General features: G+C 33.9%; 5 protein-coding genes and 1 pseudogene across 9 annotated transcripts in view; 1 reads left to right on the top strand and 5 right to left on the bottom strand.

The window, feature by feature from the left end:
• LOC140058773 (GRIP1-associated protein 1-like) overlaps positions 1-3,072 on the bottom strand; it is a 35,959-nt gene extending 32,887 nt beyond the window's left edge. For all 3 annotated transcript variants that reach the window (XR_011847055.1, XM_072104515.1, XM_072104516.1), the window contains exons 1-4: positions 3,024-3,072; positions 1,905-1,971; positions 976-1,037; positions 335-361 (exon numbers count right to left, since the gene is read on the bottom strand). Coding sequence is in view for 2 of the 3 variants with exons in the window: in XM_072104515.1 (XP_071960616.1) it covers positions 335-361; positions 976-1,037; positions 1,905-1,971; positions 3,024-3,065 (198 nt within the window). In the remaining variant the exon portion in view is untranslated. The remainder of the gene's footprint in view (positions 1-334; positions 362-975; positions 1,038-1,904; positions 1,972-3,023) is intronic.
• Positions 3,073-3,708: 636 nt separating this feature from the next.
• Positions 3,709-44,425, bottom strand: LOC140058771 (uncharacterized). The gene is made up of 27 exons (XM_072104511.1): positions 44,064-44,425; positions 25,985-26,203; positions 25,261-25,433; positions 24,790-25,002; positions 23,521-23,658; positions 23,187-23,318; positions 22,851-22,970; positions 22,425-22,547; positions 21,782-21,913; positions 20,806-20,925; positions 20,310-20,435; positions 18,165-18,287; positions 17,472-17,615; positions 16,430-16,610; positions 15,060-15,313; positions 14,491-14,629; positions 13,832-14,010; positions 12,907-12,973; positions 12,512-12,570; positions 11,856-12,042; positions 11,506-11,564; positions 10,956-11,084; positions 10,800-10,869; positions 10,222-10,297; positions 9,832-9,934; positions 7,762-7,886; positions 3,709-7,043 (listed from the first exon to the last, which is right to left on the bottom strand). Exons 1-27 carry the CDS (start codon positions 44,081-44,083, stop codon positions 6,915-6,917), a joined length of 3,540 nt encoding a protein of 1,179 aa, XP_071960612.1. The 5' UTR covers positions 44,084-44,425; the 3' UTR covers positions 3,709-6,914.
• Positions 44,426-53,393: 8,968 nt separating this feature from the next.
• LOC140058769 (uncharacterized) lies at positions 53,394-127,680 on the bottom strand. Of its 3 annotated transcripts, XM_072104510.1 has the most exons (17): positions 127,654-127,680; positions 125,020-125,173; positions 122,486-122,548; positions 121,866-121,944; positions 120,766-120,931; positions 118,096-120,318; positions 117,095-117,211; positions 115,920-116,030; positions 115,502-115,580; positions 114,923-115,097; positions 113,916-113,987; positions 112,933-113,108; positions 112,446-112,641; positions 101,770-101,849; positions 99,850-99,932; positions 84,591-84,672; positions 53,394-53,469 (listed from the first exon to the last, which is right to left on the bottom strand). In XM_072104510.1, exons 2-16 carry the CDS (start codon positions 125,153-125,155, stop codon positions 84,598-84,600), a joined length of 3,831 nt encoding a protein of 1,276 aa, XP_071960611.1. In that variant the 5' UTR covers positions 125,156-125,173; positions 127,654-127,680; the 3' UTR covers positions 53,394-53,469; positions 84,591-84,597. The 3 variants fall into 3 exon arrangements, with proteins under 3 accessions (XP_071960611.1, XP_071960609.1, XP_071960610.1); XM_072104508.1 differs by lacking the exon at positions 53,394-53,469 and having other exon boundaries at positions 82,528-84,672; XM_072104509.1 differs by lacking the exons at positions 53,394-53,469; positions 127,654-127,680 and having other exon boundaries at positions 82,528-84,672; positions 125,020-125,229.
• On the bottom strand, positions 105,858-106,806 carry LOC140059296 (uncharacterized). Its single transcript, XM_072105162.1, has one exon. It carries the CDS (start codon positions 106,804-106,806, stop codon positions 105,874-105,876), a length of 933 nt encoding a protein of 310 aa, XP_071961263.1. The 3' UTR covers positions 105,858-105,873.
• Positions 121,128-121,245, top strand: LOC140059647 (5S ribosomal RNA; annotated as a pseudogene).
• A 1,600-nt stretch (positions 127,681-129,280) lies between the features above and the next one.
• LOC140059091 (uncharacterized) lies at positions 129,281-132,970 on the bottom strand. The gene is made up of 7 exons (XM_072104929.1): positions 132,597-132,970; positions 131,934-132,145; positions 131,539-131,761; positions 130,922-131,110; positions 130,484-130,636; positions 129,830-130,033; positions 129,281-129,536 (listed from the first exon to the last, which is right to left on the bottom strand). The coding sequence occupies exons 1-7, from the start codon at positions 132,628-132,630 to the stop codon at positions 129,478-129,480; spliced, it is 1,074 nt and encodes a 357-aa protein (XP_071961030.1). The 5' UTR covers positions 132,631-132,970; the 3' UTR covers positions 129,281-129,477.
• Between the last annotated feature and the right edge of the window lie 11,209 nt (positions 132,971-144,179).

The raw sequence follows: 144,179 nt of genomic DNA, 5'->3' as shown, positions 1-144,179 counted from the left end.
TCTCAAACCCAATGGACTTAATGTATCATTTAAATCATTTAGGAATTGAGTTCTATCTTGTCTATCTGATTGACATGAGTTATTATTATGTAATACCTTTTGTTTGTCAATGCTTTTGTCAATTTGTTATTTGCTTGTTCATTGTTACGCCCATATAGCCCATAATAGACTCCTTTGTTTTCTAGTGTACCCCTTTTTTATATGTATTCTTGTTTTACCAATATTCTATCAGTACCTGATGATGACCTATGGTCGAAAGTATTCGTACAATAAATATTTTATTTTGAGGCAGAAACAACAAGAAATTTGTTTTGTTTGTGTATATTGTACCTACCTTTGCTTTCTTGCTTTTAGAAATGATCTGAAAAAGTTAAAGAATAGTTGTAACAAAAATGTATAATGATATTAATAATCTGGCAAGGCATGAACAAAAGGGTTCAATACAAAAGCAGAGCAAAATAGATAAATAAAAATATATTTCTACATTTTATTTGCACACTACAGACGGTTTCATAAAGATGATAACAAATCACTCTTCATTCAACTCGAGTCATAAATATTTATTTATCTAAATACAAATCAATTGATAGTATTTTTAGCGTAATGATCCAAAGACCATATGCATAAACACTGTAAAAGCTAGAACCAGTGAAGTAGTAGTCCTCAAAAATAAAGTTTGCTCCTAAATGGAAGAAGAAAAAGAAGAGGAAAAGAAGAAAAAAAGAACAAGATGAAAAGAAGAAGAAGAAAAAAAAAGAACAAGACGAAAAGAAGATGAAAAGAAGAACAAGATGAAGAAAAGAAGAAAAGAAGAAAAGAAGAAGAAAAGAAGAAAAGAAGAAGAAAAGAAAAAAAAGAAAAAAAAAGGGAAAAAAAGAAAAAAAAAAGAAGTCGAAAAGAAGAAGACATGCAACAAATAATTGAAATTGCTTTATTTTATATATTACTTTTCAAATCATGTTATGAAAACCGTACCTTATTAGCCTTTTGTATTTCTTTTTCATGAGAAGAGGATTGGTTACGCAGAGTAGAGAGTTCTGAAACAGAAATAAAATCATCATTATCAGGGAATGGTAGGCAGATGCATCGCAAACAATAGCTATACAATCAGCACAGGGTAAGGGTAAGTCACAATTCAACCATTGTTCTGGTGGTAGAACAAGTTTTGTAGGACAAGGAGTTTTAAGTCCTTGTCCTACAAGACTGGACAACCAGCTTTGAAAAGCTGGAGGTCCAGTGTACACATCTAAAGAACCCAGTTGTTCATCTTTTGAAAGAATTGGGTATACTGGTCCACTTGTCATTTTGGACAGACAAATGGGGCAGCACTCGATACGAAGGGACCCTTAATGGAGAAGAAAGTTATTGTATGTGCCATCCACACATGCGCGCAATTCAGCTCAGTTAGGCTGCAAAGTGCAAGTTACAGGTTATTACTCCACATTTACATTATCAGGGAATGGCAAGTTAATAATTTTGTTCCAATATCACACAAAACATTACATCATCATAATATAATGCTCAAAGATTTTAAACTGCACTAAATTGATTGATATGATAAGTAGTACCAACATATTTTATTTCAAAGGATTGTGTATGTTTTTCCATTTGGTTTTATACTAATTTATAAATGACTATAGTAGTACTATAGTAGGTTTAATAATTTGACACACAATTTATTCATTCAATTAAATTCTGGTTTATTAAAAATAAGTGGTATTGCAGAAAAATCTGCCAAATTTAAATTCTGATAAGATTTAGAAGAATTCTCACCCATCTCGGATATACGACAGTCTCTGATTACATGTCTATGGCAATAGTTATTTTATTATAGTGCAGTCCCAATTGGATTTTGGTGGATTGTTGCCAAAATCTTAAAAATAACAAACCATTACATTACTTACCATTTTCATATTTTCTAATTTTATCACTCTGTTGATAGTTGGTAGTTCTCAACTCCAACAGTTGAGTCTTGTAAATGGAAAAGAAAAAACATGGAATATAAAAAGAGAAACAGATTGAGTAAATTAAAAATGATTTGATATGGCCAAATTAAAAAAAAAATGGTAGCCTAGTTTCACATTCAGGATTTGATTTTGTTTATATACGAGGGGCTTCATGCACTTGTCAATTGTATGACCCACTATACGACCAACCCATGGGAGAGGTTAGCCATTTGTCCGATGTGCATCATACCTTATGAATACCATGACGCACCTGTGCGTCAAAAGACTTACCTTTAGGTGACGCAACCATTTTGATGCATTGTGACCATGTTGTTTATGATATGGTGGGTGGTATTGGTAAAGTGAAGGACATTGACACACCTTGTTCATTGATGTGACGTACCATCTAGGTTTTTTGATGCACCCCTGCGTCAGTAACTATTTGTAAATGACGCACCAATGACGCACCTCTCTTGGGGGTCGTATAGTGGTTCATACAATTGACAAATGCATTATGTTCGCCATTTATTATTTTGTTAAATCTATTAATAATTAAAGCCGGGCTAGAGATATATGCCACCATATTTTTGGCTCTGGCTGCTAATAAAGGCATGGTTGAGAATCTGTCACATCTTTGAAATATAGCATCATTATCATCACCATTCGATTGCTAAAAAAAAAATCTCAGAATTTCTCCAACATGTAGGCCTATTATGCATGTGAAAGCTACTTTGAGACACTGTCATTGACCAAGTTGTATCATGGAAATTTTACAAAATGTAATATCAATAAAATATGGTAATATTCAATGCCTAGCCTGTGGTAATAATAGAGATGCCTTTTCCTAGGCCGGGACTGGAGAGATATTGGAGACAGCCTTCATTCAACAAACCACACAAATATCATCCTCACACGAACTGACAGTGACAGAGAGAGCCTAGCCTAGGCGTTTCAGTAGACACCTACACTAACAACTTTTATGGAACCCTGTACTTAGCAAAGTAGAACAAATACTCAACAATTTATTAAATGTTTTCAAATGACATAATCATGAATATATATTAAATAGTAGCTTACTTGCATTCGATTAAACTCTTCGTCGGAAAGTGACTGAGCCATCTTTATTACTTCTACACTTTCTGTGTTTTGATATAGCGCCCTCTATAAAGTAAATAGTCCACGCCTTTTTATTGCGTTTTTTGACAGGATACGAAATATTATCTATATAATTTGTGTAATTAAACCATGGAACTATAATTAGATTAAACTATTGCATAAAATTTTAGTTTTTATTTTGGTAAAATATTATTCAAAATTAAAATTTCACTAAAATATTTCAAGACAGGAATACATAATACATATTTTTTTAAATAAAGAAAAAGAAAACATTATTTTGAAACTAAATATCTTAAAAATAATCTATCTAAAATGTAATGAAATTTAAATGGTTTAGTTTATTAATCCATGTTTTTTGTCCGATAAATAAAAAAAAATTGTAAATGTATGGATCTTATGTATGTGGGAAAAAAATTATTGTATCCATTTTAACTTTAAAAATGCTTTATTTAAAAAAAGTTTATTCTGTTTTTTGTTTAAATGTCGAAATTGTCACATATTAGGCCTACTAGCCAAATAGCTAAAATCCCAGACTGTACTCCATTTAGAAGAATTTACAAACACTAACGTCTAAAAAGTATTTGGGCAACATTTCAAATTACTATTTACAGTATCTATGGGCACACACACAAATGACACAAAATAATTCAAAATATTATATTCAAGTTCAACATTTATTATAACTGTCTGCACCACTCCTTTTAAAGTATAAAATAGTAGCATGTGCATAAAAATAAAACAAATCTTCAAAAAAAAAACAATAGATTCTAGCTTTAAAAATAATTCCTAGCAATTTTCTATTTATTATTACTATGGTCAATGTCTGTCAAGAACAACAATGTCAATTAGTTTTATGATCTTCCATCCAAGCTCTAACCAGGTCCAATGCTGCTTAACTTCGGTGATCTGATGAGAATCCCGGGCTTTAAATTACAGTTACTTTTTATCAACTTTGTAGGCACGTACAGTATAATAAATAACATGTGTATCAGAATTTGCAATCATTACCATGTTGTACAAAAAAACACCAAAATGTTTCTAAAGCTTGGTTAGCACTGGGACGCAACGCAAAGATGTAAACACAACGCAAGTGATTTGACCAATTACATATATGGATTATTCCCATTTTCACTTTTCATTGGTAAACTCAAGTTGCATTATGTCTACGTCCCTGTGTTGCATCTAGTGAGAACTAAGTATTAAGAGTGAAAACAAGGGTCACATGGCACCTATATTAAGCACATTGATTTAGATGCTGTCAATTAAAAATGATCTGTGTTAGAGTGTTGTATAGTGAAGGACCTAAGAACACTGATTTCAAGAAACAGAGCTTAATAGCATCTACAATTAAAATGAATAAATGGAGTCTAATAAACCTGGTTCACACTAGGATGCAATACAAGGACATAGACCCAATGCAAGTGAATTGACCAATCACAAGCGACAGTTCAGATGATCCATCGCTTGTGATTGGTCGATTTACTTACATTGTGCTTACATCCTTGCATTGCGTCTCTAGTGTGAACCAGGTATTATCCATATAAATTGACAATTTTAAATAATAATTCATACATTAAAAAATCTCATAATTCTGCTTTATTTAAACGTCAATTTAAACTATTATTGGTTGAAGGTTCTTTTATTATTTACATATTTGGATATTTCTTAAATAATTCATATAATCTATTTTTTACTTGTTTTTTAGTTTTAAACATGTTAAATTTATGTGTTAGAGAAAAGATTAGTTAAATTGTTGTTTTTTGGAGTTTCTATTTGAATTATATTATTTATATTTTATTTTTTTGTTTTGAGGAGCCATTCACCACAAGCTTTGCTTTCTTTTAGGCTCCTCCACTTTATATTAATATATTTGTAAAGTGAAATAAATAAATGAAATGAAAACATTGGCATTTTAGTTAACATATATAAAAAAATACAATGGACATACAGTATTTACTTTAAAAAAAAATAAATTCTTATTTCATTTGTTTATTATATAAAAATATGTATATCGTGTTGTGTCCGTTGGATATTGTGCTCCGCCAACAGAGAAAACAAAATTTCTATTTTTTTTCTTAAAACAAATGATAATAAATGATACTTGACTTGAAAATAAAATTCAATTATTAAGATAATTTCTAACATTTAAATCCCTAAAAGATTATTCTATAGAACAAAATAAATTTTATTCTTAAAATGCTTACATAAAATTATCATCCTGACAAGAATGCGTATACAGTATTAATATAGTAATAGTTTGTATATGAACAATTTATACATTTTTTAGTTTTAGTGTTTTACAAAATTCTAATATCATACACAAACATCACCTCAAACATATTATTTATTTTTCTACATTTCTACACATTTATAAGCTAAAATTATTACATATATTATCATGCTTTTATTTAGATGTACAATTTAAAACAAAGGATGTTTTTTAGCATAAAAAATAAAATGTCTAAAAAAAGCTACATTCACTTTAAGCTGCGTGAAATTCCTGAAATTAAAAAAAAATATTCAATGTTTGATGAATTTCATTAAATATTTAAAAGACAGTTTCGCAGAGTTTGAACATAATTATTTGAAGACAGTTTTGAGGTAGAAATGAAAGGTCACGCATTCAGTACCTCAATCAGAATGAATTTGAACATAATTTACACAAACTAAAACTAATTCATCAAAACAAATTTCATAATCCTATCTTTTCACATTACACATCACTTGTTTACACTGACATTGCCTCTATCCTAAAAAAATGTTTAAAAAAAAGTAGATATTTAAAGCTCTGTCTAAATCAAACTTTATGTTACAAAAAAAATGTGATGTGCACATATATGGGCATGATGATGTCATATCACTACCATATTTGGGAATATCACTACCATATTTGGGCACATCACACTGTATGTGTCAAACTAGTTTGATAGTGTAGACATAGCTTAAAAAATTCATAACAGGCTCTTAGCCAGGGACCTTTTGATTTGTTACTATACCTAGGAACTACAAATTGTGTGGTTGCTTTGTGGATTAGAATTTAGCAAAGACTTCTTAGAGGAAACCAGTGAGGCAGCACATCCCAATGTTCCTACACGTGCACACTTGATTAACATTCCTAGTTCCCCGGTTGTCGCAAACCAAAGGCTCTCTATTATCAGGATGATTGGTCACTCTTTTACGTTACGCTTACATCCTTGCGTTATTGTTGAATGCCTTCCTCTCCTTTCAGGAGTGGATCCGGCAATTTTTGAACTCGCAAAAGTAATAGTTCATAATGTATTTAGTTTTAGTTGCACCCAGAACACAACTATAGGGGGACACCAGCGAAAAGCTCACACAAGAACAAGTGGTGATGCTACACCAAGACGGACTGAGTGATGGTAAACAATCAACACGTCACTCGCGTGAACAATGCTGCTGATGCTAGTAGTGGAAACTTAGCACAAAAAGTAAATTGACTTTCATGATATATCCAAAGAGAAATTTCAAACATAATTTATTAAAACCAAATCAAATTTTTCGAGTTCATTTTAGCTGCATCTTTACATGCGATTTTGCTATCCTAATCACCTCAAGTTGATAATTTGCCGTTCTTCTTTCCCTTACACTCATTTAAACGTACAAAGACTTCATTTCCTTCTCCCTGCAACACCTATTAACTTATAATAATTATATTCACAAATTTACATCCTCTTTACATACCATAAAACCTCGAAAAGAAGCCCATGGGCTTCTTCATTTTCTAGGACTCTTTTAAAAAAAAAGAAGCCCATCTTTTTGAGATTTTACAGTACTCTAATAGTATTCAAATATTACTATATACATAATTGCATCATTTGCATAATTGCCGATTCATACATTCTCCGTTCTGGAATCTATCGATTTTGGTATATTCACTGGTCGGTCAATGATCTGTGGAAGGTCAACTGAGGGCTCGTTGTTTTCTGCTACTTCACTTTTCCAATTTTCAAGTTCTTTGATCTAAATAAACCGAAATAGAAATATATTTTAATTTACGTTTTAATAATGTAATAGGATAAGAAGACTGAATAATCGACCAAAAACTTCAAAATGATTGGATTTATACTCTTTTGCTTGATATGCCGCCACCCTACCATTTGACCACTGAGCTTTCATAGTATGTTCAAGTCTGATCGCAAATCTTTTCCATATGAGCTTATAGTCATATTCAACAATCACATTTTCCCTTTAAAATATTCAAAGATTTCCAGTGTAAACCTGTTGACATCTTTAACAAACTGCAGTTTGAAGAAGCTAGGCTATGGAACTCTTGACAAACCAGTTTGCCGGTTTTTTTTTACCTCAGCGACTCAAATAATAGTCCTTGTAATTATGTGATCCTACAGATGATGACAGTCTCCACTAGCAGAGATGGCAGTTTTAAAGATTCAAAGACCTGGCACCACAGGTTGGCAAACACAGTATTGGTGGTCAAGTTTAGACCAGGCTCTTGAATACTCTCCCAATACCAGACAACCTTGGGCTGCGGCAATATGTTCGGTTTTCAGGAAAGTCTGGTATTCGGAATGTGGTTTTTATGGCAAAAATTAATTTGGGACCTGTTGGACCTCAAGAAAAGTCTGGTTTTGAAAGAGTTTCCGGTTTCTACATTGGGAGAGTTGACTGTACATAATACAAACTTACTTTGTGTTAAATTCAAACAAAAAATGATATATACCCGGTTTTCTAGTTGTACATTCTTTGTCTTTTGATCAAGTACGACTTGTTCTAAACTCTTAATAAATGCTTGCATATCAGCTAATGTGTCCTTTAATCCCTCAAAATCTTCACACGTGGGACAGGCTGTGAGAAAAAAGTAATTAAAATAAAAAATTGTCTCCTTTTAATAGATAGTTGATGTTGGTAAAAAAATAAACTTTACTTCCAAATTTAAGCTTTTAATTTAAGATTAACCAAAAAGGCATTCATATAGTATCAACTGATAATCTTTATTTCAAAACTATTTTTTTTCTGGGTTGTTTGTGACCGTATCCGGATATTCACCCCCTGGACATTTACCCCCCGGACAACTACCCCCCGGACAACCACCACCTGGACCACTACCCCCTTAGGACAACTACCCCTTTAGGACAACTATCCCCCGGACAAATACCCCCCGGACAACTACAACCTTAGGACAAAAACCCCCTTAGGACAACTACCCCCTGGACAACTACCCCCTGGACAACTACCCCCCGGACAACTACCCCCCGGACAATTACCCCCTAGGAACAATTACCCCCCGGACAATTACCCCCCGGACAATTACCACCCAGAAAACTATCCCTTTAGAACACCCTAACCACCCAGACCATTCAACAACCTGACTCTGCAACAGTGTATAATAGGAATTAATAACTATATTTTAATTCGTTACTTTGGCGAATTACTATTCATTATTGTAAACAAAAGTAAAAGATTGAACATAAATATAGCCTGGTATAAACTGAAGATTGTCACACATGATCATAGGATAGTCGAACGTATTATATAGTACTCCCTGTATTTACTGTAAAGACTGGGTTCGCTAATAATAATAATAATTTTTGCGTCAGGACAATGCTTCGATAACCACTGGTCTTAAAAGAATTAATTTTTGTCTCAAATTTGTCATATATGTATTTTTGTACACTTGAAGAATAATATCACTTTTGATATTTGACCTCAATGTTCACTCACCGAATAAATGTCGATCTTTAAATAAATTCCCCTCAAATAAACGGTGACCATGTCACTCCCATGAAACATCATATGGAATAATTGGCGTCTATTTCCATTAGATTATACCCCCTCCCATTGAATAAACAACTTTCTTCCAATAAATGTCCACCTAAAAACCACCTAAACAATAAACAGCCCAGGCCGTTTTTTCTATAAATACGGTACATTAAATCTAGCACATCTAGGGTCTAGCGTGCTGTTAAACAGAATAATCGGTTAAAAACGGGTGTTTCGAAACTAGAGACCCGAGACCAGAGACCCAATACGAAAAGGGAGACCAAAATATACGAAAAGAGAGACCCACGTACGAAAAGGGAGACCCCACTATACGAAAAGGGAGACCCCACTATACGAAAAGGGAGACCCTAATATACGAAAAGGGAGACCTAAATATACAAAAAGAGAGACCCAATTATACGAAAGGGAGACCCAAATATACAAAATGGGAGACCCAAATATACGAAAAGGGAGACCCACTATAAGAAAAGGGAGACCCCACTATACGAAAAGAGAGACCACACTATACGAAAAGGGAGACCCTAATATACGAAAAGGGAGACCCAAATATAGGTCTCCCTTTTCGTATTGGGTCTCGTGTCAGGTCTCTGGTCTCGGGTCTCTAGTTTCGAAACACCCGTTAAAAACATATATATTTGTCTACTTTTGGATGGGAGGAGGGGGGGGGGGGTAGTTGACCGGGGGTAGTTGACCGGGGGGTAGTTACCCGGGGGGTAGTTATCCTAAGGGGGTGGTTATCCTAAGGGGGTGGTTGTCCGGGAGGTAGTTGTCCGGGGGGTTGTTATCCTAAGGGGGTAGTTGTCCTAAGGGGGTAGTTGTCCGGGGGGTAGTTGTCCGGGGGGTAGTTGTCCGGGGGGTAGTTGTCCTAAGGGGGTAGTTGTCCGGGTGGTAAACATCCGGGGGATAACTGTCTAGGGGGTAGGTGTCCTAGAACCGTTAGTGACAGTATAACAAGTATTTACAAGTGTAAAGACTTCTTGAAAGTGGGACAGTTGGAATATATGCTTACGTTGACATGTCTGTCCATCACCCATCAGTTTGAAGTTGTCACGGCATGTACAGTTATATCCACCACCAAAATTAATACATTCATGTTGACAATTTATTCTCTCCTACAAAAATAATAAAATTACTTAATTAAAAATGATGAAAATTATCCAGAGCATAATAATCGGCTCCTTGCCAGTAAGTTCTAGTGCAATACAACACTAAAGAATTTGGTCCTTAGAAAAAATCCTGACATGTGACAGGACTTGAACCCAGGACCCTTGGAGTGGTAGCCAAGCATCATAACCACAAAGCCACAACTCCACTCAAGTTCATGATTGAGTACACTTTAATGTAATTTTTAATATCATTTACTATTAATAACACAACCATTAGTTTTGTGTTGACTTACCAGTAAACACTCATTAATGTCCACACACTTGGTGGCATCCATCTCATCTACAATATAACCATCATTACAACCACAACTGCAAAGTAAATATTAATAATATTTTTAATAAAATTAGTCTCAGTACAATATATCTAGATTAGATAGTGCATTATCATTATTTGTTGACACATTTCATACAAGGCAAAACAAGATCAGACTACTGAAACAAGTTTAGACTAGGTGAACAAATTTAGAAGGAGGAACAAAATTAGACTGATTGAAGTTTCGACTGGTTGGAACAAGTTTATATTAGGAACCAGTTGGACTGGGAGAAATAAATTTGAACTGGTTGGAACAAGTTTAGACTGTTTGGAACAAGTTTAGACTGGTTTGATCAAGTTTGGACTGGTTGGAACAAGTTTAGATTGCTAGGAAAAAGTTTGAACTAGTTGAAACAAGTTTGGACTGATTAGACTGGACTGGTTGGAACAAGTTAAGAATCTAAGCTTGGTGAACCCACCACCTCAATCCTATCATGCATACACAAAATCAACTAGATCTACACTGCAATATGAAGCCATATTTAATTAATTACTTACTGGAATCCACCAGGTGTGTTGGTGCAAAGATGGTCACATCGTGCATTTGATATGTCACATTCATCAATATCTAACGAGAAAAAAGTAAAAATGGAAAATTAAGCAAAAAGAAATTTAATGAAAATCCAAAAACTTCGTAGTAAAAATGGTTCTTACCAAGACAAGTGCAGTTATCAGCTGCGATATAGTAACCATGGCTACAGCTACAAGTGTAACCGCCTTCAAGATTCACACAATTATCCATCTGGCTGCAACACGCAGCTCCTGTTAAACACTCATTTGTATCTGAAATAAGAATGAATATTAAACATATGTTAAATTCTTACATGAAAAAAACACAAAATAGTGACAATGGTAGACCCATTACTCTTTTTTAATAGGGAGAAAGGTTTTTAAGTAGTGAAACAGAGATCCCAACTTAATAGGGCTGCTTACATGACTGCAGTCGCGTGCTCATATAGCTTTTACTGACCGACTGACTGACCGACCGACATAGTGAGCTGTAGAGTCACGTTGCATGTGACTAAAAATGGTATGCTTCTCCTGGTCTTTATTTCAAAATGGTTAAATTGTTCTTTTGTACTACCCTTGAATTTGAGCTGCTTCAGCACATAGATCAGGTCGGAAGTTTCCTATATTTGTTCTGAAGCTGAAGCTAGTTTTTTCAACATAATAATAAACACACTTATAATAAATATATACTTACCAACACATGCTTGACCATCTTCTTCAAGTTCAAACCCAGAAAAACATTCACATCGATGCCTGCAATACAAAAAGAAATAATTATAAAATAGCACCAAATTTGAGTTCAATGAATAAAGCATTGTACCACACTCAAGTATATGTTAACCCTGTTCAGACACGCATCGCATTTTGAGAGCTTTTACCAAATTGACAATGAACAAAGTGACGATGTATAAACATGTGTGAATGCTTGCAATCATCTTGTTTAGTGGTAAAATCTTTCGATCACAATGTTTTGGACACAACTATTTATTGTGCAATACAACCAGTCGCAACGAGATTCAAATATGAAAAATATATTAGACTTGCCCTCCTTTATCGTTGATACACTTATGCTCGCATCCACCATTGTTATCTGCACATTCGTTGATGTCCGAACATGATACGTTATCCTCTAGGAGAAAGTAACCACTGCGACATAAACACAGGAAGCCGCCATCGGTGTTAATACACAGTTCATTGTGATCACAGAGATCCTGCTGACATTCATCGATATCTGAAATAGAAGCAATCAAAAACTATTCTTGCAAATGAAATTTTAAAAAAACTAATGACTGACATCATGAGAAATCTCTCTGTTTCAGCTGCTCCACTTCCTTGACAAGGTTCATCCAGTGTTTCCTATCCATTGCACTTTTTCATTAGCTTTTCTATATCATTGTATATTTTAAATTTGGCTGCTGTCTGTCTGCTGGATATTTAGTTTCTTAAGGTCATGGTTTATTATTGTGGGTAGTGTCTCTCTTGGAAAACAGGCAAGCCAAAGAAATCAAAAGGAACCAGGCAAGAAAATGTCAGACGTGAACACCACCTATGCTTACTCAGCATGAAGCAGAAGATAACAAGGATGTTGCATACTCATGAGAAGTAGATCATCTCGTACATACATTCATAATTCTCATTCATTCATATATCTATACAATATTACTGTAATTTTATTTGAAAAGTTGTAAGTTTATAATCACCTTCGCAGTTGCCACCTCCTGCAACCTCTTTGTATCCTGAATTGCAAGAACAGAAGTAACTAAAAAAAAAAAGAAAATGTCATATATTTCACATCTGTACAGTATCATCATATTTCGGATGTTACTCTATGAATTTGATGTCAGAAGGTTGTGCCAGAAGAAACATGTAGTCCACTGCTGATACAGTATAAGGGTTTAGAAATCGGGTCAGAAATCATGGGATAAAAAAACCAAATACAAAGTCAAAGACAGAACAACTAGAGAGGATTCAAACTTATGGCATTCTTAGGTTTTTGAAAGAGTAACTATAAAATTAGAGATATCGTGTTCCATAGAACATAAACCCATTCTGATGATTTTTGTAACCTTTGACACAAAATAGTTCTCTACTGTACCTTCCTACTGTATTGTTACAGGTCTGTTCACAGTTGTGTATTCTTTCATGTTCACACTCATCAAAATCTGAAAATCAGAATAATATTGTTTGTTTAAAAACAAGGCCATATACATGGCTGCAGTCGCGTGCTCAAATTTTAGTAAAAAATAAACGATTCCTGGCCATAAGGAATATACTGTAAAAAATTGACTTAGCTAGATGAAACTGATATCAAGACAAGACCATATACAAGTTAGTGTTTACTGACCAACCAACCGACCGACAAAGTGAGCTGTAGAGTCGCGTTGCACACGATTAAAGACCTGTATTTTTCTATGGCACAGCAAAGTAACAACTTAGTATGATTTAAAAATATGTTTCTTTGTCATTGTTTGCCTGCTCCACAGTGATAATTGATTTGATTTAATTTTATTTGCTTTAGAACTATGGCACAGAATGTCATCCTATAACAGCATTAGGTTGTGACATATTGCTCTGTATCTGTAGCTTCATGTTATTTTACCTATATTGACACTGGAGTCATTGCAAGGCAGTTACAGAACAGCCTCAGACAGTCACAGTACTGTAGTAGGGGTTCTACGAAATGACATCCATTCCACATTTATAAACTGAATCCAGCCTCAAGTTATCATACCTACTATTGTACATTGACAATAAGCCATTGTAAAGCAGATTCAGTACAGCTTCTAACAAGCCTTCACATTTACACTGAATGTAGCCTAACCCTAGCCTACCTACCTTGACAATAAGCCATTGTAAAGCAGACTCTGTACAGCTTCTAACAAGCCTTTACATTTACACTGAATGTAGCCTAACCCTAGCCTACCTACCTTGACAATGAAGCCATTGTAAAGCAGACTCAGTACAGCTTCTTACAAGCCTTCACATTTACACTGAATGTAGCCTAACCCTAGCCTACCTACCTTGACAATGAAGCCATTGGTAAGGCTCATAGCCCAGTGGACAACCACATGTATAGTTGCCCTGTGTGTTGATACAGATTGCATTCTCCGAGACATCACACCCATTCCTATTGTTAATACACTCATTTACATCAACACACTCTAGCCCGTCTTCAGTTAGTTCATATCCTGGGAAACATCTAAAAAAAACAAAAGTGGAAACATATTTTAGCCCTAAGCATTTTTCTTAATGTAGGAAGATTAACACCAATACTATAACAAAATGTCAATCGAAGGACAATTTTTGTCACTTTGTGTGCGATAGAGAAAAGTATCAGTACTTCATTTACTGGAGGTTAATTACAGCTGTGTCGAAAGCATACATAAAACAAAAAAATGTACAATAGTTAGTTTCATGGACGTGTTTATCAATGGTTTGTGGTAAGTTTAGGATAGGTAGGATATGAATCGAAGAGGAAAATTTGCATTCCGTTGGTATCTCAAAAATAAGCTCAATTCATTGACTTGATTCACAGTAGGAACTATTAAGGGGACAGTCACACTCCAAGGAAAGAAACAATGAACATTTAACACGATAAGGAAAGCTCTTATTCAGGGGAAACCGAGTCCATATGGTGTCCCTTTAATAAGAGTTCTACTGTTTTAGGAATGATATTTACTGGCATGAGTATGATCCTGGGGTGTTGGTACACTGTTGTGAGCAATCGCCATTATCTTCTAAACACTCGTCAATATCAAGACATGTGACATCATCTTGATTTAAGAAATATCCCTCATCACAAAGACACTTGAAAGATCCTATGTGAAAAAAGAGAGGAAAACAATATTTAATTTGATTCATAAAATGGTAATAAGGATCAGAAAAGAGAGGTATTGGTAAGAAAATAATAATAACCCAACTATTCAGGGATGGATCCAGCATTGTAAAGAGGATGACAAATGTTGTGTTAAACAATAGCCTGGAGTCGGCCTGGTTAGAGTATTTGAAAATCCAACTTGTAGAGGGGCTGATGCACTCCCTCAGAACTTGAAATATGCCTGTGACATTTCAACTGCTATGTTGACTAAATAATGGATAGAATGGAGAAGACGATTTAAATGAGTATAGTTTAAAAAATTTAGGAATGTTTTTTATGGTAACATAATTTTGAAATATGTGGAATCATTAAAATAAATAAACTTTAATCTTTATGTTTTTGAGGGACAAACTTGAATGAATTTAACTAACCTATATTATTTTTACATCTGTGATTACACGGCCCTTTGTTGTTATCAGATTCCCGGCATTCATTTATGTCAACGCAGACGCTGTTTGTACGATCGGTACCCCGGAATCCTGTTCGGCAACGACACTCATGTGTACCAGGATAGTTTGTGCAAACGTGCTGACATCCACCGTTGTTTCGCATGCATTCGTTAATGTCCAGGCAGCTGGTGTCATTGCCATTTGGAACGAACCCCTCATTACACTCACAATTAAAACTGAAATGGAACATTTCGCAATTTTAGTATTATATTAAGTCAACTCTAAATCTTTAGAGTTGTGTTATCCAAACCATGTGTTTAGATTATAAAAGCATCATAATGGAAATAAGTTAAAACGTTTTTTGGGCTATCCTCGAAAACCTGCTACATTTTTCTGTAATGTCAGTAGTTGGATCACTGTGGTGCAGTGGTTAGAGCATTGGACTTGCAATCAAGAGGTTGTCGGTTCAAGCCCCGGCTCGGTCACTGCAGTGTTGAGTCCTTGAGCAAGATTCTTTATCCACATTGTTCCTCTCCACCCAGGTGATAGAAATGGGTACCGGTATGTAAAAAGTACTGGGAAGGTAAATCAGACTCGTTTGTGCGGGAGGAGTGGCGTACCCCCACAAACATACACACTTAGTTGAGTCTAGCCCAAACGCTAAAGAAATGGAGATGGGCACCACGACCGTTAGCATTAGCTTAGGTTTCGACTTTACCTACCAGTAGTTATTATTTTATAGGTATTTTTATAATGATTTTTCAAATCAAATCAAATCATTTTAGCACAAAAACATATAGTCTGATAGTTGTTTTTGATATGATTGGTGATCTTGAGGTAATCCAGATTTGATGTTTTATTGAATATGAATATCTTAATGATTTATAAATATTTATTACTTAAAGTACAAATATTTGCGTTATCTATATTAAGGACCAATAAATATTTGCGTTATCTATATTAAGGACTTATTATTTTTTATAGAATTGTTGTTGCTTCATATCTTGCTTTTGTTGTGTACTTGAGAGAAATAATAAAATTACTTGGATTTCGATTATAGTCAACATGGAAACATAAACACTCTATTGCAACTTTATCTTCCAATAAGTCATCACAACTATTTTCATGATACAAGTTGCGGTCACCAAAAAATAGCATGCCACAGATACTCATTAAATTACCACAAAGCAACTTTTAAGCCAATTTTTCTACCAGTTGCCAAGATACAGTACCAAACTATGTGCCAAAAATAACTATATATTTAAAAAAAAATCAAAACATGTTTATAATTTGAAAAAACTTGGAAAAATTCCAGAAAGATTAGTTGGCCCTTAACTTGTAGTAAAACTGACCTTCCAGGGAGATTTGTACATGTGTGACAATCTTCAGGATTGGGTTCACACTCATCAATATCCTGGCAACCATCCTCTTGTTTACTGTATCCCTCAGAGCATTGGCATCGGTATCCACCAGCAAAGTTGACACATTCTTGATCGCATTGCAAGCGCAGTTGAGACGCACACTCATCGATATCTGAAACATATGAAAACATCCAATTCCAAGTAAAAATGGCCCATTTAACAAAAGGAAACAAAAGTGAGTGGTATAAATATATCTTTAACAAATTATTTCTTTAAAAAAAGTTTTACTATGCTATATACCCTGTATCAAATATAATACACTACAATTTCTTTTGTTTTTAATATTGTTATGGTACTTATGGAAATTGTTAACAATTAGAAAGATAAATTACGAATTTAATAGGACATTAAAATAACATACTGGTACTCTGGTATTGGTTCAAATAACCGTCTCACAGAGACATCTGGTAGCCATTGACTTGAAGTTGGCATTTGGATGTGTTACTTTTAAATGTAGGCCTACAGTATGAGAATATTTAATTTATCTATCTAGCGTCTTCCGATTGACTTCTATCCTGCATACATGTCTGTATTTCCTCGACAGTGAAGCCTGTATATCCTACTTTTGCAGCAGCCCACAAATGTTAACGTTGCTGGCCCTCTTTTTTCCTGAGTTGGTTTCCAGGTTACCAGCTAAGACACATGATTGAGTGAGCGGCCAAGCAGTTAAGACAGTGGAACTATAATTACGGAGCTATAACATCGGGGCAAGGGTTCGAGGCTCACTCGCTCCATGGTTCTGGTGACTATAAATCATAGGTCCAGTGTACACAGCTAGCTACGCACTTTAAAGAACCTAGAACATCCTTCGAAACGGGTAGTGGGTTTAATACCCTGGTGTACTAGTACAGCCACTGTCATCCACACATACTGGGCACTGTGGGAGAACAGTAGATTTACTACTGAATAGGCTTCTCAGTATAAAGAATAAATCAATAAAACATATTGAATAGAATAAGGACCATTACTTTACCTTTACAAACTCTAGCATTTGGGCTTAGCTCAAAGCCTTCCTCACAGTCGCAGTAATAACTTCCTGGTGTGTTAATGCAATGTTGATTGCATTGGTTGCTATGGATATCATACGGTGATGGTGCTCGTGAGCACTCGTCAATGTCTACAACAAAAAATATATTCATTTAGGCCAATTACAGCAAATTTAACTTACATTTACTTGGTGCATGTGTACACTTTGTGCGGGTGGAAATTTTTGTGGTCAATCAGTGCGGGTACAATTTGTTCAGGTGTACACTTTGTGCAGTTGCAATTGGTGCAGGTTTTTTGGCACGTGTACACCTGGTTCGTGTATTCACTTGGTATGAGTGCAATTGGTGCAGGTGTGCACTTGGTGCGTGTACACTTGGTATGGTTGTACACTTGGTGTTGATTTAAAGTTTCAAGACATAAACATTGCATATGCATAACAACATAAAAGTATAACCGAATTGAAGATGCAAATAAATTATTATTATTATTAATTTTAAAAATGTGTATTAATTCTTTCTAATTTATTTAACTCCAACTACACATAAAGAATAATATTAAAATAATATCATAACAATTGCCAGAATGTCTAAAAATTGATATCAAACGCTTTTAAAGCAATTTCCTGTTAGTTAAAAAGATGATTTTTAAACGAAAAATTGGCAAGAAAATGGACAATTACCTTGGCAACCTTTCCCATCTTCATTCAGTTCGAATCCAAGATGGCATGAGCAGTACGCGTCAGAGTTTGCCTTGTTGCATATATGTTGGCATCCACCATTGTTTGTCTCACAAACGCTTGGTTCTAAAAATAAAATAACTTCTATGGTTTAAAAAATCCTGTAAACATGGTCAATATTATTGTTTGCCTTGGCTGTTTGCCCAAATTTATTTAGCCTAAAATTACCTCAGGTGCAGATATAGTTCTGCTTATTTTGCCTAAAGGCCAATTTACACAGAGAGGTAACGATAATAAAAATATAGAATCTATGTTATTTCTTATGACTGCATTTACACAAAAAGCGGAGCGGACGGGCGATCTCCGCTCAGGGTAGACATAGATTCTATGTAGGAACAGCTACGCAGTTTTCCATCTGTGTAAATTGGCCTTTAATATCCTGTTGTACGTCCCTTTATTTTAGATAGCAAAATATTTGCCATTTGTTCATGTTGTCCTGCATATATTTTAATCTATTTTACTTGAACTTGAATAACATACGGTATTAAGGTGAATGGTGAAACTTTGTCTATAGGCCTAATGATACACTTCCTAAACATGTGATTCCTTTTAGCCAAATTATGCCAACTTTATAAAGTCCAATTTCAACTACTATTTATACAAGTTCAACAAACTATACGCCTTAACAATATCAGGAAACATTAATAATCTAGTACATGGTAAAGTCAATAGACCAAACATTATATTTATTGAAGGATTCATAATTTCAAGTATATTTGTTCACTTCAATTAATGAATTTGTACAGACATGTAGCATTGGCTCTGATTTTGTGAGTTGACCCCAGGTCAATATGTAGAGAATCCAGGGGTTTGGGGATTAGCAGGGAGTGTAAATGGTTTAAATTGGATTAATATGAAATCACACATTGCTGTACAGAACTTGGTTCGTAGGAATTGTCATAACCTGGGTAGATGGGACCTCAGGTTCTGGTGGATAAGACTATGGTGAATGTGTTACCTGCCAGATGAAAAAGAGGTTCCATGAATATATCTAGAAGTGTCCCTAGATATGAGATGAGTGGGAAGCTAAGGTGCAGCTAGTAGGTGGGTGCTCCGGAGCTGGTGAATAGGGAGATCAGGTTCTGATGAGTTGGGAGCTCAGGTGCTGGTGAGTGGGAGCTCAGGTGCTGGTGAATGGGGAGCTCATGTGCTGGTTAGTGGGAAGGTCAGGTGCTGGTGAGTGGGAGGTCAGGTGTTGGAGAGTGGGAGCTCAGGTGCTGGTTGAGTGGAAAGCACATGTGCTGTTGATTGGAGAGCTTAGGTTCTGGTGGGTGGGCTAATGCAAAAGCTAAGGTGCTTTCTACATGAAACAAAATGGTAGCATGATGTTCCATTTACAAAACTTGGCACAGGGTAAGTATAAAATAAATTGAATAAAATCCAACAAAAATTGTAACATTAATTTAACTTGACTTTACTGCATGTATCTGTTGGAACAGACTTTTCAGCTATGCTTGGCATGTAACGTTTGTCATACCATAACACTTCAAAAGGAAGTACTAACTAAAGCGGAACATAAAAAGTGCTCTTTTAACAACTAGAATCCTTTGATCGATATGCCTTGTGTCCGGACTGTTAAATTTAATTTCACATGTATTATCTATATTACTATTGGGACTAATCAGACAAACTGTTCAGAATATAAAAACTCAAAATTTACACAGCAAGGATATATTTCATACATCTTTTTACCAACATAAGGTCAACTTGCTCCTTATTTTAATCGGCTTGTGGTTTAAGGTGTAATTTAAAAATCCCGCAACTAAAGTAGGTTTTTGAAACAGATGTTTTATCTCAAATTTGTTCCCAGGTGGAATGGGCCTTATGAACAACAATATGAAGAAGCTTGCACAATGGAAAATAAATAAAAAACAATTATGTGACAGCATTCGCATCTACCGCAAATTCTGAATTTTAAAGGTTATGTACATCATGATGTCATATCACTACCATATTTTGGAATATCACTACCATATAATATCACACTAGACTTTAGATTTGGAAATATGAATTGCGAATGATTTATAAAAATTATTTAGTGCTACTTCATAATACTACCACCATGTTAAGCTGCATTGCAATCTTTACCTCGACATGTTATTTTATCATCATCCAACACTGTGTTTGGGGTGGCGCAATCACATCTGTAGCTCCCTCTAGCGTTGATACACATTTCTGCACAACCCGCGTTATCATGTAGGCATTCGTTAATATCTTTAAAAAGAAGAGAAGTAGAAACCTCATGATAATAGTATTTCAAACATATTTTAGAACTTAGATAGATGAAAATAGGCCAGAAAAAAAACATTTTCCAGATGGAGATATCATTTATTCTGTAACTATCTTGATATGTACAGTATTTTTAAACAAGGGCAAGTACAAATAAAGAGACTAAAAACATTTAATTTAAAGTTTGACCAAGATTCTGAAAATTGTTATTAATCAGATATTCTAAAGGTCTGTCTACACTATCAAACTAGTTTGACAAAAAAGTGTAAGTGCCCAAAGATGGTAGTAATATTACATCATCATGTCCAAGTTTGATAGTGTAGACTGAGCTTAAAGTTAACAACATTTTGCAAACCTTTGCACTTTAACCCCATTTCTGTCAGTCTAAACCCTGCACGGCATGAGCAGACAAACGATCCATACGTATTGGCGCAGAGATGTTCACATGGACTGAGTTGACGGCATTCATCAAAATCTAAAAAATAAAGTACAATCCTTGGAAGTATTGTTTCCATTTTCAATTATACATTAAAGAAAAACTTTCAAAAAGAGCAGGGGATCATCTCACAGTGTGTTGATTATGGTTCTGTACATATTTTTTTTTTTCCTATGAGGTTAAGGCAGAAATCATGAATAATTCAGGAGATTAAATATTATGAAGAATTTCAAGATAGCCGACCTATTTCTTATATAACTGATTCTAACCCTCTAAAAAATCTCTCTCAACTATTAAAAAAACCCATAAATGATGTTGATGGTCATCGAACCCAGATCTCCAGTTACTCGGAATGGAGCCTACACCATTGATCAAACATTTGAAACCTGTCGACATGAAGTAATTGACCAATGTCTATGCTTATATAGTGCCCCTATAACGAGTGAGCGAGTGATTGGCCAAGCGATTAAGACAGTGGAATCGTAATACCTTGCCATATTAACATCGGCAAGGGTTCGAGCCTCACTCGCTCCATGGTTCTGGTGGTAGAACGAGTCTTCTCAGATAAGGACTATAAATTGTAGGTAGAGTGTACCCATCTGGCTCATGTGCACTTTAAAGAACCTAGTACATCTTTCGAGACGATTAGGGGGTTACCCTGTACTAGTATACACACAGGCACTGTCACACATCCAGAGGGCTCCTTCATTGTCAGAATATGCTGTTTAGGGTCACCCTCCATAAATAAGGTAATTTATGTCATAATTAACCTCATGAATTATTCATGGTTCCACCTTAGCCACATAGAAAAAAATAATGCCATCCCATGCCTTATGTGAGAACAGTTCTTTTTTGAGGTCACCAACTATAAAGAAGAAATACATAAATAACATACCATGGCATGACTTTTTATCTTTGCTAACTTTGAAGCCATCCCGACAGTAACACTCTGCTTTGTTATCTGAAGTTAAGCGACAAAAATGTTGACATCCGCCATTGTTTACCTTGCAAGGTGATGGGTCAGCCTCTATCAATATACACAATTTACAATGTTAACACAATTGAAATTTGAGATGAATAAAACAAAAATGAAATGGCCATAATAACAAAAAAAAGTGTGATATAATGATGACAACGATGACGATGATGGTGATGATGCTATATAATAACTGCAGTATCACAGTAAAATAATATAAATTTCACTGTGAAGCCTGTTTTCCACATTTGGAAAATCGTGCTACGCTTTCAACTACAAGAGCGAATAGCTGTGATTTTCATTTTCATCGTTTATCTGCTGAGCTTTTCGATTCGCATGAGTGCTCATGAACGCATCAGAACTCATTTCCTAAGCTCCAATTGGTTGCAATTTCTTTCGCTTTGCAAAAACTAGAAACATAAAATACCAATTTTGCTGAAGACATTTTGTTGGTTGGCGTTCACTTAATAGTACTGATTGAAATTATCTCAGGTTTTTTAAAATGTCCCTTATATTGCTTATATTACAACTGTGTATCATTTGAATGAATTTTCAAACCAACCTCTACAGCTGACACGATCACTTTGCAGGACTCTATCGCTTGAACAACTGCACCTGAAACTTCCACGTTCATTGTTGCACACTTCCGCACAACCACCGTTATTAGTCTTGCATTCATTTACATCTATCAATGGACAAAATATTTATTATCTAAACATACTGATGTATTACTATACTAATAACGTTTTGTGATGTGATGTCGTCTCAATGCGCTGTGAACTTTAGATGTTACACTTTTCAACTACATGCTTTTCGCGTAAGGGTAATGTCATGTGGGCACTGCCAACCATGGCGCTATTTCGTCTGGCCACGACAGCGGCTGTGTAAACAAGCAGTTGCGAATGTACATTTATCAGCTACCTTGCAAAAATCTTTAAATTAGTAATTTACATGAATTACATGCATATGTTTACAATAGTATACACACCTTTGCATGTTAGGCCATTGTTGTTCAACACGTATCCAGGCAAACATAAACACATATATGAACCTTCAACGTTTCTGCAAATTTGGTCACAAGGCGTGACTGTAACGCATTCATCAATATCTGAAAAAATAATGAAATACATAATTATTCTAGAGTTGGTGGACATTTTTTTAAACTCTGTCAAACTCTGCCCATATATGGATGATGACATCATATAACTACCATATTTGGGCACATCACGCTTTTTTGTCACATAAAGTTTGAGTGTAGACAGAGCATTAGAAAGGCGATTGTCTGCTAACCAAGTTTTTTTGCGCCTATATTTGCTTCGCTTACCATTACACGTGGTGCCATCTATATCAAGGCGATACCCGTTATCGCAGGAACACACCGCCTCGTTGTCTCCGTTTGACCGACACTTTTGCTCACAGCCACCATTTTCAGTTTCACATGGTGAGGGCTCGGCATCTACGATACAAAACAGTTGTAATTTATTTTTCCATGGTGAAATTGAATAAATCAAATCAACACTATAACCAACACTAAAGAGGACACTTTTTAGGGCAAAATATGTCCCTTGGGTTCGACTGTATTAAAAGTCTAGATTCTACACTTAACTCTAAAAAATATAAATTTTATGGAAAGAAGTAAAATATAAAAGTTTACATACTGACTGCTTCGTAGTTTCCTATAAATCCACCATAATTAACGGAATCATCTGTCGTCATTTTAATGAAAAGTTTATTTGTCGTTGAAAGAATATCTCCAGGAATTTCTTGGCCACATTTTCTTCCAAAAGACTCGGATCCTAAAGAAAAAAAAAGAAACAATTAATAACCAGACTTTTGCAGAGGCGAAGGTTCGACCTATCATTGAGATGTTTGTTCAATATTTTATGGATTTGTGTTTATTGCTGCGAACACAATGTTGATTTTGTTTTGCCAAATTGACTTAGAAGATCTGTCACACAAGTAAAATGTGCACTACGAAATGGACATATTCAAACTGTTGCTTGTGAAGGAGTAAGAAAGTAGGGATTGGGGGAATGGAGAAGATCCTGTAAAAGCAACCAGAAACATGTAAAAAAAAAGGTAGTGTGAAAACTTGCGAAATTAGAAAACTGTTAAACAGGCTAAACATTACTAAAGAAATTTGAAAAACAATTACTGACACAATATCTTTTTTTAGTGTGATTTGCTTTTTCCCTAAATTTAAACATCCAGAGTTTTCGCCAAATACTCTAGGATCATGGCTTGTTTATACAGATAACAGATAGGCTTAAATACCATTGGGAAAATTACACTAAGTATCGGTCTAGCCAATGTACAGATTTATATAAATATATTTCATGGTAAAAAATAAAATGTTGATAAAAAAAATCATGAATTCAAAACAATCAAATCATCAGAGAGTAAAGCAAGACTAAACATGTCATTAACCAGTCACGTAAGTGCTCATTAAAAATGAAGGGAATATTTTAACTTACCTAAATTTAATTAAGAGCACCTCCGCACAAAAATTAATATAAAAATATATAATATATTTATCTTAATTACATAATTATTGTAATTGTTATGTTGAACATCATACCTGTAGCCCACCAAGCTTGCATTGGAGGATATGGTTAGATTCAAAGGCAAAAGGAAGTAGCCCGGTACAGAATGATAATCAAATTACTTTTATTTTACTTTAGCATTGCAACAAAGTTAGCGCAAAAAAAACTGACCTTTTTACTTTCCACCTGATGCAAACCTACTTTTTTATTTATTTACTTCACAGTTATAAATCTAAATTTAATTAAATACATCTAAATCTAGGTGTACACATTAACACTTTCAACTGTGATGATACATACACGGCAACTTGGCACTTATAAAATATGGCACCTCTTCATTACAACATCCTGCCAGTAATGGCATATTCTGAAAAAGCAACATACCTCGACTCTCTCCATCAAGAATCTCCAGATAATCATAAGCACAGCGACTGGTTTGACTTTTGCCTTCCAATTTGAAGTCGGTGAATGAAATCTTAATACGTTTTCCTTTTGGCGCGTTGAATTTATATGTGCACTGGATACCATCCATGTAATTATGTGGATAGTTGGGAGAGCGGAATTCGCCAGATAATTTGTTGAATGTCCATGAACAACCTGTAATAATTATGAAGAATATTTGTATAATATGTAGAACTTTTAAAATAAAAAGAACTTAAAAGGGATCACCTTAAAGTCCGTCCGAATATTTATGTTTTTAGTTTATGACATTGAAGAGACATTGTTTTTACATTTTGGAATGTATATCTTCTTCTTATGGTTTCTGTTTATTAATAGGAATATTATAGGAATCGTCAAATGATGATGCAGAAAAAATATCACCAAAAACAAATTTTAAAATAGTGAAATACTGACCTTCACTGTAATTGGCCGAAAAACCACCCTTGTTGATTGAACTATCGCTTTTAAATTCCACAAATAACATATTGCCACTGGCCGTTAATGGCGGTGGATTTTGAGGACCACAGAATCTGCCAAGTGAGCGGTCGTTGTTACTGTTTCCGTCAAACACTTCAACATAGTCGTAACTATAATGAAAATAATATTGGTAATTTAAACTATACATAATACAGTAGTACAGTATACTATAAAATAATGCACAGTTTTCATATATTTTGTGCCCTAAAGGATGGGGCCACTGGTTCAAGACTCGCCTCAATCATAGTTATAGTATAAGAACAAGCTACTTTCACATCGTCCTGATTTGGTCTGGCACCTAAGGAAAATATCGCGAGCATTTGAACGTGCTTCCACATCGAGCACGAATTTGGTTCAAATCTGTTGTCAAGCGAGGTCATTCATGCTCACCGTTGATTGGCCGAAAGAGAAAAGAAATCAAAAAGATTTCAGCAAACCAATGGCTTCTTGATCCATCGCACAAAATTCGGAGTCAGGATCAGGTACGGATTCAAATAGTATGATAGGTGTGTGTGTTTTACCACTTAACCCATCCATAATATTTTTCTCACACCACCGGACAGAATCTGCTGAAAGCTGAAAGCAGCTTTAAAGCTGAAGGTCCAATGTAAACATTTTTTAACTGGATTGAATATGCCAAACGACAGAATGCCATACTTACTAGCATCCAGTGGCTGCTTCAACATCAAATGACGTAAATTCCAAAGTTATCTGGTTGTTATCGGTGTGTATCAACCACGAACATTTCAAGTTGCTATCGTACTTCCCTGGGAATCCTGGAGATTTGATTACACCACTTCCAGCATGGATCCGTTGTGTGCAATATGGAGAATATTCACCCTGACCTTTGACATAACCGACGATAACCAATAGGAATGTACTGCAAGAGAAAAATGTTAGAGTTTTATTTCATATGCATCCAACTGCAAGTAACTCGCCAATTACAGGATGGATAAACAAGTCTCATTTGAGGCTTAGAGAGTGGAGTTGAAAGAGGGCTACATACAAATCTGGCACTTGGTAAAGATTGAACCCTAGACCTTGGGATTGGAAGGCAAGCAAAAATTGAATAAAAACTAAAATTATTTCCTAAAAACAAAAACCTGTATTAGTGTAATTTTTTTTTTTTTGTCAATGAGTTTTTTGTTCTTCCTTTTTTTCGCACAGAAGTGAACTTGATTAAACTGTAAAATAGCCTATTCAATGTTTGATTAATATTAATCTTCATTTTATCATGTTTGTGCAGGACATGCATCTTTAAATTGTATCCATAACTTTTATCTAAGACTAAACATGCAATACAAATGCTTTCACATTAAAAGCCTCTTGTTTATGTTGGGGTAAAAAGGGGTCAAAGCAACTAAATAAATAGTTTTAACAAGGCTTAAAAATGTTATTTGCATGTTACTTCATCCATATACAGAGGTTAACATTTGCCAGCTGGAATCTAGCTGGGAAACAAACAGTTTTGAAAGGATATGACATGCATCAGGTAGAATGAATAACAGTTGTGTAGGATTGTTTTTAGACATGGCTGGAGATAAACGAAAAATGTCCTGGTTAAAATACAAATACTTTAAAAAAAAATAAATCACCTAGTTAAATTCTGGCTAAAGCGCTAATAATTATTAATAGCATTTTAAAATAATTTACAAGTTTCACTAATAATATCAAATAATTTTTTATTTCTTCTTTATGAACGAAAAACATACAAACAGCACAACAAGATAACACATGAACTTGGGACTGAGTTGACATGGGACTGACTTGACATGGGACCAATTAGTTGACATGGGACCAAGTTGACATGGGCCGAGTTGACATGGGACCAAGTTGACGTGGACCGAGTTGACATGGAACCAAGTTGACATGGAACCAAGTTGACATGGGACCAAGTTGACGTGGAACCAAGTTGACGTTGACCGAGTTGACATGGAACCAAGTTGACATGGGACCAATTTGACCGAGAACTGAGTTGACATGGGACTTTGATTAGAACCAAATTTATATGACTGCAGGTTGAGTGGAACCGAGTTGACTGAGACAGAGTGGTTTAAGACCAAGTGAAATGTACACTATTAGAGTTTACTGTCTTGTTAAGAAAGTTGTTTATATAAATTACTACAGTTGCCATTAAACATCCAGTTTTATCATCACAAGTGCAACATGATAAATTGAATGTAGGTTAACAGCATTCAGAGTTTATACCATTAGTCTAAATCAATAAACACAGATTCAATATCAGTTACAATTGCTAAACTGGTGTTAATAAAAGTCACATCACATTATTGATACTAAGATTTGTGCCTATAGGGAAAAAGTAAATGTTGCAGAAGTCCTCAAGTTCAATGATAACGGAAATCATTCCTTAGGGCCTGTTTCTGCTGCATAGCGCCGAATAAAACAAAATTAGTTTTTAGGCCACCCTGTTCTGAAATAACTGTTTAAATTTGTAGTTGGTCGTTAAAAAAACGTTAACATTACCCAAAATGCAATACGATCCGACGGTCAAACCTTCAAAATACTACAGCTGTCAATCAAATAGCCATTATTTGTGTTACAGCTAAAAGTTACCCAGCGATATTACCGGTTAAATGACGAGAATGGATAACCACCTCAGATTAGACTATAAAAAGACGTCACATAAAAATAAAGAATAAAATAATTTAAATACTATTGTGCTACCATTTCATACTACTGAACTACTTTACTTTGGAGGTATAACGTTTGTACAATAGATGTTCAACCTACTTTTGAAATTTACAGAAAATGGCTTTGATATTAAATTGTAGCCCAAGGCAATAAACATTGCGAAAACACACCAAATTGGTTGAATAAACAGAAAGAAAAACCTTCTAATTTCAAATATGTACAGTACTTTTAAGCCTGTTTTTCATTAGTGAATATATTCACGCGAATCAAAACATTCCTGCATGCTGATTGGTCGAAGATATTTTCACGCCAAAATATGCGTGAATAAATTAATATAGTGAAAAATAAGGCTTTAATTTACACAAAATATCTTGTATCGTTTTAATAATTTTTAATAACTTAGATAATTTTTACTAATTTTTTACCCTAAGGAAAACATCAGTAGAGGCGGATACACATGCTTGTAATGTTAGTTGGAACAATCTACAAACAAGTCAGATTTGAGCCTCAGGGTATTAACAAAATATTTTTCTTAATAGTCCAGACAGATATGCAGACAAACAAACAGTAAAACACCTTAAAAACGTTGTCAACATTCTAAAACAACTCTATCTACAACAATTATCTGCCACAAAAATAATTTAGTAATTCATTTATAGGTTATAAAAAATTTAATTTTCCTTCCGTTTCCCTGAAATTACTCAAACTCTAGGGAATTTCAGTCTAAACTAGGTGACTGGAGATTAACAGTTCTTACTCCGTCTGATTAAATCCCTAGCCTAGATCAAAGGATTATAATAAGAATACGGATAGATACTGCAATATATGGATTTCCTTCAAATTCCCAACGGATAGCTCCATTGATAGAATCACAGCAAGGCATGACTCACCAAATAGAAAATATGCCACAGAAATCAATCTGGGTCTCGTTAAAGAGATATCAACGAACTTGAACCCAAAGTAACAAAACAATAACAGATGTTTTGACACCTAATTTAGTTGTAAATATGAAAAATGACCTGCAGTCCACACATGAACTTAATTATAATAGATATATCAGGTTTGTCTTTGTATTTACAAACAAAAGTTTGTTTCACATTTAAATAAAATTTACTTTCCAAACTTCAGAAAACTAATTTTAAAAACAGAACATTAGTTTTATGCCTTGGATTTCATTGTTATTTTATTTTGTTAAGTGTTATAGCTAAATTATTTTTTTTTACTGTAGCTTATTAGCTAGTAGTATTTCCATATATTTTATGTTTTGATACATAGTGAAACTAATAATTTAACTATTAACTATTGCGATATGAAACATTATTTTATTTCTCTATTTTTTTCTTTTATAAAACAATTTTTTTGTCTGTGGTAACAAAAGTTGTGTGACAACAAATGTTATATGTGAGAGAACCTGGAACAAACATGTTTTTAATTGGAATTTAGAAGACTAATAATATGAGGAATGTATATTAGTACAACCCTTAGCAGTTATCCAAATTATTTGGTTGTACTGTATATATCCCTTTTTGTGAGGAAAGGGTCAAAACATTTAGTTGCTTTTAAATCCAGGAATTTATTAGATAATTATAGTAATCATATTTGCCTTAAATATTTGAGATATTTCTGTTTTATAGTTGAAATATTTCAAAAAGAATAAGTTATCTATTTAATATTAGAGAGAGAGCGAGTTTTCACATTTGTTATAAAAAATTTTTCTACTGCTCACATCCATACACATAGGTATCAAAATGACCAGAGGTAATCGGGTACCAAAATGACTAGAAGTATAACTAACTGCACTAAAAATAAATGTTTTCTTTTTATTAGTTGTTTCCTTAATTATTGCATTATGAAAGAGAAGACCACTGCATCTTTGTGTGTTTCGTATGATGGGCGGAAAACTCTGAAAGCAGGCCCTTTTTCGTTTGGGTTATTGATTTGTCCATAATAATTTATGCATTTTGCATAGGGTTTCCCATAATTTAAGGTCAATTTATAACTTTGCATATAGTTTATTTATATAATTTCCATAGTATTTATCTTAATTTATATAATTGGGGCCAATTCTGCAGTAATTACAAACATTCTGTAGTACTTCAGAACGCTGGTAAAATGGCATTAAAATTTAGGATGGGTTTCTTTAATAGAATCAATGCATTCACTGGTTGCAAGATAAAGCAAGATTTATGATACAGTATTTATAGAGCAAATAATATTTATTTTATTGTTGTATAACTTAGCTGTATGTTTGTGTGTATAGTAATAACTCAAGTAGTTGAGTGACAGATTGCAAGCAATACACTGGTGTTGATCAGATAAGTACACTTGTCATCCAAAACCACAACCATGCTTTTTACAATTGCTCTCACTAGAAAACGTAGTAGACAAAGTAGAACACAAAGTTGACCAAATGCTTCAGGGTGAAAAACATGTGTTGGTGGGTTACTTAGTATAGATATTCCACAACCTACGGTAGCCTATACTTGATTTTTTATGAGTTTACGTTGTTACGTGTCTTTATACCTGTTAGTCCTAGATTTGGCCTACAAACACAATTTTGATGCACATGTTATAAAGTTATGAAAATACAGTAGGTCAAGTCTAGCTTGTTTTGTCTTTTTGATCTGGTGGCTGCCGTAGGTCCATTGGGAGGCCTAATCCGTAGAGGGCCTAATATAAGAATTTTCTTAGTTTTCATTTAAGCTTTAGGACGATAATAAATACCTTTACATTTATTTTTGGTTTCATAATATCCATTCAACAAAGGAAGCCCTATTAATGACATAATTTCCTGTAGAACGAAGGAAGGGTATATAAGTTTTAACACTACAGCTATAAAGAGAAACCCTATTAATGGGACACGTTGGTCCTCTAAGTATACCCTAAAATACAGGTTCCACAGTGCAGTAATCTATTCTATAAAAGTATCTAAATACCTAAAAACCTAACTATTATTGCTATAGAATTAAAAGCACAGCTAACCATCTACCTTCTGTCAAGGGATAATCAAGGCTTGCAAAGACAATAGAAACGTTTTGATGTAATAAGCGTGCGGACTAATGACAAGCCAGACAGAAATTGAAGACACTAATCGAATCAGAGGTTACGTCTCATCATAAACTGTGATCGGTAACATAAATAGACAGAACAAGGGTGCTTGGGAAATTAACGTATTATCTTACTTTCGGTATCTTCTTCTTCCCTGCAGATAAAGGAATGTTCCAGGTGACGGTCAAAATATTTTATTATATCTTAATGAAATAATAACAAAATTGCTTATTTTCAATTCAATTTTCATAGAAAGTTTTAACAATATTAAAACGCAACTTAAGAATGAAAATACATAAAATGAGGAAAAAGCCTATAATATTATTAACAAGTATCAAGTATAATTATAGTCATTATGCTAAACTGAAAATGAAGATTTTCAGAATATAAGTCATGGACCCATTGCCACCAACAGGGTAGTGCTTTTCATGTTCAAATCAAATCCCCCATCAAAAAATAGGTGAGGTGGAGAGAAATCATCCCTCTTTCAATAAATGTAAGGATGTTCTGCAGTAGACATGTTCATTTTTTCAATGAATTGTTATGGTTCCTAAAATGATTTTACCTAAGACTAAACATCCAAAAAATTGACTATTAAAATGGCATATTAAAAAAAAAATGTTTTTATTTTTGCAGGGTGACAATGTATCTTTAACCAGATAAACTTTAAACCAGTTTCTTTACCGAAAGTTATTAGGCTGAAAATTAGAAAATTTGTTAAACTAATCTTCCTACTGAGTTTTGTATATCCAACAGATAGAATGATTAGAACAAGAATGTTGTTACAACAGTGTGAGGCTATATTAACCAACATGTCACTTACTATAGTCTGCCCATCACTTTGTATGACATCAACTGTGATAAAAAATTACAATATGAAAAGGACTGTTAGATGGTTTTTCTCTACGGACCTAAACCCAGTAGTGAGGCACATACCCAGATAAGCACACCTGGAGTTTTTTACATTATATGGGATCAACAGCTTTACGTCCTATCTGACGGATGAGGAAATAAGAGTAAATATCTTTCCAAAGGAACAGACATGCTTGAACCCATTCCTATCAAATTCTAGTCGGATTCCTTACCATTATGCAATATTTAGCACCCAATGGGAGTATGGAAGAGTAAAATAAAAAAATACAAGAACAGAATATAACCATTGTATCACCTATAAACAATCTTGTCCTAAACAGAACAGCTACATTCCAAATAAGGGAAAACACTGAACCATTTCTTTTTTTTTTAAGTTGAACCATGAAGGAAGAATAATATATTAAAAATTATATAGAAAATGGATTTTGAAAAACAAAAACTTCTTTAGTTTTTTTTTAGTTTTAGACAAAAAATGGCAACTAACTCTTTTTACAACAAATTCAATTCAATTCAATTCAATAAACTTTATTGTCAAACTCATAAATGGCTTGAAACTTTGGCTGAAAGTACACACATTAAAATTGTCTAAAAACATTGTCGCACTAACAGTAAAAAAGAATAAAATCACATAAAACAGAGAACAAGATGTTATGTAAAAAAGTTAAAAGAGGACACAAAAAGTACAAAATGAGTTAAAAATACAGATTCAAGATACTTATTGCAGTTATTGTTTCCACCTTAAATTAAAATGCCTCATAGCAGATGGGAGAAAGGATCTACGTAGGCATTCAGTGTTCCAGCGAGGATATGTAATGCGCCCAGACCTGCTTAACGTAATGTACTGGTTAAGGGGGTGGCTAACATCTGACATAATAACTTTAAGTTATAATAGTAAGTTATACTATAATTTTGGTAAAAATATGATAATAATATACAAGTTGAAAACAATTGTAAAAGAATGTAATAAAAAATTCAAAAGAAAAAGCGAAAACATATCAAGGAATTAATGAGATATGAAGAAGGTTGCACATGTTAATACTGTAGGTTCCAAGAAACCCCAGGATTTAAAATACATAATGAGTTTATGCACTGAGCACGTGCAATGAAAAACAAATGTGTGTTGAGGAAAGAAATATAACCTGAGAAAGTCACAGTATATCAATCAATGTCTGTTTTATTAACCCACTGTGTAATAATAATTGTGTTTATTTATATCAGAGTGTTGTATTTAAAACATGTCAGATATTAAAATGAGGATCCTAAATTGTTATTTGATTGTATATGTCAAATCTGGAGTTTGAATAACCCTCCCCACTACATCATAAACACCACCATCCCTACCCCCCCCCCCCCCCTTTCAGTTCTTCCACAAAGAGCATTTTTCAACCAAGAGAACATCAATCAAAGGGTTACATAGAAAAAACTAGCTTAGCTTTTGTGAAACAAATACATGAACAAATTAACCAACAAGACAGAAATTTGCATTTTGCTTTCCAGAATTTACTTCTAGAATATTTTGTAAACAGATTGTTCCAGTCTGCTGACCTCAATAAACTATTGACCAATCATGTGTGTTTTTTATTGAAACAAAATGTTCATGTGCTCTGTGCTTATAAGAAAAGACAGACAGTGTTTAAAAACCATTTATTAGCAGTAGGGAATTTTCCTATTCCTATCAATCATGGAATAATATGTTTTAATTTCTCTATGCTCAATCAAGCAATAATTTGTCATGGTTGTCAGGAAATGATCAAACAGGGAATAGGAGCATATTGCACCTCTTTAACAGCTAGTAATGATATAGGGAAACAGAAGGATGATAAAAACTATTGGCCAATAAGACGTAATACCTTTGGGAATACGTGCAGACAATTCCTTCAGTTTATCTGATTGGATAATTGTGCCAGACGACAAGAAATAAGTCGATTGTATATAATAAATCGTTTCCCGTTGATGAAATTAAACGTTTGCTGTAGGAATGACTATGACATTCTTAGTTACAGTTGGTCAAATTTATTAACATTATTGGAACAGACAAATGGTGAAATTAAGAGAATATTGAATTGCCAATAGGAAGCATTTTTTTAAATATCTGATGTAGGTCTACTTTACTGAAATATTAGACTCTATAAGTGTGACCCCAAAGGAAATAACTTAATTATTATGATAATTTTATTTAAAAAACGTTTGAAAGTAACATACAGATTCCTGCCAAAAAAAAATAATCCTGTTAGAACTGGGCTTTAACAGGAATTTGCCAGATATGTTAAGCAGGATTTTAGCGGGATTCAGCAACACAATCCGGAAACTACTGTTTTATTACAAACAATAAACAAATATATGTCTTCATTTATAAATTTCTTATTATATTTTATTATATATTAAAAATAAATGGTTATAGAAGCATAACAAAGATTAAACTTTTCATGAGTGCCTGGATAAACACCCAACACATTTGTGGCAGAAAAGGCCATACACTATTGCATGAATAAAAAAAAAAAAAAAAAAAAAAAAAAAAAACATGTTCAGGCAAAATTTAATTATTAGAAACTTTCCATTTTGCCTGTTATTTTTTCACTTTTATAATAAAAAGATCATTGATAAATGATGTTTTTTTTTTAATGTATAGTCTGAGTTAAGAATTGAGAAATCAGCCTTTACTTTGCAAATTGTAGCCATAATTAATAAAGAAAAAAAAAATAATGGGTTGTTGTTTTTGGTTTTTTTAAATAATAAATTCATTTACAATGAAAACATTTTGGCAAAAGTTCAATTTGTTCAATCACTTGACAATTTGCTCAATGGAAATAATTAAGATAATTGTGTATAGGAGGAAAACAGGTGTATCCTACCCAGAGGGTGTTCTAGGCAGATGGGCTCGGACCATTCAATATGGGGTTGTACCATTTGTAGGCGATAGGCAGAATACAACAACAGAGGAAGCTATGAATGGAATCTTCAATAACAATACATGCTGTCTTCCAGCCTAGCTCAAAAGCATTATTGCAGAGATACTAATAACATCACAAATCACTTATTACGTGCATCTTATCAATGCTGAGCCGCTCTTAAATGAGTTTAGATACATAGATTCTCAGCAGGGTAAAATTCCATCAGAAGGAAGGCCTAGGCTCTGGAGAGTGCCTTCTTGTTGATGCAGTCTCCGTTTGTGTGCACAAGTCACGGCCTAGCACCATGATAAGGCAAATAGTGACAATGATAGCTCAACTATTTATTTCATACTGTAGGCCTATTTCATATCAGGTTATAGAAATTCAGAATATTGAGGACTTATTAGATGTACATATTTTCACGATTTTGATATGGTTTACAAAAGAAAGTATTTGAAAAATTATAAAATATGGATATTCCTAAATACTTGATATGCAAGTTTAAAAACATGTTTTGATGTCTTAACTCCAACGGGAATAATAATTTACAAAAAAAAAAAAAAAAAAAAAAAAAAAATTGTTGTTCATAAGTACGTCTGACATAAATAGAAAGACTCTATAATGACTACAATTAGCAATACAAGTATCAATGGTATAATATCCAAGAAAGAAGGTTGTTTAATATAATATTGGTAGCACTAAAATAAAATAAAATCATTCAAAATTTGATATAAAAGCACTTTTTCATTTTGGTTGTCAAACGGGGAAAGTGCGGCCTCTAGAAAACTCCATCTGGTCCCCCTAGAACATTGCAATACAAATTTGCGAATATGTATTTCATACCAGCAATGTTAGTTTTACAATGTGTCAAAAAACAGAAGGAAATTGACCAATTGAAGAGTATACCATTGCCTCAGTTAATTTATTATGAATGAGGCTTTAAATAATATTACCGAGGAAATATAGATTTGTGATGACGAATACCATGGCAGTCTGCCAACACTTAACCCATGTTCTTATGAAAAGACAGAAAAATTAACAACCTACATACAGCTACAAATTATTCATACCAATGATTGAATCATAGGGGAATACAAGTTTTACTAAATTAAATATAAAAACGAAAAACAATGCCTACAATGGAAACTCCACACCCCCCTATTTTAGAAATGTTGGTTCAGCTCTGGTGACCCATCGGGCAGGAACAAGTCATTGTCAGCCTGAAGCCTGAGTTTTGAGATGGTAGGTACTATGGTGTAGTAAGCCAGCCTATGTGTGAATGATCTGGTCCAACTGGCTTCCCGGAAAGCCTTCTCGTAGAGCCCCAAGCACCGCCACCCTCAACAAAAGTATTGCAATATCACTTCATGAAGGAGTCTGGAATGGAAATTGCTAAATTTGCTTCGGTAAAAGGGCGTACTGTTTGCTTGAGGTTGTACTGCATTTTAAGAATTAATTAATTAATTTTTTTATTAATTGAGGCGCATCTGTTCCTTATAAATCTTGGCAATGTAGATTTAGCGAATAGTGAACCTGACCTCTCGCCCTTCCTTCCCTATCCTTTACACATATGTATGTATCAAGCCTATAAAAGTGCCCCACAGATGTATTTTCCTTTTCAAAATGAAAATAATTTTTTTTACAAAATGAATCATTGAAAATATATTTATAATTTAGGTCCCAGAAGAAAATGGAGAATACTGATTAGAGTGAAATTATTTTGTGGAGGAACAAATCAATTAATTTTTGAAAAAATATGGAAATTTCAAAATGAGTGTGTCACTGATATTATTAACATAAGCCTAGGGTTTAACAATATGAAATTAATTATTTTATAGTATAGTGTTTTCTATGAGAACAAATTTAAATGTAACCTTAAAAGCAATATCATAGGCCTATTTCTATTACAAGCAATAGTAAATTATTATTTATTATTATTTTTTGGCAGCTGAAATGTGAACACACTGGTAAATGTTTTTCTTAAAATAACAGTTAAAAACACCACTGATCATTTTTTTATTTAGGAAAAACTTGGCAGAAATTCAAATTGTAAACAAAATTTTCATCTATACTGAAATAAACTATTCAGCATTATGCAGCAGAAACAGGCTTATACTAGATTCTGTAAGGTAATTTACTATAAATAGGCTGATTTTGTTTTTGTTTGTCAAACCTGATTTACTGTTTAAATAGTTTAAAGACACTATTAACAGAGGGTATACAGTGCTGCAGCCACAAGAAATAAAATGGTGTGATCGCAAAAAAAAGGAACAATATCTGTGCAAGCCGGCCACTATCAAAGGCCTCTGTGAGAAAGCGGTCAGGTTGAAACTTTACCAACAATACTGGCTACGACCCTAGTAAAGGGTAATACCAGGCATATTATGTTTTTGCCAAAAAACATTTTAGTTTTTCAATAGTTTATAGAAATTTTCCATCGCAGATCGGGCGTATTTTGTTTTTGTTTGTCAAACTAATTTTACCATTTCAATAGTCTATCACTATTGTAAAGTTATCAAGAATACTTTGTTTACAAAAACACTTTACACTTTTGAATAGTAAATTTATAAATAGCTAGTGAAACAACATCAACTTCAGCAAGGTCAGACAATTTATACAATTTTATTTGGTTTTCGTCTGGCGACAGTTACAAAGGGACGAAATTATTACATAATTTTCACCGTTTTTACCGTATTGTTTGATTTGGTGACTCATAGGTATTAAAGAATTTAAAAATACAATCAACAAGTTGAAAACAAGAATTTGCCCTTTGTGTATTTTGTAAATGTATGTGAACTGCGATATTTTAGCATTTATTGTACTTTTTGTTGTTCTTATTGTTAAAACTCCGTAATCTTAAATAAAATCACCAGTTTAACCTCTCCGGGCAACCTTCTTTTTTATTATAACAGTATTTTCTTTTTCTTGCTCACTAGCCATTGTAGGCCTATACTACATAGAGGCTGTTCACACATACAAGCTAACTAAAGCCTTGCCTACACCATCAAACTTTATGTGTCAAAAAAGTTTGATGTGCCTATATATGGTAGTGATATGCTTAAATATGGTAGTGATATGACATCATCATGTCCATATATGGGCACATCACATTTTTTTGACACATAAAGTCTGATAGTGTAGACAAAGCTTAATATACTACATAGAGGCTGTTCACACATACAAGCTAACTAATATACAGATAGAAAAGTCAACCGTCTGCGTTCATTCAGTTGCTGGTCTCGAAAGATGTACTAGGTGCACATGGGCTAGATGTATATACACAGCTCGACCTACGGTTTACAGTCCTTATCCGAGAAGACTCATTTTACCACTAGAACCATAATGATCAGTGAAATTGTTATGCAATGTTATGGCTATGCAATGTTAATTAATCTTGAAATAGATTACAATAAATAAAAAAAAAGTTGTTTTCTTATATAGTATGCAAGACAATGCAATTAATTACTATGTTATGTTACAATAAATAAAAACAAAGTTGTTTACTTATTTTGAGTTCAACAGTAAATAAACAATCTTCTATTGTTCTGTAAATATTTAATATTTAGCTTTTCTGGCACCAACAGATTAAACAGATTATAATCAAGATTACCACAAAGATAAAGTAAACAAGGAGATGAAAAGGAATAAATTAAATCCCAAACTCCTTCAAACGAACTTTAATCTATGTTAATCAGGAAAGCTGAATCCTTCACCACATTAAAAAACTTCTCAAATCCCACCTTTTTAATTTGCACTTTTCTCATTAATCTTTTGCTCTTAAAACAAATTCTGTTGATTGTTTAGAAACCCTGCATGTTGTGATATACCAAATTGAACTTTATTATTAATTAATATTAAATGGGGTAAGGACACAATAATATATAGAGCCGGCTTCTGCTGACTCTCACTGAAAAATGTTTTTTTTTAATAGGTTTAAAAATATAAATTATAGAGTGTAGGCCTACCAACCACAGTTTATTCTCTAAACAAATATTTTAATTAGTGGGTGGTGGTAGTCGACTATAAAATCACATCATTACCAAAAAAATGCAATGAGTTCAGATGGTCAAATTGCTAAAAGTTGTTATTATTTAAAAACAAAAAAAATGTTATTGAGTGTTGTCCAGCTAAAAGTAGCAAAGAGATAAAGATGGTGACATTCCAACAACCAATTGATTAGGTGTAAATTGTTAACATTTTAAATTTGTCCTGTTTCTGCTGCCAAGAAATTAGGAATGATTCATTTACATGGCCCATTATAAGTTGTTTGCTCACAGCATATGTAACAAGTTATTAGGGGCCAGATTTAATATGAAGGAGAGGAAAGCCAGATTGGTTCCCTAAAAATAACTATCAACACTTTAGACCTGGAGGTATTTTAGGACTCATGTTATATACCTTAGGTTATTCCATGGATCGCTTATTTCTCCATGGTAATTCTTATAAAGCTCTGGTTACACTATAAACTAGTTCGAGAAAAAAGTGTGTGTAAATATAGTACAGTAGTAATATGCCCAAATATGGTAGTGATATGACATTATCATGTCCATATATGGAAAAAATGTTTGTCAAATAAAGTTTGATAGTGTAGACTAAGCTTTAAGCTCTGTCTACACTATCAAACTATTTTGACAAAAATAGTGTGATGTGCCCAAATATGGTAGTGATATGACAACATCGTGTCCATATATGGGCACATCACATTTTTTTGTCACATAAGTTTGATAGTGTAGACAGAGCATTAATCTAACACATTATAAAATAGGTGATGACATCAAATTGACATGTGTCTATCATTGGATACAGTAACCCAAAACAGTCAGTTCATCTTAAAGTCAAGGTTCTACAAATGGATACAATTTCAACCACAGTCTCCCTGATCTTAATGATACATCACTCATTCATTAACTACCATCATTATACTGAAAATAGTTCAATGACTTTCTTACATTGAAAGTTAAATAAAATTACAACATAGGAAAAGTAACCACACAACCACAGTGTATCTGATCCTATACTCATTTCAAAACTGTCAATTGAAACCCAATTATTAGGACACATATTGTATAGTGGTACAGAATACGGGGGTTGGTTGTAGTGTTAAAACACACATTTGCCTCCATTTGTTTTACAAATGGAGGCAAAGGGGTGTACCTTAAAGAAGGCCGTTATACTATATTACCAACAATATTGGTGGTCATACTCTTACTACTACTTACTAGATAGTATACAACTCTTGGTTGGTTTCTGCTGATAAAAAGCCGATGTCAGTGAATAAAATTATCTTCAAAATAATGGTTATTTTATTGATCTGTACTGTAGCATCTTCAAAGTTTGATAGCCTGATGGCATTACATTTTGGGTAACGTTGTTAACACTTTCATTGATGAGCACCTATTCATTAAAAAAAGTATTGATTGGGAGCATTTGAATAGCAAGAATGTGGTGGATATGCAGCAGAAACATGGTAAATTTAATAATAAAGTATTACTATTTCAAACTAGCTTTCTTTTCTAATATAATTAGTAATCAATCAATAACCTTTTTAAAATTGTTTTTTGTGCAAATTTAAATCATATAGAGCATAGTTAATCGATAAGGGATACTTTTTAATTTTAATTTTTTTTTCTCTGTAAGTTGTTTGTGAGGCGAACATCGATATTGTGTACATGATCCATTCTTTAGAAATTCAGTACAGAGACTACATCCATTCTTCACTAAAAACCAATGCACCTATTCAGTAAAATGTAGAAGCATTATGAATCATGTGGTCTTGTCATTACTTTCAATTAGAAATGACTAGTAGTCATTTAAACTAATTAACATACAGTACAAAGCCCCTTTGTAGAATCACTAACCAGAGCCAACTCTCTAAGCCCAGTGTTTATGTACAAAGAACAAGAAAAATAACATTTTGACTTTGGGTATGTTCAGACTCACAGAGTTTCAAGGCGTACAGTAATCCATGGCGTTAAAAGTGTTCAGACACAATGATCAACATTCCAATGCCTTTAATTGCGTTTAAAACACTTTGATCATTAGGTCTAAGCAGATAAAACTATGTACATTCATGAAAAACGCATTACTGTTTACATTGTAAAGTTGTTTTTTGTTATATTTTTATTTATATAATGTTACTTTCAAAATATACTGATTTGTTCTGACTACTTTATACTACAGTAAAAAAAAATAATTTCAAACATAATTAGCACACGGACAATTATCTGATTAATATTGTATTTAATTTATGAAAATATTGGAAGCTCAATCTCACGATCAGTAGTCAAATGTCCAACACTAGTTTACTAGTTGCTTGATCTGCCAATTACTGTCAATTCAACATTTTGTAAAATCAATTAATTAAAAAAAATGTTTGGTTGCTCATTTTGCTAGTCAGATAATGTGTAACTAGCAAAGTTTTCTAGCGTACAAAAAAGTAGCCCCGATTCTAAAAAAAAATTACAACATGAACTCTGTGTCCTAAACTAATGTTATTTTAAGGCACATGGCTTTAAGAAAAGGCCACAGCCTCCAGTAATTCTAGAAATAACTCACCACAAACATGTAACATATCACATTTATTATTTTAGCAATTCTAAAAATCATGTCACTGGAGATACATTCATTTTATATGGAAGTACTGTACACTACCATGACAAATTAAGAACTTGTCTGAATTTAACATACATTTTAATGACAGATTTAAGCAGAGTCAATGGTAAGTCTCCGGGATCGCATTTTTTCGTATGCTTACAAAACGTTCCTGGGACGTCGTCATATTAATCATTTCTTAACAAGTTTTTAATGGCCACACATCTGGATTTAGTGGGACTTGACCCTGTAAATTATTGGGGTATATCAGTCCATTGGGACCATTTAGTGTGAAAGGATTTTATGACAATACTGATCAGTACTATGCTTAACACTTTCATGCAAAAATTGTTTATAGTGTCAACAAAAAAATTGTTAAAGGGCGTAGGGGCGAATCCAGGGATTACACTTGGAGAGAATGTTCCCCTCTTTTCACAGCTACAATGAATTTATAAACTAATTTTTGATATCTATTTTTTACTAATTACATGTTAGCGCCCCCTCCTGAAAAATCCCGGATCTGCCCAATGGACGTTCCCAGATAAATGGTTAAAATCATCTAACAGCCTGTTCACACGTATGGCGGAAGCCGTGGTGTACGTAGCGTTTCATTAGTATAACGAACGCCGTACGTGTGAACACCTCAGCATTTTAATCCGTGGATTACCTTACCGCTTGCGTAAGCCACGCCATTCTTATGCCGTTTGTGTGAAAGTACCCTAATAGATTACTTATTGGAACACCATTTAATTGGTCAATGCAGATACAGTTTAGATGGTAATGATGACTGCTGCACTGACCTCAGATAAACTACCTGTGTGTGTCACAAGTTTACAATGATTTAGCAGGAATGCAATCAAAGGCTAGAGATTCATGTATAAAAACTAATGCTAATTCAGCATTTTAATACATGAACAGATTCTACTATTGAAAACCAAAGTTGCCTAAAGTTTATTGGCTATAAAATACAATCATCTTCAATATTGTGGTTTATTGTTTATCTTTAAGTTTATATTTAAGTTTCCTTCCTGTCACAGCTAAAGATACATTATTAAAACACATATACAACCTAACCACAACAAAAGATTATTTTTATAAGTTTAAGTTTATCAATAAGTTCTGGCTGGCTGTTATGATTAGGTTTGTTGGTCAATACACACAGGGAGTGCTTGGAGGCTAGACAAACAGAACATAACAGATGTAAGGACTGGGGTTAGGCTAACAAGTTGTACTTTGCCTCCAGGGGGAATAAGCTAGTATGATTGAAGCCTGACAGTTTGAAAAGCATGTCAGTCTCAACAGCAGATCCTACACATGTACAGTAGCCACTTACACTTTCATTTATAAGGGTATACGTTTCCGAAACCCGATGTTCTGGGGACGTCCCCGGATTGTCATTAATCATAATTTAGCGTGTTTTAATGGCTGTTCGTCTGAATTTTGCCGGGGCTGGAGGTGGTCTGGTAAATTATGAAAGGGTACACACCGGTTCTTTTGGACTGTGTGTAGTAAATTTCTTATTTCAAACAAAGGATTTTATGACAATTCTATGAAAGTTATGCTACTTTTCTGCAGATATTTAAATGTGTTATCCAGTGGTTTTTGTGAATGGTTGAACAAGTTTGACCAAGTTCTGGATATCTGGTACCAGCAGCATGTATCAGGTGCAAAGAGCTTAAATTGCTTAAATTATTTTTCAGGTTGCGATAATTTTTTGACTGGTTTTATTCTTGAAACCCTTAATAGCCAGTTAAATTTTTGGACGGTAAACGGAAAAAAAAATCAACCGTGGCTGATGCCAGAGGTTTAAACAATACAAAAAATTATAATCAACTGTGGCTAATGCAAGAGGTTTAAACAACTATGACAGATTCTGAAAAACAGGTTCAACAAAATGGAATTCAACAAACTAAGAATCAGGTAACTTGTCCGGTCGGATATACCGTGTTTAACCAATTCCTCTACGGACAAATTGGTTTGCCCTAACTGCACTATCTATTCATAAATAAACCGGTAGTTTAACCAGGTGGGTGCCAACTGTAGGCCGACATTTGAGTAAGCACAAAGCAGCTGAGATCCTGAAGAACCTTATTTTTCCTGACTGAAGTCCATGCATTTTTTTTCTTAAAACCATACACATTTGCAGACTATTTAACCCCAGGTCATGAAAAGGACAGAACCGCTTGTCGACAGAATCATAATGAGAGGGACTGAAAAATTAGATACACATTTGAGCCAGGAAGGAAAGTTTCAAAGGTATTACCTCTGGGAATTATGGGATACTAATAAAGGAAGTCTTCACACCTCAGTACCAGAAGACATTGGAACATAACAAAAGGAAACATCAATAATTAAAATGACATTTTGTTAAAAATTTAACATTGAATAAGACATAATTCAATTCAATTTTCTACATAATTTCTTTCTTAATCAAGCTGCACTTTCCCAGCATTTTATTGTAAATTAAAATATAATGCTAATAGAATAGGCCCCTACATAAAAAAAATGATCAACTAAAAAACACAGATTAATATGAATACCTGTATAAAATATGTTTTAAATTTAAATGTGTTAACAGTGAAATTAAAGTTTATACCATAATTCACATAAACTAATAACATTTTTAATTTACCAATATAAATTAACATTTATTTATAGATAAAAAAAATATTACAAACTACTCACAAAGTTAGTGTCGTCGACATAATGTTCTGCTAGTACCAAATCCAAATTTTAAAATGTGTTTTGTCGATTCCAAATATAGAACAAAGATAAGAAGTACTGTACGGCTGAATGTCTTTCAATGTAGCACAGCAATAATCTGTGTTGCCTAAAAAGATGCAAAGTAATTGTGATCTCTGCTAACTGGTAAAGTTAAATACAGTAAAAAGTGGAAAATGTGCGCACAGTGAACTAAAGAAATGCTGTAACCAAACTGCCTACAGAACCGGAATATTTGTGTAGCATAGATAAAGTGAGCTATTACTGATAAGTCTTGAACTATAGGCCTACTGGAGATGAGCAGCAGTGTCCTTATACAAGGCAGATGGGCTGTTAACCTGACAAGCTAACAATGTTGATTAAAACCTTGCTATCCAATTACAACTATAACAGTGAAACTTCACACACTAGACAATGCCACTTTTACAGCCAAACAGATTACTGGAAAGTTTTGGACTGATCTATTATAAAAAACAGGGATGTAAAAAGTATCTGGAAGGATTATTATCTATGGTTATCAAACTTCAGATCACTGAAAAGTTTTAGACTGATCTATTATACCAATAGGGATATAATGTTTCTTGGGGGATTAGTTTCTATAGGTTATTAAACTTTAGACATTAGACAATGCTATTTACAGCCAAACAGACTACACTAAAGTTTTAGACTGATCTATTATACAAATAGGGGTACATCAAAGTGGTTTTTTTTTCACAGAGATTATTTTCTATAAGGTTATTAAACTTGAATTGTTAAACAAAGGTAGGTTTTACCATAATTAATTTGTATTTAGGTTATTGTGGTATTAACACTATATACACACATATGACTCATTTTGATAAACTGTTCCAAACAGTGATTATTTAATTTATTTATTTATTCATTCTTTCTTTCTTTATTCAGCAGGCACTTTCAGTACTAGTGCACTGATTCCAAAGTAGTACAGTAATTGAAAATATAACAAGCATAATAAAATAAAGACAAAGAGTTATTGAAATATACATTAAAAATAGCAATCAATTTTAGAAAACAACAAATTCAGTTAAAAATGTTGAGTACTAATTGTATTTTGAATGAAGTTATTTAAAAATCTTTAAAGTTAATTTTTAATTCATTTGGAAGTTCATTCCAGCTTTTAGATGAACGATAAGTAAAGGGTTTTTTGCCTTGACAAATGTTCCAGGTGGGGACAACTAAATTGTTATGGCTTTGGCTTTGCCTTTAGAATGGGTAGTGTTATTAAAAGTCAATTTTGAGGTCAAATATGGAGGAGCTCACCCTTTTAAACACTTGAAAGTCATTAATAATAATTTTTCATTCCAGAGTACAATTTCATTGTGTATTGAATAAAGATTTTTTACATATTGTACGTTTGCTAAAATTATGGAAAAAGGGGGAAGACAATTTCAATGATATTTGATATTTTACTTGTTATTTATGCCTGCTAAAAATGTGTATTTGTCAATATAATCTTCCAAAAACTGAAGAACAAACACTTTCGTTTGAAGAAATAAGTAATGATTTTAGCTTGTTTAAATGTATATGAAGGCACTCACTCAAAGGTTACTAAAGGTGATTAAACAACATGTATTTACTTCAGTAACTGCAGTAGAAACATTTTGTCCTTTATACAGTATTGACAATGGCTTTAATTCCTAAAAGAAGAATGGCTTTGTCTCTTTAATGTGATGTGACCATATATGGACATGATGATGTCATATCACTACCATATTTAAGCGCGCATCACTACCATATTTGGGCACATCACACATTTTTGTCACATAAAGTTTGGTGTGATGTTGGTAGTCTTTTGTTATTCAGTACTGTAGGAATGTACATTTTGTTTTTCTTATTTTTTTTATTGTTATATTTTTAAAGTGTGCCACTGATAAAAACGTGCAGTGCCAATATATTATTATATTATAGTGTAGACAGAGCTTAAGTTTGACTAAAATATTTTATTTATATTTAAAAACCTTCAAAGGATTTTCAGCTTTTTTTAGAAAAAAATTCTAATATTCGCTTGTTATAGTAGGATTGTTTGTTTTATATTTTAATACTGCAAGAATGTCACGTATATCCATAACATATACAAGAAAACAGCTAACAATAAACTTATTTGTTAAAAAATCCAAATTCCTTGGCTCCGAGACTAAGCTTTTTAATATCAGTAAAAAAAACTATAAAAATGTGACCAAAAAATTGACAAAAAGAAACAAAAAACAAAAGTTATTTTGTGAATCTTTTAAATAACAATTCAATTGCCAAAATATAAACACTATAAGTATAAAAAATAATCTGCTTTTTACATGACATGACTTTATTTCAATACACAATTGGCCTATATTTCACAAAAACTACATTATTTACAGACATTTTTGCTTCCTTTTTAAATTTGTTGGAAAAGACTTAATTTCGTGTATTTCTTTGTATACATATTTAAATAAAATTGGTACTGTTGCACAACGAATTCCAATTCAACGAAGAATTGTGTCACGTGCAGGGTATGGATACCACGACTATTGCAGTCAGGTCCATTGCCGACATAAAACGCTTTCATTCCCGTTCAGTTGCGCAAAAGTCCATTCAAAGGAGTTAAATTGAATTAAGTAGCTTTCAGATCTAGGTCGACATATGCCTACCTTAAGGATATTTCAGATTGTAGAGTTATTGGTCTAAAGTCTAAACTCAAGGCCTTCTCTTTCAGACATCTAGTTAGTGGTTACCTTAAGTGTCGGTTTCAGCCCCCTCAAATATTCACTTTTCCCCCCCTCAGATACGGTAATCACTTTTGGAAGTTTGAAGCTTAAGATCACGTGAAAACAAATATACTCTGAATTGCGGCCATCAAGGGCAAATAAACTAGACTGTATTAAATAGACAGTGTGCGTAGAAGTGAAACCTGTCAGTAAACAGACTCGCGTCGCCAGAGAAGTTCTGATTAAAATCATTGTCACATGAAAACAATTACACTGAAATTGAATTAATTATTTCAAATAAACATGTAACATTTATTATAAATATCTTCAACGACAACAATATGTAGGTGTTATAATCATACAAACAATAATGTAGGTGTAATAAGGGTCACAAACAATAAATTCAGAACAATAAATAATAATTCAGATGTTTGATGTGTGGGAGGTACTGTAACACGCAATTGATTGTAAAAGGTGAATTCGCTTTCCAAGTAACAAATCCATTCACAAAACAAATCAAAGTCTTTAAATGTGTAATTTTTAATGGTTTTATTTTTTACTATTTAATTCTAATTTTATAAAGAATTTCTTTTAAGATATGATTGTTTTTACAGGTCTGGTCTTTTATTAGAAGATTATTATAATAATACCAAATCTCTTGATGTCTGTCCGGCTTTATTATAGACTAGAGGTCACACAATCTTCAAACTTGGAGTATGGGTGCAGCACGGTATAAGAAAGAACGAGGGTACAGGTACGCCTACACTTGTTACATGAATACGTTACAAACAGGATGAATGACGAAAATAAACATTTTTTAAATAAATACAAATAAATGTTGTAATTTTTTGAGTTATGAAACTACTGAGTGAGTGAGTGGCCGAGCGGTTAAGACAGTGGAACAGTAATTACGTAGCCATAACATCGGCAGGGGTTCAAGGCTCACTCACTCCATGGTTCTGGTGGTAGAACGAGTCTTCTCGGATAAACCGTAGGTACAGTGTACACATCTAGCTCGTGTGCACTTTAAAGAACCTAGTACATCTTTCGAGACGAGTAGGGGTTACCCCGGTGTATTAGTACATCACAGCCACTGATCACCAACTGGGCCCTCTGGGAGACCAGTCTTTGACTGAAGAGGTTACCCAGTATAAATATAAATTTCAATTCAATTCTTCTTTGAATGTTCCTGCACTTTTGAAAAGTAATTTTTGCATGTATTGATCAATTTCCCTCAATGCAGTATGCTAGGTTAACATTGAATCATATGAGTGTTCATTGCAAAATGAGGAAGAATTGTAGACAAAGTAAAACTAAGTAAAAATAAAAAAGTAGGAAAACTAAAACGACAAGTTTAACAAAAAGCGATATATAACAAAATCATTTCCAAATATGGTATTAAACACAACATTTTTCAAATGTCTCATCATAACGGTTTGGGAGTTATAATAACTTGTAAATTAGTTACAATAATTGAAATAATAAGGATAATTGATATCACATGTACAGCTAAATGTAATCATTCAAAACAGTGTTTAATGATACACATTATTATATTATTATACATTAAAGCACACAGAAAATGAGAGAATGAGAGCTACACAGGGCATGTTTTTAAAATATTTAAATTTTGTCAAAACCTAACAGGACTCAGCCAGACCACAGCCATTATTAGGAAGTGGAGAGAGCAATTTAGGCTGGGGACGAGTGGCCGTATTCACCAATCACACTTAAGTTAGATTTTTCCCTCAAATATTAAGTATTTCACTTAACTCAATAAATATTTAAGTATTTCCCTTAAATTGTATTCACTTAGGTAGCAGATGTGTCTTAATTTTGTTGTGAATGTGTGGATATACGGCCACAGGGGTGTAGTTCTAATTAGGTTTTTTGCTTTCTTTTCTTTAATAATGCTATTCTTGTTGTGGAATATAAAGATATTGAAAATATATTTTAAAATAAAAATGTTTTAATGCTAAATTCACACATGAAAGGGAAATTTACCTTTTGGTGCATAAGTCCGGGATGCCAGACACACTCTGGTGCTGATCATGGTTCAATTTTAGACCGAACCCTGGTTAGCAATGAGAACCTCATACTCCAGTTTGAGTTAGATTTCTTTTTTTTCTCAATGTCTTGTACAGAGCTTTTAGAGGTTTCACAATAACATTAGGCACTTCATAAATCCAGGAAATTATTAAATATATAGATATTATAATTTAAAATTTGGATTAGCCAAAAAAACACTTTGTGGGCCCCTTCAGTAAACTCTAAATCCTGGATCCGTCACTAGGAAAATGGTATGGAAAGGAAGCAAGGAAACACTCACGCTCATGTAAAAAAAAAATTATTACAAACAATCTGTTACTGTAAATAGTAGTTTGAACTTTAAGAAACGGATATTTTTATTTGATGATGATGGTATTTCAAAAGAAAAATAAACAAAACAAGGAACTAATAACCGTCAATAATTCTAGGCTGGAAATAAAATTTCAGTTCTTGGTTCCGTACCATGACCAAGTCTAGTCTTATAGTCCCCATAAGAAAACCACAAAAAAATATCCTGTTGGAAAATGTATTTTTATCCTGTTACACTGACTGACGGAATGAATAAGTGCCAATGTTTCACACCCTGGGCTGACCTGTGCGCCAACGACAGGCTTCTATTTCCAGCCTAGAATTGTTTGCAAAAGATCTCTTAGGTCGACCACTAATCCATCTGCACTTTTTGTTCCACCCAGCCGCCTTAAGACCTATGGTGATCGAGCCTTTGCAGTTGTAGCTCCTAAACTGTGGAACAATCTTCCTGATCCTATTAAAAATTCATTCTATATCATAGTTTTCAAACCACTCTTAAAAACCTATCTTTTTTCTTTGTAATTTCTCTCTGTTGTTTCAATCTTGGTGCGATGCAGCTTAACACAACTCAACTGGTTGTCATTGGTGCGCTTACAGTATATAACCCAAAAAACTAGGTTTCCGGTCAGTAGATTCACCTCTATATAACTGTCGATTGACCCTTGATCTCTCTGTTTAGGTGTGTATATTGAGTTTAATCACAATGGTGTGACATGCCTACGTTGAATCGCATGGACGATAAAAAAAAATGATTTATTACATGCAGCAAAAGCATATCAAGTTCAAGTTCAAGTTAAAATTTATTGTCAAATACACAGTAAATGAAATTTGCCTTCCAAGGTTCAAATTACAATAAAAATAACAACAGTTAAAAACATACAATACTATACAATGGATAAGATAATATATAAGAAAATATGCTATGTATAAAACATTATGAACAGTATAAATATTAAAATACTATATAAAGAATAAAATATAAAACGTCTCAAGTTATCTTTTAAATTGCTTGTTGTATTGCCTGATTGCACACGGAAGAAATGATTTATTATGACGCTCAGTCTTCTTAATTGAAGGAATCATCCTTCCGGATCTACTGAATTTTATAAAGTTAAAAAGAGGATGAGACTGGTCGTTAATTATACATTTTAGTTTTTTCTCCATAACCTTATCGCATATATCATGGATAGATGGGACGTTTTCACCTATTACCTTCTTAGCCATTTTTATTATTCTCTGTAATTTATTTGAGTTATACTTAGATAAACTATTTAGCCATACAATACAGCAAAATGTTAATATGGACTGTATCATAGCCTGATGGAATAGAGACAGCGCATCTCTGCCAATATTAAAGTTTCTTAATTTCCTTAAGAAGTACAATCTTTGGTTTGCCTTCGCATAGACTTTGGCAGTGTTGGCGTTCCATGACAGTTTTTCATCTATCCATACTCCTAAATATTTATGTTCACTAGTTGTGCGGACATCATTATCTTTGATATTTAAAGGTATAAGTTGCCTCTTAATTTTACGAAAGTCAAACACAATTTCCTTTGTTTTATTTACATTAATACTTAGACAGTTCATATCACAACAGTTAATTATATAATTAACTTCAGTTCTATACGTGCTCTCATCATTGTTTACAATTAAGCCTGTGATACAGGTGTCATCAGCAAATTTAACTATTTGACATGATTCACTTCTAAGGTCACTTGTATATAATGTGAACAACAATGGAGATAACACGCATCCCTGTGGGGCACCGGTGTTTGAAACAATGATATCAGACAAAACATTATCAATTCTAACACGCTGGGTTCTGTTTTTCAAGAAATCTCTGATCCATAGACAAACAAAAGGATTAACATTCATACTAACTAATTTATCAAGAAGTATGTTTGGTTTCATTGAATTGAAAGCCGAAGAAAAATCTAAAAATAACGTCCTTACATATTGCCTAGGTTTATATGTGGACAGGACATATGTTTAATATTTGAAATTGAAATAGTGGATCATGGCTTATATAAACAGTTTTCAACCTAAACCTAAATTTCTGTATTGTTTTATGCGACATGCATTCCGCATGGAAAAAGAAAAAGTTTCTTAACATAATGGTTTTTTGACACCGCAGAGTGTAGCCAAATCGCGTCATGAAAACAAAAGGTCCATGTTTTGACATTTATGTTGGTCATTCGGTCATCCCTCCTTTGTGATTTAGCAGGGTTGTCCATAATTTAAGCCAAATCATAATTTTGCATAGTTTGTATGACATCTAGTATTTCAACTTCCGTAAATTTGAATGTTGGCTGAATTTGATAGTAATTATGGACATTCAGTAGAGAACTTGAGAACCTCATCATTACAGTTGTTTCAATCTAGGTATAAATAAAATATGTTTGCTTTCATTTCTTGACGTAATGATAATTTAAATATGTTTATTTTTACCTTAATTTATTTTCATCATAACATAGATAACGTGGGACAATATATTAATAACATTAATTTATATTAATATTTTTTGATGTAATAATTAATTAGAATAATTATGTTTTTTTTCACCTTAATTTATTTTCAACATAACATAGATAACGTGGGACAATATATTAATAACATTAATTTATATTAATATTTTTTGATGTAATAATAATTTAAATAATTATGTTTTTTTTCACCTTAATTTATTTTCAATATAACATCGATAACGTGGGACAATATATTAGTAATAAAAATTGTCAATAATATTTCTTGACGTAATAATAATTTAAATACGTTTGTTTTCACCTTAATTTGTTTTCATCATAACAGATATAACATGGGTAATAATAATAATTTGCAGTATTATTTCTTGACGTAATAATAATAATAATTAAAAACTGGCCATTATAGTCTATACATTGACGTGCGACAGCAACCTATAATAACATTTTGCTAATAAGTTAAGTTAAATTAAATTATCCATATGTACTGGGATTTGGACCTTGCCTCTTGTGTCCTCACAGATTATGCATTCAACTCTCAATAGAAAGAAATACATTAAAATTGGAACAAATTCATTCTCGGATTTGCTCACAGAAACACTGCAGTTTCAGATTATAATGACATTTCTATTTTGTTAGATGGACTTTTTGACAAACTTATACTTAGTCAAGCTTTGTTGTAATGTTTGGTTTTCTGCAAAGTATGGACCAATAATAATAATTTGGGCTAAGCGCATTATGCACGAAAAATAGAAATAAAAGTGTCAGAATGTTTTTTATGTATTTTTATACCGCTTTATATAGTATTATAGTATTTTTATATTTGAAATTCTTAGTTTGGACTGTCAGGACTGTGGGCTAATTTCAGTTTACTTTTGCAGACGACAAAAATTCTTTATCTTATCTTGTATTTTACTGTATATAAATGGCTAAACAAATGAATGAGTTAACTTAAAATACTAAAGTTTATTTTTTTATTGGTATGATTCTTGGTTTTAGGGTATGTTCAGACTCACGGAGTTACGGTGGAGTTGTCTAAGCAAGGCGTACGGTAATCCGTGGCGTTAAAAGCCAAGGTGTTCAGACACAACGATCAACATTCCAATGCCTTGCGTTTAAAACACTCTGATAGGTCAAAGCAGATAGAACTATATGTATACATTCATGACAATGCATGAAAGTTTACATCGTTTACATTGTTTTTTCCATTTTTATTTATATAATGTTTACCTTCAAATATACTGATTTCTTCTTACTACATGTAGAATTTCATTATAATTCAAAATAATTTAAAACGTAATTGTTACATGGACAATTATCTGATTAATTGATTTAATTTATGAAAATATCATATTACTGACGCCAACTTTACTGTTCTTTAAAATCTGAACCTGAAAATACATTTGTCATAGCTATTTCGCTGTCGTATCATAGGGTACGGGTATGTAGTTGCTGTCTGCTAATCGTGGTCGTGTATTTTCATTGGTTAATGTTAAAATCACTGATGCATCACTGGATTAGCGTTATGAAATCTACCCTCTCCCGCTTGAGTTATTAACGCCACTGGCGCGGAGTAACAGCTTCCTAACGCTAATCCGCGGCATGGTTCAGACACAAAAATATGTACGCCGCTTACATAACTCCACTGTAACTTCATGAGTCTGAACATACCCTTAAGTTTAAGTTCATCTCGGCAGAGAGCCAAAACGAAGCACTTAGCTGTAACCTTGCCCAGTGTTTGAAATCTCATTGGTTGGGTGGTACAAATTGAGGACACCAGACAATCTCTTGATGACATCATCAGTAGGAATGATCTCACTATTTGAGGAAACTCTGGAATGAAATGGGCAATTAGAGAACCAGCTGTGGAAGACCACAGGAAAATAAAACCCCATGAGTCATATAATTAAATTGTGATTTAAAAGGGTTACTAAATTGTAGCATAAACAATGACATAATTATACTAAAACAATGAATAACTGTGTCCTAGTGTCCCTGATTATTGAATATGATCATTGATATGATAACATTATTTTATCCACCTGTTGGTTTAAACAAGCAGGGGTCTTATAATGGGGTCATAAATGACATCATTTTGAATGATATGGGACTGTACCATTATTATATTCAAAAGTACAAAAATTGAAATCATGTTGAACCAATTTACTTTCTAAAAGCTTTAGGTCATCAATGACATCTTTTTTTGAACGATTATATTCAAAGGTACAAAAATAAGAAAAAAAACGGTAAAAGTCTTGTTTTCCAGTTTTGTTTTACAATTTTTTTAATTTATTGTGATTTTGAAAGAATGAATAAAAGTAATTCAGTCTTGTTTTCTGTTTTTTTTTACCATCTTTTTTAATTGTACAATTGCGATTGTGAAAGAATACAAAATGAAAAGAAATCATGTTTAATAATAAACCAATTTGCATTCTAAAATTTAAAACTTTGAAAAATGGCATAAAAATTATTACTGATTTCTTATTTCAATACAGGTTGCAAACACAATACTAAAGCCGAATTTCCACTAGGCGAATTTGTTTGCGCGAATCGAAAGCGCCAGCTTGTACGCATGCGTATTCATGTTTATATTTTCGAAATCCTTCTCTACGCATGCGTATTAGCTGACGCCTTCGATTCGCGCGAACAAATTCGCCTAGTGGAAAATCGGCTTAAGTATAGTAAATGTTAATCAATAATGCAGCTCAGGCAACTCAGACCTAACCTAAGAAATATTATTTAAGATTATTAATATTCTGTTAAATAAAGCTCTGTATTACGTTTAAAGATCCACCGGAAATGCTCGCAAATAACAAAAAAAAATTGACAACCATGAGGTCATAATTGATTCTAGATTCTGTCATTTATAATAGAATATTGTCCAAAATTGAAGAGATATATAAAAAAACAACCTATAGTGTCTAATAATTTCAGCTTTAGGCATTTATTTATTTATAATTCACTGATTCAAGTACTTTTGTTCATAAATAAATTATTTTATTTTAGTACTACCTTGGACATTTCAATGATATCATTGACATGCTATATTATTAAAACGTTTGCCAAGTTTAGGAAATGAAAGGACAAAACCAAATTAAAAACAACTGTAATTTTTCTGGACAGTTTACCCTTTGAACTCGTTTGTATTGTTTCAAGCAGGAAAGATGACCGGGTATTTCAACTTTTTATATAATTAAGTCACTGTAGCAAAGATATACAAAACATAATTTGATTTTTACATTTGGATGGATAAAAACTAAATGTTTTGGTAAATATATATCTAAAATGTAGTTGAGCAGGACTTGGTGGTTAGCATGGTTGTCTTCCAATACTAGGGTATAAAGTTCACTCTGATCTAGTTCCAGGGTTGTAACTCACAACCCTTCTTCCTAACCCTAAGACATTATTTATAAATATGTTAAATTATAAAATAGTTTATCTTTTCTGCAATTGGCGAGTTACTCACTGTTGTTTGAAAAACAAAATTTTCGGTTTTTATGCAAATAATGTGAGAAACTGATGTCTTCTGTTAGGCTCCTCTTTTCGCTACATCCTGTAGGCCTATCAACTCTTCCAAGGGGCATTTCATTATCTCTTTCAGAGGAAGATCCAGGATATAACATATAATATTAACACATTTTCACAAATTTATATCAAAAAGTAGTTCATCATAATTCATCTGAATTACTGTAACATTTGAATTCTTATTCATAATTCTTCTGATTCTTAAAGAGTACTCTTTACTGCAACTGACTAATGGCCAACAACTGAGGGAATTATGTTTTGAGTAATGGAGAAATTAAACCGTTGACTGATTGGCCGATTGATTCACTCACATTAAGGTCACTCAGAAAAACCCTTGAAGTTATGAACCACCGAATACAAGAAAAAGTATTTCATAGAAGAATATATAGTTATATAGGCTAAATGATTCATCTAATTGTATTTCTCATGGGATATGTTTTGGCTTTTGTTCTCATCAGACCTGGCTAGCCACAAACCTACTCTGACGTCACAATCAACTAGTGCTCTGTGACTTTGGTATCTAGGGCTCTATAGCTCTTGATGGGAAATAGTAGCTACTCCCTACATCCACCCAAAAAACTTTTTAAGTGGACCAATAAAATGTCTTGAATCTTGAATCATTACAATATTCTAGAGACTGCAAGAGGCCTCTTTTCGGAACAGTAGTTAAGATGGTAATTTAAAAGACCATAACAGCTTTACCTTATGGACGCAATACACTCCCATCAGTGTCTCACACTGATACTGTCTTCTTCATCTACGTCCCAAAACAAAGCTCATAGCGTACTTGCAAAATAAAATTTTAGCAATTTTCCTACTACCATAATGCTAGGCTCACCCTGCGATTTAGAGATATTGCCTATCGGATGAAAATACATTTGAGAAAGAAACTATATTTTTCAATGATTATCAAATATCTGTAATTACATAATAAAAATGCTTGTGTATTTCATTTTGTAACTTTTTCATTTATTTATTTTATTATTATTTTATTTAGTATATATTATATTCTTTTTGTTGAATGTGTGGAAAATAAATAAATAAATGAAACACACAAAAACAAACAAACTTGTTGTGAAGTTAGTTAAAGTAGTTTTTTGTTTTCTTATTAAGAATGTATTTTTCTCCTTTTTTTGTTTCTTTGGAAGCACCTTCACTGATGAAAAAAAAGTGCAGTGCCAATCAATTATTATTATTTTATTTGAAATCTTGATTGGCAAGTGTTAAATGAACTTTTTGTTTATAGACAGGAAGCTAACAGTGTATGTATTAGTATTATTCAACATAAACCAATAAACAGTCTGTATAAACACAGTTGTATGAACATCACTCTTGTCAAGGTTATGTCTTTGAGGTAACTGTACTTTTAAAGAAAAGTAGCCAAAATTGAGGCTGTGTTTACGGAATTTGTAAGCACCAGAGCATACTGGCACCAGAGAACATCCTCAAAGCTTGTCAGCCGGATAACAATTTTTAAATTGATTTTTAAATTAAAGATTTAAAAATCTTTACACAAGAAGTAGAATGATTTGCGTAGATTTCTATTCAGCTTGAGGTCAAATTGAGATCATGATTCCGTCGACTGGAATCAACTAGAGTCTTGACAGTGGCGTAATGGCTATGAGCGCTCACTGGCTAAACCCAGGGGCCCGGATCTTATAGGGGCCCTGAGCAGTGTCCAGAGAAAAAAACAGGCAATAAAAATAACATGTTGAAAAAGGATAAAAACATCTCCAGCGTTGGAGGGCAACTTGGGGTTCCTAAGCCAGGGGCCTCAGGCCTCTGCGTTATGCCACTGAGTCTTCATGATAACGTTTTTAAAAGTGTTTTTTTGTCATGTGGACTCTTCCTACATAAAAAAATGTCCTTATACAAACTGGCCCCTAGTCTGTCCTTCAAATCTAATAAAAGTTGTTTTTTACACATTCTATGACCTGAAATAACCTACATGCTTTTTCTAACATTTTACCACAGTTAGGGTAGAGTATACAGAAAACATCTACATTAATTTATATGATGAATGGGAAGTATTGTTTTTGAAAATAATAAAAAAGGATAAATAAATATTAAAAAGTGTTCTCAATATAAACCACAAAATGTTGATTTATCCAACTGTATTCATGCCTCTGTATTGTGGTAAGGAAATAACTGGTTTATTAATGTGTGAAAGAAAAGTTATTACCATTTTTTGGCAGCAATTTCAAATCTGGTTAAATTACATTCTCTCAAATGTCATTTAACCGGCTCCCTTTAGTTGCAACATGGACCTATAACTTAGGTCCATGGCTGCAATACAAAACAACTTGATTAATTTTATAGTGTTTTTCTCATGACAGAACAATTCCCCTCCCAAAGACTTATAATAAGACTTTGTTCGTATATTCACCATATTTTAAGAGGGTGGTCCATACAGCCAAAGCTGATCATTAGGGACCCTCACAAAGATACAGTTTGACAAGACCTTAACATACAATTGAATTAAAATAAATATAATTTAAACTCCAGCATCCTCATCAATAATTATTTCCTTCTAACCAGGCCCGTAGCCAGGGGGGGTTTTTGTGGTTCGGGCGAACCCCCCCTTTACAGCGAACCCCCCTTAACCGACTGCGAACCCCCATCCCCGACATGCCCAATACCTCACCCTCATCTCCAAAAATCCTCCAAATACGTGCCCCACAGTACAAAAAGTTGTTTGTAAATTGAAAAATTCGTAAACTTGTTCGTGAACCTTCTTCTCTGTATGAGCGTCAACTAGCGATACGTGTCTGTAAATTTCTAAAAGCTGCAAATGAATTGCCGATTTTAACCTGAAAAATAAATGTTTGGTCCCTGCATGTAACATGATATTGACGCGTCTCATAGCGAACTGGGGCACGAACGATTCGTACAAAGGACACCGCCAGACAACTGCGTACCTATAATTGTTTAGATCACTGGCAGTCAGGCAGCATGCATAAAGTATATAGCCTTCCGACGTACATCAGTATTTATGTGTGACTATGAAGTATAATGTATCATAGAGGATTTATTAATATTTTACACTATAATATCTATGGTATCAAGTACTGTAGTTCACATTATGGCATCCGATTATTTTTTTCTAGACCACCAGCCGATACGTACTAAAATGTATCAATATCACCTATTTACATATTTATATTCCTCAACAAATTGCTGTAAATAAATACAGATGTTCCAACCCTTCCGATTTATCCGGGAGTCTCCCGAATTTTAACATCACCTCCCGGTCTCCCGAATTTTAAATATATCTCCCGATTTCACACATTTCTATAAAATTCAGTATTATTGCATTAAATTAAAATCTATCTTCCCACGAAAGTTAATATTGCAAATTAATTTAATCTCACACGTCGTACGTACCACCCCGTATGATACAACGAACATGTAATGTATGTAAAGATTGTATAGCATATATGGATGGTACAGCGTACTGTAAGGCGACGTCCTTTGTGTTTACCGACAGTACGCGATTCTTACCTTTAGCGATGAAGCTACAGTATCGCTTTATCAGTAGAGTAGGCGCACGTGTACTGAAACTTTTTCCTGGTTACAAGTTTGACCTAATTCCCATGCCCAGGGAAGGCATCATCGTCAGTGTAGTAGTAGTAGTAGTACTATGCGACGTCCTTTGTGTTTACCGACAGTACGCGATGAATCTACAGTATCAGTAGTAGGCGCGCGTGTACTGAAATTGCTAGTAAAGTTCTTTGACCCAATTCCAATGCCCAGGCATCGATCGTACCATCGTACAGTACTGTATGTATTCTCACTGCACATGTACCGAAAAAGTACTTGTAGTACTGTATTTAGCGTACGTACTTTCACGAATTGCAATCACTCGTGACATTTTCTGGTTTTACAGTATGTCGGAAAAACGCGTAGTAGCGTAGATTTTCTAATGAATGGAAAAATACGTTTCCGTTTGTTAGTGCGAGTAATCAACACGTTACCGAGAGTGAATACAAGTTTTTTGCACTATTTGTAACGTGAATTTGTCATGCTCACAGGGAGGAATCAACGATGTTGATGTACACTCCAAGTTGTTTGTTTTAATTCGTATTTTTGTTAATGAATTAATACAACTAAGTACAGATTTGATTTGTACTGTGAATGGTTTTTTATTTAAGTGTATACAACAATATAAATTTAGTAAATAAAGTTTGATTTATAATCACCAAACAAGTTCTTTTCTTTTTGTGTGTATTACTCTGATTTGCAAAGAGCTGTCTTAAAGCTCAGGTACAGGCATGAATTTTAAATATAATATCGGGTTAATTATACATAAATCAAATATTTGTAACAGAAATCAAGATGAAAAACCATGAATTTCCCCTAATATGGTCAAATACAAAATTTTGCAAAATTCTGCCAAAAAAACCAGGAAGACTTTTTTTCAGTAGTTAGGTAGTTAACATAATGTAATAACATGTCTGGTGACTCCCTAGAAGGTGAAAAAAGATGGTGGATATACGGTGGATAATTTTTGCTATAGCATGAAAATAAAATTCTGAAGTTGAATAAAAATACCAGAAATGTAAAATTCAAGTTATATTACCTATATTTAGTCATCTGATAACATTTTTTACCTCACCGTTTATTTTCATAGCTTTTTAAAATGCCTCTCTATTTTCAAAATTTGTGTACAAAAGAATAGAGATTTTACTGTGTAATTTTAACTATCCCCCCACTGATATAAAATCTAATTTTCAAAAAGCTCCTGTAACACAAATAAAATCCCAAAAATTATGAAACATGGGGAAACTATAGATCGATAATTATTGGAATGTATGATCAATAGAAATTTTTTGCCCGTACCTGGCCTTTAAGATTCGTGTTGGTAGTACAGTATAGTTTTATTATTGAACGTTGGTGGCGACAGACATCACAGTGTTAACGTTGGTGGCGGTATACCCTCCCGATTTTTAATTCATTTAGGTTGGAACGTCTGTAAATATTATAGATAGAGCTAGCAAATAGCATTTGCCTTCAACCAGTGTGCTTTTTTCGGGGCTGCTCCTAGATGTACGTTCGCATTGAACTTGAACGCAAAACAAAATACGGAGTAAATGATCAAACAATCGGCGGTTCCGCACAGAGCACGCGCATCTAACATACGGCAACAAATAGTTATCGTCCTTTAAATTATCGACGTGTTTGAGAAGAAGGAAAAAAGTACGATCTTTTTGCTCATTGGTAGCATGCTGCACGAGTGTCTTTTCCGGCCATCTAGGGGTGTCATTTAACAAAATTCGCTTCGCATCAGGCCCCACCCCCAGGGGGGGGGGGTGACCCAAATATTTAGTGTCCGAACCCCCCCTTGACAGATCCTGGTTACGGCCCTGCTAACAGGTGCAGTGTTATCAAAATAAATACATCTTAAAGAAGATGGTTTAAACCTATAAAAAACAAATATTTACATATCGCTATCTTTATTACATTTCAAACATACCAGAAGACATGCATGTTACATAAAATGCCATTAATAAAAGACAAAACTACCTAACCTGACATGAAATACTGCATACTTAAATTAGTATGTTCTATTGGGGCAGTTGACCATACTGATGGCCAGTATGGTAAGGATATCTGCACAGTTGACCAAGGGTGAAATTCACTGTTTCTTATTGGACAAGCTTGGTTGACTGTTGAAATATACTCTGTTGTCTAATCAGCACTGTATATGCCAATAGAAAATAATGAATTACAGGCTTGGTTGTCCACCCAAATAGTGTTTTCATAGTCAACCTCTATTAAGGGGACACGCTGAGTCCCAAGCTCATATCTAGTATTTTTACTGGTGGTTAATTATGTTACCACAGAAGTGCCAGGCTTAGCTGATAGAAAATTGATAGCGTTATTTTGACATTTACAGAGAATAGGCCTACTTCTTTTGGCACACACTCTTTAGCAGATAATCCTATTAAGAGTACATTTGTAAAACTAACATACATATGTTTTAACTATATGTCCATTCTGTATTAAGGAGAAGAGTACAAGCCAGCCTGTAGCCAGGAGTTTTTACAGGTGGTTACAGTAGTACAGGGGATAAATCATCATAAGCAAGGCAAACAGTTAGGCCCCATAATAGGAGTTCTATTGTAGTTCTACTTGATGTTTAGTCTTGTCAGTAGAATTCCCTCATGAGTATAGGCCTAGCAATGTCCCTTACCACATCCTTCAAGTGTGAAACATATTCTCTCTAGAGTCCCGACAAATGACAGGTCGTTATGGCAAACAATCTGACATCCAACAAGCAAAAAAACAAGTAAAGTACACTACATCTCACGATTAATTAACAAACTGGAAGTCCTGTCACATGATCAGTTACTATAGCAGCAAGACAATAAACAACATAAAACTAACTAACCACATCTCAAATTGTTGATACAACTCTGTGAAAAATAAATTAAAACAAACAAAAAACAAACTAAACCTCATTTTTAAATCAATAAAAATGTGAAAATACTGTACTACTTTTTTTGTATTGGTTTCCGTTACATGACATGCTTTCTGTCACATGACATTGACAAAACAAATCAATTAAATGTGATTCCTGTTATGTGTGGGTCTTTATCACGAGGGAAATCAATCTAAAAATATTGTTTTAAATATTAAAAACCACATTTTGTAATTGATAATTTCAACATACTGACAAATTAGTCATTTCTAGGAACATTATTGATTTTGATTTATTCAACTTTTAAAAATTACAGAGCAACAAAAAAACAAGTAAACAAAATTTCCAGGATTGTCAAAAGCAAAAATTGTTCATTATTATATAAAGCTTTTCCACGTTAACATAAATAGAAATAAACATATACTCTAGTAGCTAGATCAACTTTCGTATGCACTTTGAGGTCCAGAGAATTTGACTTCAGAAATTGGTTTAGGGTGGTCAAACAATCATATTTGGCTTGGTTACACATTTTGAAAATGTGGCGAAAGGTCAAAAGGTCAGGGTGAAAGGTTATCAAACTAAACAACAATAGGTCCCTAAATCTCGACAACCACTGGTCACATCGAGGTAGTTTTGGTCTCAAATGACATTTCTGACCTTTGACACACACCCCAGGGCATGTATGTATCTCCGTATAAACTGATCGAAATATATATTTTGTTATTTGTTACACATTTTGAAAAATGTTTCAAAAAGTTAATCAGTTGAGATACATCTAGGTGGTATTTATTTGATTATACATGTTACCTTATTATACCCCAAATAAAGATGCCTCCTTTCCCCCTAAAAACCTTTTTGAACAATAAATTCCTGGGGCGTTTAATCGGATACATATGGCAAGTTACTTCTAGCATTCTGAAAAGAACTGTTGAGCTTAACGTTTCTATCAAAATGTCCTTGGGGACAGCAATAACTATAGTACTTGAAATTAAAACAATTTAAAGTATCAGTTATTGCATAACATTACTGTCTAAGGATAAGTTGTGTAGATATGTTTTTTGTTTGAAACATTAGTAAATAGTATTTCTTTTCATCTTTTAACCACATTTTCTATTACAATGAATGTAAATATGTATATTTCGAAAAATTTGATACCAAATTTAAGTTTCTACGACCTGTACTTACAGAGATATGAAGATGCCCTGGTATGTGGGTCAAAGGTCAGAAATGGCATTTCTGATCATTTTTGACTAAAATGCCCCATTAGATGGAATATAAATGCATGCCCTCTGAACATTTTGAGACCAAAATTGACTTGCTGCGACCAGTGGTTGCCGAGATACAAGTGTCTACGATCAGTAGTTACGGAGATACATACATGCCCTGGGTTGTGGGTCAAAGGTCAGAAATGGCATTTCCGGTCATTTTTTACTAAAATGTCCCATTAGACTGAATATAAATGTATACCAAAATTACCTCGCTGTGACCAGTGGTGGTAGTGGACATAATGGTGTTTGATCTTATAACCTTTGACCCTGACCTTTTGCCACATTTTCAAAATGTGTAACCAACCAATGATTGTTTGACCACCCTAAACAAATTTCTGAAGTCAAATTCTCTGGACCTCAAAGTGCATACGAAAGTTGATCTAGTACTAGAGTAATAATATATAATAAATAATTTAATACAAATTAATAACAAGATTTAATAAATTAATTTAAAGAAATACAAAATTGGATTCAAATTTAAATTTATTAATAGCTTTCAAACATTACCCTTCCCTCTCCCCAATGAACTTTTACTGAATGGTAAATGTTCTTATAATAATGATTATATTTCTTCTGGCTTTGCTTAAAGTTTATATACAATTTCATGATAACATTTTTGGGAGATTTAAAGGGCATTGCAAAACACATGATCGCAATTAGACTTAATTTATGCATTGACAAAATAATATAGATAACAAATTGATAAACTATAAATAAACTAATTATGTGACCATGTACAGTTTCTATAGATTAAAGAATTAATGAAACAAGAAACAGAACACATGTAGGGTTAATCTTCAAATGATTAGGATTTATAGTGTTGGACTATTTCAGATTCTATTTTTAAAACCCATTTTTTTCAAATTTAAACATTTTGTAAATACATCTAAAGAAAAAATTTTAAAAGCATTTTATGGTTTTTATTTTGGAAGAATGTATGGAGAACTGTTGCAGTTTCAGTGGCCGAGAGGTTAATGCAGGGGCACCTCAAACCAAAATTGCCCCGGATTCAAGTAACTTCTCGATCATTGTTGTGGTTTTAGAACAAGTCTTCTCAGATAAAGACTTAAAACTGGGGATCCAGTGTAAGTACACATCTTGGCCCTTTTGTAAACTTTAAAGAACCCAGTTCATCTTTTGGAAAGGTAGGAAGTTACCCTGATGTATTGATTCATCATACCCCCTGTTATTGTTAATAGACAAATGAACGCCGTTTGGGGGTAATTGTATGACACGTATGGACCAGAGAGAAAAAATTGTCGTCCATACACTGTCAAGTACAAAACTCAGGTCCCACAAACTTTATACATTCACACCTCTAGGGGCTTATGGCACACCCATAGCCTTTCCCCAAAAGATTGCTTTTTTAAAACCTGTATATTTATGCTTGCATGCCAGGCAGAATGGCAAAACAAAAATGAGTTCTAGAGGCTACTATGTCTCTTGTGAATTTCAGGAGAAACGGGATTTATTCATACTTGGAATATGACTTTGTGCTGGCCTGCTTGTATAAATGAAAGTTTCTGTATAATACTGAAAGTGCTACATCATCAATGCAATATTTTATATAAGATAATTATGCTAAAGAACATGATCCATCAATTATAATTGACTAAAATATAATCTTTGTAATTCATAAAGGCTATGATAGCATTGATTCTTATGGGACATTTGAAATGTTGCTGTATGTCAAAGTAACTAAGATAATGCACAAAAAAACAATAAAAAACACATTAATATTTCATATTCAATATTTAAATTTATCACGAATTATAAGGCCACCCTGTTCTTGAAGTCTACGATAATTAAATAAACTATGTGTATCTTAATGAAGTGTTCTATGGGTTAAGGTAATAAAAGTTACCACAATGTCAACCTCAATAGAGGAAACAACAACACAGCCTTGCAATATATTGCAATGAAAAATTTCCTAGCCCTCATTTGCCTTGCTGGCACCGTCCTCTGATGGCCACACTATGGTAAATATTACACCACAATTGACCAATCAATGCTTAAATAAGGGACTTATCCCTATTATTTCTTCCCATATACAATTTCGATGTCTAATTGCACCGAGATATATGATTGTTTCATCTTTCTCTAGGGTAAATTGATTGGCTGGAACGTGATTTGGGCAACAAATATAAAATACTGTTATTACATTATAACATTATGTTGTTTCCAGAAATATAATAACTGTAGCCTGCTAATATTTGATTCAAGATAAAGATATGTGAATGACATTAGGAAACATTTTGCAAATGTGAAACACCAAGATATGATTCATAAGTTTCAAAAATAGCATTAATTATTGCTTTCATTTGCTTGTCAAAATGAAATGAACAAAAACTTACATCACATTGATTTATATATTATTAATATTAAAATATTATGATCAATAGGCCTGTTGTGAAACTGGTTATGGATGAGAAAATGGTAAGGGCGTGTGGCGCAGTATGTTGGATGATCGACAAAAACAGAGTCCAGCGTCTAGATAATTTTGAACAATCAAATACTCAAAAGCGCTCTGACCTTTACAAAATAACACAATATAAATGTCGCATTATAGTATTAAAATGATCTTGACGACGAAGGCGATTGTACCATACAAATGGGGTGGTGAAGTCTGGATAACATTGAAATAACCAAAGCTTAAAAAGATTATCAAATGTATGATAAATCAGTTGAAGTAATTATGAGACTTAGTCATTTCAAAATACACATCTAAAGCCACCCTCCCCTATTTATTCAAATTGCTAACGATATAACTCAACAGCTTATTCTTTTCTCAAACTTAACACTCACGATTATCTTTTTCTCCTAGGAGTTTTAGTCTAGACATTTAACAACAATCAGACTTAATTTAAGAAATATTTATAACGAACAACGAAACCTTAAAATATGAAAATCACAAAAGTTGTTTTCATGTACAAACTATCCACTGAAAAGCTCTGTCTACACTATCAAACTTTATGTGACAAAAAAATGAGATGTGCCCATATATGATCATGATGATGTCATATCACTACCATATTTTGGCATATTACTACCATGTTTGGACACATTGCATTTTTCTGTCAAACTAGATTGATAGTGTAGACAGACATTAATACAAAAGAAGGGGTTTACTATTACATGTCCTGCAGTGACTGTGTTTTGTGTTTTACTGCATTATGTAATGAATAATTTCTGGGGTGTCTAGGATTCTTTCATTTCATTTATTTATTTATTTGATCAATAAACCATAATTTAAAATATACAGAGATGAATTCAGTCTTGGACGGCTAAATTAAATAAGATTACTATAATTATAAGGCCCTGTCTACACTACCAAACTTTATGCCCATATAATAATAATAATAATAATAATAATACCAGATTTATATAGCGCCCTTTTCATGAGTAATCATGCTCAAAGGCGCTTTACAAGCATTATTACCCCAGTATTTTTTGGGATCAAACACGTATGGAAACATACTCCCATAATGCAGCCGGTAACCAGCGCAGTTGTGTCTAGATCTAACTGGGTACCCATTTATACACCTGGGTGGAGAGAGGCAACGTAAGTAAAGTATCTTGCCTACGGATACAAGCAATGCGGCGAGAGTTGGATTCGAACCTAGGTCTGACGATCGGTAGTCCAACCTCCAACACACTGCGCCACACGCCCTCCTATATGGACACGATGACATTATATCACTACTATACTTGGGTACAGCAAACTTTTTTTGTTTAAACTAGTTTGATAGTGTAGACTGAGCTTAGTTAGCAGTCCCAGGCTGGGTGGAAGGCTTTAGACAGTGGTCCTTCTAAACCCCACCACATACCATCCGATCAACTCGACAAAAACACAGCCTACAAGAGAGCAGTCAGTTGCTTCAACTTGTCTTAAATTTCAAAGTCTTTTATTTTTTTGTTTGGCCCTCACAATATGCGATGCGGTAACAAAAAAAAACAGAACAGAACATACTAACAGAATAATACTTTCAAAAAGTGAAAAAAAATCAAGCCAAAAGTTGGATTTCTGAAATGAACTGTTACATAATAGATTTTGGACAATGCAATAAAATAAACGCATTGAAATTATACTGTCATTAAGCAATTCCAAGGTGGAAGTAAATATTTGTTTCTGGTACTGGTAGGCTCTGGAACTGTAGGTATCCCCAGGTGGTGGGTGGTATTTTGTTGGGCCTTTTTAGAGGCAGGGGATAGAATACTTTGATAAAGGCCTATCTCACCTCTGCTAGCACAATTGCATCCATATAGTTAAACAACTGATCAACAATCTTGCTCAGAAACAATACTGTACTTATAAAATACAAAATGCATTTCTTGGTAAAATTACAGTATTCCTTTAGGAACATCATCCCCGTCAAAATTCTAAATTAGATAATTTCTTGTTCGACTTTCTGTAAACTAAATTAGTGGTTGACCTTTGACAAATGCTAGAACTTCGGGGATTTCTAACAGACATTTACTACTTTCAGGATAACTTTTGTTGTCATTATGAAGTATTTTTAGAATTTGTTGAGGTATGGAAAGGTCTTTGTTGAAATCATCTGATAGAAATATTAGTTTGCCCTTTTGGCATGATAAAAAAATGTTTATAAATAATAAAGATATCAGTAATATTGAATATTCCAGGCATTAAAATAAATATTGAATTGCATTATTACCTTTGAACAAAAGTTAATAATAGTTAAAGATAAAATAAGAGAACTTTTCCAACAATAGTGCCTACACAAATATACATGGTTTTGTTTTTATTATCTACTTTCACAAAATGAACCTGCTTCTTCACAAATTTAGCAAAGTCGGAAAGTAAAACAGTTTTGTAAGGTTGTACGTAAAAGGCAAGAACTTTGATTTGACCAATCACAAGCAACATTTCGGAAGATATCCGTCTTTGTATTTCGACCTAGTGGGACCCAAGCTATATACACAGAGGTTACTGTGCACAAAGCCCATTGCATCACACATATAAATATGGACAATTCTATTTCAAGCTCATCGGGCAAACCACAAATGTCAAAGGTGAGACTTAGTGGTCATTTATATAATAACAAATGTAAAATACAACATTAGTAACGTTTCCTTACAGAAGAAATTAAAAAGTTATTAATAGATGTGGGAAAGGAATTAGATCATTTTGTCTCTAGAGAACATAAAAAAAACTACTGTATATTGATCATCTAAAAAAAGTTCAACGTTGTATCACGGATAAATAGGAATAATAGGAAGTAATCCAGTCATGTATGTCCGAGTATCAGGAAAATTAGATTGACGGGATAATGGAATACCTTGGAAAGGTTACTACTTAGGAACTTACAGGGTGAGTCATATTAATTATTGACCCATTTTCTTATACCTCTTAAAGATGTATTGTCCCCCTGAAAAAATACCATCAAATATAGGAAATGGTTTCATGTTGTGGCATTCCATAAGTCCATATAAAGATGTATTGTCCACCTGAAAAAATACCAAGTATTTAGTAGTAGTAGTGTTTTTGTAGGCTATTTTAATATCAAATGACCACAGGCTCAAATGTAAGGTTTCAGGTTAAGCATAAATGTTTATTTTTAATTTTTTTAAATAAAAGAAAGTATTTTTTTTTTTTGCCAAAAAGACGAAACACAAAATTACTGCAAAATTGCCTATCCAAAATTTTAATTTATTTACTTTTTGCAAAACATATGATACACAAACAATAGCTGGCAATGATTTGTAATTTTAAAACATTTGGCAACATATAGTCACAAATACCTTCACGATAACAACAAATAAGCATAGCCAACCTATATAATTGACCTATTAGGCATTTGAAAGTTAGTTTTGGCAAAAGGGCTATTTTGGTAATATTTTGTCGGTTGGCATCAAAACGCCAGTGATCAATTTAATTTATCTAATATTACATTTCTGAAAGGTAACAGAATATACAGTATGTATATGGACAAAATAAAAGAATTTGAATAAATATTAAAAGTGGAAAACAAAATAACTAAAATAGATATATATTATATTAAATCATATGTTAATAACTATTTTGCTTTATATTCTTTATGATATTATATTATATTTTTTTGTATTAATATTTGTCCTCAGTGAGGAAATTAGGATTAGGCCCTCCACGGACCCACGGCAGCCAGCAGTGCAGCGCCTACCAGATTAGGCAATGAGAGTAAAGCATCTTGCCTAAGGATGCAATTAGTATGGTACAGATAACCTCGAACCCATGCCTATCACATGCTAGTCCGATATTACCATTACACCATCACTCTCCAGTATATACAGCACCCGCCACGATTTCTAGACGGTCTCCCATCCAGAACGCAACCGGGCCCAACGTTGCTTAACTTCGGTGATCTGACGAGAACCGGTGTTTCAACACAGTATGGCCGTATAAATCTACATAAAGAGAATGCACAGACATTTAAATTGATACGTGTCAGTATTGTATGCATGTAAATTGTAAAACTTTTGTTGGAGGTCCAGAAAGGACTAGAAAACATTACATTGACTGGAAACAGAGTGAGGATAAGGTCATTAGGCGCAGGAGCCCCGGATAGCGTTACGAAGTGTTAACTCTGTCAGCCCATGGTCAACCCAACTAATGTGTTTTTCCCAAGGACAACTTATCAATAACTAAACTTTGTCACCACCCATAAGTGTGCTGTTCATTTCCTATTGACCAATGAACACCAATGTAACTGGACCTGAGTTTCTTGCTATTCGACCTTGGGTGCAAATTATACAATTAATTGATGTTAAGGCCACTGACTACTCTTTTCTGTATAGAAACACTGAATTGACTGAATAATAAGAAAACCCTACAATAATTTCTACTACTACTTGATATGGTGTTTATACAAGAACTATATTAAAAGAATTGAATGTATGGAGAATGAAAAGTTAAACGTTATAACTTATATGTAAAACATCACTTAGATGATATCTATCAGATATATCATTTTCTAAAAATTGTTTCATTAGTTAGAATAGATAACGGAAAAACAATACCAATACTGATCTGGGACTCGGAAATTCAAAATGTAGCAGGCAACGTTTCACCATTCCAATGAAAACTTTCAAGACAAACAAAGTATCATAATAATCATGATATCCATTTTTATTTAATAGCGATAAATGGATATAAATATTTCGTCTTTTTTGTTATTTTGTGATGGAAAATATATTGAGTGAACATTGGCACTGAGCTTAAATGTTCCCCGTCCCCTTAATGTCCGCTTTATAGGAGTGTCCCCTCAGTAAGGATTTGCTGTTTTGCCCCTTAATAATAAATTATGATGTCCATCTTATCCTCTCAATTTTAATGTGCTACACCCGATAATAGAATACACATCTAGCTCGTGTGTACTTTAAAGAACCTAGTACATCTTTTGAGACGAGTGGGGGGTTACCCCGGTGTATTATCACAGCCACTGATCACCAACTGGGCCCTATGGGAGACCAGTCTTTGACTGAAGAGGTTACCCAGTATAAATATATATTTCAATTCAATTCAATAGAATAACTGTACAGTAGGCTCCCATTTGATGCAATGTGTTACCCAATGTGCTCAATTTGATTGTGCTACCCAAATCCATGCTATCCATTTGAAATAATTTGCTATCCATTTGAAAGAATGTGCTACCCGATAATCCGTATAGAATAATGTACAGTACAATTACATATATCCATTTGATTGTGCTACCTAATGTGCTATCCATTTGAAATAATGTGCTATCCATTTGAAAGAATGTGCTATCCATTTGAAAGAATGTGCTACCCGATAATCCGTATAGAATAATGTACAGTACAGTACTATATCCATTTGATTGTGCTACCCAATGTGCTATCCATTTGAAAGAATGTGCTATCCATTTGAAAGAATGTGCTACCCGATAATCCGTATAGAATAATGTACAGTACTATATCCATTTGATTGTGCTACCTAATGTGCTATCCATTTGAAATAATGTGCTACCCGATAATCCTTATAGAATAATGTACAGTACTATCCATTTGATTGTGCTACCCAATGTGCTATCCATTTGAAATAATGTGCTATCCATTTGAAATTATGTGCTATTTGAAAGAATGTGCTACCCGATAATCCGTATAGAATAATTTACAGTACAATTACATCCATTTGATTGTGCTACCTAATGTGCTATCCATTTGAAATAATGTGCTATCCATTTGAAATAATGTGCTATCCATTTGAAAGAATGTGCTATCCATTTGAAATAATTTGCTATCCATTTGAAAGAATGTGCTACCCGATAATCCGTATAGAATAATGTACAGTACTATATTTCCATTTGACTGTGCTACCTAATGTGCTATATCCATTTGAAAATATTGTGCTACCCGATAATCCTTATAGAATAATGTACAGTACTATATCTATTTGATTGTGCTACCCAATGTGCTATCCATTTGAAATAATGTGCTATCCATTTGAAATAATGTGCTATCCATTTGAAATAATGTGCTATCCATTTGAAAGAATGTGCTATCCATTTGAAATAGGCCTAATGTGCTATCCATTTGAAAGAATGTGCTACCCGATAATCATAGAATAATGTACAGTACTATATCCATTTGATTGTGCTACCTAATGTGCTATCCATTTGAAATAATGTGCTATCCATTTGAAAGAATGTGCTATACATTTGAAAGAATGTGCTATCCATTTGAAAGAATGTGCTACCCGATAATCCGTATAGAATGCACAGTACAGTTATATCATAGTTATATCCATTTGATTGAGCTATCTATTGTGCTATCCGTTTGAACTAATGTGCTGTCTGTTTGAAATAATTCAGGTTTTGCTATCCATTTTAAACGTGCTAAACAAGTTACATATTTGTTGATATAAATTTGCGGTACACCACGTAGGCCTATATTAGTTCTGAAAAGAACTGTTGAGTTGCTTGACGTTTTTCGATTTAGCCCTACTCCAAAGTCAAAGTCTCCAAAGCTATTCCATCATGCCGTATTCGGGGAATCGCCCACAAGTGTTTTCTCAGAGAAGGGTATGTTCTGTATGGGGTTCTGTATGCTATTTTTTAATAATGTACAAAAAATGAAATGAAAAATCATATTAATTATCGGTATGTACGGAGGAAGCTCGAACAAGACGAAGCGCGAAACAAATAAAAGCGCAGCGCGAAACATCTGAAATGATATACAATTTCTCAAAACATGAAAACACAGAATATATTATATTAATATAACTTTTTAATATTTCCAAAGGCTCGGACAAGGAAGAAGGGCTTTAAAAAACTGAATTGCTATATGTTAGACCACATTTCCATAACTTTTCAAAACTCATCGAACCCTCTGCTAGTAGGCCTAATTAATATAAGAGCGTATCGCCAAATCATTAGAGAAAAAAAAACATGGCATGAAGATGTAATTAATCAAACAACGGCCAAAGAATACCAACAATTTTAATTTAGGTTTCGATTCGTAATTACTAATGTGGTGGACTAAGCCTAGTTTGAAACTATAGTGACCATTTATTTTAGAAAGAAAGATAGACAAATTTGTTTCTATCTCCATGTTATTGTTAATACCAAGGCACTTTTCAATTAAAAATTCTGGCCTAGTATTCTTGCAAGGTCGTCACAGCTCCAGCTACAAAGGTCGTCACAGCTCCAGTTACAAACGGTGATACAAAGTGTCAATCATTTGACCAGTGAACAGCCCACTGGTAGGATAGTCCTTGAAACCGTCCGTAAAACACATTAATCACTCACATCAGTCATGCCGCTAATGGTTGAAAACCTCACTTTTTGGGGTTTTCAAACGTAACGCTATCCGGGGCTCCTGCGCCTAATGTCTATATAATACCTTAAATCAGGGAATGGTTCCATGTTTGGCATTCCTTACGACCTTGAAATCAAGGAATTGTCCCATGTTGTGGCATCTCATAAGACCTTGTAATCAGGGAATGGTTCCATGTTATGGCAATACATAAGACATTGAAATCAGGGAATGGTTCCATGTTTTGGCAATCCATAAGACCTTGAAATCAGGGAATGGTTCCATGTTTTGGCATTCCATAAGACCTTGAAATCAGGGAATGGTTCCATGTTGTGGCAATCCATAAAGACCTTGAAATCAGGGAATGGTTCCATGTTTTGGCATTCCATAAGACCTTGAAATCAGGGAATGGTTCCATGTTGTGGCAATCCATAAAGACCTTGAAATGAGGGAATGGTTCCATGTTTTGGCATTCCATACGACCTTGAAATCAGGGAATGGTTCCATATTGTGGCAGCAATCCATAAGACCTTAAAATCAGGGAATGGGTCCATGTTGTGGCAATCCATAAGACCTTGAAATCAAGGAATGGTTCCATGTTTTGGCATTCCATAAGACCTTGAAATCAGGGAATGGTCCCATGTTGTGGCAATTCATAAGACCTTAAAATCAGGAAATGGTTCCATGTTGTGGCATTCCATAAGACCTTGAAATAAAGGAATTGTTCCATGTTGTGGCAATCCATAAGACCTTGAAATCAGGGAATGGTTTCATTTTTTGGCAATCCATAAGACCTTGAAATCAAGGAATTGCTCCATGTTGTGGCATTCCATAAGATCTTGAAATCAGGGAATGGTTCCATGTTGTGGCATTCCATAAGACCTTGAAATCAGGGAATGGTTCCATGCTGTGGCATTCCATAAGACCTTGAAATCAATGAATGGTTTCATGTTGTGACATTCCATAAGACCTTGAAATCAGGGAATGGTCCCATGTTGTGGCATTCCATAAGACCATAAAATTAGGGAATGGTTCCATGTTGTGGCATTCCATAAGACCATAAAATCAGGGAATGGTTCCATGTTGTGGCATTCCATAAGACCTTGAAATCAGGGGAATGGTTCCATGTTGTGGCAAACCACAAAAGTCCTTTAACAGTCCTTTATTACTCTTCGGTATCATTCCGTAGGTCTAACTTATTTACTAAAAAAAATTAAATATAGCTGAAAAATGTTAATAGAATAATAATTTGTTTACATGGGAAGTGGGTACTTTTAGGATTATCCTATTTCCTTTTAATGGATATAGGTCACATGAATATTAAGTAGGGTACATTTACCCAGGGGAATTATTAACCCACTTTATTCAAGTTTACTAACAATTATAGTATTAACAATATTTTTAAATGATTTAATTGATTTACATTTATTTTTATCGCTTATTGGTCTACAGAATGAAACTTGAACACAGATTTAGGTAAAGTCTCATTTATTAATAAGATATATAGCTCCCAATTTAACATTTCTATTGTGTATTATGAAATTGATAATAACCATACCTAATTTTGACAGTGGTGAAGCTGGAAGAGCATAATTTTTTTGTTGATGTAGTGCAATAATTTTTTTTTCTGTGAGCTTTACTAATACTTATTCATCATGCAAACTTTTTCTAGTGTTAACAGATTTAAACATTCATCATAAACATGTGGCCATGTCAGAATGACGCATTAAAAATTACTATTACTACCGTATGGGTATATACTAAAACAAGGCCAACAGCCATTAAGTCGCGTGCTACAATGCATAGTGATACCGGACCGACATACAGACCGATAGACCGACAGACAGACCGACAGACATACAGACCGACCGACATAGTGAACTATACTGACCGAAATTACTGAACATGTTTAAAAATGTTGAAATGTTTAAAAACATTTATATTTTTTTAATTTACACGTGCGTAGCCTGTCACTTTCGACGTGCTCGTATAACGTAATTTCGAGTTGAAAAGTAAGTCAAGAAAACAGAAATCGGGCAAAAAGAGTGCGTAATAACATTTAACGCGCAGTGCGCACGCAAAAATATGCGCACTCATGGCAATTTTGTAAACGCTTAAAATTGCCTGAAATGTACTCTTATTTCATCGAAAATAAATTTTGAAAATGTTAAGCGCGCGTACGCATGCGTTACATGCGCTACGCACGTAATTGTATTGCCATATGATGATTTATGCCCTGAAATTTATGAGTACCAAATTTTATTTAATTGTGATTCATGGTTGTGAAGATATGATTACAAACGTGATTTCGTTAAATCGTGCGTAGACCGCATAATTTTTTATTGCGCACCGTGAAAACATTACCACATTGATTCCTGGCCATAAGGAATATACTGTGAAAAATTGACCTAGCTAGATTAAACTGATATCAAGATAAGGTCAGAAAGCGATAAAATGCATAGTGATACCGGACCGACAGACAGACAGACAGACAGACTGACCGACCGACATAGTGAACTATAGAGTCGCTTCCACGCGACTAAAAATCAAGACTGCTGAAATGGCAAATGGTAGCATACTGTACAATTATTAATGTCAAATACAGGAGCCAACAATATTAAAAAGGATTTAACATTTCAGGCAATTGGCTTTAAAGAGTTGACATTTTATGGGTGGTTGACATTTTTGGCAAAACTATGTAAAAAATATTGTCCGAGATGTGTATGTTTTGATAAGATTTGTTACATAATTCTTGGAAAGATGATTGTAGTTTTATTACAGGATATTGTCACTGACAGCTGGTAATGGCCTTGTAGGTTGTCACTTGAAATTAAAAGATAATGTCACTAATTTAACATTTATCCTTCACCAAAAGTTGAATATTTTTTTAATTTAAAAGTTATTACAATTCAACCACTATTTAGGGGACACCTTAGGGTGGATACTGGGGGTTTATGTTCCATTTTCAAGAGGGGGGGGGGAAGGTGGGGGATGTCCGGGTTCCCCCTAAACTTTGCTAATTGTAATGCAAAAGACAGGACACTAATAATAGGATAGGACACTAATTTCAGTTAGGCTTAAACCATAAAAAAAATATAGTTGTCATTGCTGATAAAGGAGGCTTAGCATTTATTAGGCCTAGCCAGCTAAGCAAACTCAATTCAAGAAGGCTCATCTTGTGGGCTGCGATCGCGACAGGGTCTACTAGCCTAGGCCTAAAATTTGCCATTTATATCATTTTCTTTTCCCGTGTTCTTGCTGCCAACAGTGGCGGAACCAGGATTTTGAAATAGGGGGCCATGGCCTAAAAATGGCAAATCCTCGATCCGTCACTGTTGGCAGCTAGAACATGGGAAACGAAAATGATTTTGCACAGTACATATATACATTTACATTGACACCTTAGAGAAAGACAAGTGTACCAAATGAACAGGTTTGTATGGAAGAATCATGTTAAATTTGAGTATTTAAGTGAATAAGTAAATGATGTACACTCAAGCTACAAAAAGTTATAAAGTGGCACTTATGTACGGCATATCACAAAAGCATATGGTGACAAAAAAGTTGACAAAGTTAAATAAACTTTAAATAGTGACAATGTTAACCTACTTGGCATGAAAGACAGTTTTAAAAATAAAACTTGGCACAATTATTATGTCTAAAAACAATGTACATGTCCATTAAATTGTTTTTACCACATCTGTTTGTACATAAAATTTACCTTGGCAATTCTCATCCACCACGTAATTATGTAACAACATTACAGTGTGTATAAAAAAGCACATTTAAAGATGTATTGTCCCCCAAAATCATGAAAAATTTAGATTTTTAAAATCGGACTTTGAATAGGCCATTTTGCAGTTTTAATGAAGTTGTTCACTTCCATAAGAAAAAAAACGGGGGAAAAAATTATTTCACCTATAAAAAGACAAAATAAACAGTTAAATTACCCAAAAACTCATTGTCTTCCAGACAATTTGACCATTTTTTGCTTTAAATTACATTTTTCTCAGGTAAATAAATTTTTTTCAGACCCAATTTTTTGTGAGAGTGAATAACTATTATGTGACATTAAAATAACATATTCAACAAAAAAATTTAAATAAAATATTTTTTTAGGGAGACAATATATCTTTAACTAGGCCTGTATACGGTCAATTTCTTAATGAGATGAAACAACAATGTGTCTCATTAATAAGGATTAGCTGAAATATTAAAACATATACAGTCGACTAAGTCAAATTCGCGTAAGTCGAAAAATTGCAAAAGTCGAATTTTTCTGAAAGTCCCAATTCTTTCCTATTCATTACTGTGTAATTTTTATTAGTAAGTCGAATTATTTAAGTTGAAATTCGTCTAAGTCGACGTCTTTGGCAATAAATAATGGATACCGATTTCGAATAAGAACGAAATGTATTTATTACACGTTTTCTTATTGTTACGGCTTAAACCATAAAAAAAATATAGTTGTCTTTGCTGATAAAGGAGGCTTAGCATTTATTAGGCCTAGCCAGCTAAGCAAACTCAATTCAAGAAGGCTTGTGGGCCGCGATCGCGACAGGGTCTACTAGCCTAGGCCTAGCCTTAGCGCGGCTAGTGAGTGAACCTAGGTCTAGGCCTAGCATTTTTATTACAAATCTGTAAGTCGAAGTTTGCATAACTCGAATTTTTATACTAGTCCCATTATATTCGACTTAGGCGGAGTCGACTGTATTACCTCTCTTAATAGGGATGTTCCTTGAGAATAAATAAAAAATAGGTTACACAACACATACAATTAGTTACTACTAAAAACATTAAAACTAAATAACCTCATGAAAATGTTCCTAATAACAAAATTAATTAAATTAAAATTATAGCATCTGCAGTTGTCAAATTCATCAGCAAAAACTAATTTAATCAACCTTGAAATTGGTTTGTATTTTGTTGGAATATCAAAATTCATATTGGCAATGAATAAGTACTGGACTAGAACCATGGGAATAATGCATCTGTATATCTTTTAATATCTAGCTAATCACCTAAAACCTTGATCGCACTGGACTTTGTCAATCTAACAGAATTGTCAGCTAGTAAATTGATAATCTGAACATTGGCTACAAAATTTAAATTAACAAATGGATGGGCAATTTACCAAACACTGCCTGACCAATAGAACATCTTGGTAAAATCTCATAAATATTGGTAAAACTACGATAAAGAAAATCTGTATGAATTACTCAGGTACAAACAATGGTCTAGAAACTAGAAAGTACCATGTCCTGGCAGCGATTTTTTTTTTCGTACATAAGTTGGGGACCCCTCATGAAACGTCACAAAATAAACATGAATAATTCATCAGTTAAATTTGTTGTTCCGTGTGCACCCAAGCGTATAGCAACAAGAAGTGATTACACAACTGTGATACGATACTTTCTACAGTAGGCCTAGGATTCTAAGTCAATTCACGTGATTGCCTTCGCGCACTCTTCTTCACACAAAATGTGTCGAGTCGAGGCTAATCAACAGCTAGGCAAGACATTAAACTAAGTAGTAATTCATTGGACATAGCCCAAATAAAGCTTATGACCCACAAGAATAAAGAATGTGTATAATTTGTGTACTGTATTTTTTTAATTCTGCTATTTTATTATCAAACAATATGCATGTACTCAAAGGAACTTTAAAAATGCCCGTATATGAACACATGAGATGGGAAGATTTGACCCACGAGAATAAAAAATGTATTTTTGTGTAATGTTTATTGTTTAATTTTGCTGACTTATTACTCGGATTGTGTCATACCAAAGATAACTATCTTTGGTCATACCTAACACACACACGTCACACACACCCACAGAGCTACTACTAGAATAGACACACATGGGTTTAGAGACTAATAATTAGGCCTAATAGTATTAATAGAAACTAGAATTTTAACACGTAATTCTTTAGTAATAAATTATATTAAAAACACCATAAACTAAAGGCTGATTATTTCGACAATCCACACCAAACGCTGCTATCTTCTATGAAATCGCACGCCGCAACAACAGCGGAGATAGGCCTAGAATCGTACCGCACTTGTGTGCTCACTTCTTTTTGCTATACGCTTGGGTGCACACGGAACAAGAAAATTTAACTGATGAATTATTCATGTTTATTTTGTGACGTTTCAAGAGGGGGTCCCCAACTTATGAACGAAAAAAAAAATCGCGTCCTGGCAGTGGCGGATTTGGTGAATAGGATGGCTAAGTAGCCACTGTGAACGCCACTAAATTTACCGAGTTTGATATAAAAACCGACTGACATACAAGTTTCTACGTAGGCCTGAGTAGTTATAGATGGGGCTGGCTATGTCAGAACAGCAATGTTATATTGTAAAATATTATTTTCGAAGGCCAAAATTCTGCCTTAATTCTTGGCCATTTTTTTACGGCACAATCTGGTAAAAGTAGAGGCATAGAGATATTATAGTGAACTATAATAACTATAATATCTCTATGGTAGAGGTCACCGCAATCAAAGACAGCTTGGTATTGTCTATACTGGTGCAAGCATAGAGATTACTGAAGAGAAAATAATAAATACGGACTCTATAATAAACTGTATAGTATAACTTTTATTAAACTGGAAGTCATTATACCTATTTTCACAAGTTACCGGCACGTTCAAATCAACTTTCATTTGACATTACAACATTCAACAGGAAAAAACAGAAAGTAAGAAAGAAGCATTTAAGAAGAGAAAATTAATATATACTGATTGAATACATTTTACACAGCTTGGAAATCAGGTACAATTGACCTTAAGAGTTTAGTAGGCAGTTAAGTTTGTATGGGATCACAGAGTGTCAACCACTCACTCTTGAGACATCACATCCCTCAATAGGAGTATGCCCTAGTCTGGGGGGTATGGAATGCAAATGTAGCATTTTCTACTAAGTACTAACCCTTGAATTGTTTCTATTCAAGGTGTAAATTTGTTTAGACTTTGTAGGGATGTTGTGTAGGGTTAAGAAAGAACCCCTATTATTGGGACACTTTCAGAACCCAACAAAGGGGTGTCTGACTAAATAGGGATTGGTTTTAGTTGTCCCTTCATTCAATTCACATGTGTCCTCTTAATAGGGATGTCCTCTAACTAGGGATATCCCAAAGGAGGAGTTTCATTGTATAAATGAAAAATAAAAGTGATAACCTGTTAAATGGTGTTCTAACACCAAATCAATTTGGTGTTTTTAACCATTATTTTCAGTCTGCCATATAACCAGTTGTCCTGTTTCTGCTTCCAAGAAATTGGGGTAAATTTATTCACAATGGTTATTAACCGGTTATTTTTTCGCAGCCGAAACAGGACTTCAATTCCAATTGGCTTTCTCTCTTTGACAAGACAATACATTAATAAACTTGTTTTTTTTTTGTAAAACATTGATGGCCAAAAAAATATAACTTATAAAAAACATTCCATCAAAGAATTTGTTAAGATAGATACTTTTTTTTACAGGGAAAAAAGAACAAAATACATCATTAACAACATTAAAAAGAAAGAAAAGCCAGAATGATTAACAAAAAATGTTCTTTCAAATCATCATTCAAATGTATGTTAAAAAACATTTGCACAGACCACAAGAAACCACGAACTTCATACTAACTTAATTGAAACAATTAGACGTACATCACACACCGCTTTAAAAAACAACCACTGAAGCAACAAATTGCATTAGGTTTCATACCCAAGGGCGTGCACAACAAATTTACGAGAAAATTACCCATAATTAGGTCACAAAAGAAGAGAAGCACATGCAGTTGGTTATGCTAACGACATCTGATGGATCTTCATTGCAATGGCTAAACCACAGTTTGTTCTAAATTTAGTTAAAACTAAAACGATTTATTCCATGTTGTTGAGCATGCACAATATTTTGCTGATTCATAGTTTCAGTATGAATCCACAGGGATGGATTACAGTGATATATAAACAGTGTTTAAAAATAGAAGACTCAATATTAAGAAAATAGAATCACAAAGATTGCAGAGAAAAGAGGCATACACTGCAGGTTAGCAGATCCTAAAGAATAATAAAAGGCTGCTAAATGCTAACTTATTTTTCACAATTGTTATTTCTCGAGTTGCTAAGAATATACTATCCCTACAATGTTTGACGTTTTGTAAAAATAATGCATATTACTTAAAAAACAATAAACCAGGTCATTCCTCGTCTTAAATGTATGTTTTATGATAAAAAAGAGAAAAACAATGCGCTACCTAAGTAGCTCAGATCGAATGTTCTCATCTAAAGGCTAACTAGGCTTTAGTTTCTGTAGGCCTAGCTGGTAAACAGTGGTAACGCACGAATATTGTACGCTAGCTATAGGCCTAGTCTGACGTTGTCTAGTAGCTGTATTAAATGCGTTTCTGTTTTTGGCGGAATCCGTTAATACAAACAAATTGGGGAAAACCCGGTATTTTTGCTGAAAAGTTAATATGATTATTCTATTTGTTTTGCCTTTCAAGTGTGTTTTTTTTTTTGGTTTTAATTTTTTAATTTATTAATTTCACAACTTCACTAAACTGACCAAACAAAAATGAAAAACAAACAAATCAACGTCCAAACATTAATACACATAAATCGATTGCTGCATTAAATTGAAGCCCATGACTTGGCAGTACATGCTATTAGGTGGTGCAATAGTGATTGTGCAATCATCTATGTTTGTCCATTGTGTTGATTTAAAGATTTGTAATGATGATGCTTGTTTAATGCATTCTGGAAGCACATTCCATGCTCTTACAGTACGCGGGAAAAAAGAATATTTGTATTTTGTCAAGTGTGTGTGTAGTTTGTGACCTTAAATTAGATCAAAAAAACGAAGGAACACCAAGAGTGTGAACATTAGTCCTCATCAACATTGTAAACATGTTTTCATCAAAAAGTCAGGATATATTAAAATATTTCCTTTAGACCAGTTTCCAAGCAAATTACATTATATTGGAAGAGTCTATGAGTCGACAAATACATCTATATTTATTACTCGCTTTGATAAAATCAGCCAGGCTGTTTTAAAATATATTAAAAATTGTTATTAGATGGTCAAATCATGACATTATCGTTTCAAAAACATTTCGTTTGATTGATGTTATATGACAGGCAGGTGGCCATTTAAACCAAAACATGACTATACACTCACGCAAATATAGCACAAGCTGAAAAAGGATTTGATAATTTAATTAGTATATGGTTTGTTTTTTGTTTAAAATAAGAGCCTGTCATATGATTCATGTCACATGACCAATGTCACATGATTCATGTTATCAATTTACTACAGTGTACTTTTCTATTTTAATATTTAGTCAAATTTTAAATTTCAGAATTTTGCATTAATAAAAATGTTTTTTTAATGAAAATCATATTTATATAAAAACTTTTTTCACTTGAAAATTACTATAAAAACTGGAAAAAACTATTCTAAATAAATATTTTGACTAGCATTAAAAATTAAAATTTAATAATTAAGTTAATATGTAACTTTAGCCAATATTAAAACCTATAGTAAGACTGTAACTGTAGGCCCTACATAAGTAGTTAGAAAAGTGCTAAATATTAGTGTTAGGCTGTGTTTATACAACACCCTAAATTTGAACACGTCTTTAATTTCTAGCATGTTGCACGGGCCGAGGTCAACATCACAAAAACCTTGCAGTTACACATTAAATAGTAATACCGTGTTATACTGTAATTCATAATATAAGTTGTATATACTCGCATGCATTATGAATTAATATAAGTTTTATAAAGGATTTTAATAAAGGATGATTTCGTTTAAAATTTAGTTTATTCAGTTATTGAGTTTTTAAATGGATATGCGTAGCGTGTTGTATAAACGCGCCCTTAGATTGATAATAAAAATTGGGTTTAAGTGAAGTCAGACGCAAAATAAAATCACTATAAATGCAAAGAATAAAATCTTTCCCTTTATTTTTTTCAACACTACTATACAATTAGTATACCGTAAATCTTCTAATTGTAACCCTGGGCTATTATTCTTTGATTGTTTTTTAGGGTGGGTTACTATTAGAAGGGGGTTACTATTAGAGTAGTGGGTTACTATTACTAATCTTAAATTAGGCACAGGAAAATAGTAACCCACCTCAGCTTTTCCGGTCAGCAAATCATAGCAAAATAATAAAACAGTACGAATAAATAATTTGTTTGAACTCTTAACTGTATTTTATAAACTCAAAAACGCTCAATCCTCCCCCACTCCCGAGATCAACATGCATTATCTCCTTGTTTTCAAAATGCGGCTGCATCATAAACGACCAGTCTTCACAAATGTCATTTTGTCAATAGTTTTTGAGACTCTAATATTAACCCCCTTGGTTACTATTAGATTAGTGGGTTATTATTATAGATTGAATTATAAGGTAGGTAACTATTAGAAGGGGGGTTACTGTTAGAGTGTGGGTTACTATTATAGATTGACTTATAAGGTGGATTACTATTAGAAGGGGGGTTACTGTTAGAGTGTGGGTTACTATTATAGATTGACTTATAAGGTGGGTTACTATTAGAAAGGGAGTTACTATTAGAGTAGTGGGTTACTATTATAGATTGACTTATAAGGTGGGTTACTATTAGAAGGGGGTTCCTGTTAGAGTGTGGGTTACTATTAGAAGGGGGGTTACTGTTAGAGTGTGGGTTACTATTAGAAGATTTACGGTAATATTAAAATTCTATTTATAAAATAGCGCATAGTTATGCCATGTACCTGTATCTTCAGTAAAAGTTTGTTTTAAATATCAAAACAACTATAACTAAGCAACCTTTATTGATTTTTATTATATTTATGATATAGTGATAAAAGAGTGTAAGCACCTTAGTGTTGGCTTAAAATTAATTTGCTACAGTAGTGACTTCCATGATTTTATCTTCAAAAGGTAAATACAAATTGTGTGTAAATGAGACAATAAGGACACTATCCCAACAATTTAATTCAAATTTTCTCAGTCTTTTATCTATGTATTTTATTATCCTATATCATATACCGATTAGAAATCAGCGGCCAAATGGTGGCCGAAATGATCTAACAGAGAGAGAGACTGTACAGTTTATGGAATACACTGTTGTAATCTTTTTGTGGATTTTACTTGTTTGCCCATTTTATTTATTTAGTTTCCTTATTTTCGGTTGTCCCGGAACAAGGGCAACTGATTCTGCAAGCCCAGTAGTTCAAATTCAGCGGCCAAACATATGGTGGCCGAAATGATCTAACAGAGAGAGACTGTACAGTTTATGCAAAACACTGTGGATTTTACTTGGTTGCCCATTTTACTTTAGTTGCCCTATGTACATTTTTGGTTGTCCAGGAACAAGGGCAACTGATTCTGCAAGCCCAGTAGCTCAATCGGCTAGCCAAGTCGCTTTTAACTAGAAATTGTACATCTAAATATCTTAACCAAATGGGGCAGTTTGATTTTGCAGATGTTGATGAATAGAATTTGTAAGGAACAGATGAAAACAGTCATCATGATGGTGTTGGTAAGAAAACAGTGCATGTTTAAAATCAACATGCTCTCTTGGTTAAACAATATGGACTTTACGCATCAGGATGGGAAGAGCTGGATGACAGTACATGTCCCAATTTGCAGTTGTCTTTTGTTAAAAACCATGTTACATTTTAAATCGAAATTCTATAACATTAGCATAGCATACGCAAAGGTATTATGCTCCAACGTTAGACTTTGAGTAGAACAGTTAGATGAGAAGGTGCGCACTAACACATTGATTTCCGAACGCGATCATTGTCGTAAATGTTAAACCTGATTTGTGGAGCGTGAGCAGAGCGGTAGATTGGATCGTAATCCGACAGAATTACAAAATAATAAACATTCACGCTTCAGAGTAGACAGTAGCTACTTGCATCCGATTCGCCCATCCTGATGCGTAGAGTCCCGAATGGTGCGAAACAGAAGACATCAAGAACTCACGGTAACTTCAAAACGTCAACTTCATTCTACGTGCAGTTTGCTTCTTCTGTCTGATTGCCTTACGATATCGATTCCGTGATAACTGCAAGAAATAAAATATAAGAACACGTCAACTTAAGATTCTTTTTCCAATTTTATATTTTTGATGATGATAAAAAGGAAAGTTCAAATAAAAGTAAGGAACGTGACAACATGGTTCTATTAAAATTACTGGTAGATACAACTTAAAAGCAAATCTGCACTGCAGATTATAGTGAACTATATTATATATCTATGCTATTGCTATAGCTCTCTTCTACTGCCTACAAAAGTAATTGTAAGTCAGATTATAAGCAAGTCAGATTTGGTACAGTATTATTAATCCATATTGAAATGGATAATGGGATACGAGTATCAAACCTGCACAAAGTACACTTAGGATCTTCATATATGCACACACAGGAAGATAAACTTACCCAGGTATACCGGTCTAGCCACCCACAGACATAAGCCTACCCAGAGACAAAAGCCTACCCAGGGACAAAAGCCTACCCAGGGACGAAAGCCTACCCAGGGACATAAGCCTACCCACAGACATAAGCCTACCCACAGACATAAGCCCACCCACGGACATAAGCCCACCCAGGGACATAAGCCCACCCAGGGACATAAGCCCACCCAGGGACTTAAGCCCACCCAGGGACATAAGCCTACCCAGGGACATAAGCCTACACAGGGACATAAGAAACACAGGGACATAAGAAACACAGGGACAAAAGCCTACCCAGGGACATAAGCCTACCCAGGGACATAAGCCTACCCAGGGACATAAGCCTACCCAGGGACATAAGAAACACAGGGACAAAAGCCTACCCAGGGACATAAGCCTACCCAGGGACATAAGAAACCCAGAGACAAAAGCCTACCAAGGAATAGATCGTTTCTATTATTTATTAAACGGTTGGTTTCAATACAAAATTATCCATGCTATTACTCCTATGGAAACTTAATGAGCAAAAAAATAAAATTATAATAAATGTCTCTCTTTATTCTTTACTAACTGTCAAAGACCATTAACGTGTGATCTATAAAAAAAAATCCATGAAATGAAAGTATGACCACTTTTTATAATCAACTCGTTATGTTGGCCAATGTTGGTGAATGTCCCGCATGAATGCTACTGTTCAGTTTCTTTAAAAATAGATAAACGATTACAATCAAAAGCAATTACCGTCAATTTAAAGTATAATATAAAAAAAAAACAAATGAAGTTAAATCTGCCCGATTACACTTGTCAAACAAAATTAGTTCGATTCTTAAACTTTTTACTTGTTTAACAAATAGACACAATGACTATAAAAAGGGTGAAAAAGATAAATGTATCTTATCTTATTTCTGGCAATATCCTAAGAATATATAGAGCATAATTATTTTATCATTCTTTCAAGATGTATTGTCCCCCAAAAACATGAAAAATGAAGATTATTCAAATCAGACTTTTAATATGCTATTTTGTAGTTTTAATAAAGTTAATCACTTCCGTAGAAAAACAAAACAGAAAAAAATAATGTTTTCACTTATAAAATGACAACATAAATGGTTAAATTCAACCGAAAACCCATTGGCTGGCAGCCAATTTGACCATTTTTTGCTTTAAATTACAGTTTTTTTCAGTTAAATACATTTTCTTTCCATCCAATTTTTTGATAACAATTATGTTACATTAAAATGGCATAACTAGTGAGCGGCCAAATATGGTAATAATATGACATCATTGTGTCCATATGAGCACATCACATATTTTTGTCACATCAAGATTTAAAGTGCAGACAGAGCTTACCCTGTACTGTCTTTTTTACAAGTTGATCTTTGACTAGAATAAACCAATTCGAGGTCAGCACATTAGGGGAATTGCAGGGGTCGTCACCAAAGGGGAGTCTGTACATCCATCCAGCCTTCAATCATGTAAATCAAGCTTTACAACCGTAATAATTATACATAACAAATAATTATATCTAGGGTTCTGCGGTGTGACGATAGATGGCGCTGCGTGATTGCTGGCCAACCAAAGAATGCGTCCAATGCTACTATGTTGATAAACTATATAGATCTGTATTTTTTTAAACTTAAACTGTACAGTAGTTGATGATTAAATAGATTATTAAAAACAAATATTTAGTGATCTTTTGAAATTTTTGTTTGTTTTTATTAAAAATTATTAAAGACCCCTTCCCTGCAATTTTGGACGTTTTTTGGAAAATAATACATATATATCACTTTAAAAACATTAAACCATGTCATTCCTTGTCTTAAATGTACGTTTTATGGTAAATTATGATAAAAAGTGAGAAACAATGCACTATACCTAAGTAGCTTGCGGCGATCGACCTCTCGTGGACGGTGTTTTGTAGGCCTAGCTGGTAAACATCGGTAACGTACGAACATCGTACGCTAGCTATATACCTAGCCTGACGTTGTATAGTTGCTGCATTAATTGTCTTTCTATTTTTGCCAGACTCCGTTGATACAAATTGGGGAAAACCCGGTATTTTCGCTGAAAAGTTCTTCCATTTGTTTTGGTCTCACGATCGATCGAAAAGTGGGCGAATTACAGGTGAAAAACAAAAATATCAATCCGCGCGCAATGCATTTTGGGATTTATAGCGGGTTGCTATAATTATTAGAATCAACTTATTTTTCACATTTTTAACCGTTTAAAGACGAAAAAAGTTATCGCAATAGGACCATATAGTATTATTTTTACATTAAATATAGTTTGTGATCTTAAATTAGATCTAAAAAACGTAGGGAAGGGGGCTTTAAGTTTAAACTTGGAGTCACTCAGGCAGGTTAAACGCATTTTTGGTTGGCTAGCAACCAAGCAGCGCCACCTAACGTCATTACGTCAGCACCGCAGAACTCTATAGTGCATGAATAAATCGTTTATTTCAAAATAGATTTAAAATATATTTTTTATATTTACAGCAATTTGGCTCAATTTTTGCTCCTAAATAATTATTTACATCAGTGGGTGATCGTCGACAGAAATACCCAAAATGCAATGGGCTTTGCCTGTCAACAATTCAGACGTTACTGCAATGTCAATCGCTTTCAATCAAATACCAGTAACCTTTATTTTGCATTGTAGTTAAAAGATGCACACCACTATTACCAGATCGATTTTAACTGGTATTTTCAGGCTGGCATTTAGCCGATTACTGAAAATTTGTTTTGTTTGTGCTGCCTAGAAAATGGGGGTTAATTATTCATATCGTTAATAACCCGACCTATTAGGAGAATAGACTGCTTCTAATATGTTATGTCTGGAATTCTACATTGAAAGTGCAGGTTTATTGAAATTAAAAATGGCCAGACAAATTGTATATTAAAATTTTTTTTTTTATTGTATATACACCTTCACCTTTTCTTTTTGGAGCCCCATTGGTCAGTAATTTAGTGCAAGACCAATCAACTTGTATGCGTATTTAAGAATATAGAAGTCTAAAACTAAAAGTTTGTTTCATCGTATGCAAGCTTGGTTCCAACTAGGGTGCAATAAAATTTAATCTTACCAATCAGAACATGGACAAATTAGGTAACCTAATTTATAGTTCCACGATCAGAAGCAAGATGACATGTTGCTTGCAATTGTTCAAACTATTGTATTACATTGTGTAAAGCTATTTGCTTTGCATCCAATTGGGAAGGACCAAACTTTATTTTTATTCAAATAGCCTTGCGATCAATATAGAAATATTTGACACCATTTGGTAGATATGTTGGTGACACTCGGAGAAGATGAGTCAAACACCAGACAAAGAGAAAATTGTCATTGGGATCACTTATAAACTTTTACCCCATCATTAAAACTGATAATAAAACATCAAACATACAACACGCATCAAATAATGTTAAAATGACAGTGAAATTCAGTTAAAACACCCTCAGCCTATCCCTATCCACATGTTTATATCTTTTTCTACAGCTGATTCTAGCAAGGTTATAAACAAACACCAACTTTAAAACTCGTTTTATAGTCAAATACTATCATCATCACTATACATAGTCTAAAATGTTTATCATTGTCTGTGTTTTGGCACATACTCTTTGTTACAATTGACACATGTCTATGCCAAGACACACTTGGCAGCCATTATGTGACATTTTATCAAACTAAAATTAAGAATAGGTACAGTATATTCAGATCTATGGAGTTATAATAGTTAAGTAAGTCATAGTGGAGCTGTAGCTTGGTGGTTAACACGCTTGCCTTCCAATCCCAAGGTACGGGTTCAATCCTGACATAGTGCCATGGTTGTAACTCAAAACTCGTTCAACTCCACTTCCTAGCCTCAAATGATACTTTGTTTATGAGCATTATAAATTATAAAATAGTGTATCCATCCTGTAATTGGCGAGTTACTCGCTGTTGGACGCGTATGAAATTTAAAAAAAATAAAAATTATAATTAGCGTTGTGACAACAAAGTATGAAGACTTTCTAAATTGTGACAGATCAGGGCGACCAAGTATGATGAACAGGGAGGTTCCTTTTTTTCCTGAACACTTTCCGTACAATGTATTGTCACTAAAAAGTCACTCAAATCCTAAAGGTTGCTACAAAACTAGGGCAGTGACAATCGACGATAGATAAACATACATTTTTTTTGCATAAAACAAAAAAAAATAAAAAAGTTTTCATTCTAGAACTATCCTGTATAGTAGTACTATTTATGTTGTCTGATAATAATATTTTTTTTAATGACGTCATGATCAATAAGAACAATAAAATCGTTGGATTTGACAATATTATTTTTATCATACACCGCATAAATAGAAAAATTGTTTAAATTTCTTTTTTTTTCATGTAAGAAAAATGTATATTTATCTATCTTTCGTCAATCGTTATCGTCCTAGTGTAAAAGGGCCTAAACTCACCTAATTTTATTTTTAATGCACATGGCCAAAAAATGTAACACACTTGAAGTTTCATAAGTCGAGTTGTATATCAAATTATTGCACATCAACTGAATGCATTTGTATACCCAATTCAGACAAATCAATGTCAAGACAAACAAAATATTAAAATAGTTGTACAGAGCTCTACAATTACTTCCCAATAAATATTTATACAGTTTGCCAGGTTGTCAACTACTCCGCAACAGCTAATAACATCATTCTAAAGTTTCCCTTTTGAACACCAAAACAATTGTTAATTTTCTTTGTAAGAACAATTTCTCAATGATATCGCTGTGCAGCGTGAAAGAGAAACCGAATTCCGTTTGGCAGGGGCACAAACCAAACAAAATTAGTAGACTAGACAGGATCTGACAAACAATTAACAAACTAAAGGCGTAAAACATTGCAGATTGTTGTTGATTAAAGCCATTAATATTGCTTAAAGATAAAACCATATTGTTTGAACACATGTAACCCCCACTCTTCCGAGATGTGCACTGTGTTCCTTAAAGGGCTCGCAAGCAGATATAGAATCTTTATAGATTTTTAAGTCACTGTAGAGATTTGTACACCACCAGAACTATTGACAAGAAGAGCCTTGAAATTGCCAATCGTTTGCAACAACTCGAACCAACATTATATATACTTTCATCTTGAACAATAAGATTTACAAATCCTGTGCTATATAACAACCTCTCTTAAGAAGTAAGTCGCATAGCGGCCACTCACTCTCTCAAGGCGAGCATGTTCTTCTTCTTTATTCAATGTATATGACACCTTTATTATATTTTTACTCGGGATACCCGAGTCTAGGACTCTCTCATCTTCCATCCGACACTATTGAGCCAACCTTTCAAGTCCTACAAGTTCTTTACGCGTCGTCTGACGGCTCTGAAACATGGCATGCATGTACTAGGGTAATAGGTGAACAAATATATAGAGAGAAAATGTTCGTACTTCAATGCAGAAATATGACATCATAAACATGGTACCAATCGAAAAAAGTGCGATTTATAAAGTATTACTCCTCCCTTATAATTCGTTGTAGTATTGAGCTGGGATTTGGCATGAATATACTACAGGGACATGTCCTCAAAGCTATAGAGCCGGATTTTTTAATTTCAAACCAGATTTTCATCGTAATATAGCCGTGTTTGGTGTCACTTCAAAGGTCTTGACTTGGAGAATAAGAATATATACAGTCTGTAAAACCAACCTATGATATTGTGACGTCATTACAGCTTCTTTTGCTGTACCCCGAGTATCGCACATTCCTGCTTGTTATTATTAGTATGATAATGCAATGTGATTATTACAATAACTATTGAAAGAAATACAGAAAACCTATATTACTGAATGAGCAGAAGACCATAACATAAGACTATTGTTCATATCATTAAACATGTATTTTATAAAAATATACAAATATTGTGTACACTTTAAATTTATGTCAATGACTACGAATCAGATGTCTTATAAGATGGTTAAATGAACCAGATAAACACCGTAAAAAAAACAAATTCTAACTGGTCAACCATACAACTCTCTGTTGTTTCAGCCAATCACGTGTGAGCACTATATTAAAATCTAATCTCAACGCACCAATTTTTTAAATACAGACACAATAGTTATAGTGCTGATCCTAGAATCTCAAGGTCAAAGTTCCAATCGTTTAAAACACAACTAAAAGTTAGATTTTATTTAGTCAAACTTCAAATCAAATTTACTAAATGTCCATGGATAAAGTACAGGAAATTGCCAGTTAGCAGGCCATTGCATTACATCAAGTTTTTTACAATAATTGACATCCCTTGATAGCGGTTAAATTCAACTGTACTTAATATCGCATACACATGGGGTACATTTAGAGCGCACAGGAGGGAGACTCTATACTCGGGGGAACCCTAAGACAAGTAAACAGCCTTGAAACTGAAAGACAATAATCTTCACAAATTTATCTTTTCTATCAGTTTCTGATTTTATCATAAAGAAGACAGTGCAGTTGTCATCTTAATGATGAATGGACAATGAACAATGTATGTTACAAAACATGAAAGTAAAAGAATTTGTAAATGTATGTCACTTGATATAACCCAAAAAAAATGTGCCTTTTAAGCCTGTTTTCCACTAGGAGACTTAGTTTATGCAAATCCACCGTTTCGCAGATAAAATTTGAATGCAAGAGCAAATATTATATATTTTCATTTCTATCGCATGTCTCCTGAGGTTGTTTCTCCGAAGTGCTCCATAACGTGATTAAGCTGATCATGTTATTTTATTTTTTTTTTTTTTGGATCATTTTAAAATTCACATAAAAAGACAGCTTAATCATGATCAGTAAGCATGAGCAACATTAAATGTGAACGTACAGTAGTAAGTGTCATTAAAAATATAATCGGATAGTAATAATGATGACAAATGGCTGACAAAGCCCTCTTCCTAATACAAATTTGAACGATGATACTCAATTTTCTTTCTTCTTTGTTCGGAAATCTTTGTTCCTTTCCTTTGTTTAACTTTATTATTTGTCGTCCCATGACTGTACGTTATGCAACAGCATCGCATTAATATATCCAGGCACCTTCCCTTTGTAAGTATCCGCAAAACTCTTGATCTTATCGCAACCCATTTAGATGTGGTTTCTATTTTAAGTCATGTTAGTATTAACCTTTTTCTTCTGAACTTTCATTTTGGAGTATTTTGTGGCGTTGTTACATTCTACAAGTGTTATAGTCTTTAACCACCTGGCCAGCTCAGGAGGATTCACACAATGTTAGAAACAATGTATTAATACAAGAATCAAGATTTTGCCAATGTGTAACTGGCCAAAATGCTCAGAGGAATCAGAAAATCTATTTTGTCACTTAAAAAAACGTAACATTTCCAGCACCTGGCTAGCCTTGAGGATTCGGACAATGTCACTCGACATGTTAGAAACAATTACACTTCTGGTTGAAAATCTAGTGTGTCACTTAAAGGACATAACACTTCAAACACCTGGCTAGCACCGAGGAGTCGGACAATCTCACTTGTTGAAACATAAGGACGGTTTTAATACAACACGAAAATGAAATTTGACAAGATGAAGCTGACTGAAGACTCGGCGGATTTGGAAAATCTGACTTGTAAAACATTGTTACTCTAGCGGTTCGGACAATGTCAGTTGAAATGCACGAAACAACAGTGGAACTTCTGGTTGGAACATAAACATGGTTTTAATAGAACAAGAGAATATAGATGTATTTGTGTCACTTAACAAACGTAATACTTCAACCACCTGGCTAGCTCAGAGGAATCATTTGACATGTAAGAAGAAACAGTGGGAACTTCTGGTAGTACAGTTGTACACACAAGGATGATATTAATACAACACAAGACGATTTTGTCACTCGCAGAAATACTATGCAGATTTAGAAAATCTAGCAAATCTAGCTTGACACTTAATCAAAAAGTAATAATTCAACTTTTGGGATGCTATTTATAAAGCTTGGTTCGCAATAGGACATAAAGCAATAGTTTGGATTTGATTGGTCAAATAATACTTGTGTATATATGTTGTATCCTATTTGAACCAAGCTTAAAGCATCTTTCACACCTGATCCGGTCCAGGTATGGTCTGGCTCCGGCAAATGAAATCGCATCATGTTTCACACGGCTATGTGCTATTCTTTTTACTTGATACAGTATGCTTGATTTTCACGGCATTCAAATGCAAAGTTGCTAATCCTGGACGCTCAATTGTGATGTGGACCTGAACTGAAGCCGGACAGGAACAGGTGGGAAAGACCTTCAGTTAATTTGTAACTGACAGCTATTACAGGAGCTGATTATAAACGTTAATTTGGTTTGTAGTAGGTTTGTTAATATAAATTCATTTATTCATTTTCAGTTTCTTTTGATAAGTCACATTCACAGCGATACATTCAGCGATTACAATAAAAGAAAAGAGAACCTATAAAATAATAAAACCTAAATCAATTCCTGTCATTTGATTGGATGATTGTGGGTCACATGGTGTGCAATAGTACCTCCATGTGAACATTATTCTACTGCAGTAACTACATTGCACTCTTTTAATATGTAATTATTTAGTAACATACAGATGAACATTTTCAATCAACATACAGAAGTTATTCTCATAAACCTTTACATGGAAACAAGACACAATTGAACCTTCTCTTTGTTCGAAATCACTCCACAAACCATAGTTACGTTTCATATTTAAAACATACGAGAAAAACAATGTAGCATCAGACAAACTTGAACTCAGGGTAGGATATCATACCACAGTCACAGCTGCACTTAAATATTACTACGTTTAGTACTGCTCGAGTACAATCACATGATTGAGTATAGTCCCTCCTTCTTAGGCAAAATGTCATACCCAAACTCAATACAGTACAACTACCTTTGAAAATACAGTCTAAAAACATCACAAAGTCAAAGAGAGTCAAGGATTATATTAATAAAACCTCTTATAACACCTAAATAAATTTCATCTTTTGATTGGACGATTGTGGGTCACATCGTGTGCAATAGTACGCACTATTTAATGATTGTTAAATAGTACTTTTTTTTAATCTATTTTCTGCTTCGAACAATCGGTCTATAAACATCAAAGTTACTGTATGTGCATATATAAGGTAGCAAAGGTTATACTCATGTTAATAAAACCCATTATAACACATAAATAAATTCCTGTCATTTAACTGGACGATTTTGGGTCACATGGCAATCAAAAAATCAAAGTTATCGGGCATATCCAAGGTGGCAAAGATGTGTTACTAATATCATTACAGAGTAATAAACAATTTCCGCATGTTTTCACAATCACATGACCTTCAAACGGTAATAATTAGGGTTTGTCCATGAATATCGATAGAAAAAAAGATAAGAAAAAAACACGAAGGAAATTGTAAATCGCAAAACGAGTGATCTGGAAAGGCTGATAAGTAAAAGGTTTCCACAGAACAGATTTCAAAATATGTTTTATTGGGTGAAGCCAAGGAAAACTTTCACTATGTGTTCTATAAATATTAAAGAAACAAGTTTATAAAATAAGGAATTTAAAAAATACGGTAAAAAACTTAATAGGAAGAGTATTACTAGATTTAAAAACAGTATCTTTTTTTTGTGAAAAGAAGTTCTAGGAGGTGTGGACGAGTTGATTGGCGAGACAAAAATAAAACAGTATTTTCAAGCACCCTCAAGATTCCTTTTGGTAAGTAATAACGAATTTGTAAAGCGCCAATTCCAGCAAAAAGTGATCCAAGGCGCTGTGGACTTAGATGTTACATCTTCTCAACAACATTCTTCTCCCCTAAGGGTCACATCGTGTCATCGGCAGCCCTACGGCGCCATTACGGCTATGGCTATGGATTACGGTTCCACTGTCTTAACCGCTCGGCCACACTCACCCAATGTACTGTTTTAAAATTAGACTAGGTGTCTCCTATCCAATACAAGTTTCAATATAAATTTGTCAAAAAAAAAACATTATGCCAACATTCAGCAGCGGGTATTGAAAAATGGACCAAGTGGACGCCACCAAAACACCCTACTACCGGACCTGCCTATGGGCGATACAAATCTTGTCGGACCTGATAAAAGAAATCTTTACTTTTATAATGCACAAATCAATGTCTTAAATAGTCTGACATTGTTAACTGTATTCTCACAAGCATCCATATTCATCAGTTCCCTTATAGTCCATAGGGGAGTCCCTAAGTTATTAAATATTAATATAAAATACGTCATCAGAAAGCACAGCAAAACAATGTTAATTAAATATGTAGAATTTTTCATACAACAATAATATTTTCTTTCAATACATTTGCTTAAAGTTTTTAATCATGACCGAGTTTCTACAATTTCTAGGGTCAAAGTTGTGGCAGACGTACACAATAGGAGGAAAAACAGGAAAAACAATCAACTTCCTTAGAATTCTGATGCACGTCAGGAATGACGCCGTAAGGATTAATAAAACAATTTGATTTGAAAACAATTCAATCAAAATCAAGTTTAAATTCACAATTTAAAAAATTATTCAATTCGAAGCAAAAAAACAACAAAAAAGTCAATTACTTCAAAATTTAAACATCTTCGCATGAGGATGGATATTTTGATCAGTATCACTGTCTGAATCATTGTAAATTGATTGTGTATTATAGGATCATAACTCTCTACAGTGTGTCATCTCGCCAAGAAATAGGAAATTTTCAATATCAACAATTAAATTCTAAATATATCATTTATGATTCTACATTGTTGACATTCTGTTGACTAGCAGTTGTGATTTGACATTGAAAATATGCAAGACAAAAACTTATATTTTTCCTGTTGAATCATATTAAATTATTATACTTAATATTTTTAAGAAAAAAAGAGTACTACATTGTCCTAAAATGTATGTACTTGAATCTCTATTGAAATGAATAATTTAAAATGCATCATTCATCCCATCTATCTTTCCAATCAAGGATAAGTTTATCAATGCTGTCCTTTCTGATGTTTACTCGTATTTCTTAAAGTCACTTTGTCAGACATAAACACCCTTCTTCTTCTACCCCTCACCCCATCTATATTTAGAATCAAGGAGGTTTACATTTTAAAAAGTGTTTCAGTTATGGGAGATAAATTACCCAATTACAAATATGATACGGTCAAAGTGTTTCCACATCTGCTTTACATGATGATGTTCGTTACAAGATGTACCAACATGCCCTAACTAGATTGGAAAACAAACAGCCTTTTACATGTTGGTGTAATGGTAGGTTTTACTTTACAAAACTGTGTTTTGTGTTGGTTTTTAATTATTTTATTAATATCATCTCTCTCAAACATTTGATTAAAAACTGAACATATTTGTTACATTAAACATGTGTCATAAGAATCGCAATTGAACATTTTATTTACATTTTCACTTTGATGAAATTAATAGTTAACTTCATTTTTGTCTGTATCGTGTAAAACACACAGACATGTTTAATTAAATGCTGTAATAAGAACAATTTAAGTTACACCTACTTTAAAGTTTCACTTCATGTCAAAATAAATCTACTGTGCACAGTAACTACATGTGTTTATTCATTAATAAGCTATTATTTGTCAGTCTTTTTCAAATTAATCATACACTGTACAAAATACAGTTACTGCAGTAGAATAGTTTTGCCATGGTTACACGTCAATAGTCAGATAATGATTATATACAGCCACTGTGTTGAAACACCGGTTCTCGTCAGATCAACGAAGTTAAGCAACGTTGGGCCCAGTTGCGTTCTGGATGGGAGATCGTCTAGAAATAGCTGTGCCGATGCTGTATATACACCAAAGAGTCATGGTGTAATGGTAATCGGACTAGCATGTGATAGGCATGGGTTCGAGGTTATCGGTACCATACTAATTGCATCCTTAGGCAAGATGCTTTAATAATAATAATAATAATAATAACAGGATTTTTATAGCGCACATACCACTCAAGAGTGCTCAAGGCGCATTCAAAAAAATAAAAACAAATCATACAAATGCCTGACAAATAAAATACAATTTCTTTGGAGGGTCCCCATCCGTTCTCGTTCTGTCGCGGTCCCGGACCCCTACCTAGGTGACCAAACAAAGGAGCCTCATCCTTCGGATGGGATGTAAAGCCGTTGGTCCTGTGTACTTACACTACCAGTGCACATTAAAGTACAAGTAAAGTAAACTATTCGAAAAAGAGTAGGGGATCGTCTCCCAGTGTGCTGATCTGGTAGGCGCTGCACTGCTGGCTGCCGTGGGTCCGTGGAGGGCCTAATCCGAATTTCCTCAGTTTCCAGTTAAACTTTAGGACCAATAATAATACATTTTTAACATTTAATTTAAGTTGGCCCTTTTAACTGCCTCTAGTTCATCGCAAGAAATTTTAATTCATAATATTCACTGTCAACTTTAAACCACATTAAAGCATATAATGAAAAAAAACATTCACGAAAAAAATGTTACTATGCTAAAAGCATGAAGTAACCAATTTCATAGAGGTATACACCCCCGGGCCAACATGAAGGGTCAGAACCAGGTTGTTAAATAAAGCCTGATTATTTTGAGTTACACCTACACTAAAAAAAGACAGTAAATATTGCGCTGAGGAAGACTAAACAGGCAAATCAATCACATATAATTAACCTTTCCATTAAATACGAACGTATTCCCTCGGATTTTAAACTCGCAAAAGTCATGCCCCTTCATAAAAAGAATTCCAGAACTGAGGCTAACAATTACAGACCTATAAGCATTCTCTCCTCAGTTTCGAAAATTCTGGAGAAGGTGGTATATATAAAAGTTTCCGATTACCTTGAAAGGAATCAACTTATCTACGATCATCAATCCGGTTTTCGTAGATCATTTTCTACCGACACATGTCTTATTCATCTTAGAGATCACCTTAGAGTTCAAATGTCAAATGGTTTATTTACGGGTATGGTTTTACTCGATGTCCAAAAGGCCTTTGACTCGGTCAATCATGATATTTTGTGTAAAAAACTTAAGTATCTAGGATGCCGGTCTATCGGTTGGTTTCAAGCGTACCTGTCTGGGCGAAATCAGATTGTCGATATTAAAGGTACCAAATCGGACTCTATTGAGATTGGATGTGGAGTCCCCCAGGGTAGCCTTTTGGGTCCTCTCTTTCTTATTTACGTGAATGACCTACCATCTAGTATCGAAAGTGATTGTAAAGTTGTTTTGTACGCTGACGATAGTGCAATTTTTTACTCCCATAAAGATCCAATCTCAATCCAATCTAAACTTCAAAACAATCTCGTATCATGCAATAATTGGCTGATCGACAATCAACTTTCGCTTCATATGGGTAAGACCGAATGCATCCTGTTTGGTTCTAAACGTAGATTAAACAAAGTAAACGAATTCTATATTGATTGCTTTGGAACGACTATAAATGGATCAAAATCTATCAAATATCTAGGTATTGAGATTGACCAAAATGTATCAGGTGACGTCATTGCCCGCTCTGTTATAAACAAAGCAAACGGCAGACTGAAATTTCTGTACCGCCAATCATCATTTCTTAATTCACATTGACGAAAATTCTTAGTTTTGCTTTAATCCAACCGATGTTCGATTACTCGGTTTGCTCATGGTCTTCTACGGTAAATAAAAATTTAAAATCAAAATTACAAACGACTCAAAACAAAATGGTTCGTTTTATAAAAAAGTTAGGTCCCCGATCTCATGTTGGTCAATCTCAGCTAAACGACGTTGGTATGTTAAAAGTCCAAGACCGTGTCGAATTTCTTAGAGTCTGTCATGTTTTTAAAATATATAATCATTGTTGTCCACCTTATTTATGCAATCGTTTTATTAGAATTTCAGACAGTCATAATTACAATACTAGGGGATGCAATTTTAATTTTAGAATCCCAACTATCAAGCCAATGGCACATGTGACCTTTTTTTACAATGCTATTAAAGAATGGAATAATTTACCAATTAACATTAAGGAATCACAAACTGTTTGTTGTTTTAAAAGTAAAGTTAAAAAGTATCTACAGGAACGTTCACTAGCTCTAGAAACTATTTAATTAAGCGCTTCTTCTTTTTTCGATTGTCCTTTTTGCTGTTTTTTGTAATTTTTATATGTTGCATTGTTTGTCCCTTTGCTGTTCTTTCAAAGAACCTCATTGGAAACAAGTCCGTAGAGGACTTTTATGAGTTATCCTTGGCATCCTTGTTTTATATTGGAATTTTTATATTTGCTAATTTTAATTGTATGTCTGTGATATTTTATGTACTGATGTCGAAATAAATCAAATCAAATCAAGTCTATCAGCACGAAAGAGTCTATCGGCATTGATGAAGTTATTGGCATGGATGAAGCTATCGACATGAATGAGGCTTTTGCCATGGATGATGAATTTGGCATGGATGATGAATTTGGCATGGATGATGAATTTGGGATGATGAATTTGGCATGGATGATGAATTTGGCATGGATGAGGATATTCGCCAGTCAATGGTGCATGTAATCATGATCGGCCGTCACAAAATAAATATTTCTATAATTGACCTCGTTTCCTATCAGCAAGGTCGATATAGGTACTTTGAATTCTGTTGTCTTATTGGTACATGGAACTAGGTGCAATAGAAAAACTATTGATCCATTGCACTGTCAACCATTGCACTGTCAACCATTGCACTGTCAACCGTGCCAATAAAAAATAAATTAATCACACGTTAGACATTGCCATTAGCATGTGTGCCGATAGCAATATCTTCTTAAATTAAATTCACACTTGAATTAATCTCAAACATAGTTTTTGATGGCTTACCGTCATAAGTTGTGAGCGATTTTCCTGCCACTTCCGTGTTATATTTTCAATGTTTTCTTTTCTATAAAACTGCAATGGACCGTCTATAAAATAAGCAAAATTATCAATTGAATATTAGAATATATTATGGTACTGTAAACATTAACATACTTGCTTGCTTGTACAGTAGGAGGACATTTGGGTTTAATTAAGCTATTTACTGATATTTGATGTAAATTACTACAGACCTTGAAAAATAGTTATGTCATGTTAATTCATATCATAAACATGTGGGTCATTGGTATGTGCTGCCTTACAAAATTCCTTAAAAAAATTTTGGCAGATTCTAGGTGGAGGGCAATAACACAGTATGCTTAGGTCCTATGTCAAAAATGAAAATCTCCTTATTATCGGTAAAAAGGCATGTTTTTAAATACTATGTATCACACCTGATTGTATTCTTGCTATTTGATTGGTTATACACATCACATGTCATTCAGAATTTGATATCTAATGGTTTTTGTAAACATTTTTAGAATGTTTGCCATGCAGGTTGATGACTGATCCGTGATCGAAAATCAACTTGTGGTGCGCTACATCTAAAATTGTTCTACTCTGTGTCCAAAGTTGGAGCACTGAATAACTTTGCTGACCGATCCGGCGAATCAAACATCAATGTTTAGTTTTCATGACGCTTAACGCGGCTATGCGCCAATTGATATGCGAGTAGCCGCGTGAAAACTAAACATTGACGTTCAATTGGATTTTCCTGAACCGTGCCGGAACAGATGTGAAAGACCCTTTAGTCTTCATCAATGGTTTAAAATGGATAGATTGAGAACAGGAGGTGTTTATATTTGTTGAATGGAGAGAATATTTCATTGACTGCTCTATTTAACTTAATTCCACCTCATTAAAGAGAGAATAAGATGGAGCAGAGTTAAATAAAAAAGTCACCATCAAACTCATAAACATTCACTATTTATTGGACTGTTTTTTCGATTTCATTTTCAAATTGAATAGGAGGGAACGTTTTCGGCATGTAGAATTATTCTTGAAATGATGAAATTTTGTAAGTATAAACTAGGTCATGGTAATTCTAAATTTTCCTATTAACCAGTAAAACGTTTATCAAAATGATTATATTTGACTGTTCTTTTAATTCACAGATATTTAATTATGAAAACATCATGTTCAAATTAAAAAAGAGGGGGACGTCTAACATCTACTAGATGAATGGAATGCTGTCGGCATGGAAAATTAAACATGAAACAACAAACTGGATAATCAAAAGAAGCTGCCAGTGCAGTGAGGAAATGCTGCAGGCTTGAAAAGACACCTTAAAAATGCCTCTTAATCTAGGAAAATTGCAAGTAAATTGAAAAGGTTAAAAAAGGGTCCTGAGCAACACTTTAAAAGAAGTGTTACTCAACCATGATAATTTTGTTTGTCCGTTTAGGGGAAAATTTGAATCAGATGTCTAAATTGTCTTCAATATCTTTAGGAAATTTCTATGATACACCATCACGTGTTAGTCACATATATGCAATTATATCCTAGGAATTATGTTTGTAGAATACAGTTCAAATCATGTGATATTTGACACTGTATTTAAGGATTGATAATATATACCATACAAATTACACTATTTGCTTACTATTTGATAAATAAATGTTAATATAAAATAGAGCCCAAACTGAAATTTAAGCTTTATGATTTTGTTGATACTTTTTGTTTTATAGGTATAGTAAAAAACATGTCATATGTTACCTGTATTTAGGAAAATGCCTATGATACTACAACATTTGAAACTTTTGAGTTACAGTGAAGTCTTTTGCTTAATCTGCCCCTGCCCAGCATTTTTTCATCTCTTTTTTTTTTGTAATATATTGTATTGATTTTATGCTAATCAAATAAATAAACAATTATGTAGATTATTACCAGTTAATCGGTTATCATTTTGTTGAAAGAAGAACAACTGCCTTGGTTCTGTACTCTCGCAATCATTGGACTTCTTTTCTCTGAAAGTAAGATATTAACATTTATTAATATTATTAATTCATGTTATGGATGTATTGCAAAACCACAACGATTTCGTTTACATCGCTTTAAAATCTTTTGGAAACTCTAAACATATTATTTTAAAAAAAAACCAATACAGTAGGATATAGGATGGAAGTGTGACATAATTCCTTTAACCAATATTTATTTTAATTAATGATGACAAACGCTGTCCTTGACTATAGTCTGAGGTATGTTCAGACTCAAGGCGTTAAGGTGGCGTTATGTAAGCGGCGTCCAGATTAGCGTTAGGGGGCTGTTACGCCGTGCCAGTGGAGTTAATAACCCTAGCGGGAGAGGGTAGATTTAATAACGCTAATCCAGTGATGCATCAGTGATTTTAACTTTAACCAATGAAAATAAACGATCACAGTTAGCATTTTAGTAATTGTCGGCGCAACGGTAAAATAAAACAACTACTAAATGTATACAGTAAACTATACAATTTATTCCAAGTGAATCAAGTGAGGATTCTCAATAAATAGATAAAATATACAATATACAATATTTGATAAGACAGAGCAATAAACGGTGTAGCTAAGATGCTGGTTGAGAAAAGAGTGTGTTAATAATGTGGTCAGTGCATGGTAATATTGGGCTTGGCCCATCTTATCTGACCAATTAGGATTAAGAGAATTAATGTGGTTTTCTGTTAGAGTCATTAACATTCTTAAAATCCATTAGCTAGAAAAGTGAAGGTAACAGGAAGGTAACCTGTCAATGTGAGGTTAAATAAAGAGATATATAGAGGATGTATAAATAATCAAATTAAAAGTAAATGTTGAATTGTTTAAAAGCTATGTGGTAGGTCTGCTACAGGAGCCCCCTTCCAGTGAAAGAATTAATGATAGAACGAGACAAAACGTTGAGGGAAATGAACATGTCTACCAGAACGAGTAGTACGGGGAGGGGTTGCCAAAATGGGTGACGGGTTGGTTGGTTTGACTAGGGGTGATGCTTGTAGCTTGGGAGTGAGGGTTTGCTCTTGGCTTTTAAATATATCAGTATCCAAATGAGCTACCTTTAAGCGATCAATACTGACTGTGTCCTGTCGACCATTTAGATCGAGAACAAAGTGTTTGTCTGTTCGACTTAATACCTTAAATGGACCATCATATGGACGTTGTAAGGGTTTTCGAACAGAGTCCCTTCGCACAAAAACATGGGTACAATTAAATATTTCTTGATTGATATAGGATTTACGGTTAGAGTTGGTGCGGGTAGGTGTGGGACGTAGTTTACTCATATTATCACGCAATCTATCAATATAATTAGAATAATCACAATGTTCAGAGTTTGAATTAAAGAATTGTCCAGGTAATCTTAAAGTAGTGCCATAAACAAGTTCAGCTGCACTATGACCTAGATCAGCCTTAAGGGCTGTACGAATGCCTAAAAGTACTATAGGTAAATGTTCTGTCCATTTAGTGTGATCATTATGTGCTTTGAGAGAACCCTTCAAATGTCGATGAAAACGTTCTACAAGTCCGTTCGCAATAGGATGGTAGGCAGTTGTATGAATGTGCTTAGTTCCTAGTAAGTTGGCGAGTGAATGAAATAATGCAGATTCAAATTGTCTTCCTCGATCTGTTGTAATGGTTGAAGGTATTCCGAATGAAGCGATCCATCGATTGACAAATGCGTGTGCGACAGTATCGGCTGTGATATCCGGAATAGGTACGGCTTCGGGCCATCGAGTAAAACGATCGATAAAAGTGAGTAAATAAGAAAAACCATTTGACGGAGGGAGAGGTCCAACAATATCTATATGTACATGGTCAAAACGGGCGTCAGGTGTAGAAAAAGTAGAGAGTGGCGAAACGGTGTGCCGGTGTACTTTGGAACGTTGACATTGAATGCATGTTTGAGACCATCGTCGTACATCACGATTGATTGCTGGCCATACGAAACGGTCAGTAATTAAACGTTGTGTTGCTCGTATACCAGGATGTGATAGCGAATGTAGAGTGTCAAATATTATGCGTCTGAATTCTTGTGGGATATATGGACGTGGATTGCCTTTGGAAATATCACAAAGAATTGTAGAGTCAGAAGTTGGAATTGGAAAGTTTTGAAATTGTAGTGAAGACGGTGATTCAAGTAGCTTGTGCAATTCATCGTCATTCTTTTGTGCAGCAGCAATAAGACTAAAATCAACAATGTTAGTTGTGTTGTGACTGAAAGTATTAAGTTCGATTCGCGACAATGCATCAGCTGCTGCATTAGCTTTTCCACTCACATGGCGTATGTCCGTTGTGAATTGAGATATGAAATCGAGATGACGGATTTCGCGTGGCGAGTGGCGATTTGGTTTGGCGAGTAAAGCATACACAAGTGGCTTATGGTCAGTAAAAATATGAAATGAGCGTCCTTCAAGTGAATGACGAAAATGTTTAACTGAAAGGTATGCCGCCAAAAGTTCACGACCAAATGTGCTGTATCGCGTCTGCGCTGGTTTCAACTTCTGTGAGAAAAATGAAATAGGTTGCCAATTGTTGTCAATGCATTGTTGTAGTATACCCCCTATGGCCACATCCGAAGCGTCAACCATGATACTTAAAGGTGCATCTGGCTGCGGATGGGTGAGAAGTGTAGCACTTGCGAGGGCGACTTTAATATTATTAAATCCCAATAAAGCTGCGTCGGTCCATACCAGATCCTGTTTCTTACCTGCCCCAACAAGTAGAGCTGTGACAGGTTGTAAAATCTGGGCACACTGCGGTATAAATCGCCTATAAAAGTTAATAAGTCCAAGGAATTCACGTAGTTTGCGTAAAGAAGTTGGTTGTGGAAAGTTTTGTATCGCTTCGACCTTTACTTGAAGTGGTCGGACACCTTGCGAATCAACATGATGTCCAAGAAACTCGAGTGACGAAACTCCAAATTGGCATTTCGCTGGGTTGAGAACAACGCCATACTCATTAAGACGTGTGAATAGTTGATGAAGATGAGTTTCGTGTTCCTCGGCGTTGGAACTTGCAACAAGCAGGTCGTCGATATAAGCGTAGCAAAAATCCAATCCACGCGTTACCTGATCAATAAAACGTTGAAAAGTTTGAGCGGCATTGCGGAGGCCAAATGGCATTCGAACAAATTCAAAAAGTCCAAATGGTGTAGTAATTGCTGTTTTATGAACATCAGCAGGTTCAACTGGTATCTGATGGTAAGCTCGGACGAGATCAATCTTAGAAAATATAGTGGATCCGTGCAGAGATGCTGTAAAATCGTGCATGTACGGGATAGGATACCGATCTGCAACAGTAGCATTGTTCAATGCTCGATAATCCCCACAGGGACGCCAATCCCCAGGAGTTTTCTTAGGCACCATATGTAAAGGTGATGCCCAGTTACTTTTAGAGGGGCGTATAATCCCAAGCTGCATCATGTGTTCAAATTCATGTCTGGCTGTTTTGCAGCGGTCATGTGCGAGCCGTCGAGGATGTGACGAAATTGGTGGACCATGGGTCTGAATATGATGTGTCACATCGTGTTTTAGCGACGCTTCCTGATAACAAGGGCGTGTAATGTTTGGGAATTTTGTAAGAATGTAGTCCCAATTGGACTTAGCCTCAAGGGTGGTAAATATAAGACCGAGAGGCGAAGTTTTGGAGGCGACACCTTGAATACTCAGGTTGGTGGTAGTGTCAATGAGTCGTCGATTATTCATATCGACTAACAGTCCAAAATGTCTTAAAAAATCAGCCCCTATGATGGGGTGTGTGACGTCTGCGACAACAAATAACCATTGAGATGTTCGTCTCAAACCTAAGTCTAAGGTTACAGAGCGATGTCCATAAGTGTTGATAGATGTATTATTTGCGGCAGTCAAAGTAGACTCTTGTCGCCTATGTAGACGCTCATGGCGAGTAGGTGGAACAACGCTAACTTCTGCCCCAGTGTCTATGAGGAAACGTTGTTTGGATAATTGATTAACAATAAAGAAAAGGCGACTTACAATTTGACGGCCAGCAACATTCGTCGCATTTAGTTGTCGGCGTTGGAGTTTTCCGAACACGGCGGATTGCATTTTCGAGCATTTACTCCAAATTTTTCATGGTACCAACAGAGTTGAGGAGTGTTGTTTGAATGTTGAGCTGAGCGATTGGTACTGTTAGGTTGAGCAGGAGATGAATGCCTACCACTCGATCGATTTCGATGTCGACTTGTGCTGCGACTTTGATATCTGTTGTGCCGTCGGTCAGATTGCAAGGAATTAACTTGCGTTGACAGTTGTTGAATCTGTTTTTGCAGGTTTTCAAGGGTCGCAGACAAGGAGGGTGTATTGTCCGTGTGTACTGCCGATACACTTGTTGGCGCAGTTGCAGTTACAGATACTTCAATAATTTTGTCAGCCAATGATGTCAAGCTTCCCAGGTCCAACTCATCCTTGGTTGAAGCTAGGATAAGCTGTACATTAGTTGGGAGGCGACTTAAGAATAGTTGTTTCATAATTGAAGATTCAAGTGGCCTGTCGCCTAAGAGTTGTAACATCCGTCGGTATAATTGCGACGGTTTCCTATCCCCCAACTCCTCGGCCGTCAGGAGTTGGCGGAGGCGCTGTTGGTCGGAGTCAGTTGTCCGACGTATTAAGGTATCTTTCAAATTCACATACTTGTTATCAGTAGGCGGGTTGAGAAGTAGATCCCGAACTTCCTGCGCAATTTCAGGTTGCAATGATCCGACTAAGTAAGCGTATTTTGTAGCATCTACTGTAATCCCACGCGTTGTGAACTGTGCTTCCACTTGGGTGAACCACAATATCGGATCATTGGGCCAGTATGGAGGCAGTTTCAACGCTACCGAAGAAATTGGCCTGTTGACGGTTGCTGCGTCAGGAGCGGGCACCACAGGTTGTTCCTGGTGCTGGGGTTGTGCTGGAGGTTGTGGTAGCTGTCGTTGTTGCTGTTGTCCTTCCATTTTAAGTTAAATTCGGTATAAGAAAGTCGAGGGTCACCACTTTAGTAATTGTCGGCGCAACGGTAAAATAAGACAACTACTAAATGTATACAGTAAACTATACAATTTATTCCAAGTGAATCAAGTGAGGATTCTCAATAAATAGATAAAATATACAATATACAATATTTGATAAGACAGAGCAATAAACGGTGTAGCTAAGATGCTGGTTGAGAAAAGAGTGTGTTAATAATGTGGTCAGTGCATGGTAATATTGGGCTTGGCCCATCTCATCTGACCAATTAGGATTAAGAGAATTAATGTGGTTTTCTGTTAGAGTCATTAACATTCTTAAAATCCATTAGCTAGAAAAGTGAAGGTAACAGGAAGGTAACCTGTCAATGTGAGGTTAAATAAAGAGATATATAGAGGATGTATAAATAATCAAATTAAAAGTAAATGTTGAATTGTTTAAAAGCTATGTGGTAGGTCTGCTACAGCATGTTAACAGCATACCTGTACAGCGAAATAGATAAACGTTAAACTATCAGGTTTTCAATTTTTAAGAACAGTAGGCCTACAGTTACAAGGCGTCAGCGATATGATATTTGCATAAATTAGTACACATTAGTAATACATTAATCAGATAATTGTCCATGTACAGTAATAATTATGATTGAAATTATTTTGATTTAGAACGCAATTCTGCAAGTAGAACAAATCAGTATATTTTGAATGTAACATATAAATAAAAATAACTTTACAATGTAAACAGTAATGCATTTTTCATGAATGTATACATAGTTTTATCTGCTTAGACCTAAGAATCAGAGCGTTTTACACAAGGCATTGGAATGTTGATTGTTGTGTCTGAACACCTGGACTTTTAACGCCATTGATTACCGTATGCCTTGTGTTAGATAACAAACCTAACGCCATCAGTTTGAACAGGCCCCAAGATCAATAACCATGATATCAACAACGATGATTGATATTGACAAACAGGCTGATAAAATAGCCAAAGCTAAGCACAGACAGACAGTTTAATAACATAATCTACAAAGTCATCCAGTCATTTTTTTATCTCTACCAATTGTAGAATTATGAGAGTTTTATCAAATCTGAGTTATATGAATTAAACTTTTCGAAAAAGCTTAATCTTTTTCTAGTTGCTGTGATTAAATATTTATTGGGTTTAGATGGATCTAAGTGGATTAGATGTTAAAAAAAGCTTAAAATATTTTTCGGATTGAGTGAATTAGATGTAAAAAACGGCTTAATTTTTTTCTAGTTGTGATAACATATTTATTGGGTTAAGTGAATTAGATTTTATAAAATGCTTAAAATATTTACTGAGTTAAGCGAATTAGATGTTATAAAAAGCTTCATTTGTTTCTAGTTGTCGTGATAAAATATGTATTGGGTTAAGTGAATTAGATGTTATAAAAAGCTTAATATTTATCTAGTTGCCGTGATAAAATATTTATTGGGGTTAAGTGAATTACTGTAGATGTTAAAAAAGCTTAAAATATTTATTGGATTAAGTGAATTAGATGTTATAAAAAGCTTAATATTTATCTAGTTGCCGTGATAAAATATTTATTTTAAGATAAGATAAAAAATCAGGTTAGAAGGATATGGTTAATCATTGGAAGTACAATTCCATGAAAAAAGATTATGTTTGTAATAGTAACACAGGTTGCAACAATTAGGTATTACAAAATACAGTACTATTTATCTATCTATTTTAGGCATCATGTCTAAAATAATCTACTGGACAGTTTACTGCAGTAATTATTCTTTTTAAATTATAATAATGATTTTAGTGAATTTAAATGTAGAAGCTTATGAGGCAGTCACTGCAATAAACAAAGACAGCTTATATTGTTTGAAGGTTTGCATGGCAAAATAAAATGTTGATATAAAGAGTTTGTGGCACACCATGTATAGTTTTGAAAAGAACTGTTGAGTTTCTTTACGTTTCAATCAATATACTTCGAGGAGGACGATCAAAGTATATTGATTAAAACGTCGAGAAACTCAACAGTTCTTTTCAAAACTGCAGTAGAATATTTTTTACAGGTTCTCTTACATAACAGGGAAAAATTCATTTAAAAATTTTCTTTCAGCAATATTGCGAATCAAACTGATTTTTTAGTCGAGAATCATAGTTTTCTATCATAAGGTTGTTTTGTATAGCTTTTTGCTATGCTACACTGACGAAATTATTCCCTGCATAATAGTCCACATACAGTATATATGGTAATAAACATAGTTATATTGTCCATGCCATAGTAGACTTGCCCCAAGTCTGTATTGTTTTATTTGTTTTTATTTCGACCGCGATTTTTGTCTGAAAATACAGACTTGTGAAACACGTATAGAAATCGATTTGCAGACCGCAAACATCCGATAAGAATGACGTAGGTTATCATACCGTATTTGGCTATATGGGGCGGGCGGTATGTAAATATGGATTTCGAATCAACCAATGATCATTTTGTTTCAAAATGAAAAAGATCGAGTAGGCCTACGTACAGTGCTGAATGTACGATCGAGACTGTTGAAATATGAAATCCTGTTGCCAAGTTGTTTTGTTTATTAATTGTTTAGTCCTTAGCCTAGGCCTCCTTCGTAGGTCCTACTCAACTCGCACGTATGACCTGCCAAATAAAACGCCAATAAGGTAGGCCTACATAATACCGGCACACAACAGGATTCACACACAACAGACAGGGCTAAACCACTTCTACACAGAACAGGACAGGGTCTAGGTGGGAATTAAATCAAATTATCTCCGCGTAATATTAAATCAGGGAGATGTAAATTACATCTCCCTGATTAAATGATCCATATAAAATCCTTTCTAGCCTTCACAAACTTTCATCAATGTACCCAAGTACACATTGTCTAAATGTAACATAGCGCATGCGTACCATCTTATTTGTTGAGTCTTTGAAATTCTGAAATATGAATATTAAAACGGTGTACGAGGGAGTAGCCAATCGCATGCAGCTGAAACTAGTCAACCGGATAATCTATGCACCAAGAATTCTTGGTGTCAAACCACGTGACTTTTGCGTGTTTCCCCAGACGGAGTATCCAAACTCAAGTAATACACGTATGAAACGCCATATGTGCAAAAATATTTATATTTTTACTAATATTAAGAAAAAAACTCCGTCTAGAGCCCAGACTAATGCCATAGTTGAATTTGTTATCAAGATATTTTAAGTTTGAGATACTTTATAATAAAAAGACATTATCAATATTTCTGTTCTTAATTTAACCTCTTCTCTTTTTTTTAATTATTGTCTTTTATCAGGAAGAGGAAAAAAATGAAAAAATTTATATGATAAACTGTCGTTTGTGAGTTATTCATAACCTATTTCCATTTGAGGTTGAACATAGGATTATTCAATTATAAAAATACGGTCTCCAATCTCAACTGGTTAAAAAAGGCTATACTTGGATTTAAACCTCAAAGTGGAAAACTGCTAAACTTAAAATGCTATGAAAAACATCTAGTCTATTCTTTAGAGTCCTATGCAGGATTCTAGGCCAGTATGCCGAATCCTGAATTGCTGAAACTCTGTTTACAAAATCCCATCCCATCTTAATTTTCAGTAAAGTGCCTATCAACATAAATAGAACAAACACGTCTTAACTTTATTTTAAGTAAATGATTTTGCTTAAGTCAGTTTTCAAATTAACTTAATTTTTTTGTTTGTTTTAAGCTTTAAGCAAGTAGCAAACACAACCATTTTATTCCTAGGTTTTATGAACTTTATTAGGATATAGGGTTTTACATTAGTGGTGTTGACTACTTTCTAAACAAACAATTTCTATGTTTCAATCTCAATAAACTCGCAACTCGTCTTTCAGTAAGGTGCATATCGACATGATTAGAACAAAAAAAAAAATTTTTTTTTAAAGTAAATATTTTTTTTCTTAAGTCAGTTTCCGAATTTACAACAAAATGCGATGTGTTGATGCCATATTACTACTTTATTTGGGCACATCACATTTTGTTGTCACATAAAGTTTGATAGTGTAGACAGAGCTGAAGAGAAACTCCATAACCAGAGAATAGGATAAACTTCTATCATGACTTGTTTGGGGGGGGGGGGGGGGTTTCCTTAATTAGACAGATAATAATTAATTTAATTTTCTATTTTGTCAAGGATTTTACTTTATAACTTGATATCGATAACTTTACTAGGATAGAATAGTTATTGATATTTTTGAATGAGACAAGCACCATTATTTCCACTTGTTTTGTTGACGAAATAAAGTTATCTTATCAAAATTTAACCATGATTTAATTAAGTTCATAATTATATTATTATAATTAAATTACATTACATAATATTACATAAGTTGACTTTGAAAAAAAAAACATAGATTATGACAGATGAAACCAAATGCAATGAAATGTACATATCATCATCTTTGTGGTTGTAATGTCAAAATGTGTTTCCTTTCACTGGCTAAAGTTCAAGGAACTGTCTCTAATTAAACATTTCTACAGAATTCTGTCTTCAAAAAAATTAAAAATGGAAATAATATAGTTATCATGTATGGCACATTGTTTCAAATCATAATTATTAAATCAAAGATGATTATAAGTTGTTTTTAATGAATTATAATAGTAATTGCTAAACATTTTTTGGAGAACCACTTTCCTGGGGTTGCTTTAATTATATTCCATATCATACACACATAGAGTATTCTTGCCATTTGATTGGTTAATAACGCATCATGTGTCATTCGGTATTAGTGCTACTGAACAGAAAGTTGTATCTATTTAAATTGATATAATTATAGGTTTGCTATGAGCAAGGCAATCTAACAACAGGACACTGAGCTCGCCTTGCCAACATAGCAACAGTCCTTTGATCTTATGTCTGGTTGCCACAAATACCAACAGTACTGTACTAAGTACATATTCTCTGTGGCGCGCAGTGTCTGTTAAGGGGCGTGGAACTAATCGTGTCGCAGCCACAGATAAACCCTTTGATCTCCGAAGCTCAGCATTAGATTGGTTTGACAGAACCATCAATGGATCAGTCAAAGGCATCTAAGAACTGCATAACGCTTGAATCCCAATTAGATGTGCTGTTTAGATGCTGTTGTTGGATTGCCTTGCTATGAGCAATGGCCTTTAAAAATGGAACTACTGCTTGATTCTCATGGATGTTTATGCTTTTGCAAACTTTCGGAGAATTTTTTTCTATGCAAGGATGATGGACTGAACCAGCTTTTAACGATTTTGTTTATCCTAGAGGTCATACTATGATCAAATTATATGATATAATTATTATAAATCAATGTTCCTATTGTCCCCATGACAGGAGAGCCTCACACTGAATATATTTTTGCATGAGACTGTGGGTCCAGTCATGGAGGTATGTTGATGTTACGCACATTCGACTCTGACTTTCTGATGAAAACAACAATGTTGCTGGGCTACGATGACAACAAAGAGAGGACGTGCGTACACACAATACTCTAAATGATATTAACATTTTCACCCCAGAAAACAGATCTAATTAGTGCATGTAGCCATTTGAAATATGGTATGTCAAAGGAAATAGCCTGAAAAACAGCTGAGTAATAAAACTGTGAGAGCACCCATAATCAAGCAATTTAATACTTACATCGTTTCTTTTGCTTCCTCTTCTTCCATCTCTTCATCACTACTTTCAAAGAATCTGAACTTTGAACTCTCAGGAGCAAACGGATTCACCTTTGGTAACGCTTGACTTAACATTACGTCATTCTTTTTAATGCTCGTCTCCTCTTCGTCGCTATCACCGAAGAACCGAAATGTAGACTGATTTTGTAAAACCTTATCTGAATTATATATATACAAATTAACATTAAAAATAAATTCATTAAAGTACAGTAGTCTTTTCTAGCATTTGAAAATATGATTGGCCAGACTGTTCTTTAATTTATTATACAATATTTTTTTAAAATAAAATATTTTAGTTTATTCTAATGTAGATGTTTATAAAAGACACGCACTGCAATTGAAAAATCTTGATAAATGATCAAACAGATTAAAGAGTAAATTAAATGACAGTAACTGCAGTGGAATAATGTTTACACAGTCCCTATCATCAAGTAAAAGCAGGGAATTACCTTCAAGGTTATCTTTACTGCTCTCAATGTCACTACTTATCTGATCATTTTTAAGCGCTTTTGTAAGGTCACCACTGACTTCAAAATATTTTTCTTTCGACACTTCGGGCAGAGTTGTCTCTTGGACGTCTACCTTTTTCTTCTTTGCAGACTTTTTATCAGTGTCCACTGAAGGTCTACAAAAATTTACATTAAACTACGTTATAAATATAACAAGACATTTAATAACAAATAAAACAAATTTAAGTGACAATCAGAGAAATGTTTCTCGAACCATGTCGCTTAAATTGAAGACTGTTTGTATAATTTTAAAATTTAACTGACATATGTGAATGCACTGTTTAGATTGCCGGTTTTGTATTACACTGAAATACAATATTTAGATCTTATACATCAATTCAATTCGAAGCAACATTTATTTTCTCCTTTCATATACAAAATAGATTTCAATGAACAATATATATGTAAACACAATTTCGAAAGAAGAAGGTACACGCCCAGAAAGATGAAAAACACATCTTGTGGAGGACGTACCTATTACAGACACAGACAATAAAAATTTAAAAAAAACAAATAATAAATAAAAAAAAAAAAAAAACCCGACCGAGGAAAAGTTAATATTTGGAAATAAGGTGACTTTTAAGTTTAGATAAAAATGATTTGCTAGAAACAGAGTTTAAGATGGGGAGTGGCAGATCGTTCCAAAAAGTGGGTCCGGAATACCTAATGTTGTGTTGAAAGTGGTTGGTTTTATGGGTTGGAATATGTAATTTTGAACAAATACAGGTATGATGATAATGAATTGAAGAATTTGGAGTGAACATGGAGCAGAGATGTTTGGGAAGGTTAGAATTAATAGAAGAAAAGATGAACGAGCAAAGTATATCATTTAAAATCTCTCTATGAAACTATTTATTTGTATTCTGATTTTTATTGTTGATATGGACTTTTTCCGAAATAAAAATTGAATTGAAAATACTTACATTGGTTCTTTACTTTTGACTTCATAACAGAGGTGGTCATCTCTTGTGGGATCATACCTAATCATCTTGCCCCTGAACATAAAAAAAAAAATCCATGATACAAAACCTTTATGCAAGGATTTTAGATAGCGAAAAATGATTCTTTTTCTTTCTTTCTTTAATTCTCTACAGCATTCGTAACTCTTACAATTTCTTCAATCTCCTTTAAATCTCTTTTGAAAAAACATCTCTTTCTCTCTCTCTGATATTATTTCTTAATTATCCTTCTTACATAGTAGGCCTACTGTATATATATATTTATATATATTTATTTTTTATATCTTTGTTAATTTTGTATTTTTATAGTTTATTTTGTATTTACTTTATTGTTTGAGGGTCCCTAATGATCAGCTTATGCTACAGTATACTGTACTATGTACATATTCCCCATGGTGTGGTGTTAAGAGGCATGGAACTGATCGTGTCGCAGCCACAGATAAATGTTTTGATCTCCGAGCTAGATTGCTTTGACAGAACCAACAATCAGTCAATGGCATCTAAGAACTGCATAAATCTTGGCTCCCAATTAGATGTGTCATGTGCCCAAATATTGTAGTGATATTTCCAAATATGGTAGTGATATGACATCACATTTGATAGTGTAGCTTTCATTTTAATGTTAAACCAACTTTCTCCTGTACGAGAATATGATTGATCAGTATTTCTGGTTTTTTTAATCTTTTTAATTTAATCAACTCTTTTACTGTATATACTTATTGTTTGATAGTAGTTTAACCAATCACCATCATGTTGCTTGTGATTAACTCACTTTCATTGTACCTACGTCATTCCAAGTGGGAACCAAGCTTAAAGGTTGATATTTTGAGTTTCCAAATATATATGTTTATTCTTCGAAACAAAAGAACAAAATCTCATCGTGATGATGGGAGATTGCTCAAAATTTTGGGAAAATGTCGCAATAAATATCCATAGTTTGCGAAAGTTTGCAAATATTAACAAATACTCACAGAAAACCCAGTTTATCTGTTTGCACATCTTTTTGCTTGGAAAGCATAGCTTTAGTTCCCACAATGCCTTGTAAGATGCTGTAAGACTTCTCTTTCTCTGTTCTCAGATCAACCTCGCTGTCAACATTCTTGTCATCTTCTTCAGTGGATGAATTCAGATTTTCTTCTTTGCCATCTTAATAAAAACAAATTAAATATAATTTACATAAATGTGTTTTCTTTATTGTAATTTATCAATTTCATTAAATTTAACAAGTTCATAATTAAACAAGTTCATAATTAAACAAGTTCATAATTAAACAAAAAGAGAAAAAGAATTCTTACTATAGACTATCAGTATCAATTAATATGATAAAAAAATAATGAAAAAAAAACATTAAAAACTATATTAAGTTGTATTTTTCGGATGATCTTTAAGATAAATTTTTTGATTTACTGTTCTTTAAAGTAAATTGTAAACATTTAAAAAACATTTAAACATAAATTAAACGAAAATTAAGGGCACGTGAACATACAGGCCTTTCATTATTCATTTTTAATTCAAGTGTATCAACTCTACAAACTACAACATGTTTTTACCACTGTCATCCTCTTCAAGGAATCGCTTATCCATGGAAAATCTCTCATCGCCGCCTGCCTGCTGTTGAAGCTTGCGCAACTAGAAAACAAATACAAAGATAAAAATAATACTAATTACTCGCCATTGAAAATAACATCGCAAAAAATGTTTCTATACAATCATATGCTACTGTTAATGTATCACATGTTTTTAGATGATTTTATGTATTTTTTTTTTAATAGGTAATAACCCCTGTTATTACTTAAGTGCCAGTTGTGCTTGAGGATGTTAAATCGTTTACTATAAACAAAATAAAGTTTGTAAAAAAAAAAACTGATTTCTTTTCGATTTAGTTAAAAAATAACATACCTTTTCACCGGAAGTTTGCAAAAAAAAACATTATATTTCTTTTCAATTTAGTTACAATATAACACATACCTTTTCACCGGATTTTCCTTCAAATTGCGACTTATTTTGAAAACGAGCATCATCATCATCTTCATCACTGTCATTATCGTCACTGGCAAATAGCACCGGTCCCTTATTGCTCTGAAAACAAGGAGAAATCTAAATACAAATAAATTTATTATTACAACTTCCAAGATTAAGTTAGGTAAAGTTATCTTTATTGTGTTTTCACAAACAGGTTTAAAAACAAACAAAAAACACAACTTAATACAAAGTTGAAATCTAACAGCAAATATGTATACAGCAAGACCATTGAGGAATTATTTAAAGAATTTGTCCATAATAGGGACTTTAAGAAACACGACGGTTGGGGAGGACGACAAATATCCTGTGTTCGCTAGAGCGTAAAATCATATACAGTCAACATAGCCGTTTTATTAGTTACTCGCGTTTGCGCGAAGATGATGACCCATCGTGTTTCTTAAAGTAAGGTATGTGACCAAAATAAACAACCGTAAAATCCAGGTTAAACTTAAATTCACCCCAACACGTAGATTCAAATCTATAGCTGCAGTAAATGTTTTGTTTACTATAATAGCTAGACCTAGAAACACATAAACTTTTAAGAATGGAAAATGCTCGGAAACATAGTAATATAACATGTGCAAACTACAGATATGTTGAAAGTACACCATTGCTTATTAAATACATCCAGGTACTGTCTGGGAAAACACAGACATCAGGAAAAGCTTTCCTTGGGGAAGGACCCATCGTCACATTTCAGGTAAGATAGAAAAGGAAAACGTGAATTAGGCAGTTTCCAATAGAATAAGGGTAGAATTCTAGTCTATGAAATGGGGTATCCTTTTTTTATTCAGTTCATAATGTTTATAACATAGTTAAGAAATCATATATTATTATTTAATCGTTGACAATAGACTATAATTTAAACCTAAAACAAATGCAGTAGCATGTATTCATGTAAGAATATGTCTATATTTGACAAATAAAATTATGTATGTTTAAACCTAAAAACAAATGCAGTAACATGTATTCATGTAAGATGTCTATATTTGAAAAATAAAAGTATGTATGTAAATGAAGTTTACAAATATGTTATATTAAATTCACAACGTAACTAATATAACCATCCCAGTTGAACATCTTTTATTTCATAATTGGAAACAATTACTTGTGAACCTTACCAGTTTTATATTAGATGGTTTTGTTTCATCCTGAATAGTAATATTTGCAGTGTCATCATCTTCATCATCTGAATCAAATTTAATATGCTTTCCCTGAGCCGGTCCTGCTTTGGTATCCTAAATAAGAAATGCAGACATACCATAAGTCTTAAGGCTTAAGCTAGGCTTCGCTATAAAGCCTGCTTTAGTCTTTGTTAATTTTGTCAGTCACGGTTGCAAAGATTAATCCAGAATAATTCTTTTGCAAACCGCAAACTCACTGTAGAGTCCCTTTGCATGTTGTGAAGACATCCATAAACCCTACTTGTAATGAAATCATGTATTATTAAAAATAAAAAAAAAAATCAGCTTGTTTATAGAGGGGGCTAGTAGTGTGCTAATCAACAAAGTGTGGCAATCCTGCTTGCGAAACCCTTATGTTGCAGTTTCGTCTCTAGTGTAAACCAATCATTAGTGGCATACTTGCACTTCACTTGCCAAATATTTCGGACAATTGCATCATTCATTTAAAAATATTTAAAAAAATTTAAAAAGAAACAGGCACACCCCTCTAAAAAAGCATCTGTACTGTGCAAGTATGTAATTTCAGAGAGCTTTGGATTTTTTAATGTCCTAAACACCTATGCATATTGTGTCATTGGTCATCGCTTGAAACAAGAGAATCAACCAAAAAGTATCACTTTCCAATGTCAATGGAGTAACCAATTCCTAGACCATCATCACTCCATATCAAATGTTTAATAACTATATGTATTAGGGTCCGTAGTGGCTATGAGCGCTCACCAGCTAAACCCAGGGGCACCAGAACGTATGGGGGCACCAGAACGTATGGGGGAACCAGAACGTATGGGGGCCCCTGAACAGGGCCAAGAGGAAAAAACAATGTCGAAAAAGCTAAAGCCAGCCACAAGCCAGGGGCCTAAGTCATCTACATAACGCCACTGCTTACAAGTCTGGCTTTGTTCTGTACATTACATGCACCTAGATCACAAAGTACTCACCACAGCTGCTAAGGCAATCTGTATTGCTCTCTTCTGTCCTAGCATTACTTCAGTCTTTTTTTGCATCGATGCCAGTCGTTTGATATTTGACGATGCTTGCTTGGCAGGGTCTCCTTTGAGGACACTTAGATCCAGAACTTTCTTTGGTTTCTGGACACTATTTGAAGAATGTTTGCCATTGAGAGAGGCTGATGATAATACTTTTGGCAATTCAGCATCACTGCTATAGTTACCGTCTCCATCTGTGCTGCCACCACTGCTGCTATCACCATCTTTGGCATCTTCATCATCATCACTGGTATCTTCATCACCACTGACATCTTCATCACCATTGCTATCTTCCACACCATTGCTATCGTCATCACCACACATTTTTTCTTCTATGTTACTACTAGCTTTTTCTTCACTGCTTTCAACATCTTCGTCGTCACTACTAACATCTTCACTCTGTGGCTCTTCATCATCATTGGCATCTTCTCTGTTTTTGGCAAATTCGCCTATACTTGCACTTTCTTTACTCTTATTAACATTCACATCACCACTGGCATCTTCATCTTCACCGTTTTCAGCTTCTTCACTGCTACTGGAATCTTCTTCATTATTACTCATATTTTTCTCAACTTCATTGTTCTTACTACACACAGTTTTAACATTGTTTACACTTATACTAAGAAGTTCATCATTAGCATCTTCACCGCTACTATCCTCATCTAGTTCCACATCAGTCTCTTCAACACTATTGTCCTCATTGTCAGAATTTCCATTTGATTTGTTTGCTTCTTTCCCACAAAGTCTTAGACCCTCTTTTAGTTTTATCAAATCATCTGACTGTTCATCACTATAATCATTCTGGTCATAGAACTCAACGACTCCTACATCACCAGACATGCTCAAAGAAATGTCTGCAAACATATTAACTGTCTTCCGGGAACATATTTCATCAGTGTCAGCAGATGAGACAGACACTGTATCATCTTGATCTGGCTGTACACAAACATCAGACTTTTTACTTGTTACCGGTGAAACAGAAGTGTTATTTTTTATTGCTAAAGTGTTTGGTTGAACTGCAGATATATCTTCATCCTTGGAACAGTCTTCATTAGAACATAAAATTGATTTAATTTCTTTAGTATTTTCTTCAGTTTTTTTAATATTTTCTCCTACTTTTTGACATTTTTTACCACTTTCTTTCATCAATGTTTTACCAGATATTAAGTTCTTTACTTCTGTACCCTGTGGTTCTAAAACAATAAAGTCTATTTCCTGATTTGTTAATGGATTTACTGCCGACTTGTAATAAAACTTTCCTGATGAATCTAAATTCACCTCATCCAGAAGATCGTCCACAGAAACAGGATCTCTTGTGGCAAAGATGTCATAACCAGACTCTCCTGCCTCAGACTTTGTCGAAATTGCTTTCTTCTTCTGTAATTCGCTTAATTTAAAATCATTTTTCGTATCCGCATCAGTTGATTCCGAAGATGAGGATTCGGTTCCATTACTGTTGCTAATTGATATATCTTCTGGTGTAAACAAAGCATTAGGAAAATATTTGCCTTTCTGTTTTTCACTATCAACTCTTGATGAAATCGCTTTGAGTTCAGTAGTTCTTTCAGTAATGTTTTCATTTTGAGAAACATTTTTCTGTGACGTTGAGGTTAATTTTTCTCTTTGCTCTTTCTTTGACGTAGAGCTGAGTTTAGATTTCTGTATTAATTTAGGAAGCAACAAAATATTGTCACCCTCTTCTTCTTCATCATCTGATGAATTGTAAACCTTACAAGTAACTTTCTGTTGAAAATTATGTGCTGTCAAATCTTTAGATTTATTCTTTGAATCAAATTTTACTGAGACAACTTCAAAGTCATCATTTTTCTCATCTTCATACTGATAAGAAATTGCATTTCCTTTTGTGAGATTTGGTACCAATTTAGAAACATCATCCTCAGATTCATCCTCATACACAGATTGACTTAGTTTCCTCTTTTTCTTTTTGATTGGGGTGCTATAAGCTCCAATTCTTTTTTGGTACTGCACTTTATTTTCGGCAGCCTCCATTTCCCATGTCAGAGAGCATCCATCGTTTCCACTGTCATTCTCATCTTTAATTCTTTTGAGAGAATGAGAGTATTTGCTTGGGTCTATTTTATTCACTTTTCTTTTCGTTTTGCTACGAATGTACACAATAGGAACCACTCTGCCAAATTTAGTTACAGTCCAATTCTGTAAAAGCAAAAAGAAATTAATTGTTAACAATTTGTACATAATTGTACACTGAATTGTAACACAAAGTGAAAAAAATGTGTGTATATAGTACAAAAGAAGTATAATTAATTATACAGTAATTGTCATATTATCCACATGACAGGAGAGCCTTGCACTGAATATAAAAATCTCTCAACCTATAAACATATTAGATTCTTTCATGCAAGACTGTGGGTCCAGTCATGGAGGTATGTTAATGTTACGCACATTCGACTCTGACTTTCTGATTAAAACAACACTGTTGCTGGGCTACGATCACAACAAAGAGAGGATGTGCGTACACTATACTCTCAATGATGTTAACAGTTTCACCCCAGAAAACAGATCTAATTAGTGCGTTTAGTAATTCTAATTCTTAATTTATTAAAAATTCCATCAAAATCAAGAACTTGAATCTAAGTTTACCTTTTCTCCAGTGATCTCTGTTCCAGGAACAGCATTTCTGATATCGAAATCCTTCACACCAGCTTTTGAAAAACTTTCTTGTAACCTCTCTTTCGCGCTTTTGGTTTTCTTGGATCTTTTTTCAAGAGTTTCTTTATGTTTTACCTCTTCCTTTTCTCTTTTCAGTCTGAAACAAAAAACTAATTTATAAAATATAATATCCAACTGGAAAGTTAAAACAGGCATCGCAAACCATATATAGCCAATAAATTGGCATACACTTGACCACAGTTCTGGTTGTAAAGTATTTCTGACTTAAAACAGAAGGTCCAGTGCACAGATCTGGCTTAAGTGAGTGTATAAAGACGTTGTCGATTCTATAAAAGTACGGCTTTACCACGTTGAAACACCGGTTCTTGTCAGATCACCGAAGTTAAGCGACGTTGGGCCTGGTTAGAGCTTGGAAGGGAGACCTTCTGGGAATATCGGGTGCTGTATATGGAGCGGGGGTCCCGCTAGACATTTGAAATCAGCATTGCTGACTCTTATGGCAACCCCTGCATCTAGTATCTGCCTTTCCTCTGGTGAAGGTGGGCACTGGACGAGAGAAGACCTTGATCAATGTTAGGACCAATCAAGGTATATTTAAAAAGTCCTGGCTTTGTTTGTATCAAACCTGTTAGTGGCGGTAATTACCGCTGTTGGTTTCGATTGAATAAAATAAAATAAAACATCTATCTTTCAAATAAGTCCATAATGAAAGTAAGTCCAATTAATAAAAATTAGTATAATATAATATTATAAATCATTGTTTAGTCCTATTGTCCCCATGACAGGAGAGCCTCACACTGAATAGAAGAATCAAATACTCATATGTATAGATTCTTTCACATGAGACTGTAAGTCCAGTCATGGAGGTATGCTAATTTTACGCACATTCGACTCTGACTTTCTGATTAAAACAACAATGTTGCTGGGCTATGATGTCAGCAAAGAGACGACGTGTGTACACAGCGTCTTCAACGATGAAAACATTTTTGCCCCAGAAAACAGATCTAATTAGTGCGTTTATTAACAATTTACACTGACACTTGACAGGGATCATCTTAAAACATCTTTACCTTTGTTGAAAACTTTCCTTAGCAGTTTGTATTGTCAAACAATGTCCCTTCCATTTACTCCCATTGTAAGTGTTAAGACCTTTATAAATGAAAACCGAAAATAATTTGTTATGATGGAAATATCTTGCTTGTCATTTATATATTATTTTATTTATTTTATCATTTTTTTTTTAATGTACTTTTTGTGTTGCATTTCAATGCATTGTGCAACTTTAAAAAGGTCTTTACGTTTCAGTAAACTATGGTATATGATGCAAGGTGTGTTTAATTAACAGATATTGCTATATATCAACATATGTTATTTTCGATCCTTAGAGTGGTGGTCATGTGATAACATTTTATTTATTTTTATTTATTTATTTATTCTGACATAAAATCATAAAAACACAATAAAGTACCGAAACGGCAAACTTATTTCCATTGTGGTCCTAAACAAATATTACAGAAAAAACAAGAAAACCACACTTAATTAAACATAATAAACATACATATAGCAAATTAAATTTCTCTCAATCTTTAATTTCACGAAAGTAGCCTTTAGATCTCTGTAATTGTATTGAAGAGGAGCTTTGAACAAGATAGGGGAGTGAATATCATAAGCTATGTAATGTAATACTCACATTTCTTAACATTGGTATCATCTGCTTTTATGTCAACATATCCAAATGTTTTGTATACTTCACCTAAAATAATAAAACCAAAATATTGTAAATGTTATTATCTCAGGGGATCAATCTTAAATTCCATACAGGAAGATGCCACATTTATAAGGTTCCGTGGGCCTGTAGCACAAGTGTGGGAAAAGACGGGTTGAAATTGGTAGTCTACCCATCGTAATTTACAATAAGACTTCTCCAATAAATAAAATATACATTTAAAGATGTAGTTTATTGTCCCCCTGAAAAAAATAATTCTTAACAACATTTTTGTCAAATATGCCATTTTAATGTAACATAATAGTCATCCACTTTGCCCAAAAAAACTGTAATTTAAAGCAAAAAATGGCCAAATTGGAGCTGCCAGCCAGTGGGTTTTTGGTTGAATTTAACCATTTATTTTCTCAATTTATACTAGGTGAAAAGATTATTTTTTTTTCTATGGAAGTGATTAACTTTATTAAACTACAAAATAACATATTTAAAGTCTGATTTAATTAATCTTCATTTTCATGTTTTTTGGGGGACTTTAATCTTTAATAAATTAAAAGTATTGAATATTTTTTGGTTAATTCATCAACTACATTGGTGAATATATCTCTAGAAGATTGTAGAATATTTACTGTCAACGTTAAAAGAGTATTTTGAATATCACCCTCTATAGTTTGATGCAGTTTAACAATTTTATAGCACCCTCTGTTGTTTAGCCATGCTATTATAACTGCTTCCAATATTTCACTTATTCAAAGTTAGGACAACAAGTAAGAAGTTTTATATGTTTCATGTTCAATACAATAACACTTTACAGAAAATATATTTATTGTTTGGTACCTAATTTTATAATAAGGCCAAATAAAAAAACATACTTGTTAAGCGTCACCGCCCGCTCCTGATTATCCAGCCGCCTCTCTTTTTATTTTTATTTTTTTTTTACCGATATACAACGGAAAGTTCAGCGGCCCGGCCCAGCTCCAGAGTAGGGCTCGAAATTCACGCTAGCAAACTAGCATTTTGCTAGTAGATTCTTCATAATTGCTATTTGAAAATTTCAAAACTAGCAAATGTTTGTTAGGCTAGTGTAATTTTTGAAAAATACGTACTTTTTAGCTTAGACAACGCTAGCCGCCGATCGCTCTATGTCGACAACGGCAATTTGGTGAAAACAATTGTTTCATTTACACGCCGCCGATTTACGTCAAGGAAACGCGAATAGCACCGTGAATCATGTAATGTGGTAAACAGCAAGCTTTTTCCCCAACACATTAAATCATGTGCATTTAGTACGTCGCTGAGAATTACATCATCAGTCACGTGATTACAGAATACGCGATTATCAATTTAGGGATTTAACGAAATAAATATTTTGCCTACACAGTGGTCGAAGCGCGTTTTTTATAGGTTCGTAAATAGGAAACACCCCATACATAATGGACTCTACCAATTTTGTTTACGATGATCTCGCGCTCGAGATCGGCACACCACGAGGTCCTGTTGGGCGATGGGTTTCCTTATGCCTGGTTTACCTGTGGAATAATTGCATACACTTTTTGCATCACAACTTTAAATACTGATTTACACAGCAATTGGCAAAGGATTCATCAAAGAAGAATGAATACTTTGAACAAAAATTCACTTAAGAAATGCCGTAAGCTGTTTTCAAACTATAAATCAGCCCACTATTTAGTATTATTGAGACCAAATCATGCTTCTCGCGATAGGGAATTTCCTGGATAGATGAGTCGAGCGAGAGACGGCGGATGGCCGATGAGTGAGGTGGGGGTAGCAGCTTGGACGGATTAGTTAGCCTAGGGCCTACAAGTTCGCTTGGTGGCAATTAAATTTAATGTTTTAATTACGTCTGGATATAAACAATACAAAACTCAATTTTGTCATAAGCAATAATATTTCATACATAGTCAATTTTGTTCTGTTTCGCATTTTAAAAGTTTGACGTTTCGTCCTAAAAAAAGTGGGCCAAAACGTCCACCGCGCAAAAATATACCTCTATAAAAAGTAAAAAAAAAAAAAAAAACCGTCCCCCCGCCCCTGAAAATTTATGAGGGTGTGACGCTTAACAAGTATATTTTTTTATTTGGCCTAATAACATAATTTATTTACATTCTTAGTATAAATAACTGCTTTTGATCCTATTGTTAAAAAAGATAATATGTCATTGGTCATACTGTAATTGTTAAAAAAGATAATGTCATTGGCTACACTGTCTTCACATAAGATAAGGCAGCTAAAATTTCTCGGTCATGTAATCAGAAAAGATGGCTTGGAGAACCTGTCAATAACCGGAAAGGTTGAAGGAAAGAGGAGCAAGGGTAGAAAACGTGTAATGTGGATGACAAGCCTAATCGAGTGGTTGCAAGCTAATGGAATATTGAATCAAGGAGTGGACCTTTTCAAGAAAGCAAGATGCAGAAAATTGTGGCAGACCATGATCGCCTACATCCGTAGATTGGCACCTAGAGAGAAAGAGTCATCACACATACCAATTTCATCTAATCTTACAATGATTTCAACAGATGAAACTTCTCCGTATCGGTTAAATCGTTCCTTCAATTCATTTTGTGTTATTCCTTTAAAAAGTCCGCCAATAAACAGACGGCGTTGTTCCACTGCACCCATCACTTAATTCCAGACAAACTGTAGCAATTAAAAAATATTAATGTTGTTTAGTTTTTTAATTCATTCATAACAATTAACATGATTGTATTCATAACGTTAACTATTAACAACATTACTTACTCAAAACATGAACTTACTCAAAAACATGAACTTACTCAAAAACAAGAACTTACTCAAATATATGAACTAATTCACAAACATGAATTAATTCATTCATAACAATTAACATGATTGTATTCATAACATGAACTAATTCACAAACATTACTTACTCAAAACATGAACTTACTCAAAAACATGAACTTACTCAAAAACAAGAACTTACTCAAATATATGAACTAATTCACAAACATGAGCTTATTCAAAAACATGAACTTACTCAAAAACATGAACTCATTCACAAACGTGAACTCATTCACAAACGTGAACTCATTCACAAACGTGAACGCATTCACAAACGTGAACTCATTCACAAACGTAAACTCACTCACAAACATGAACTCACTCACAAACATGAACTCACTCACAAACATGAACTTATTCACAAACATGAACTTATTCACAAACATGAACTTATTCACAAACATGAACTTATTCACAAACATGAACTTATTCACAAACATCAACTAATTCACAAACATCAACTTATTCACAAACATCAATTCAGAACTCCATGAACCATAGAGATATTATCTCTATGCATGAACTAAAGTAATTCCCAAACATGAACTACTAATTAAAAAACAAGAACTTATTCACAAACATGAGCTTCAATTTTGGTCGCGATAAATTCAACTTCCTGCATTTTGTATGACAGGCCAATAGACTTTTGATATCAATAGTTGTATGGGGCACAATATACATTTTCGTTGTTTATGAGTTTAAGCGTATTCTAATTTGTTTTAATTTACATGTGTGTTTTTAGGGTTTTAAATTTGCAAACATTGTTATCTGATTATAAATAAATTACGCATATTTATCTTCACATTAATTAAAAGTAATTAATATATATTTTATAGACTCATATCAACCACAACTAATATAGTATAATAGTATATAAATAGTGTTCTTTTATTTATTACATTAGTCATTATTGCGATCAAATTAAAACGTTGTTGCTTATTATTTTTATACACGTCCAATTTTATCTCTCACCAAATAGATAGGCTACTACTACTAGGCTAGGATCTATTCTATAGACTAACCATGGAGGTATAAAATAGAAGGAGAGAGCTCGGAAGACAAGCCTTTGTACTACGTAGTCCGCCGCCTCAGCATGTTACACAATGTTACGCGCAGTGTGCCTCTCCGCGTTGTCGCTTCCTAGTCGCGTTCCGAGTCACTGCGCATGCCTCCTGATATCGCCGACGCGACGTCACATGCTTGTTTACTCTGCATATGCAGAGGAGATAAAATGGCTGCTACAGCAATGATTATATTTTTAGTCTAGATTATAATAATTATGCAAGGACTACTCCGGCCCTAGCCTAAAACTATAGACCTAGTCACGGTTTTGTAATCGAATACCTCCCCCATCCATTGTCAACAAACCCGCGAAATATGCCTACTAATGTATTTCGTCAATATCTTTGGCCGGCAATCATCGGCAGCCCAACAACGAATAACGTAAGAATGTAAAGTAATAACCATGTGTTCTTCACCCAAAATTACAGCTGTCTGACGACGTCTATTAATATTTTATCGAAATACATATAATTGCATAAACAGCAAGTAAATTACAATAACAACTATAATGGGAGCCTGATAAAATTTGCTTAAAATTTCATATGTAAACGTGTTTGGTATCAATATTTAGAGATTTTTTAAGCGGGAAGCGAACATTTGATTGCGCAAAAATTTTAACACAAACAATAGCACTGCGCATGCTAAAAGTATATGTGTTTGTTTGTGTATTTTTTAGGATCTCACCTCCTCTGTGATAGAGGGCTGATTAGAGGCGGCGGCTGACGTTGGTAACAAAGTCTGTGCAGCTCGCTGTCGGCACAAGGCTTTGAAAATACCATGGCGACATCCTGTTAACGCGCTACAATACATTCGAGCTCTCTCCTTCTATTTTATACCTCCATGGACTAACTCCCCTGCTGGCATAACCTAGCCTACCATATAATTATAGATAGGCCTCTAACTAGCCTAGATAGACCTAGCGGAGTGCTATTATAATACTATAATAGCTAGGCCATAGATAGAGGCCTACTATATATTACCTAGGCATATATGCCCTCCATGGTGCGCCTACTAGTAGTAGGGCTCTAGGCCTAGCCCAAGCTAACTAGGCCTAGCCCTCTCTGCTCTGGCTGCTCGGTCTGGTGTGTGTGGTAGGCTACCTAGTAGGCCTACTACTACTGGCCTAGCCTAGCTAGGCCTAGGCCCTAAGCCTAGAGGTATAATTAAATTATAGCGCTTAGTTAGGCAGAATCTTTAGTCCTATTAAACTTTATTAAACAGTTGATTACTTGACTAATAAAATAGATTACCTACAAAATGTGCATTGAGTTGAGACGTAATGTAGGCTAGTGCAAAAAAACACGTGTTGCAAAATGAGGGCGCTTGAACGTATGATGCGCCATCCGTGCATTCAGTAGCTTTTTATCTTCGTTATTACGCCTCCACGTTGTTTTGTTACTCGATATTTCGACGTCCGGATCAGTGGCCATGAGATGGTATCAAATCCACGCGTCGTCATTGGTCAAATTACTTATGTCTTTGTGTCGCGTCTAGTCTGGGTTCCAGACGGAGTTTTGTCTTAATATTAGTAAAAAGATAAATATGGCGGTCGAAATAAAAAAAAATAAATTAAAAAAAAAATTAATACAGACTTGGGGCAAGTCTGTGTCGCGTCGTATTGGAAACCTGGTGCATGTATGTGTATTATGTATGTACACAATAGGAAAATACGCCTACAATGACTGTTTTTACGACAACTTTATTTAAGCGTGAAATTACGTTTACATTGTAACTAAGATACAGTTGAAATAAACAATTTAAGTTACCTAGATACAGCGCGTAATCAATGATCATCTCCTTCAATTCACTACACCATTTAACAATTAGCAATAATAAGAAACTTATTTAAACACGGTAACTTTTTATGTTTTCGTGAACTCAAATTTGATGATTTAGAAGATGACCTATAGACCGTAGCACGCCCTCAATATGTTTCTAATAATATGAACTACTGTAGGGACGTTACTAAAATATAGGCTGTGCACTTTAATAAGCCTGTAGTTTAATCCGCATAATGCACAAAGCCCATATAGTGTTGCTGACGTTTCTCGATAACAGGCAAGTTGCACTATTGCAGGCTTAGTTTAGCCCTCGTCCAACTCAGAAAGCACCGAGTTTGACCTGTACTCGATCAAACATATTAGATAGGCTTTATATCTACTTTACGTAGGGCTAAAGTATTCACTCAATTCAACCATACGCTGGATTGTCCAAATTCTTACCGAACATCATAAGACAAAACGTGAAATAAAATTTAAGCCATTGGCATGCATATACCAACGTACACGATAACTAACAATGGTGTTTGTACGTCAAGGATACAGTCTAATGCAGATACATATTACAGTTTGATACGTGCATGCGTAATAAGTGACTTTAACTATGTAGGAACGTGTAGATTATCTTGGTTTTTAGAATAAAAGTGTTTACTGATAACCATATTTCATTCAAATGATATAATTATAATATTAAGCAAATTATAATTAGTAAAAACAATTATGCAATTACAATTTTAAATACATTTTTAGGATTTAACCATACGAATTATTAAATGTCATTATACGTAAGATAAATAACAATAGCTGTACTGTAATTATTACAATAATAATAAATATTAAGTATGTACAAAATCTATGTACAAATAATATAAATATTCTTAATTGATATAATTCTTATTATGTGGCCCTGCATTTTGTAACAAGATTTTATATATGTATGAAACGTCATGCGTGACAACAAATATATGTATGAAACGTCATGTTTTTATTATTATTAGGTCGAATCGCCATTAATAGTACTACACTAGGTGGAAACATTCAACATATTTAAAAACAATCAAAAATGATTTACTTATGTGAAAACAAAATTGAATTTTAAATAATTTATAGCAATACTTTTTGATACCCAATGCAAACATTTTACAATTAAACAATTAAGTGTGAATATTTTCTATATAAATTTCGTTACATTTTCGATTGAATTTAAAAACTACAATAGGACGGAAATCTATAGGCCTAATTACATAATATTTGCGAAAGTTGAATATGACTTAGAATCGGGCCGCTGAAATGTCATGATTTAGCAGCAGTCTTTTTTCATTTTCAAAACTCCATTATACTTCAGGCCACTGTCATCATCTGTTGAAAAGATAAAAATATGTTAAATGAGCACAGGTATAAGTATATTCTTGCCAGCAATGCCAGTTGATTAGTTGATGTCGTAAGAAGTAGAACTGGTTATTTCGTTCTATTCAATGGTCAGCCTATTTTTAACATTTAAGATTATTTCAGTTTTCAAACACTGAAGCAAAGACAGGTAACTCAAGTTTGACCAATCACAAGCGACAGTTCAAATGAGGCGTCAAATTACTCGCATTGGACGTACATGACAGTGAGACCTTAGTGGGAGCTAAATAATGATATAAACTCACACAGCCAGGTGCCCTCACTAGTTCCAGCCGTCTTGAAGTCCGGCAAACTTGTTGTCAAAGAGTCCCAGGCGTCTTTACTGATAAACACCCACGTTGCACCGTGATCTTTACTGCGCATGTAACTGCGCATGTCCATGTGAATGCCATAGATAAGTCCTGTGAGCTGGTTAGATCCAATGACATTGTGTAGGTTCATTGGTAGAGCTATAGGAGAATATTTACATTTTTATACATTATTATAATGATAATAGTGTAGAGATATATTTTTCATTTTGACATAAGAAAAATATTAATATATGCAATGTTCTGTTTATGTGACTTTTTTTTAAATCGAAAAAAGTGAGAAAAAAAGAAAGTCATTGTTGTTGTGGGCTAAGCATTCAAGGAAGGATGTATTGACAAAAGAAATGTAGGCACTATGCCTAACCATTCGTTGATAGTTGTCTGCAAATCCAAAAATCTCCGGGAGAAAGTGTCAGTGTTAAGCCTATTACTTTTCGATTTATCAATTTAGAGATTCCTCTTGCTGTCCACATCGATGTATGATGACCCGTGGTAGTTAGGCTCTAAGTATGGATGGTTTTGATTATCAGCCAGCCTCAGGTCAGTGCTATTTTTTGAGGGACATTACGAAAACAATCCTCATTGTTTTACCTTTCCAGCGTCCATCTGGTGGATTATCTTGTACATAGCAGGACGGAACAACCTTGTCTGATAGACGTCCAACTGAAGGGTTACAAGCAAAAATGACGTCGTTATCCGGATCGTCCAACTTCTTAGTTATGACAAAACCCCGGTCATAATAATCTGTCGAAATGATACAAAAAAATCGATAAATTGTATTAAGTGAAAAATATCTTAAGTGTTGATTTTTTGGAAAATTCCTAAAAGTCACACGGATAAAACCATGTTAAGTAGGAACGGTCGTGCTCGGGGATATTTGTTTAGACTAACTTAGATATGTTTTATATAATATATATATATTATTTCAGTATTATATATATTTAAGCTTTTAGGGTTTTTCTAATGATACGACGGAACTTCTTGTGTAATATTAGCTATACTATAGAGAATTATTTTTTCCAAACTTACCTGGAACTGGGCATTTACTAGGATCACTGACACACACAGTATGTTTTCCGTTTTCACACTTATGAGCACCAGCCACGCAACCATCGCACTGGCTAGATCCCCCGTCATAATGGCAGACGTCTGTCTGAGATTCGGTCCATTTGCTGTACCTCATCACAGCTTCTTTTGCATACCTTACTACTGAAGTTTCTGAAGAAAGAAAAAACCGTACTAAAACAATGGACAACCTTACTTATTTTGTTGAAACCCTCTTTCTAATAGACAATTTGTGCGTTTCTTTATTACAAAATTGCAGAGGTCATTTAGTGGTTTTCCATGGCGATCAAGTCTATGATAGAATATGTAGTTATTATCGAAAAACCAAGTGCCCAATCACAACGCAACAATTTGTCCTTAGGTCAAAGTTTAAAACATTATTGCATTTATCCGATAATTATCCGATATGAATGAGATAATTATCGGTTAAATTTTCTGGAGCGGAATCAGTTAAACCCCGTTTCCACATGAACTTTATCGGTTAATTATCGGTTAAGATTATCGGTTAAGGTTTATCGATTAATGTTTGGCTGCAGAAAAACGGTCTTCTGCAGTACGTAAGAACCATGGACTTAGCGTACCGTGTTCAAAATCTAACATATGATACTCGCAGATAGCTGGTAGGATAGCGGTGCAGTCCATTATGTCCCAGTCACCAAGATCAGTATTGACATCCCTTGTATCGTAGACATCTACAAAAGCCGCAGCTCCGCAGTCTTCAGTCACACTTGTTCCGGGTCTGTTTGGTAGCCATTTTGTAAAAGACGCCGATGACCCGTTTGTCCACTTGAAAGTATCAGTACCCTAGAACAAATACATTGTTATAATTGAAGTCATAAGGAGTATAATAAACGGCATGTCATGTGATTAATCATAGACTTTCCCTGTCAAAGTTACGTCCCCCTTCTCGTGTAGTTAGCATGGTCAGTTCATTACGGCGATTATGAGAGACACGGGGTCTAATAGCCATACTCACCCCAACGTCTTTCAGCCCAATCCAGTATTTGTATGGCGAGAGTGCTGGAACGAGGTCACGAAGAAATTGCTGTTCAAACGTATTTTCAATCATGACTAATTGCGCATTGTCTGCTTCACAGGCCGCCTTTGCTGCATACCAAGTTTCTAGCGTGTCGTTGAACACTTTGTAACACGTTTCTTTGTAAGGTGTGTAACCAGACCGACATAAATCTAGAAGTACAGTGTAAGAGTTATAGAGTAATTACAGTCAGCCGAATCATGTTTGTAAGAATCATAGACACACTCTTAATTACAACGTAATATATCGATCACATGTAAACTTATATTAACGAAAGTTGGTTTGGTCGAGGAAGTCATCGTTATGATACACATGTGATACTGTATCTACAACTTCTCTATGTTACAGGACAAATTGTCGATACTTTACCGATATTACAATCATAATAAACATAATTCAGATTTGATAAGAATGGCTTAATGTTGTGAAAGAAACATTGTAAATTTTGTAGGTGCCTTATGTTTAAAAACAGCAGTTACAATACGGCACATGCAATCCTCCAACCTGGTGAGATGCGCCTAATATTCATTTAAACATGGTTAGAATATATGCAGACAATGTATAACTCTTTCAGGTTATACTGACACGCTATCGTACACTTACCACCACCACCAACATCTGGTCTGTCCGAATACATAAATTGAAAAGATTTTGTGCAAGAAAGAACTTTAGCGATATTAACAGTCGAGAACCACAACAAATCAGCCACGCTAACAAAGCGACGAGTGCCCGGAGCAGTATTTCCGTTTTTGTCGATTCCTAGGCGTACACGGAAAGTTGGTTTTGCGGCAATCTGAATGGTTCCAAGCTGTGAAATACATGAGAAATGTGACTACGCTTGTCTTTGATTTCATTTAAAAAACCCCTGTCGATTTATATTATAAGCTATTAAAACAGAGAAAGTTAAACACACCACCCAGCGAAATAAAGGCTGTAATAATTTTAAACCTTTAATAACAAATCTAAAGACTGAAGAACTCGAACCCAGCCAAGATGGAATTTGTTATCCTGATGCAGACATACGTTACACTTCATTAATAAGTATATGAATGTTTCTGAACATGTTACTGAGGGTACTACACTGGCCATCCACCCGTTTCCTAATCTTTCAAAATGTATCAGCGCTGTAGGTAAACACCTAACATACTTAAAATTACTATTCCAAACCTTATTAACCAAGCTGACCGTGGGCCCTACACATAATTGAATATATTTGATTGTAGAATAACTTACATTAAATCGAACAGGAGATGGTCCAGGCATGCTAGGGTTTACCGCTGGTGACTGCAACAGCTCTGTGTATTCTGATTCAAGTTTAATATATTGCACATTTTTTGACTTCAATATTGTGAAAGTTACATCTACTGCTTTTCCCGTTGAATCGTCATCGTGCCAAATACTAATCAGTATTACTACATCATCACTGAAAATAACAACCAACAAATACTATTATCGAAATCAAATTAGAGTGGTACCACAATCACTATATCCCAATACTTATAGGATGACAAGAGTGATTATGTGAACATTTCTGCCGTGCTTTGAAAAAAGGGCTTATCTACAAAAAGCTACTTTTGAGTAATTGACCAAAACGTTTATGTAGTATTTTATTTTCAAATGAATATATTTTAAAAGTACATTATTGAAAAATATCTGACATAATATTCAATTATTACTTTTTTATTTTGGGGGTCAAATTGCAGATAAAGCCTTTTTCCAAATTATTGGTACTTAAAATGGCGGGAAATACTTCGAAAACCGGGCACTTTTGCAGTTATTTTGTTTGATTTTTGATCAAAAGTTACAAAAACATTTAGTAACTTTAGTTGAAATAAGTTATAACCAATTTAGATTAGGTAATTTGTAAAAAGGCTTTTCTCTTGAAAGTATTAATCTGCCTCATTATATATTCATCATACCGTTATCTGATTTTTTCAAAAAGTCAAATGCCAAATGCCGCAACCCAAATGTCAAATGCCGCAGCCCAAATGTCAAATGCCGCAGCCCAAATGTCAAATGCCGCAACCCAAATGTCAAATGCCGCAGCCCAAATGTCAAATGCCGCAACCCAAATGTCAAATGCCGCAACCCAAATATCAAATGCCGCAACCCAAATGTCAAATGCCGCAGCCCAAATGTCAAATGCCGCAACCCAAATGTCAAATGCCGCAGCCCAAATGTCAAATGCCGCAACCCAAATGTCAAATGCCGCAACCCAAATGTCAAATGCCGCAGCCCAAATGTCAAATGCCGCAACCCAAATGTCAAATGCCGCAACCCAAATGTCAAATGCCGCAGCCCAAATGTCAAATGCCGCAACCCAAATGTCAAATGCCGCAACCCAAATGTCAAATGCCGCAACCCAAATGTCAAATGCCGCAGCCCAAATGTCAAATGCCGCAGCCCAAATGTCAAATGCCGCAACCCAAATGTCAAATGCCGCAGCCCAAATGTCAAATGCTTATGTACAAATTTGTTACACTTAAAAATTGTCAAACATGAACAATGTTTGCCAACGATCAAATACGACGAATGCAATTGTTTGCCAATTTCTGATAGTGTTCGCTAGTGTCAACTTGAACCATTCTAATTTATCCTTTTTCATTCCTACAATTCTAGAATAATAAGAACTATTTCTCTTACATTGCTTGTATCCGATACCAAACTTACCCTTTATAAAAGGAATTAGTTTCGTATGTTATCTTGAACGACATCTTAGGCTTCGGGACTTCATTAATCAGCGTATAAACTGGTACTTCTCCAACCCAGATGTGAGCTCCGTCACCAATCTGCATTCCAAGTCCTAACCAGTGCTCAGATCCATTGACCACCGCGTCTGTGTCGTCTAGGACAATTTCAACCTCTAACGCCAATATGTTATTGGAAGCATCTGGGTCGTTCACTTCAATAAATCCGTCGAATTTTGTCACTGACCAGTCTTTAAGGATGCCGAAATCATCATCGTTAGCAATGTACTGCGTCTGAGGAGCGTAGTAGCAGAACTCTGTCGAATACGTACAAGATAAGGAGTCACTGACATACGAAACGGACACTTTGTTGATACTCCATTGCTCGCTTGTCTTGTTATTCGTAAAGTTGTATGGTAGTGTGACTTCAATTGTAGGATCAGCGGTACCTTTTGGAAACTCAACAATAAGGTTCATATGCACCTTTTGACCAACGTTAACATAAACATTACCATCTGCAGACTGCTCGGTAATGTTCATCATGAATTGCGGTAGTTTACTAAAAACTGCATTTGACACTCCTTCTGCGGTGACTAAGCCATTGAATATGTCAGTTAATTCAGCAGTTATAGTTACACGTAAAATAGTTCCAGGTTTTACATCGGCTACATAGAAATTGATGTAACAACAATAAATAACGATTATTATTGTATATCTAAAATAATGCAAATTAGAAAGACATTAAAACTATAATGTTCACTTCAAAGACGTATTGGTGTTATATTTCTTGTCAAATACATGCCTTAAACTACGAAAGCATAGTTTTTGTTAGCACTTGCTGACGTAATTACGATTTTGTACAAAAAAAGCAATGTATTCGGTTACCGGAGGGATCTATAGGAGCTGTTATAATGTTGTATGGTTAGTTGGGGTCTGCACATTAATTCATTAAAAACAACTTTTACAATAGATTATCAATTAATGATAATAAATCTGATCTTATACGCTAACGACATCAGTTTTATAGGAACAAGGATGTGCTAAAACTCATTTGGGTTCAACAGCTTACAGTGTAAATTATTATTTTGACTAAAAAAAACAAACAAAAGATTCGGTTAAAATACCATTAACAGTGGAATTGATGGTCCCTTCAAATTGAATGTCCGATGAAAATAAACTGTTATTACTAAAAGACAAAGTAATTTCTGATGCGGAGACCAGGGTGACCGTTAAGTTACTCTGAAAAATACAATGAATCCGTAACAACATCTCACAGCAAGTCTGACTTAAAAACAAAAACACAGTACATCGGTCAAATGAAGAAGAAACCCAGCAATAGGTAAATATCTTAAGCAGTAATGTAAATAGAATCTCTGAGATTAAAGTCGGCAAAGTCGGATCTTCTACTTTATTTTTCCCGCACACCCAACCAACAATTATATTAAAGAGAAAAGACTATATCTATTGTTTGACATACCATTACATTAAGTTATATTTAATGATTTCACTGCTAAAATCACACGTCACACTATTGATTATGACGACAACAATACCCCGTTAACCAGTATTTTGAAAAAATACAAATCAAAATCATACCGTCGTGGTTGAGTTGGTATTTCCGTTTCCTGTTAAAGTCCATATAAAAGGATCTGAAGACAGGTCGAACTGAAAAAAGATGTTACTATAATTACCACCCTTATCGGTGATGTGTCTTTATTTGTCCAGTATCATAGGACTATTTGGTAATACAACATAATATGTGTTTCACATGTTTCTCCTGGTATCATATCATAACCAAATATTCCTCTGATACTTGGAAACTATATCTCAAAGATACAGCACTGAGAATCGGGTAATAATTACACCCAACCGGTATTTAGTACTATATATACATGTTCCGCGTGTGTTATTTCTTGGATAAACTAACGTGTACGTATATTTATCCATGTCGACACACGTTTAACGGATATAATTATGTTGTTTCATTTGGCCAAATTCATTTTGCGTCCGTTAGTAGGACAGACATGTGATCCATTGTTCGCAGTAGGCTTAAGGTAATTTTTTTTAAATCTGGCCAGCATTTTTTGTTTGTTCTTTGTCGTTTTATTTAAACTCTTTTTTGAAGAACTCAGAACTTCACTGATGAAATATGATATAGAAATATATTTTGAACAATTGTAATTGTTAATTTTAATTTAAAAATCTCAAAGGTATAGTTAACGTGTAATTGCAATCCATACAAAGCGCATAGAAAATCCGACTCAATCACGCGCGGATATACCGTCTCGCTACCACACGTACACATGTGACGTACACGAATTTCACCCATTATGCGACTGCGGAGTTTCCTATTCTACTTATTACATAACTCATTATACCATTCATATGCAATCTCAACTGAAAATCATCGAGGCACAGGTCAACAACTGTGCAAATTTTGAAACACTAATAATCGTTATTTCCGATGTTGTATGCAAGTATTGCAAGAATACAGTACCACCAAAAAACAACGAACTAGAAAACATTACGGCCAAATAATCACCCAATAGCCGTCGACTTAAATTGAGAATAACCAAAAATAAAGAAAATAAAGATTATATATAGACATTTGATATATACATTAATGGTATGATCAGTTATAACACTATATATACATGTGTTCCTTTTTAGTTAATTACCTCCATATTCTCAGCTGTAAGGGTGACTTTCAAGCCTGTTCCTGACCCAGTAGTGCTTACCAAGAGGTCCGTCTTCACTTCATCTCCAATTCCATAGTAGGTTGTCGAATCTTCTACGGTTGCTCCCGCATCCATGATGATGATGGGAGCTGAAAGTATACACGATGACGATGTGTTTACAAAATGGCGGTTTCGCTAGTTTTCGATGGAACAAATAGTGGTACCTTTATTTTGAATAGTCGGAGCTGCATCCCAACCACCGAATTTTGTATCTTAATATCGTATTCTGTAGATTATTAATTTTTCTAACAGGGATTTTAAATTCAGGACTGTTCAATTTATCTAAATATTTTATTTTAATGATTTTCTAGGGTACATTTTCGAAAAAAAGACATTGGTTGATTTTGCCGTTAAATTACAGATTATCGTTTGGTTCAAATACATTTAATTTTACATGACAATATATTAAAACCATTTATGAATTTATTTCACTAACAATATTTTTCCGATAATCAGCTAAATTTACAAATATTGTGTTTTTCCAACACCCTAAAATTTAGCAATTTTGAACTAAATTAGAAAAGTAGGCGCCCTCTCCGAGTCGAAATTTGACACGATTTGTCGACTGGCTGTCCCACTGTATACTGAAATAGAAATATAAAGCAACGCTAATGAAACGTGTGCCATTTGCCTCTTGAGTTAGCAATTTCATTTGAATATTAAAATAGAATATTTACTTTTAAAAATATATAATCCTCTTGGTCTATTAAGTCGACTATCGTTACTTTCCTTTGATGATACTCCAGTTGTTCTATCACTTCGATATATACCACCGTCCATGTCTGTCCAGTAAAGATAGTTTCCATAAATATCTATCCGAAACGGGAGATTCAGCCCAGTTATAATCGTTCTTATGTTAGTTCCATTAAGGTTAGCTTCCTCAATAACCTTACTGTTTAAATCACTCCAATACATCTTTTCATCTTGAAAATAGTGAAAAACAAAAATGAGAGAGCGAGACATATACGATTGAATACTGTACTTAAATACGCCTATTGAGTTTTAACAAAACGATAATTTTAAGCACGTGATCTTTTAGTAGGCGAGCAAAAATGGATTATCATACATTTAGTACAACTGAAAAAAAGTTCTCAAGAAATAAATGACAATGTACAACGTAAAAAAATGTTATAACTGAATGAGAAAGAGGAGAGTGTACTCAACTGTAAGCATAGCTTTGATTATGGGGTCTGAGCAACATATTTTGTGTCTAACGAGTAAAAATGTCATTTTGCGCATGCTCATGTGTTTCTGAACGTGCGCAGGATTGTCCTTTTACTCGAAAGACGCGTGGCGCGTCGTGTGAACGCAAAGTCGCTAATGTCAGGAAGTAAAGTATCAGACGCGGACTATACTACATGCAGTACATTGAATGTCAAAGTACATTTGACATGATTTTGTAGTATCATGCACGAGCATTACAATGCTGAGCCAGCACCTGTCACGTATGCGCAAGAATTGAAAATATATGGAGCGTTCACAGTGTTATGTTCCTCAATTTCGTCAGTAGGCCTACATGCATCATACTACATCTTTGAACACAATAAGAATAGGAGTATGAATTCAATTGAAAACTGTTAATAATATAATTTCATATGTGTGCTTATCCTTATTATATTATAAGTTCTAACAAGTCAAATTATGTTAAAATGTACTTAGAAGGGATTAGTTGGTACCAATAGCTTCACTTATAAAGAATATATTTTGTAACATCCATAGCACTTATCAACCACATCCATGCCTAATATAGGTACGTGGATGACAATATTTTCTTAATTTTGCAGTTTTACGTTTTATATCTGTATTTTATAGTCTTTTTTATATATCTGTTGTTTTATATTCATTTTTTACACTACATACTGTATATTTTTATATAACTTTTTAAACTTATTCTAAGATGTGTTTATGCTGTTTTTTGCATTGAGGAAGAATTTCAAATTATAAATTTGTTGACAATAAAGTTATCTTGTATGACAATAGACATAGCTTGAATATCAGCCACGATACTTAAAGCATAATATGTTTTTTTTTTTATTAAGCTCTGCAGGCTCAAAAGTTGGTACAATTTTATTTTCTAGGTCTGACTATAGTCTACACAGTGACTCATGTTGCCGGTATAAATAAGCAACGTAGCCCGAAATGATCATGTTGTTTGTAGTAAGCGACTTTATGTACAGGCATCAATAATCAGAATTAGAATACTTACTAATAGTCTACATATATTACATACGGTAGTACTATTATATAACTTACATGCATTCATGGTCATACAGTAACTTACCGGGAACTGATAAAACAAGTCCGATTGCGTCTGGTACGTTTGTTACTAAGACGGTCCTTGTACTAAAGTCATTTAACTTCGATCGCTCTATCCTGTCGTATCCTGTATCAGTCCAGTACAGGTATCTAAGTATAAGTATAATCTATGTTACTACATTAACGTTCTGTTACAGGTAGTTCACATCCCTGCCATGGATAAAAAAAAAAATATAGGGAAACCTACGAAATTACTGAAGCAGATTAGTTATTAATGATTTATGAATATGTGAAAGAAATGTTAATAAATCTTTATTACTTCCTTTATTGAGTGGTATTAATGCATTATTATTATTATTATTACGTTTTGTAATAAGAATGGAAATGTGAATAGTTGATCTCTCTGCAAAGTGAAAAGTGGTTTACTGTGTATTACCATTAGATATATCAAATAAGAATGTTGTTCTGTACGTTCCATCCAGACGTATTACTGTAATGCGGCCAGTATTTTACTAATTTAAATTATGTTACAATGGTATAATGGTATAATGGTAGGATTCTCAGTACTGTAAGTATAATCTGTAATACAGTGTAATATCCGTATCACATATGACACCTGTATAAGCCTACTCTAACTTTAACCATAATATAATACATACGAAACATGTGACAATGTATTTACAGAATTGGCCTATACTGGACAGATTATATAGAAACTTACAAAACTACTAAAGCTGAGATATTATGAATGAAATTCAATTCATTGAATGTTTTAAACGTAAAGGCAACCATTTTTAAAAAAACATTCTTATTATTAAATTTGAATGAATTTAAATGTAAGATTTAGATGCATTAATAACAACAGAATACTAGTTCACCCGTGATCACACAGTTCATCTCTTTTGGATGAGTAAAACAAAATAGATAGATGTACGTTAAGAGAGACATACCCGTTAGCTGTATCTATCTCAATTGCATATGGTACTGTTAATCCTGTGTCAAACAGAACTGTTCTGTTTGTTCCATCCAGATTGATTACTTCAATTCGGTCTTTGTTTAAATCTGTCCAATAAAGTTTTTTTCTAGCTCCATCAACGGCTAATCCACACACATCTTAAATAATGATGAGCAATTAAACAATTACTGCAATCCCAACCTATGAAATTTACTTTATTCTCTACCCTCTACTAGGGTTATGTATTATATTTCACTATTTCGCTATTTTTCAGAAATAAGGTTTTCTACGCAATTAAAAGTGTTTTTTTTTTACTGTTTAGTTTTAATTGAATTTGTTTTAAAATTGATATTCTTAATAATCTTGTACGTTCATTTCTGTAGGTTTTATTATTAATCGGTGTTTTAATTTCTAGTGTTAATTGATTCTATTATACCCTTTATTATTATTCTACGCAGAGGAAATGCCAAAATTTATGTTTGCGAAAACGGGAAATAAAAGATTGGCATATACACATTATATACAGTTGGTTCGTACTTTCGGTACTGATTTTAACCACCTGATGTAACCCTGTTTACTAATTAAATTAAGTTAGATAATTAGTTATTGACGATTAAAACGAATTTAGGTTCAACGATTTGCCCCAAATAGGGGTGTTTTCCAATCGTGGTATACACTGTCTAAATGAATGTCCATGAAAAAATACCCGCATACAATAATACGAGGATGATTCGCATTTTCCTATCTCCTCCTACGATAATTGTTTTTAATGGATGAAAACGGGTTGAAAAGCTCGAGTACAGTATCATAATGTTGAAGACAGGCTGATTTTCTTTAAAAAATACTATTTTGATAGATTTAATATACGTTTATACAAATTTATTGATTTGCGATGAATGGAACATTCCAATCTCTGTTTGACAAGTTTCTCTCTGTTCCACAAGTGTCTATTCCCTCAGGCGTCGTAAAGGCAAGTACTGTATAGGCCTACTCATAACAGAAATTCGATCCATTTTTTTTTCAATCTGTACTGCAGAGGTTGGATATAGATTTTTTTTAACGGATAATGAGCTAGCGTTTTCAGTCGCCGTATATTATGTACAAATATTTATTATGGCAGTTAAACCACCCACATCATCACCCTTCTCTCACTGGCATGAGTAGTAGTAGTAACTAATTAAGTTGAGTTAGATAATTTAATATTTATTGACGATCTTCAATCGAATTTATGATTTTCCCCGAATAGAGGTGGTTTTCACAAATTGTTTAACATTATATATAAACATACGTCGTAGTGTATCGTTACATGTACTGTACTATTTCAATCGACTACGACGGTGATAGTTTCAACAAAGTATTACATCGCAATGGTTTACTGTGTTTAGTGGTATATTATTTGTAAAACATGAAAACAATTAATATTTCCTTACTAAATGGATAAAGAATATATTTAAAAATTGTTCCTTCTTGCACCCATCCTCTTCCCCATCCCTCAACCCTAATGTTACATACAAAACACAACTTATTAAGTTTTAAACAGTTTCTCTTGCGGAAGGAATTCCCAGGGTGCTAATTTTAGTTGAGTACATAAATCAAAGTGTCTATTTATTCGTTCCTGCGGTACGTACATTTGAAATCGCCACTGTTTTAACGCTGAAATTATTATGTATTCAAGAACCATCTAGTTACAATAATTGCTTTGGGCCGCCAAGAGAATTAACCCTATCTAGCTGGGCATTTTAACTTGCATATTACTAACTGATAAATAGCATAGCGATGAACAAATATTATTGTTTGACTTAATTATAAACATAAAACAATTAATTAAAAATAATTAAATTTACCATTTTGTTTTCTTAATTATTCTGCAGAAATGTAATGATCTTCCATGTTTCGATACCATTTGGTTAACGTTGTTCACGTCGCTATTTTTCAGAAATAAGGTTCTCGACGCAACTAATTATATTTTTTCGTAATGCTTGCTCACGTAGAAAGAAAAAATGTATTATATATTTAATTTAAGGCGTATCTTAAAAAGCAAGGCAGTATAATAATTGAACCATACGATAATTTCTTTTTTGAAAAGTTGGACATTTTATGATGGGAACATTATAATTATAAGTTGTGCGTTCGGTAGGCCTAAACAAATTTCTTTTATAATTATTGTAGTTCAACATCGTCAAGGCCGGAACTATTTTAGATTATAAATTTCAAGAATCTCTTTTGCAGATTTAGGTACTAACAAGTTTTAGTGGGATTCCTTAGATATTAGTGAGTGACATTGCAAGAGATAGCTTGGGTTTTACAAGAACATCGATCCTATTGCAGTTAAGTAGTAATTATATTTCGTGGCAAGTTATTTACAAAAATAATTAGATAATGTCTTTATTTTTACAGAGCATGATATATTGATTGTATTCCATGTTGTTTTTAGTCGCGTGGACGCGACTCTATAGTTCACTACTATGTCGGTCCGGTATCACTATGCGTTTTATCGCTTTTCTGTACTTTTTGAACTGTTTTGATGTACAAAAAGTTTTAAAGTACATTACTTTTTGAAAGTTCATTTTTTTCTGAGAGCACGCGACTTATGGCTGTTGGCCTTGTTAATAGTTACTTTTACTGTTTATGTTTATGATATTCATAATAATCTTGTACGTGTATTTCTGTAGGTTTTATTATTAATGATGTTCGGTGTTTTGATTTCTAGTATTTAATGATTATATTATACCCTTTATTATCCTAGGTTTTTTAGTTCTTGTATGCAGAGGAAACGACGAAAGAAAGATTTTTTTTGCGAAAGCGGGAAATAAAAGATTTGCCTATACAAATTATAAATACGCTGTAAAATGGTTTAACTTCTGCTACTGTACGCATTTGGACTAGGCGCTTTTTTTCCTAACCTATACATCTGTTATCAACGCTTACTGAAATCTTTCGATTCAGAAATCCTAAATCCGATCACGTTATCTACAATTTCTTAAAAATCAGACAAATTGATAAATGGTGCTTATACTATAACATCCTATGAGTATCCTCAAACATTTAATTATGATTGTTAGGCCTAAACAACAACGTTTAGTTCAACAACGTTTGGTTCAACCTTGAAATAACTCTCAAGAGTTGGTCTATTTGGACTACATGATGATGATGGTGATGATGATACACATTCTACCAAATAATTAGGCATATTCTTAAAAAGTAAATTAACATAGCAAAAATACATTTCTTTTGCATACATTTTGAATTAAAAGTTAATGAAATTCAAACAAATGCTCTAAAAATAATAAATAAAACATGTAAAAATGAATAGAATATTACAAGCAGTTGATCCCAAAGATACAAACACTTCATGTTGGTTAGTGACAAATGAAAACCGTTCAATGGTCCACTCCTCGCTGAAATCAGACCAATACAGTGTTAATGTGCTGGTATCATAATCGACAGCGTAGGGTACAGTTAATCCGACATTCTGAATAACTGCTTCAAAAATTAAAGTTGCGTTGTCACTGGAACTAATGTTGGTCATATATATTCCAGGAGGATATTT

This window comes from Antedon mediterranea, chromosome 9 (genome assembly GCF_964355755.1).
Source record: "Antedon mediterranea chromosome 9, ecAntMedi1.1, whole genome shotgun sequence".
Classification (NCBI taxonomy): Eukaryota; Metazoa; Echinodermata; class Crinoidea; order Comatulida; family Antedonidae; genus Antedon; species Antedon mediterranea.
Note: the sequence above shows the minus strand (reverse complement) of the source record. Positions and strands in the feature narration are given on the sequence as shown.

Excerpts from the sequence above, each read along its gene's own strand:
- LOC140058771 (XM_072104511.1), bottom strand. The coding sequence starts at position 44,083 with ATGTCGACGACACTAACTTT. Across the intron at positions 14,011-14,490 it reads CCAGGATCATACTCATGCCA|ATGTTTCCCAGGATATGAAC; the intron begins GTAAATATCATT and ends TGTTTTTTTTAG. Across the intron at positions 12,974-13,831 it reads CCAATGGCTTCATTGTCAAG|ATTTTGATGAGTGTGAACAT; the intron begins GTAGGTAGGCTA and ends TCTGATTTTCAG.
- LOC140059296 (XM_072105162.1), bottom strand. The coding sequence starts at position 106,806 with ATGGAAGGACAACAGCAACAACGACAGCTACCACAACCTCCAGCACAA.
- LOC140058769 (XM_072104510.1), bottom strand. The coding sequence starts at position 125,155 with ATGGGTGCAGTGGAACAACGCCGTCTGTTTATTGGCGGACTTTTTAAA. Across the intron at positions 120,932-121,865 it reads AAGGAAAGTTTTCAACAAAG|ACTGAAAAGAGAAAAGGAAG; the intron begins GTAAAGATGTTT and ends TTTTTGTTTCAG. Across the intron at positions 101,850-112,445 it reads GAGGAAGCAAAAGAAACGAT|AGAAAAGAAGTCCAATGATT; the intron begins GTAAGTATTAAA and ends TCTTACTTTCAG.
- LOC140059091 (XM_072104929.1), bottom strand. The coding sequence starts at position 132,630 with ATGTATTCGGACAGACCAGATGTTGGTGGTGGTG. Across the intron at positions 130,637-130,921 it reads TAGTAAATGCCCAGTTCCAG|ATTATTATGACCGGGGTTTT; the intron begins GTAAGTTTGGAA and ends TCATTTCGACAG. Across the intron at positions 129,537-129,829 it reads TAGTGAGGGCACCTGGCTGT|ATGATGACAGTGGCCTGAAG; the intron begins GTGAGTTTATAT and ends TCTTTTCAACAG.